The sequence below is a fragment of the Geotrypetes seraphini genome, chromosome 9, assembly GCF_902459505.1.
Source record: "Geotrypetes seraphini chromosome 9, aGeoSer1.1, whole genome shotgun sequence".
Taxonomy (NCBI): domain Eukaryota; kingdom Metazoa; phylum Chordata; class Amphibia; order Gymnophiona; family Dermophiidae; genus Geotrypetes; species Geotrypetes seraphini.
The window spans coordinates 118,906,468-119,028,363 of record NC_047092.1 but is presented as its reverse complement, the minus strand read 5'-3'; the positions used below and the strand labels follow the sequence as shown (position 1 = coordinate 119,028,363).

Genomic DNA, 121,896 nt, shown 5'->3' with positions numbered 1-121,896 from the left:
TCTGGGTCCATAGTTGGTTTTTTCAGGAGTGGTTTTACTATAGCAGATTTCCAGCTATATGGAACTACACCTGTTGTAAGGGACTCGTTTATTAGGGATAGGATGGATTCTAGGATCTAGCCCCCCAAAGGCCACTGTGATGTCGCACAGAAGATTGTTTACCATGACTCAAACAGTTCCTAATTTCTGATGTAAGTGTTATGAGCAGTGATTCAGTACTAAGATATAATCTAAAACCTTGATATGTAAACAATCAAACATCTCTAGATAGTTTGACAATTGCAAGTAATTTGACCAACCATGGGATTCCTGCAACCGGTTTATAATTCTCAACTATGGTCACATCTACTTTTAAGGATTTTAATATTGATGTAAGAAAAGCTCCAGGATAATACCCTAAAGTTAAGACATTATTAATAAATTTTGTTATCCTGTCAAAATATTATATTTCTTTCAATAAAAAAGCAAGGCAAGTGTCGAGCATACAAAAATAATTTTTTGATAGTCTAGTCAAAGTTTTCACTGCCCAGTTAGAGGAGATTAAGATAAAATCATTCCAGAACCTATCACCAGCTATTGCTTCTGAAGAATGTAAGTCTCTGTCAGTTATTGTATTATTGAAATCACTCAAAATAAAGGAGCTTCTAATCATATTCACTTTTGTTTGAAAGTAAATTACTATGGGCTCCTTTTACTAAAGTGCGTTAAGGTTTTAATGTGCGGAATAGCGCGCGCTGAATTGCCGCATGCGCTAGACCTTAATGCCAGCACTGAGCTGGCGTTAGTTCTAAATCCTGCATGCGCTAAAAATGCTAGTGCACCTTAGTAAAAAGAGCCCTAAGTCTTTTGCTGTAATTTGGAGAGCTTCTGGAATGGATGATACTGAAGCTAATTTTATCATAGTGGAAAATATTTTTGGAGGAATTTTCAAAGCACTTTACAGTCAAAAGCATAAAAAAAGCAACATTAGTGCATAAACAATTAGAAAATAGCCACAAAACATTCCCTCTTATTCATCGGTATCATAACTTTGTGTAACAAAAGAGAGATTTTGATTAAAAAAGACAAATTATCTGTATTTTATTCCCTTAGATTCAAATAATTCAAAAAACTGGGACCAACATATCTTACACACCATTCCAAGTAGATGCAAGCAGGATAACTGAAGGGATTAGAAGACAACAATCCCTGATGTAATGATTTCAAAGGTTTAGATCAGGGGTGCCCAAAAGGTCAATCACGATCGACCAGTAGATCGCGAAGGCAATGTGAGTCGATCGCGGAGCCCATCCTGGGCTCTATGATAGACTCGCGTTGCCTTCCATTCTACCTGCTTCCCGACCCTGTAAAGAGGACGCTGAATCGCCAATCGCTGGCCCAGAACTTCCTCTCCAACGTTAGAATTGACGTCGGGTGGGGAAGGTTGGTTGGCCCAGCGCTTCAGTGTCCTTTTACGGCGTCAGCCTGTTCCCCGATGGCGGTGGTGGCTTAGGGGAGGGCAGGGAGACAGAAAGACAGATAGGGAGACAGACAGAAAGAAAGGGGGCATGGAGAGATAAAGAAAGATGGAGAGAAAGAAAGAAAGGGGATGAGGGCAGGGAGAGAGGAAGAAAAAGTTGGGAGAAGTAATGATGTCTGGAGGAGAGGAAGCATACAGGAGGCTGAAAGAAGGGAAGAAATATTGGATGCACAGTCAGAAGAAGAAAGAGCAACCAGAGACTCATGAAATCACCAGACAACAAAGGTAGGAAGAAATATTTCATTTTCAATTTAGTGATCAAAATTTGTCCATTTTGAGAATTTGTATCTGCTGTCTAGATTTTGCACTATGGCCCCCTTTTACTAAACCACAATAGTAGCTCTTAGCGCAGGGAGCCTATGAGCAGCGAGAGCAGCGCAAGGCATTCAGTGCATCTCCCTGCGCTAAAAAATGCTATCGCGGTTTAGTAAAAAGGGAGGGGGTATATTTTTCTATTTTTTGTATAGTTGTTACTGAGGTGACATTGCATAAAGTCAGCTGCCTTGACCTCTTTGAAAACCTGCGGAATATAAATGATAATTAACATTTTCTCTGCTTACAGTGTGCTTTGTGTTTTTTTAAATTTTATTGTTGATAGATCATTTTGACTTAGTCATTTTAAAAGTAGCCCGCAAGCCCAAAAAGTGTGGGCAGCCCTGGTCTAGATAGAAAATTGGCCAAGCAAGGAGAACTTTACATAAAGCTGTCTGTACTAGGCACAACACTGGACTGCCTGGATCTCTTGGGATTCCTTGAACATTAAAATACATTTGAATATGCCACAAGTGATTCCAGATTTTATAGAATTGCAAGTTGTGATTGCTTATAGTAGAAACACAAACTTACATGACATGCTTTGTTATTAAGATATGAGATTGGCATCTAGTCCACAGGATGCAGCATACTCTGACCCTGTAAATGTATCTGTTCTTCAGTCTGCATAGTGATGTAATGTATCTAGATTTCCAGAAAACTTTTGATAAAGTTCCTCATGAAAGGCTCCTGAGAAAATTAAATAGTAATGGGATATGAGGCAATGTTCAATTGTGGATTAAGAATTGGTTATCGAACAGAAAACAGAGAGTAGGGTTAAATGGCCAATTTTCTCAATGGAGGAAGGTAAACAGTGGTGTGCCACAGGTATCTGTATTGGGACTGGTGCTATTTAAATTATTTATAAATGATCTGGAAACTGGAACTACGAGTAAGGTGATTAACTTTGCAGATGACAAACTGTTCACAGTTGTTAAAATGCATGCGAACTGTGAAAAACTGTAGAAAGACCTAAGGAAATTGGAAGACTGGGTGTTCAAAGGGCAGATGAAATTTAATATGGACAAATGCATAGTGATGCACATTGGGAAGAATAATCCAAATCATAGTTACCAGATGCTAGGGTCCAACTTGGGGGTCAGCGCTCAAGAAAAAGATCTGGATATCATTGTGGACAATACACTGAAACCTTCTGCCAAATGTGTGGCAGCAGCCACGAAAGCAAACAAGATGCTTATGCACACTCAAAGTGGGCAGACTTGCACGGTCTGTGTCTGCATAGGGCCGTTTGGTGGAGGAAGGGCTGGGGAGGACTTCAATGGCTGGAGAGTGTAGACGGGCTGGAGTAGGTTTTAACGGAGATTTCGGCAGTTGGAACCCAAGCACAGTACCGGGTAGAGCTTTGGATTCTTGCCAAGAAATAGCTAAGAAGAAAAAAAATTTTTAAAAAATTTAAATTGAATCAGGTTGGGCAGACTGGATGGACCATTCGGGTCTTTATCTGCTGCCATCTACAATGTTACTATGTTACTATGCCTATCTCGAGCTCTGGATGTACAGAGGTTGGGACACCTCACTAGATATCCATAAAGGCGGTTTTGATTAACAGCACTTGAATGTCCTGGCGATTAGGATGTCATAGTGCTGATTTAGGATGCCTTTTTGGATGTTTATATGTTTTGATTATCAGCTCCATAACCTTTAAGCTTTTTAAATACTAGGAATTTTCAGCTGAAAATGTATTTTGATTTTTCAGTCTGTCCTCCCAAAGGAGCTCAGAACAGGTTAAAAATCAGGTACACAAGCATTTTCACTCTGACCTGGTGGGTTCACAGTCTGTCTAATATACCTGAGACAGTGGAAGATTAAGTGACTTGCCCAGGGTCAAAAGGAAGCTTTAACCACTATGCCACACTCTCCTCCATATATACATCTACTTAGGGGCCTAAATTTAGGTTAGCCTTTTGACCCTGATTCTGTTAACGATGCCTACCAAGATAGGCGCCAAACATTAAAAACAATTTTAAAAGAATTTAAATAAATAATTAGTTGATAGGTGACTAACTCGGTACGAGACTATAGCTTTGATATAGGCATCTATACCAAGGTGCCTACTGGCGCCTATCTGAAAAGCAGGCATGGTTAGGGATGGAGTTTGTGCATGGATTAAGTTAGATGCCAGTAGATGCCTACCGTAGGCGCCAGTATTTTAGGCCAAGAAAACCTTGGCCTAATATATCAACATCTAAGTTGTAGACACCTACTGGTGCCTAACTTGACAACGCCTAACTTTGAATGACATGCGTTAAGTGCTATTTTCCTAGATGCCTACTGAGTTAGGTGCTGTTTATAGAATCAGGCCCTGTTTAAATATTAGGACCTTGGGTTGCAAACCCTTCAAGGAAATAGCTACTGTACTTGAATGTAACTTGCTTTGATCTACTACTGGCACAATGTGAGCTAAAAACCCAATTTCATAGGGCTAATTTCTATAAAGGAAATGAGGCAAAAAAAAAAGAATAAGGAAAGAGCATATGAAAAAAAGAAAGCAGAGGGAACAAGATCATGTGAATGGAAAATAAGAAGTGATATGGAATGGAAGTGCATAGGGCAGAAAAAGAAGAAAGCTAAGAAAAAACTCAGAAGGATACAGAACAAAACCAGAAGCGTGACAAAGATGCCAGTGGCACCAATATAAACTATGTCAATAGCCTCTTTGTCATATTTGCTGTTATAGATTAAGATAGCTATCCCTCTGAAAGTTTTCAGGCCAAGAACAGAGTGTGGACAGTGGCGTAGTAAGGGGTGTATGAGGGGGCAGTCCGCCCCGGGCACCATGTTGGTGGGGGCGCTGACACCCCTCCTCCTCTCTGCTCCCCCCCACCTCTTCCTATTCCTCCCCTCCACGCACACACCCCCTTCCCTTCCCCATACCTCTAGCTGAAGTTGTTCACAGTGGTCAACAACATGCTCTTCGCGACCTCGTCAGCTCTCCCGCTGATGTCACTTCCGGATACCATGCATAGTAAGTGTCATCAGATGGAGAGCCGATGGGGTCATGAGGAGCACATTGTTGACTGCTGCAAGAAACAACTTCAACTAGAGGTATGGGGGAAGGGAAGGGGGCATGTAGGATTGGGGAAGGAGAGGGGGTGGTGGAGATGAGGGCAGGGAAGGGATGCTACAGCCCTTTGCGCCTCTCACCCCTGCTACGCCACTGAGTGTGGACATGTTAATTGCTGGTTTTATATCCTACCTTAGAAAGAGGGAGGTAGGACATATGAAAATGGAGAAAAGGCGATGGAGCTTGAGAGGCCATTATTGAGATGGCTTGGGGAAATCCACTGCTTATTCCTAGAATAAGCAGCATAACATCTGTTTTACTACTTGGGATCCAGCTACGTACTTGGTATCTGTGCTGGCCACTGTTGGAAACAGGATGCTGGGCTTGATGGACCTTTTAGTCTATCCCAGTATAGCAATTGAAATGTTCTTTTTTTTAAATAAATCTTTATTCATTTTCAATTCAAGAACAGTGCAATGAAATTAACTTCATAAACAGCACTTACAATCAAGCAAAGAATATTACAAAATATTTCCTCCCCACCACCCTCCCATTCTAATCCAAGAACAGAAACAAAGTGCATTAAATTATATATACTTATAAAATCTGAAAACAGCACTTACATTTGATCAATGAATACTACAAAATATATTACCCCCCTCCCCCCTCCCCTTCTCCCTGGATGTGCAAATCAAATAGAAAATAAAGGCATAATTAAACTAATCAGAATTAACAAAATTCGTCAATGGACCCCATATCAATTTAAATAGCTTATTTTGACAAAATATTTCTGAGTTCATTTTTTCATATTTATAACATAAACATAAAGATTCCCACTAAAAGGAAAAATTAAGTCTGTCCCAATTTTTCCAGTTTTTAGTAATCATCTGCATGGCTATCCCAGTCATTCTTATGTTCTTATACTGTCTTTCTGTAGTTACAATCAAAGGCCCATGTTCTCTAAATGGTGCCTTAACTTAGGTGCCGGAAGGTGCCCTACCAGCGTCTAAGTTGAGTGCAAAGCGACATTTAAAAGCACTTTTAAACCAAATTTTGAGGTGCCTAAAAAATGGCACCAGAATCACGCCTATGGAGGCATTTTACAATGCCTAACGCCACTGTAGGCGTGGTTAACGCTGGAAGTGGCATGAGGTGCCTTAAAGCGCCTCCATAGGCATGATTCATGTCTAAAGTAGGCATTGGAAATGTAGATCTACCTTTTTTGGCTCCTATCTTTCCCAAAGGCACAATTCTATAATGGTACCATCATGTGAATAATATGCAATCAGTAGCTTCTTTTAAGGCAACTGTCAACAACGGCGCTGTTTGTAGAATCTGGGCCAAAGTGGTTTACATACACTGATCAACAAAAAAAGGGTTTTTTGGCTACTGAGAACTTAAGAAGTGTTACATATGAACATAAGCCGTGCCTCTGCTAGGTCAGACCAGAGGTTCATCATGCCCAGCAGTCCGCTTATGTGGTGACCCATCAGGTCCAGGATCTGTATAGTAGCCCTCTATCTATACCCTTCTATGCCCTTTTCCTTCAGAAAATTGTCCAATTCCTTCTTCATTAATTTAATGATGCTGATTTCAGATCTGTAACTGAAATACAGCTAGCATGTCAGGTTTCTGAGATACACGTTACAGATTTTTTAGACAGGTGAGGTTATTTTTCATCCATTTCATGTTCATACAATTCCTCCACAGCAGCAGAGGCACATTCTTCATCTGAACTTTCGGCACATTGTGCTGCAGATGTGGAAGGAGGAATTGGAACTGGATTCTCCGAGTCATGAGGAGTGGGTTTAATTGCTGACGGGCAATCAGGATGCACAATTTTTGATTTATTCCTCTTTGTGAATCCAGCAATTTTTCTCATGCAACATAACATAAGAACATAAGACTTGCCGCTGATGGGTCAGACCAGCGGTCCATTGTGCCCGCAGTCCACTCACAAGGCAGCCCTTAGGTCAAAGATTTGTTGGTTCACGCCACACCATAGGTACAGCAAAAGGCATCTTCTTCCATTTCCCATTCAGCCACTGTGTTAATCCGGAATAGCAGACAGTGCAGTACACATGAGGTGCCCATGCTTTATCTTGGTCACTAACTGTACAGCCAAAATAATGCTTTTATGCACTTTGAAGTCTGCTGGACAGATGCTTTCGCTGATCTTGTCAGTAAATTGTCTGCAGACATAACAGAAATTATTAGGATGGTTAACACAACCTCGTCTGTTCATAATAATTATAAAATCTTAGCCAAAAACAAACAAAATATAAAAATTCACAGGTAGAAAAAGCAGCACAATCGCCTTTTAGTATAAACTTTCAAATTACTGGCATATGTGATCGATGAGCTGGCCAAAAATGCAATATTCTTATAGAAACAATAAAATATCGACACTTCACGGTAGCGTTATTGACAAAAATGATATAAACACAAACTGATGCATAACTTAAAAACAGGATCTGATAGATGAAAACTGTTTTCAGATTTAGAGTCAGCATGTGGCCCTTGTTAAGGTACAGGTGCCAGAACTCCAATAGCAAAATGCTTGTTGACCAGTTTTATTTACAGGCACATATTTTGTACCTGGGGCAATGATTTGCCTATAGTCACAAGGAGTTGTAGTGGGAATTTAAGCCAGCACCCCAGGCCACTGTACTAACCACTAGGCTACTCCTCCAATCAAAAAACTGGAGGCACATAAAGGAGATAAAAGGAAATAGGTGAATAAAGAGGCAGCAAGAAACATCTCATCATTTTCCTAGGATAGAAGTTTTCCCAGAGTGAACAATCTATCCAGAAAATCTGCTGAATAAAGTTACAAGACAGACTGGTGCCTGGAGACACATATGACTTCCAGTTCCCCCTTTGAATCTCTGTTCAAACAGAGAAATCTGTTTTTCTGGGCATAACAGCCCAAAGGTGGGTGATTTTAGGGGTCACTAGTCACTTGTGTCAGTAATCAACAGTTGCACGTTCTGGAAAATATTTACTCATTAGACTGTGTGCAATCTGACATTCATGATGTATAAAACACCTTCACCAGAGCCGGAGACCACAGAGAACAGATATCAGGTAGCTGTACCCTTTCCAAGAGCCTGTATTCTCTTCTACTTTAATGGAGGGAAGGTCTTTGTAGATAAAAGAGAAGTATTTTAAAATTACAGTGTTTAAAAGCAATTATTTTTGATTGCAAAGAAAAGCGGGCGTAGACTGGGAAAAGATTTCAGTTTGTTAATATTCAGTAATACAGTATAATTGTATTTTCCAGCACTTTGGTTAAGTTTTACAACAGATAAACACAAGAACTTACTCCTAAGTGAGAAGCAAATTGTGTGTGTGGGGGGGGGGGGGGGGGGAAGTGAAAGCTTCAGGAGTTATATCAACCGGATTTTGAAATTCTGTTTTCATAGCGGACAGGTGCTTGGTTCTCAGCACAGAGGGTTGGGACTGGGAGTTTTCAATAGTTGGATATTTTGTTTTCCTTTTTGAAAGCAGACTTAAAAGGGGGAAAGAATCAAAGAGAACAGAGGAGCAAGTTTTTGTCATCAGAGGTTTTAAGATTTTTTTTTTTTTTAAACCCAACCTATAAAACATCAGGTTGCGATTGTGATAAGAAACTGGGTGAAAGGGAACTTGGAGACCTAAACTGGTAGCTAGATCCCACTGAAGGTTAAAGATCACAAGACACTGGTTTAACGGCCGCAGAGTTATTGGAAAAGGTGTACAAAAGCCACCCCAAACAGCAAAGAGAGAGAGCAAAACCAAACAAATATATATTGTTGCTCTGGTGGAAAAGGACAGAGAAAGCTGCAGAGTTTGAGTGAAGCAAAGGTGTCAGGCGCTGGAGAGCAGGATTAAGGGTCGCTGTGTCATCAGCTCTTCATATTTTTTTAAGGATGCAAGGGGCAGCCAAAGGCACTTTCTCCTTGTTGCTCCAGGCTGCAGCTCGTGGTCGAATATATCTCTCAGTGCTACCCTGTGCCCGCAGTATGTCTTCATCAGAAATGCTAATCCCTGCCCCTGCTGTGCTAATGCAGCCCTTGTCTGTCCCGGAAAGACTGATGCTAGGACCTGGGCCCTCCAACACTCCTCCAAGGATCCAGGCAGCAGGCGCTCTTCAACTGATTGGGCACATGCACCCAGAGATGTTCCAGGTAAAGGCTTTTAATTTTGTCCATTGCCCCCTTTTACCATAACATCAGTTTAAGAATCTTAGCTCTAGTATTTAGTGTTTTCTTCTTCTTTTAATCACCCCAAGCTAGATTTTTGTCTTTTTTTATATCCCACTCCACCCCATTTCAGAGCACATTCAGTCTGTTAGGTTTTCAGAATACCTACAAAGAATATGCATTAAATAATTGTTGAACCATTGTTCTACATAGTTCAGTCCAGAGTGATTGCCTTACAGGGATTCAGGAAAAGTTCTAGAAGGGTCCAATGAGGGAGCACAACAAGCAATGAAATTTATTTTACAGGGAGAAGGGATCCGAGGAAAACAAGACTGTTCTTTTTGCCTACGCACACCAAAAGGGCTCTGAACTACTCCCCATTTGGAGACATACCAACATTTCTAAATGTATTAGTTTAGATAGGAATTGCTCTACAGTACACTTTGGTGGATGATTTAGATATGTTCCAGTTTTTTCACTTTTAAAGTTGTGGACAGAAAAAAATGAAAATATTTCATCTGGCTTTGTGACAGGATAAATAGAATATTTTAAATATTATTTTTTTGCTGACAGAAAATGTGCAGTGTAGGTGGGATAAAAGGCAAAAAAGAGATGAAATACTGCCCTATATACTTATGATAAATCTTTAGAAAATCGTATGATTTGACTTGTAAGTGGGAGGACACTGATGTGATGAAAGCTGAACTTTATTTATTTAATTTTCTACACTGTTGTCCCAGTGGTCTCAAACTCGTGGCCCAGGGGCTACATACGGCCCGCCAGGTACTAGTTTGAGGCTCTCGGTATGTTTATCATAATCACAAAAGTAAAATAAAAGTTTCTTGATCATATGTCTCATTAGCTATAAATGAGACTATTATTATTAAGACTTAGCCGACAAGAAAGATTTATAAACTATAGTGTTTTACCTCTTGCAAAATTGTCATTTCTTTAATAAGACATTAACTATTTTTTATGAGGCCCTCCAGGTACCTACAAATCCAAAATGTGGCCCTACAAAGGGTTTGAGTTTGAGACCACTGGTTTACATGAATTTATTCAGGTACTCAAGCATTTTTCCCTCTCTGCCCTGGTAGGCTCATTAGCTAATGTACATTGGACAATGGAGGGATTTGCCCAGGGTCTCAAGGAGCAGCATGGGTTTGAACCCACAACCTCAGGGTGCTGAGACTTTAGCTTTAACCTCTGCACCATACTCTCCCCTTTATTACATATCCTTCTGCCGCTTGCCTATTTACATTTGCTGGTGAAATAACACTTGGTCTGGTGCATGGAATGCTTATTTGTTTTTTGAAAGCTATCTCACAACTTTTATTGCATTAGAGTAGCCCCTTTTATAGATAGATTTGTCCTTGTTGTTCACCACCATAATCTACACCACAGTTCTCAGATGGTTACAGGTTTGTAGTTGGGAAATATGTAAGCAAAGTACCAGTGAAACCTCTTGAGAACCAGAAGTAATTATTTCTTGTCAAGCACTTAGATTTCTATACTTTATCCCTGGATTCCACATTTGCAATATACCTGATTTATGACCTATGTTCCTCTAAGCTGTGCATGCATGCACATGTACACAGGTCAGAAAGGAAGCGCATACGTCTAGAAATTAAGTGCACACATTTTATGCTGGCTTTCTTTATTGTGAATATATGCTATTCCACATACATTGAGTTGAGGCTAAAAACCTGTGCACAAAATGTTTTTCATGCATGCACAGGCCAGCATAAATGAGAAACTTGTCTATGACCCTCTCTTTGCTGTATGCTTGGACCCATTCCTTCTCTCTCTTACCATTTCTGATGTGTTACTGGATTCCTTCCTCCATCTCAGTCTCTGCTGCCCTGTCTCTCCTCCTTCACCCTTCTGATCAATATGTGCTAATAGGGTTGTTCAGAAAAAAATAAGGCTGGCTTTTTTCAAACTGCGCTAGAGATTTTTAGCGCGGGATGGTGTGGTAAATGATCCAACACTCATGAGCATTGGACCACTTACCTTGCCAGCCCGCACTAAAAGCCTCTAGCGCAACTTGATAAAAGAGTGGGTAAAGCTGGAAAAACTGTGCAAATTGAAGTTTTTCCCATGAATTTGATTATACTTGATCAGAAAATAATGTAAAAAAATTTTAAAGGCTATCCTGTGGTCTCTCAAAGTCACTGATTATATAAATTTCCATTTTTCTTAAAATTTGATATTATTTTTGCTTAATGGAGTGAATTTTTTGGTATTATAGCTATAACTTTTATGTTTTCACACTCAGCAAATGATACATTGATAAAAATACATTTTATGTCAAGTCTGTTTTATTGAAAAAGAACAATAGATCTGTACAGAAATAACAAGAGTCTCTCAATATGCTTATTATAACAAATGGAGTCAGATTCCTTAGAGCCCCACTAATACAGTGTTACAACCACAAAATAATAGGAAAACATTCTCTTGTCATCAAATAATGATAAAAATACATTTTATGCAAAAATTCTAGCAGTATTTTATTAAATGAACCTTCTATATCTGTACTTCATAGTGGAAATCAACAGAACTGTAACATACCCCCTCCACCATTTTTACTAAGCCACAGTAGAGGTTTCTACTGTGGCCCAGAGTGCTAAATGCTCCAACGCTACTCCAACACTTACAAAATTCCTATGAGTGTTGGAGTAGCATCAGAACATTTAGCAGTTCGGACCATGGTAGAAACCACTACCGCAGATAAATAAACAGGACCATATTTTTCTAATAGCTAAACACATACACTTTGATTTAGTCATCTACCAATGGCACTCCAATCACTCAAGCATTCAGGCACGGATTCTGGAAACAGCGCCATTATCGGTGGCTGCCTAAAAAATGGCTGCCAATCACATGTCAATCATGCAATGGCACCATTTGCAGAATTGCTGCTATGTGAAAGGTAGGTGCCAAAAATGTAGGCCAGGGTCTTAAAGCCTACATTTCTGGCACCTACCTTTCACGAGAATTGAGCCTAAGGGGGTGCCTTATGACCCCCTAATGCTGCTTTTGGTGTTAATCATTCCTACAGTGATGTTAGGCAGCTCAATTTTTTAAAATTAAGTTGTAATTGGTTTTTAATCGGTGCAGTCAATTAATATAGTCTGCCCATCCACCATTATCTCTTTCTCTCTCTGAGAGATCCCACGTGTCTATCCTAGGCCCTCTTGAATTAAAAGCAATTAAGTTAGGCGGCACTAGGGTGCCTACTGCCACCTAACATCAGGCGCTGTTTTTAGAATCAGGCCCTCAATGTCTTCTTGAGATAGAATAAAGCCTGCAATGCTGTTCAGCTCATTGCAACAAGGCCTCACGCTACACTGAGTGCACTGAGTTCAGCGTGAGGCATTGTTGCAAGAATTGAATAGCATTGCAGGCTTTTTCCTGACTAACTCAAGAATACATTGGTAGATGACTACACCAAAGTGTACATGCTTAGCTATTAGCGAAGTAGGCTACATTTCTATTATTTTCACAATAATGTGTAAATATTGAAGATTCATTTAATATAATAATGCTAGATTTTTTGCATCTTCTTCTTAGCTGCCATTGACTCGTACTCAAGTCCTAGCGACTGATGAATTACAAATCTAAAAAGAAATCGGTTTTGTGCTATTCCAGTAAGGTCTTCCAGCATCATCCCCATGGTTGTTTTCAATGTGTCCAGTCATCTGATTGCAGGCCACCCTCTTCGCCTGGTTCCTTCGATCTTTCCAAACACGAAGTCCTTCAAGGATCTTTCTCTTCTTTTTATCATTATTTGATGACAGGCATCATAGCGTTTGCTGTGCAGCAACCGTTTCCACGGCATTGTAGAAATTTTCTCCATTAAGCAAAAATAAAAACATATTTTAAGAAAAACGGAGGTTTATGTAATCAGTGGTTTTGAAGGACCCCATGATTGGCTTTAAATTTTAAAAAATATATATTTTCTGATCAAGCTCAATCAAATTCATCGGAAAATCTTCAATTTGCACAGTTTTTCCAACTTTAGGTTTTTCTGCACAACTCTAATGTGCTAAGGTCTGAATCTCCCATTGTAATGTGAAAAATACAAACAAACTCAGGTTGAGCAGTTCAGAAATACCTTGCTTTACCCTCTCCAAGCTTTATCTTTTTTTAAAATGTGTTGCACATTATTATGCAAATACGTGTAGAAGAATAAATGCAGAATATAATTATAACGTGTGTGTACAAGGGGCCGCTGAAAAGTTCTCAGCCCAACTAAGAAGAGAATGATGTGGAGCTATGAAACTTACAAGTCATTCTACACTTTTCTTGCCACTTTTCATATCATATCATTGAAACAAGAACTTTTCAGCAGCCCCTCATAATAATAATTGGGTGGGTCAATATTCAGCTGCCAATGTTTAAACAAGGGTTCTTTAATGCAAGGCCTGGGGGTCAATGGCAGCTCCTGGAGACCTCTGAGGCAGCCCCCGTTGTCTTTCTAGGGGGGGGAAGGGTCTGCTACTCTGCCTCTCTACGCAAGCTCAGGTCAGAAAGGGGAAATTGGAAGGGAGGAAAGCTGCATGGTTGAAGGACAAGACATTTCTCAATAGACAAAAAAATGTATTTGAAAATGTTCACAGCCTTGAAGTTTGAAGGTGGGTAGTGAGGGAGGCATGTCTCTGACACACACTGGTCATCAGTGTCATGTCCCCAAATGGGAAGATATTTGGTGACTCTCCTTCAGCTCATTAGAATCCAAAGTAGCCCTATCTTAAAAACTAATGAAGACTATTAGTTTAAACAATGCCTGTGGTGACTAGGACTCCTTTTACTAAGGTGCGCTAGGGCTTTAACGCGTGGAATAGCACGTGCTACATTACCGCGTGCGCTAGACCTTAACGCCAGCATTGAGTTGGCATTAGTTCTAGAAGTGTAGTGCATGGTGTAGCACGCGGTAATTTCCTGTGTGCGCTAAAAATGCTAGCGCACCTTAGTAAAAGGAGCCCTAAGTATGGATATTTAACACCATAGTAATATTATAAATGATGGCAGATAAAATACCTGAATGGTCTATTCAGTCTGCCCAAAAGTCACACTCATTATTAATGCATGATTATATTGGCTTTCTCTGACATTTCTGGGACATAGACCGTAGAAGTCCACCCAGTACTGACCTTAATTTCCAACCACTGGAGTTGCCATCAAAGCCCACTCCAGTTTATCCAAACCATATTTTCATTTGTAGGACACAGACTGTAAAATTACTGGAATTTTCATTAAAGCCCTCTGCAGCCCATTCTAAACCGAATCACCATATACAGGACATAGACCGTGCAAGTCTGCCCATTATCGGCCTTCCAGCCTCTTTTACAAAGCCGCACTAGCGGCTGCTCTGCGCTAACAGCCCCGAAGCCCATAGAGATTTAAAGGGCTTCAGGGCTGTTGCCGTGCGGCTTTGTAAAAGAGGCAGTTAGCTCTTCACAGCTGGAGTCGCCATCTAAGCACCACTTGACAGATCAAATACACATACAACCATATAAGGTTTTTTTAATACCATTAATTTTCTAATTACAGATCCTCTGTGTTTATCCCATGCTTTTTTTAAATTCTGTACCTGATTTCATGGGAGGGCATTCTAGGCATCAATCACCCTCTCTGTGAAAAAGAATTTCCTGACATTACTCTGTTGGCGCCCTCCTGGAACCAAAAGGTGACCAGATTCTTCAGCTGATGCAGAGATGTTGGCAGTGAGAGGAAGGATGCTCTGGTACAACCTTGGCCCCGGGGGGTGGGGGGGGGGGTGGAATGTCTGTAGGTGTTTTTCTCCGTGGCCCTTGATAGAAACATAGAAACATAGAAAGATGACGGCAGAAAAGGGCTATAGCCCATCAAGTCTGCCCACTCTACTGACCCACCCCATTAAGTCTGAGTACTAATGACCTAGTTCCTTAACTCGACCCTCGTAAGGATCCTACTAGGGCATCCCATTTATTCTTAAAGTCAATAACGCTGGTGGCCTTGATCACCTGCTCTGGAAGCTTGTTCCAGTGATCTACAACCCTTTCTGTGAAGAAATACTTCCTTATGTCACTATCGAATTTCCCTCCTCTGAGTTTGAATGGATGTCCCCTTGTGACCGAGGGTCCCCTGAGAAAGAAGATGTCTTCTTCCACCTCGACACGTCCCGTGATGTATTTAAATGTCTCAATCATGTCCCCCCTCTCCCTGCGCTCCTCTAGAGTGTAGAGCTGCAATTTGTTTAGTCTTTCTTCGTACGAGAGACCCTTGAGCCCCGAGATCATCCTAGTGGCCATCCGCTGAACCGACTCAACTCTAAGCACGTCCTTACGGTAATGTGGCCTCCAGAATTGCACACAGTATTCCAGATGAGGTCTCACCATGGTTCTGTACAGTGGCATTATGACTTCAGATTTGCGGCTAACGAAGCTTCTATTGATACATCCCATAAGTTGCCTTGCTTTGGATGAGGCCTTCTCTACTTGTTTGGCGGCCTTCATGTCTGCACTGATGATAATTCCCAAGTCTCTTTCTTCTGAAGTCCTAGCTAGTGTTTCTCCATTTAAGGTGTAAGGTTTGCATGGATTTCTGCTACCTTACATTTCTTAGCGTTGAAGCCCAGCTGCCATGTCGAGGACCAGTTTTCCAACGTATGCAGATCCTGCGTCATACTATCCTGCAGATTGCTTTCACTTACTATATTACATAGTTTGGCGTCATCAGCGAATAGAGTTACTTTACCCTGAAGCCCTTGGGTCAAGTCTCTTATGAATATGTTAAAAAGGAGTGGAACCAGGACCGAGCCCTGTGGCACTCCGCTGGTCACCTCCGATGTCTCAGAGAGGGTGCCGTTGACCACCACCCTCTGACGTCTTCCACTCAGCCAATCTTTGACCCATGCAATTAGTGTCTCGCCTAACCCCATTGATTTCATCTTGTTTAATAGTCTACGGTGTGGGACGCTGTCGAAAGCTTTACTGAAGTCTAAGTACACTATGTCTAGAGACTCTCCCGAGTCCAGCTTTCCTGTTACCCAATCAATCATAGGCATGTTCGGTGCTGAGTGCTTGCTCAAGTAGGCCTGGTGATCCTGGTAGCCCCCAAGCTGGCCCCAGGGAACGTGGTACACAGATCTAATGTGGTTGAGCAGGGACCGGGTGCCTGCGGTTTCTCTGTCTCTGGAGGTTGCTTTTGCAGGTCCCCATAGCGCTCCAAGTTTCGGACAGCTTTGGTCTTATGGCTTGGCTCTTGAGCGCATGGCTTTGACAGCTCGGGGTTATTCTCCTGCGGTCATCACTACACTGCTTCAGTGAGTGGAACTCTACTATGTCTACCTATGCCAAGGTCTGGAGGTGTTTCCAGATTTTGGTGTGTGAGGGCTCGGGTGGATCCCTCGGCTCCTCCGTGGCTCATGTCCTCAACTTCCTACACACTGGGCTCAAGGAGGGTCTGGCAGTGTCTTTGCTCCGTGTCTAGTTATGGGACTTTCGTGTTTGGGTCCCACTGCTCTCAGGGGTTCTCTGGCGTCTCTTCCAGACGTCCATTTCTTGCGAGGGTGGGGAGGCTGCGGCCTCCTTTAAGGATGCCTTGTCCATGTGGAATTTGACTTTGGTTCTGCTTTCGCTGGCTAGTCTGTCCTACAAACCCCTGGATCAGATCTCTCTGAAAAATCTTTCCATCAGGGCCCTGTTTCTTGTAGCTGTCCTGTCCTTGCATAGAGTGTCAGCGATTCAGGCTATTTTGTACATCTCAGATTCTGCGGTTTTCTTGCGGATGATTTCTTCCTTTCTTCTGAAAGTGGTTTCTGTGTTCCATGTCCATCTTTGCCTGCCTTTGTTCCTTCGGGCTCCAAGTCCAAGGACTGGGTGTAGCAGTCCCTTGATGTCTGGCGCCTCCTTTTGAGATGTCTGGAGGCCATGAATGGCTTCCGCCTTTTCGGACTGTTGGTTTGTTCTGGCAGGTCCAGCTCGCTGGGGCCAGCCTGTTTCCATGGCTACCATCTCTAGATGGAGCAGTGCAATCATTTCTGCTGCTTATGTATTGGCGAGAGTGCCACCTCCCCTTGGGGTAGAGGCTTGTTCTGACTGAGGCTTCCTCTTGGGCCGAGTCGCCCGCTGTTTCTCCTGTGGAGATTTGCAGAGCGGCCACTTGGGTCTTGCTTCATACCTTTCCTCATGTTTTCCCCACTTGATGGGGCAGCTAAGCAAGATACTGCTTGTGGAGTTTCTGTCCTGGTGACGGACTCATCGGGCCCCCCCCCTGATGTGTTGGGACTGCTTTGATATGTTCCGCTGGTGAAGATTCCAGAGTTTATTGTACAAGAACAAAAGATTAGGTTACTTACTTCTGCTAATCTTCTTTCATGTAAATAGACTCTGGAATCTTCACAACCGCCCATCTATTCTGTCCAATTTGCTGATCATCTGACAGTACCTGGTAAGTGCATGCCTGTCTTGACCAGCCTCCCTGAGACTCCCATCTGGTCCCTTCTATATATGGTTGGAGGGTTAGAGGGGTCCCGGGGTGGTAGGCCCATCTGCCCTCAAGCTGTGTCTCTTTTTCAACATTATACTTTTCTTGGCATTGTGCCAATTTAAAGTTATGCAAAGTTTGGCCTTTTGTCACTAATTGTTTTGTTTTGTTTCTCCTGAGCAGAATTGATGTATTGCAGAGATTCCCCGCACCCCTCTCTTTCCTTTCTGATGTTTCCTGTTTTTTTAGGTCTCCCTGGCTTATGTACGGAATTCTAAGGCACGTGACAGGATGTATAATAAAATATAATAAAAATCTGGTGTAGTCCACATGAATACTAGGATCAGTTTTTAATTTTTTATTATATTTATTTTATGTATGTTATATATGTTTTTATGATTTTTTATTAAATTCCTGCACCTTGTACATTATACTGCAGTTCTGATTTTGTATTCTATGGGCACTCAAATGGCATAGCTAACGTGACCATTTATTTTTTTCCTCAAAACAGGACAAGCCCTCCCCTCCCCGGACCCTCCCTCGCCCCCCCCCCCCCCCCCCCGGAACCCATTAAATATGGTTCAAAATATAGACAGCAGATATAAATTCTCAAAACTGACACATTTTGATCACTAAAACTGCACGCACCTGATCTGTTGCTGCGTCGGCGTTGGGGAAGCAGGGAGAAATCCTGGGTTCTGCTCACCTGTCCCATTGTCCCCAAGCACAGCTTTTTCTGAAAACAGGACATTTCAGCTTCCCGAAGCTGTGCTTGGTAACAACAGGACAATCAATCTAAAAACAGGATGGTCCCATTCAAAACGGGACGTATGGTCACATTAGGAATAGCCTATATTTGTAAGAGGAGCATTTAGGAAGGGTTCACGGAAGTTTCGCCCCCCACATTTCGCCCCCAGCAATTCGCCCCTCACATTTCGCCCCCGCACATTTCGCCCCCCGGATGTTTCGCCCCCACACATTTCGCCCCCGCACATTTCGCCCCCCGGATGTTTCGCCCCCACACATTTCGCCCCCGCACATTTCGCCCCTGAGTGTCAGACTATTCCTCTCGCAGGCGATTTCTTTGCCGACACGACGGCAGGCTACAAATTCAAAGTGCACAGCTGGCTGTTCTCACTGCCTCTAATGTCGGCCCTGCAGCTCCGGACTTCCCCACACCTGCTCTCTCCCTCCCCCCCGATCACTATTATTTTAAATGTTATGGCAGCCACGGCGCTGTATCCATCGGAGGAGACTTCTAACCTCGGCCATGAAGTTGCTGTTGCAGGAAGAGTTCCGGGGCAGGCCGAGGTTAGAAGTCTCCTCCGATGGATACAGCGCCGTGGCTGCCATAACATTTAAAATAATAGTGATCGGGGGGGGGGGGGGGGAGAGAGCAGGTGTGGGGAAGTCCGGAGCTGCAGGGCCGCCAGCTGTGCACTTTGAATTTGTAGCGGTTTTTTTTTTTAAGGAGTCAGGGAGTATGCTGATGCGCCCCCGAACGCCGGCGCCGCCCCCCAGCGCGAAGAGAGTCGCTCGGCGCCGCGAGCCGCCAGCCCAAACGCGGCCCGCGCAGAGGCGCGGCCCCCCCCCAACGACCAGCCGACCCCGAACGCCAACGCGAGCAGACAACCCCAACGCGGCCCGCGGCCCGGCAGTAGGGAGCGCCGGTCCGCTGCGGTCGGCGCCGCCAGCCGCTACAGGGGGAGCGCCGGCACGCGCGTTCTGCGCCGCGAGCTGCTGGCCCTAACGCGGCTCGCGGCCTGGGAGGAAGGGAGCGCCGGTCTAATGCGTTTTTTGCCGCGGGCCGCTGGCTCCTACGCGGCTCGCGGCCTGGGAGGAAGGAAGCGCCGGTCTGGTGCGGTCGGCCATTGGTGCCGGAGGGGGAGAAGGAGCCCCCAAGCGGCCCGGCCGGGAGGAGGGGAGCGCCGGTACGGTGCGTTTTTGCGCCGCGGGCTGCTGGCTCCAACGCGGCCCGCGGTATGAGAGGAGGGAAGACTACCGGCTAAGGGCAGGAATCCGATCCGACGCTCCCGGGCAGGCGGACCAGCCCGCACGTGTGGGGCGACCCGCCCCGCTCATATAGTTGTTCGGTGCCGCGAGCCGCTGGCTCACACGCGGCCCGCGGCCTGGGCAGAGGTGCCGCCCCCCCCAATGATTAGCCGACCCCGAACGGCAAAGCAACCTGCGGCCAGGGAGGAGGGAGTCGGCGGCCCTGAAAGCCAGCGCGGCCGATGCCCCGACTCCTTGCAAGCCGCACCCCCCCTCCTGCACCAGCTCCACGCGGGGAGAGCCGGCAACAAGTTTAAAAAACGCCGAGGGCAGAAAGCCGATCGGCAAGAAGGCGCAGCGCTCTAAGGCGGGCGGACCCGCACGCAAGTTCCGGGCGGGCCGCCCCCACCGTCCTCTCCCTCATCGAGAGCGCCGTCGTGTCGGCAAAGAAATCGCCTGCGAGAGGAATAGTCTGACACTCAGGGGCGAAATGTGCGGGGGCGAAATGTGTGGGGGCGAAATGTGTCTGGGGGCGAAATGTGGGGGGCGAACCTTCCGGATCCCTTTAGGAAGGCATCTTACAGAATACTGTTGTCTAAATGTATACTAATATTAAGTGCCCAAATGTACACATGTATTCAGTAAGGATACTTGGGCACCCAAGTGTCCATATAGAATAAGCTCTCACCCTTTATTACTAGAGTATTTAAATGGAAGCACCCTCAGTGGCGTAGTAAGGGGGGTGGTCCACCATGGGCGCCATGTTGGTAGGGGTGCCAGCACCCTTCCTCCTCTCTGCCCCTACCTCTTCTTCCCCCTCCTCCTCCCATACTTTTAGTTGTTCACCACCGCGAGCAGCAACTTCAACATGCTCCTCATGATTGTGTCGTCTCTCCCGCTGATGTCACTTCCGGGTGCCGTACATAGGAAGTGACGTCAGAAGGATAGCCAATGGGGTCACGAGGAGCACATTGAGTTCTTTTTGCCCCCTGCGGTGGGGGGAAGGTAAGGTAAGAGGGGCGCATGCGCAGCAGGGGAGGTTCAGGGAAGAAGCGGAGGGTGAAGACAAGAGTGGGGGAGGGGCACCACCAACCTGGGTGCCTCTCACCCTCACTATGCCACTGGGCACCCTGTGGTAGATTTATCCCCTATTTGGATACATGCTTTTGAATAGTCCACATTATCCCAGGACAAGCAGGCAGGTATTCTCACTAATGGGTGACGTGATCCAACGGAGCCCCGATGCGGACGCCTCACAGGCAGTCTTGCTTGAAGAAACTCAAAGTTTCGAGTCGCCCGCACCGCGCATGCACGAGTGCCTTCCCGCCCAGCACAGGGCGCGTCTCCTCAGTTCTTACTTTTCCGCGGAGCCGAGAAGTCCATCTTCGACTCTCTGCGCAAAGTTTTCTTCACTTGTGCCTTCTAAGTTGGGTTTATTTTCTCATAATCACTGATTTTCATCGTGTTTTATTGTTTTTCCCCTAAAAAAAACAAAACAATTTCTTCCATCGGTTCGACCGGGCAGGCCACGTGGCCACAGCCCCACGGCTTCGATCTCGCGGCGGAGCTTTTCCGGCCTATGTCCCAGCCTGCTACCGGTTTTAAAAAGTGTTCCAAGTGCCTGTGCGCGATTTCACTGAAGGACCCTCATCGATGCTGCCTTCGGTGTCTCGGGCCTCAACACCTCCCGAAATCGTGCCGGCCTTGCTCAACACTTACAGCCTGGGCTTTCAAGCGTCGTTGCATCTTGTGGGAGTCGCTGTTCAGCAAGGAGTCTTCAAGGAGCTGTCATCATCGAAAGGCCCTTCACCATCGACCTCTCCCGAGGCTCCCCAGGCTTCCACGTCTTCTGCTCCGAGCCTCATCAAACCTGCTTCGTTTGTCCCAGCTCAGTTTTCGACACAGGCTGCAGTGCCTTCCTCTGTCTCCTCAGGTCAGATTGCGCAGCAGCCCATTCCCCCGGTAGTGCTCAAAGTGCCCAAGGCTTCTAATTCCAAGCACTCTCACACTGCCTCGAGGGAGCACGAAGCCCGTGCAGGTGGTCCCGTTGGAGACGCGGATCCATCCTTGCTGGCTTCATTCCAGACCTTGTTTGAGAAGCAATTCATCCAGCTCTTTACCACGATGGGGCTGAAGCTTCTCTCTCAAATCTAGCCTGGGCACGCAGAGGTCTCCCGCAAGGTTGAGCCACCTCCGGTGCCTCAGCAGTACGCACACTCTCTACAGGGAGCAGAGTCTCTGCGAGTGTCTGGTCTGGCATCGATGCATGCATCGCAAGGAGCAGAGTCTTTGCCCATGCCTCCATTGGAACCGATTCACTCGATGCAAGGAGTAGATTCTTTGCGAGTGCCTCCATTGGAACCTATCCACTCGATGCAAGGGCTCAAGCCTTTGCAAGTGCCTCGAGGTGCTTCCAGCCATCCTCCTCTTCTTCGATCCACCGCTTCCAGCCCCATCCACTCTCTGGGGGCCTCATCAAAGACGCACTCTCCTCATCTATCGAGGCCTGCTTCCAGGCATAGCTTGCACTATCGATTGAGGCATTCTTCGAGGCATTCATCCAGGCACGCCTCACCTCATCAGAAGCAGCCTTTTCTTCAGTATTCACCACCGGCTACTTCACCTCCTCCTATGCCGGAGCTCGAGGACACGATGGGATCTTTTTCCTCACCTAGATCCCCGTTCTCATTGGATCAGGAGGACTCGACGTCCTCGAGCCCATCTCGATGCCCTGCTTTGGCTAACCAGCTGTCGTTCTCTTTTCTCCGTCAGATGGCAGCTGATCTGGATATCCAACTGGACACAGGGTCCAAATTATCGAAGGAGTATCTCGAGACGATGCATCTCCCTCAACCTCCTACTGAATCCCTCAAGCTTCCCCTTCATAAGATGCTGGATCAGATCTTTGTCCACTGCCTGGAGACTTCCTATTCCATCCCCGCTGTTCCGGGCAAATTGGATGCCAGGTATCGTATGGTTCATCATAAGTGGTTTGACGGTGCCCAGCTCTCTCATCAATCCCTGTTGTGGTGGCCGCAGCACTCAGGAACCACGGTCTGCAGGTGTTTCCATACCTGGACGACTGGCTCATAAAGGATTCCACGTCTCAAGGAGTCGTCCTGGCGACTCAGCGCACTATCTGGTTCCTGCAGAGTCTGGGGTTCGAGATCAACTTCCCAAAATCCAATCTGCAACCTTCCCAGACTCTTCCCTTCATCGGAGCTGTTCTGGACACTATTCAACTCAGAGCATTCCTCCCTCCACAACGTCTGGAAGCCCTTCTCGGTCTTTGTCATTCAGTGTCCTCTCGCCAGTCCATCTCGGCGAGACTCATTATGGTTCTTTTGGGCCATATGGCCTCCACAGTACACGTGACTCCTTTTGCCAGACTTCACTTCCGAATTCCTCAGTGGACCCTGGCATCTCAATGGTCTCAGATTTCCGACCCTCTGACTCGACACATCCAAGTCACTCCTGCTCTGACAGTCTCTTCGCTGGTGGATGCTCTCTTCCAATCTATCCAGAGGCTTACTGTTCCACATGCCCTCCATCAGAAGGTGCTCACGACCGACTCTTCAACTTACGCTTGGGGGGCTCATCTGGATAGTCTCCGCACTCAGGGTTATTGGACCAGTGCGGACCGCCAGTGCCACATCAATCTCCTGGAAGTCAGGGCGATTTTCAATGCTCTCAATGCTTTTCAGCATCTGCTTCACGACCGTGTGGTCCTCATTCGAACGGACAACCAGGTCGCCATGTATTATGTCAACAAGCAGTTGGGCACGAGATAGGCCTCCCTCTGTCAGGAAGCTCTGAAAGTTTGGGATTGGGCGATTCGCCACAACACCTTCCTCAAAGCTGTCTACATTCAGGGGGCGGGCAATGCCTTAGCGTACAACTTGAGTCATCTTCTGCAGCCTCACAAGTGGACTCTCCATTCCACGCCCCTTCATCACATTTTCTCTCTGTGGGGAACGCCTCAGATAGACCTCTTTGCAGCCCCCCACAACTTCAAACTGCCTCAGTTCTGCTCCAGAGTCTACACTCCTCATCGTCTCGAGGCAGATACTTTTCTTCTGGACTGGACGAATCTCTTTCTATATGCGTTTCCTCCATTTCCTCTCATTCAAAAGACTCTAGTCAAACTGAAGTCCAACCATGCCACCATGATTCTAATTGCTCCTCGGTGGCCCAAGCAACCTTGGTACTCCCTTGAACTTCAACTCATCAGCAGGCAGCCCTTCCTTCTACCAGTGTTTCCGTCGCTGCTTACTCAGCATCAGGGATCTCTGCTTCATCCCAACCTGCATTCTCTCTACCTGACAGCTTGGTCCCTCTCAACGTAACTCCTCTCCAGTTTTTGCAAGCTGTGAGGGATGTTTTGGAAGCTTCACGGAAGCTTTCTACTAGACAATGCTATACCCAAAAATGGACTAGATTTTCTACTTGGTGTTTTTCTCATCATCAGGAGCCTCAACATTCCTCCTTGTCTTCTGTTTTGGACTATCTTTTGCACCTTTCTCATTCTGGCCTCAAGTCTACATCGATACGAGTCCATCTTAGTGCAATCAGCCGCTTCAAGGGAAACCTCTCTCTGCTCATCCTGTGGTTTCCAGATTCATGAAAGGACTTTTCCATGTCAATCCTCCTCTCAAACCGCCTCCAGTGGTTTGGGACCTCAATATTGTTCTTTCTGAGCTTATGAAACCTCCATTTGAACCTATTGACAAGGTTCAACTGAAGTATCTCACTTGGAAAGTTGTATTTCTCATTAGCCTCACTTCTGCTCGTTGAGTTAGTGAGCTTCAAGCATTGGTTGCGGATCCACCTTTTACAGTGTTCCATCATGACAAGGTGGTTCTTCGCACTCATCCAAAATTCCTTCCTAAAGTTGTCTCGGAATTTCATCTCAATCAATCTATTGTTCTTCCAGTGTTTTTTCCAAAACCTCATTCTCATCCTATTGAATCATCTCTTCATACTCTAGACTGTAAGCGTGCTTTGGCTTTCTATCTGGAACGCACCAAACCGCACAGAACTGCTCCTCAACTTTTCATCTCCTTTGATCCGAACAAGTTGGGACGTCCTATCTCTAAGCTGGATGGCGGCTTGTATCTCTTTCTGCAATGCCCAGGCTGGATTACCCCTTCACAGTAAAGTCACAGCCCATAAGGTCAGAGCAATGGCAGCTTCTGTAGCTTTCCTCAGATCGACACAGATTGAGGAGATTTGTAAAGCTGCCACTTGGTCCTCGGTTCATACCTTCACCTCTCATTGTTGTCTGGATGCTTTTTCCAGACGCGATGGACAGTTTGGCCAAACAGTATTGCAAAATTTATTCTCCTAAGTTGCCAACGTTCCCACCATCCCATTCTAGTTAGCTTGGAGGTCACCCATTAGTGAGAATACCTGCCTGTTTGTCTTGGGATAAAGCACAGTTACTTACCGTAACAGTTGTTATCCAGGGACAGCAAGCAGCTATTCTCACGTCCCACCCACCTCCCCTGGGTTGGCTTCTCTGCTGGCTATCTGAACTGAGCAGACGCACCCTGTGCTGGGCGGGAAGGCACTTGCACATGCGCGGTGCGGGAGACTCGAAACTTCGAGTTTCTTCAAGCAAGACTGCTTGTGAGGCATCCGCATCGGGGCTCCGTTGGATCACGTCACCCATTAGTGAGAATAGCTGCCTGCTGTCCCTGGATAACAACTGTAACGGTAAGTAACTGTGCTTTATAGCCTCCCTGACTCCCACCCAACTTCATTCTCACACAGTCACACTTGAACTCTGTACATTCTGAAGGGAATTCTATACCTGGTGCCTAATGTTAGGTACTACTTCTGCACTGAGATTTTGACACGGAAAAGGCATCACATTTGTGATTAGAATAGTCATTCACTAACTTTTGTGCAGCTCTTTAAACCCATCTCTTTGAACAAGCATTCGCTCTTTACTGACCTATATGAAACACAGTCCAAACACAGCGGTAGAGATGACAATTGGCAAAGAAGACAAAAGCACTCAGTCTGGTGATTAATCAGCCCCATACTGTATATTGCTCTAGCTCACAGATGTTGAAAGAAAATGACAGAAACACAGGGGAAGAAAGGAAGAGAGAGTAAAAGGAAAGAAAAAGTAACATAAACAAGAAGGGAGGGTGAGAAAGTGAGAAGAAAATAGAGAAAGAGAAAATCAGAACTTGCAAAAAAAGACACGAAAAGCATCCCAATATTGCTAGCTTTTGAAACTATTTTAATTTTGATATATTGCAGTGCTTCTTTTTATCCTGAGTCTTCTTCTTTTGATCTCAGATCATGGATGAGATAAAGTTGGGAATCCAGTATGCCTTTCAGACCCGGAACAAGCTCACTCTGGCCATCAGTGGTTCTGGCCATTGTGCTATGGAGGCTGCACTCTTCAATACTGTGGAACATGGTGAGGTCGTGCTGATCGCTGTGAATGGTGTCTGGGGTGAGCGTGCCAGTGACATTTCAGAAAGAATTGGTAAGTTTCAACCTGAAAAGTTGTTAAGATAATTTTTTTTTTGGGGGGGGAGGGATAGGGGAAGGGGTCTATGGAAAGTTTACTATTTCTCTCTGTAAATGACTCCTCAGGTGCTGATTAAGTGTTGGCCAACCATAGGGTTTATTTAGCACTTTTTAGAACAAAGTGGCAGACTTGGGTTCAGTTTCTAGCTTCAGTTTATATTTCTTGATCTGGTCAGGACTAGTTTAGTTATCTGTTAGACCACAAATATATATAAAGGAGTAAAATCTATGCAGTTTACAGTTTAAAAGAAAATACTTGGGAGAGAACTATAAAAACAATGCAAATACACAGAGTCAAAACAGAAAATACTGGTACAAAAGGAAAAAACAAGGTAGGGGGGGAAGAAAACCCAGAGGAAGTTACTTTAAAAGATTTGTGGACTTTAAATATGAGGATGGAGGGGATGTTAAGGAAAGTTACTAATCATGTTCAAGTTTTTTCCAATGAAGTTGTTGATAAATTGGGAAATGTAGATGCTAACAATTTATCTAGATAAACGCACGCTCTCTCTCAGAAAGCAGATAAAGAATTTACAGACATCTATGGTGACAGTTACAAAAGATTCCTTGAATATTTACTATAAGTTGGAAATGAGTGAGAATCAGGTTAGATCAAGGAATCTTAGATTAGTTAATTTTCCACTGACTCATTTATTATCTCCAGAGATGCTATTGAGAAAGTATCTCAAGGAAATATTAGGGGTCACTAACTCTGACACCATGATGTTTTCTAATTTTTTCTATATACCTCAAAAGAAAAAATTCCCAGTAGAAGGGGGAATGGATCAATTAAGTATTGTAGATGTAGATTTAACTAAATTTCTTGAAGATTCTCAGGATTTGATCCAAACCCGCTCTACTCTGTTAGTCACCTGTGTAAATGAGTTAGACAAAACTTTAATGTTGAAGCTGTATTTCCAGAATAGAGAGGCAAAATTCTGTGGTGAAAAGGTTCTAATGTTCCCCGATGTGGCAAGGGCTACTCAATATAGGAGAAAAGCCTTTTTGGCTTTACGTCCTAAAGTTCTTGAAACGGGTGCAACGTTTTTCCTTAAGTTTCCCTGTAAATGTATTCTGCATGTTCAAGATAAAGATTATGTATTTTGGGAACCTTCTCAATTAGAATTTTTTCTAAAAGGAAAGAAACAAGATTAATTATTATTATTATTATTAGCTTTTCTTAGTGAGGGGTTTAAAATATATCACCCTAAGAGGTAAATAGGTTTTGTGAAGGGGGGTAAGTTTGTTCTTTTCTCCTCCTTTATACCTATTTTTTGTTTTCCTGTTATATAGTTTATTTGAATTATGAGATATCTTCCTCCATTTGTGGGCTAGATGGATATTTCCCCTAAGGGGTAAAATTGGTTCTTTTGTGGATAACGTATATTTTCTTTGTATTCCATATCTTATTATGTTTATTTAAATGGATGTAATAATGTTGAAAAATTTTAATAAAAAAAAACTAAACAAAAAAAAAACAAGGTATGGGGAAGTGTTTATCCAGGATAGTTAGCTAAGGATAAAACAAATTGATAGGTAAACTTCCTTGAATAAAATTAAAAAAGTACCATGAAGGTGTAGATCAAGTTGAGACAAGTGTGGCAAAACCAGATATACTGATATCACTCAAAACAGGGATCTGTGAATTTCCAAACACCCAGACACCCCAATTGACAGATGCCTTGTGGTATAAATTCATAGAGCCCATATCAGGCTCATTAATTAATAAATGCTTGCCAAATCCCAATAGTTAGACTGTTAATAAAAGCATTTAAGTTCACCCTACAGGAGCTCAGCTGTTTCACTGTTTCCAGCTTCCTCAGTGGTTCATAAGCTCTTACAGTCCAGATTCAGCATTTCAAACGCCTGTGCCTCACAACAGACTGCCTATCTCTCCAGGCTTCCAACGTTGTGGATCAAACAGCTGATTGTGTTCAATGCTGAATCTGGACTGTAAAAGCTTGTGAACCCCTGAGAAAGCTGGAAACAGTGAAACGGCTGAGTTCTCGTAGGGTGAACTTAAGTGCTTTTATTTACAGTCTGACTATTGGGATTTGGCCAGCATTTATTAATTAAAGAGCCTGATATGGGTTCTCTGTGAATTTGTGATGATATTTATACCCCATAAGGCATCTGTCAATTGGGGTGTCTGGGTGTTTGAAATTCACAGATCCCTGTTTTGAATGATATCAGTATATCTGGTTTTGCCACACTTGTCTCAGTGTACGTATGATATCTGGATCAGAGTTGAGCAAGTTTTTGTTCCAATTTGTTTTCTATAGATCAAGTTGAAACTAGTCAGATATTGGAAAAAGTGTATTAAATGCTAATGCAAAATAGTAGGCTTTTAGTTGAGATTTGAAGTTTACTGAAGATTTTTCAGTCCTGAGATAAAAAGGGAGAGAATTCCACAGGGTAGGAGCAGCAACAGAAAAGTAAGCATTCCTTTGAATGTCTGGAATCACCTGTCTAAAAGATGGGATACTCAAGAAGTTTTTTTGTGAAGAGTGAAGGCTTCTCTGTGTTGTGTACGGAAGCAGAAACTTAGCTAGAAAAGATGGTAGACCTGAAGAGAGGATTTGAAAGAAAAGAAAATTTAACTTAAATGGAATCCTATATGTAATGAGTTGAAAATGTTCCTGTTTTAAATATTGAGTGATGTAGTTGTATTTAGAACAATGATAAAGAAGGCGAATTGCAGTGTTTTGAACAAGTTGAAACCTATGAAGTTAGAAGAGAGGAAGACATATGAGAATGGAGTTGCAATAATCTAATTTTGAGAAAATTAAACAATGCAGGAGAATACCAAAACATTTAAGAATTAATGGAGTGCAATTGCCAGAGGGTAAGAAAAAATGAAGAAACTGCCCTTGATATATGGTAATGAAATGATAAAGAATTGTCAACTGTTACTCCAAGGATCCTTGTGGAATTATAATATGAAAGTGAATTTCCAAGGTTTTTTGGGTTATGTAGGCCTGTACATAAGAAGTGTCCAAGCTAGAAGGGGGGATAGCAAGTCCTCCTCCCTTCCTATATTTATAACAATGGTAAAAAAAAAAAAAAATTATAACCAGAAGGACAAGGTTGTCACAGAAATGTCTCATTTGCCGGTGCTAGCCAGGTCTCCGTAAGAGCCAGAATATCTGTTTTTTCTTGAGTCAGGAAGACATGCTCCTTCATAGCATGAGGGGCCATGCTCTGGCAGCTAGTGTGCTAAGAGATGGAACTAATTATGTGGGCACTGAAGAGTGAGGTCACCTTAGTGGACAGAGCTATGGAGATCAGCAACAAAAACAACAAAATGCTGCCATGTATGCAGCAGCCTTACAAGAAAGCCAGAGGCTGTAAAAAAATAAAAGCACAATAGCAGGGCAGTCAAAACAGAGTTGGTTTTCTGTACAAGAAAGTAAGGAGATATATTGCATATCCCTGATTTGAATTTGAAATGTGTTGAAGATGGCTTCCTTGAAACTGCCAAACTGGCAAAGCAAGAATTCATGTTGGGTTCCTCTTCCTAGCCATTTCATTAATAGATGAGTACAAAATTTAAAGGGAAAATAAGTATCTATAGTAAAGTATGTATACATTGAAAAAAAGAAGTCTCATTGGACTGATAGAGAAGGTAAATAGCCTGTTGCTTTTGTTTGCTAAAAGGGACAAAGATTCTGATGGTGAACACGGGCATTAATTGCTCTAGTTTTATTTAGAGCTCTGTGAAGCTGGAACATTTAGAGTGATATTTTAGAGACCTGATAGAAGAGATAAGCCAGGTAGAGGATAGTTCCATTACAAGGCACTTAGAGTTTGGCATGTGGCCAGTACCTAATAAGAACTTGTTCTATATAGGAATGTAGGCACCTCCTTTCTTTATAGAATATTAACGTAACTAGGGGAGGGAAAGGAAGATGGTCAAGAAAACAAAATATTGGCAATACTCGTAAAAGAATGTAAATACACCAGTTGTATTCCAAACTTCAGTCAGCTGCATTTCTTACGATATACACACACATTCTCACATATACCTACATCCACAAATAACCACACATCCACTGCCAGAAACATGGATCTATACGAGTTATACAAATAGTCAATCTGCATAACTAAGCCTCATTGTTGCAACCCTGTCCATTCAAGTCATATTGCTGAAAACACATGAATAAAGTTATCAGTATCACTTTAGATCTGCTGTTTCTCCATTCAAACTTAGGCAAGGAAGTTATCCATGTAATGAATGTAAACTGGCACCTCCTTCCAACTATCGACTTAATATTGGTTTGTAGACTTAGGATTTTTGTTTTATCATCTGTTAGATTCTGCCTCTTCACAGGAGGTGTTTCCGACTGTGCTTGTGATAAAACGTCAAAGTCCGGATTCATAGTAGGAGAAATGACAGGGCTCATGTCACCAGATTCTGTACTTTTCTCAAAGAGCGCTGTGGTTGTTGCCGTGCTTTTTGGGACAGGATTAAAACGTCAACATCTTCTAAACATGGAGATTCATGAATATTATTAAAGGCATCTGGGTGCTGTTTTGCTTTTTCCCTTTAAAGCCCTGATTCTAAGGAAGATGCATTTCCACTGTTGTATAAAGCGGTAATCTGTGGGACATTGTTATCTCCTACACCTCCATTAGATAGACATAAAAGCAGATCACTTGGTATAATGACTGGAGTAGCCATGCAAATGGTGCCTAAGAATTGGAAGAATTTTGACAGATTAAATTTCACTTTTTGGTAGAATTCATTATGCCTGTGTTATAAATACGAGAAAATGAATTCTGAACAAAAGGGTAATAATAAGTTGTTTAAACTGATGTGGGGTCCATTGACCAATTTTATTAATTTTAATTAAATAGTTTATTCCCCTGTTACCGGTTTGGTTTGCACATCCAGGGAAGGAGGGTGGGTGGGATGGAGAGGGATATTATATTTGGATTTGTTTATTAATTACATGTATGTACTGTTGTATGTTTTATTGAATACATTGGAATTTGGGTGGGTGGGAGGGGTGGTGAAAATGGTTTCTCATATATTTATTGATTGATGTAAGTCCTGTTTTTCAAATTACTGGTATGTATTCCTTTATGCACTGTTTTTAGACTGAAAAATTAATAAAGATATACAAAAAATTAATTAATTAACGTAACTATACGGGAAAATGGGGGGGGGAGGCAGAAAGGTTCTTAGCCCAAGCAACAAAGTTGGGGCAGTCTCCATCGAGAGCTATACATGTGGAGGGGCATTTTCAAAACATATGTTTAAGTCCGATTTGGACGTATGGCGCTAGACATCCAGAGTCAGCAGTAAGAAAGCGTCTATTTTCATAAGGCAAACTACCATACATCTAGAAATATATATATATTTTAATCCTCCATCTGGATGTCCAGGTCATTGGGACTCTGAGACCACCAGGACATCTATCTTTATACCACATTTTTGACCAAAATTTCATCCAAGTCCCAAACAGCCAGAATAAGACCAATTGGACATAGGAGGGGCCAGTCCTATAATGGACTGGCCACCCAGACATGTCAACAGAGCAGTGGGGCATCTTAGAGGGCACTGCTGTGAACTTCACATAAAGGGTGCCAGGTAAACATCTCACCAGAACTCCTATATAGATTGTGGTGACCCCCTAAAACCCACTATACCCAACTGTCTACAACCCTAATAGCTCTTATGGCTGCAGGTTGCACCTATATGGCAGTAGAGTAGGGTTGTGGGGGGTTTATGTGGGCTCACATTTCCACCATAAATATAGTGGTGAGAGTGGTTTATGTGGCTATGGTTCACTAGCCCACTCACCAGGCTACTTAAAACACCTGTGTACAAATCTACTAGGATTTCCTATACCAGGTTCTGATGTTCTGGAGACAGGTATGTACATTTGTATTCTGATCTTTGTGGGTGTGAGGGGGTCTGTGAGCATTGGGGGAGTGTGGGGGCAACTTACCTTGATGCATGGAGTGGTTATCTAGTCAGTTTGTGCACCTTTGTGGTACTTAGACCCTTCTAATAGAGGTCTGGTTCAAAACGTATAAGTTCTGTCCAAGATGTCTTGCAAAATGTTTGATTATCACAGCAAGACGTCCATGTCTAAACCAACTTTGAGACTGCTGAAAACCCGCCCATAAAATGCCTCCACCATGACCATCTCATGCTCTGAATGTATAGAGGCTGGAACACCTTGCTAGACGTACAGAAAGACATAAGAATAGCCTTACTGGGTCAAACCAATGGTCCATCAAGCCCAGTAGCCCATTCTCATGGTGGCCAATTCACGGTTTTGATTATCGACACTTAGATGTCCTGGCGATTAGAACGTCCAAGTGCTAATTTAGGATGCTTTTTGGACATCTGTTTTTTTTCATTATGGTCCCCTTAGTCTAGCAATTTTCCACTTTTTTGTTCTGTATTTTTCCAGAACAAAAAAAGTAGAAAATCACTGGTTTAAGTGTATAGTCCTTGGTCGAGACTGCCCCAACTTTGTGGTTGGGCTGAGAACTTTCCAGCAGCCCCTCGTATGCATGCTTATGTACAATCACTTGGAGCTGGTATGAATGATCATGCCTAAGTGCCAGAGATGTGCGTGTAACTTGTAATCTATAGTTACCTGTATAAATGAGGGTTCTGTCAATCTCTACCTAGACTCTGCCTTTGTGTACCCGTTAAATAACAAGCTATGCAATATACTGTACATGCGTACTTACAGAATTTTGGTATTTACACTTCTATTTAAACACATATGTGCATATCTGTAGCATTGCAAACATTTATGGATATAATCAACATATAAATGGTAGTGCCTGCTTTATAGAATTACCCTTTTATAATGTTTCTTTTGCTACCTAGTAGACAGTCAAAGAAGAAAGTGGTAGTGTTAGGGTAAAAAAAAAAAAAAACCTGCCTTTGTAATTTATACCCAAATGTGAACTTTCTCTCTTTTGCTATGCTTTTACCCAAAGGCCTGTTTGGTTTTTTTTTAGTTCAATCAGTTTTATTGTTTCTTGACAATAGCTCAGAAATAAAACAGGCCAGGTGTGGAGTAGGCCTGTTTTATTTCAAAGCTATTGTCAAGAAACAGGGGACCCAGAACCCCTGATCTCCCTTCACAGACAATGTTCCCAAACATGACGAAAACCAGAAATGAACTTTAATAATCAAATTGGTTTATTGAAAGATTTAATTTAATAATAATTACAAGAAACATTGAACTAGTGCAGTAAGTTAATGTTCAACTGGAGGCAAATAAATGAATTTCGACTTTTCATCACAGTTTAAACCCTTCTAAGGTAGCTAGTTTTTACCCTATGGTCTCCTCACCTACAGATAAAACTGACTCATTTTCTTTGATCTAATTTATAGAAAAGAATAATCTATACAGTATTACCCCAAAGCCAATTCTCTCTGTGGAAAAGCTCACACACCCAGTAGAAGAAGGGGATCTAACCAGGAGCAACCCCCCAATCCTCTCGAAATAGACTTTTAGCCTTAACATTTATATCATATGACTATATGGAACGTCCCAAAAATTAATGCATATGTGGCTTAGCGCACTTGTCTTCGTTGCACAACTTCCCAAGGAGGAGATAAGATATACAATACCGGCCAATCTTCACTGGCCAAATTATACTATACCCCTTCTCTTTAGCTTACAACAGGTGCATCCATGATCATGCTAAATCTCCTTTTTCCCAGAATCTCTTGCTGGTCCAGGTCACCTTGTTCCTCATATCCAGGTATGTCATGGCACTGATAAGTTTGTTCTTCGTCCCTGTTGTTTTTTGCATGATCATCCATATTTAGGTCCAACTTAAACATATGGTCATTGCCAAATATCAGATAGCAAACGAAAGGGCTTTTGCTGATCTGAAAAACAGCCCAATTAAGAAATCAGGTCTGTCAGCCATTCCAGAGAGAAAATTTCCTTCTTGTCTTCCATTTTAAATTAGCCACTGTCTCACTAAACCTGTTATCCTGTTATCCCCTTTCATGTTAATAAAATTAATATACTTAGTTCCTTACAGTAGCACTTGGACTGTATATGAATTGACAGATGTACATGATGGTTTTGACATGATTGTTGCATGGCTTTGTCTAAGTAAAGAGATGCTGGGGAAAATGAATAGCAAGGAACAAGAAGCAGTCACATTGCATAGATACATAGAGGACCATAATCAAAACAAGTGTCTAAGGCCGATTTGGATGTAGAGCGCTAGTCACCCAAAGTTGGCAGTGGCAAAATGTCCATTCTCAAAAAAGATATCTAAAATATATATTTTTTGAAAATCGCCTCTCTGTACATCCAGGCATTTGATCGTCCTGACCGCCACAACTTCTATCTACACCACTACAACCCAAACGCCCAGAACAAGACCTTATGGACATGGGAGGGGCCAGCATTGGGATGGACTGGCCATCCAGACACGGCAACAGAGCAGAGGGGCACCTTATAGGGCACTGCTGTGAACTTCACAAAAAGTGTGCCACATAAACATCTCATCAAAACTCCCTTATAGGTTATGATGAGCCCCCTAAAACACCCCCAAAACCCTTTATACCCACTTGTCTACAACCCCAATAGCCCTTATGGCTGCAGATGGCACTTGTATGGCAGTACAATAGGGTTTTGGGGTTTTTTGGTGGGCTTACATTTTCCACCATTAATGTAGTGGTAAGAGTGGCTTGTGGGCCTGGGTTCTCATCTCTATGGTTCAGTAGTCCACCCTCCAGACTACTTAAGCCACCTTTGTGCAGCTCTACTAGGCTTTCCTATAGCAGGTGCTGATGTTCTGGAGGCAGATATGTACGTTTTTATTCTGAACTTTGTGGGGATGGGTCAGTGAACACAGGGAAAGTGTGTGGGGTCTTTACTTTGTCCCTAAATTATACCTTTCTTCTAGACATTGATTTAAAGAAAAATTCAACTGTTTGTAAAACTCACTCAATGTGATTAAGAAATTTTGTTAAAGGAGGAAAAAGCCTCAGATCCCCGTATGCTATAGGTTCAAAACTCAAGAAGCATATTGGAAAGGGAAAATCACCTCATTGGCTAAAAACCTCCACCCTAACCTAAGCTGCTTGGTGTTTAAATACTTCAAAAAATATCAGCAAAAGATATATTTAGATAACTTTGCTTCTAAAGATGTCTGTACTTAATCAGATAAACATTCCCATTCAATACTTCTGTGTTGGTAGCAACACTCTAATGACTGTTCCAGAAACGTCCCTTTCAGCTCTGGGTACACAGCAGGATTCAGAGGCCTAAAAAGTCCCTGGATACGTCCAAAAAGCCATTTCAATATCGGCATTTGGACGACCTGTCTTTTAGGACAACCAAGTGCCGAATTGGGCAGGTTATTAGATATTTTTTTTTATTATGAGCCCAATAGCAACTTAGATTGATAGCAGATTAGAAATTCTATTGAGTTTGGCCTTTATCGCATTGCCTACTTACCATTTATACAAAGTAATTTGGAAGTGGGTAGAAAAAATACTGACTGTAGCCAAGAGAGGAAAGCAGTGGTCAGCTGGACTCTGGATCAGAAATTTCTTCATAGATTTTTTTTTGTTTCTTCTTTATCTTCCATCAGCTGGGTTTAATCTGACCATCTCTAGGATGATGACCCATGAGTATCGTGTTATGCTACAGGAGTAATCTTTCAGTTTCTTTAGTGAAACAGGTTTTCCAGATCTTTGATCTTATGAGACTCCAGAGTCAAAATTGTAACACATATTGATTCTCAAACATCCTGGGTCACATTCTAACTATTTTCTTTGTATTTTCTCCTGTCCTTGGCACTGTCTTTGTGGAAGAAGTATTGACTTCTGCAGTTTCCTGCTTCTCTGAGAGAACCCAGTCACAGACACTCTGTTGATCTACGATTACATAAATTATAGAAATATAGGGTTTCCCTCAGAGAGGTAGGCTACACTAGAATCACACCAAGCAATTCATTAATGATGTAGTGAGAGAGCAATTACCTAAACTAGCAGCCACTTAAAATCTGGCCTACCCTCAGTGAGTGCGAGAAATGGGATGCGAGAATAGGAAGCCCTTCTATTCTTGAAGCATTACTGTAATAAAACCAAAAAGTGTGAAACCTGAGGACGCTACAAACCAGTCGTAACAATTTAAAATGTATTATATACAAAATCCAGTTAAAAATCAACTACAGACAAATCACATTAAAAATACTTAAAACTCAACATGGCCTTACTTCAGCACCATGTGTAGCAGAGGTATACGAAGGCTGTTCAAAAAGTATCAGACCTTAATTTTTCTTGCGTAAACAAATAAAACTAGGGAGGCGTGGCTTGGTGCTATAGGCTCTCCCCGGCAGCCGCTCCAAGTTTTGTTAAAATCAACAGAGCAGCTCCTAACCAGACAAAGAAGGTCAATATCCCAATTTTTCAGTGCCATTGATCCAGTCAGTGATGCTAACTATCTGGACAGGCTGCGCTGGCACTGCGGGTACTCTTAGGCATGGCTGGAGTTCCCATTTATCTGCTTAGCAGTGATTTTCAGCCCTAGGATCCGTTGGGTTGGGCAGTGGAGGGGCGGGCCCACCTAATTTGGACAGAGGTGGGCCTGCTGGCTGGATGGTGCAAGTTGCCCTCCGGCCAAATTGGAGATAAGGCCAAGGAGAGGTTCCGGGGTGGGGGCTTTCATTGGGGGGGTCCGGCAGGAGGGGTTGGGTACCCTTCTGCCAGTGATCTTAGGGGGGCCGTTGGGGAGTCCGGCAGGAGGGGTTGGGCACCCTCCTGCTGCAATCGTTGGGGGGGTTGGGGAGGGGAGACTGGCGGCCGTAACCCCGTCTGCTATGCCTGGGGAGCATTTTTTTTTTTTTTTTTTTACAAAAAGCGCCTCCCGATTGGCTGATTGGACAGCTGTAGGATGCCTACAGCTGCCTACAGTTGGGAGCACTTTGCAGAATCAGGGCCATAATGTGCAGGGTGTTAGGATTCCAAAGCAGAGTTCGGATTCTGGGCAAAATTTACTACAAAAAAAGTTTGGATTCCAATACGTTCGAGTTCTGGGGCGTTTGGATTCCAAGGTACCACTGTATTTTTCTTCTACTTTTCTTCAAAAAGAAGATCTATAATTAAGCAGCTTCAGTTTAATAAACACATAATTTGAGTCCCTGCAGGTTCCTAGCCTCGGTAAGATTACTGGATCAGTTAACAGCAGCCTCTACCTTCCACTTCAGTTACAATTTAAAAAGAAATGTTTCGCAGTTCTAAAAGTTTCCAGACTAGTAATCTGGCATGGCCTGATAGGAAAAAAAATAATGCAGCACCAACTGAGGGTATTAGAAGGGTACCAAAGAGAAATGTTAGCTTTTCAATGGCCCAGTTTAAAGCATAGACTTCTGAATGATGGAATCCATTTCAAACTGTTGAGTCTTCAAGAGACAGGCTGAGTTACCAGCAATCTGAGAACCCAAGGCTCTTTAGTGACAGTGCTGAGGCATCTAGAGGAATATTGAACTGAGTTTAATGATTGATGCCCCATGTTTTGTCCTCGTTCCATCTGACAGACTTCCATGGGTCTGGCCTTGGACTCTGCACTATCTGCATGTTAATGTGCTACTCATTACAGACACTGAGTAACAGATAGGAACCAAAGGACAACATTCCATGTACAGAGTGTCCTCCTCATCAAATATTTAGCACTCTTGAAGTGTAGGACTGGCAAAACTCTAGAATTGTATTGTCCGAAAATCAAAATCTTTCAGTGTATTGTGGTTTCCTAATTTCCTTAAGGGGTTCTTCTGAAAGCTACAGTACTATGGGCTAGATTCACTAAGCAAACCAATCATGTACCGATCGATTTGTGACCCCGACCTGATTCACTAACCTCATGGCCGATCCAATTCCGATCCGTGCATGCAAATGAGGGTAAGCGGCATGCAAACCAGGAAGGACGCAATTCACTACACTTTTACAAAAGAACATAAGATTTGCTGCTGCTGGGTCAGACCAGTGGTTCATCTTTCCCAGCAATCCACTCACACGGCGGCCCTTAGGTCAAAGATCAGTGCCCTATTTGAGTCTAGCTTTACCTACATATGTTCTGGTCCAGCAACACCAACTGGGCTGGCCGATCCAAAAAGAAGCAACTGGTGGGGACTAGTTGCTCACAACCTTTCCTGCTCTCTGCTGACTTCTCCTGCCTTTCTGCCCCGATTCTCCTGTTCATCCACGACTTACCTGCCCTGCTCAGCCCCAATTCTCCTTCCTTCATGCCACCCTGCTCAGCCCTGATTCTGCCTTCATGCCCCGATTCTGCCTTCATTCCCCGATTCTGCCTTCATTCCCCGACTCTGCCTTCTTCTTTCATGATGCCCTGTTCAGCCCCGACCCCCCTTCCTTCATGCCGCCTTGCTCAGCTCCAACTCTGCCTTCCCCTGCATTCATGATGCCCCTATACTCTCCTGCTCTGCCTCCCTTCCCTTCAGCACGAGCCTGTGGTTTTAACCCGCTTTAAACCCGCAGGTTAAAACCACAGGCTTGCACTGCAGAAAAGGGCGGCAGAAAGCAGGAGAGTCGGTGCCAGTAAAAAAAAAACAACTAGGCAGCAAACACATGCATAGACCATCTACAGCAGACATGTCAAACTCTGGCCCACAGGCCAAATCTGGCCCCCGGTGCATTAAAAGTTGGCCCGCCAGACATTTACTTTTTTTGCTTTAATCTGGCCCATCGGCACGAACCGCTGCTGCTGTTCTTCACGAGTGTTTGTCTTCGTCTGGTCTCCTCTTCCTCTTCAAAGCAGCCTGTTGAGGATTGCTGGCCAGCTGAAGCGAACGTCTCAGGCCGCTGTCAACTCAGTATCACATTCCTTCTGACACGATCCCGTACGTCAGAGGAGAGCTGGGACTGCGGCAGAGGGAATGTGCTACTGAGGTCGATGGCGGCCTGCGAGGTTCGCTACAGCTGGCCAGTGATCCTCAACAGGCTGCTTTGAAAAGGAGACCAGGAAGCTGGGATGGAGAGTAGGAACGGCGGGCCCAATCGGAAGGTGAGACTGGGAACAAGAAGGGGGAAAAGAACCCAGAAGTTAATTTGCAACTACTGAGGTATTGATAATAAAGTTTTCAGGAGACTCAAGAGCCAGATCCTGATGCCAAACATTGGTTATGGGAGCAACACGTTTCTGGTGCACATCAGGGACCTCAAGGTGGTCATGATGAGTAATAGATCCTGTTGCACAGAAATTGCCCACAGTATTTATTCCAAGAACCACAAGAGCATTGTAGAGAGGACAGCTTGCAATAAAAACCACAAATCTCAATGCCAAACTTCAGAGTCAAGAGAATGAGTGTATGTTTATGTGTGTGGCTTTAATCTAATCTAATCTAATCTAAACCTTAAATTTATATACCACATCATCTCCATGAGTATGGAGCTCGACACGGTTTACAAGAACTTAAAATAGTAAGCAGAGAAGAAGAAAAAGGATTACATGAACTTATGTGAAGAAGGGAGGAGGAAAAAAAGGGGGGAGGATAGAGTTACAATTTGATGAAAAGCTAGGTTTTCAGTTGTTTAATAAAACATATAAATACAAAGAACATATGCCAGGCTAGGTCCTCCACTGGAACAGATGCCATTAGTAGCAGAGGAGATGGAAGGGAAGGGAGAGAGTATGGTGGATGAAGGGGTTGGAGGTGGGGAAGAAATAAAACAGAGGAGAGGGAGAGAGATGGTGGACAATGGGATGGAGGGAGGGAAGGAACAGGGAGGGAGAGAAGTTGGACACAAGGAATGGTGTGGAGGGGGAATAGAGATACTGAATAGGAGGGTAGTTGGGAAAAGAATGGGAGAGATGGCAAACCTTGGGGTGGTGGGGAAGGAGGGAGAGATGCTGGATGAAAAGGTAGCTGAGAAAAGGAGAGATGGTGGATCTGATGATTGTGGGGTCCATCGCTATAGCTGCGGGGATGGAGATAAAAGGAAGATGCCAGACCTCCAGGGGAGGGAAGGAAAACAGAAGAGGAGGACAGAGATGGAAGATGGATGGTTAGCACCGAGAAAGAAGAAAATGACAAATAGGCAAGAGACCCTGGCAAGCGAGTTATCAGAAGACAACCAGAGCCTGGGACCAAATTGATTTGAATAATGACCAGACAACAAAAGGTAGAAAAAATAATTTTATTTTCTGTTTTGTGATTACAATATGTCAGATTTGAAATGTGTATCCTGCAAGAGCTGGTGTTAGACAGTGAGCGCGAACTAGGACCTAAAAGAGAGAGGAAAAGTATTTTTTATTTATTTTGTTTAAACCACAAAGCCGGTGTGGAGTTGGAGACATTGTAACCCTATACTTCTACTAAGACTAAGCCTTAGTCACTTAGGGGTCCTTTTATTAAGGTGCGCATTTAGGCCCTGATTCTCCAAAAGTGCGTCCCGATTTTAGGCAGCTGTAGACGTCCTACAGCTGTCTAATCAGCCAATCGGGATGCACGTTTTTTAAAAAAAAATGCTCCCCAGGCAGGCCTGAAGGCACCTCCGGGAGCCTAGGGAGACCCGCAAGATGCCTAAGCTCGCCTACAGGCCTTAGGCGAACTTAGGCAGCCCTACGCGTCTCCCTAGTAGAGGAAGAGATGCTTAAAATGTAGGCCAGCAAAATGCTGGTCTACATTGTAAGTAGACGCGGCCGCTATACTGACCGCGGCAAGGGATCTCCCTGCTGCAATAAAGTATAGAAGCCACGGCCGCCTGTCCCATCACCGACAGGAGGATGCCTAACTCCTCCTATCGGAACCCCGAACCCCGGAACCCCCTCCCCCCCCAAATTCGTAATCGCCAACAGGAGGATGCCCAACTCCTCCTGTCGGAACCCCGGAACCCCCTCCCCCCCAAACTCGTAATCGCCGACAGGAGGATGCCCAACTCCTCCTGTCAGAACCCCGGAATCCCCTCCCCCCAAACTCGTAATCGCCGACAGGAGGATGCCCAACTCCTCCTGCCGGAAAGCCCAACGACCCCCCGCCCCAACTAATCTCCCTCCCCCAACTAACATTTCAATGTTGGTCAGCTGGACGGGTCTTGCTGCCGTCCAGCCGTCGGGTCTGCCTCGTGGAAATGAGACGGCACGCCCCTTCCCGGCCCATCCCCGCTAAATTTAAGGCCTGATTGGCCCAGGCTGTAGAAGCCTGGACCAATCAGGCCTTAGGCATAGCAGGTCCGCCCATCCCCACTAATCCTAAGGCCTGATTGGCCAAGGTGCCTAGCCTGGGCTAATCAGGCCTTAGATTTAGCGGGGATGGGCCGGGAAGGGGCGTGCCGTCTCATTTCCATGAGGCAGACCCATCGGCTGGACGGCAGCAAGACCCGTCCAGCTGACCAACATTGAAAGGTTAGTTGGGGGAGGGAGATTAGTTGGGGCGGGGGGTCGTTGGGCTTTCCGGCAGGAGGAGTTGGGCATCCTCCTGTTGGCGATTACGAGTTTGGGGGGGAGGGGGTTCCGGGGTTCCGACAGGAGGAGTTGGGCATCCTCCTGTCAGCGATTACGAGTTTGGGGGGGAGGGGGTTCCGGGGTTCCGACAGGAGGAGTTGGGCATCCTCCTGTCGGCGATTACGAGTTTGGGGATGGAGGGGGGTCCGGGGTTCCGACAGGAGGAGTTGGGCATCCTCCTGTCGGCGATTACGAGTTTGGGGGGGAGGAGGCTTGGGGTTCCGACAGGAGGAGTTAGGCATTCTCCTGTCGGTGATGGGACAGGCGGCCGCAACAACCGCGGCCGCTATACATATTGCAGCAGGGAGATCCCTTGCTGCCATAAGTATAGCGGCCGCGTCTAATTTAACTCGATTCTCTAAAGACGCCGGTTACAGAATCGGCGTTTAGTATAGGATGCCTCTCCCGGGCAGCCTGCCTGGGGAGCATTTTTTTAAAAAAAACGTGCATCCCGATTGGCTGATTAGACAGCTGTAGGACGTCTACAGCTGCCTAAAATCGGGACACACTTTTGAAGAATCAGGGCCTTAGCGCGCACTAAATCGGTTAATGTACCTTAATAAAAGGACCTCTAAGTATCCTAATTAAAAATTCAGCCCGCGACTTAGCTATTATTTCAGATTTCAGCCCTTATGTGATTGAGTTTGACATCCCTGATCTACAGGAAAAGCAGATGGTCTGCGCATGCGTCAGGATCGCTCACTAGCAATCCGTGTGGTCGGTGGGGGGGTGTTCCTCCAATTGCCCCCATTTGCATGCCGAGCCTTGGTGAATTGGTCGGCCTGCCACGGATCGGCTACGGATTGGGCACGGAGAGGCAGGTTAGTGAATCTAGCCTTATGTATATAATCCTCACTTGAAGCAGACAAAAATGGCAAGTACTTTATTTAGGCACTACCAAACTATGCAAAGCAACTTGTATCTTAGCCAAAATACATTATATACTTCAGCCAGGCCTGTTGTGGGTTTCATAGGTCTGGATTTAGGAGCTGCTGATTTGGTGTAGTACAAAAAAGTATCATCATTTGAAGCATGATAAAGAATCCGTGGTTTATTTCCCCTTTTGATCTGCATTTCCTCCTCTACAAGATCACTCACTGTCTTCATCATCCATGCAGGGACCTGTTACACACATCCTTCTTCTTTACTAGCTATTTTTACCCACATTCTTTCCTTAGCCAGACTAGAACTGTATTCTGCAACTTTCATAGCAACTCCTTGCAACACTGCTGGATGGGAATAACTGGGAGCTTATTGGATGATTGGTATTAGATTTCTTAACTTTACTATAATGTTCAGCCTAACACTCCACTCAAGAGCCTGAATGCCAATGTAGGCATATGAATCTGAGCCCATGCTCAAACCCAGTCCATCTGCTTGGGACTGCAGGAGATAACCTCAGAGGTCATCTGCTCCTGGCCACCTGCACATCTAGTGTTGAAACTATTTACAGATACAATGTTAATGACTTTACTCACTCTCAGTTTACCTGGTCTTCTTTCTGAATCTATTCAATGGGCTTCTCTGTTTTTGCCTTTCTTTGTAGGGGCAGATGTCCGACGCCTGGAGAAACCCTCTGGAGAAAGCTACACATTGAAGGATGTAGAAAAGGTTTGTGAAATATGATAGCTGGAGAGATCTATGACATTTTTGAACCTTGCTTTCTGGCATGTCCTGGTTGAAATACATATAACACCTAGACACCCAGGACTTGCACTGAGGTAAAGGCAAAATCCTTCCTTTAATCAAAGGCTGTGTTGGCCTGAGATGGAGAGTAGCTCACTAACATCGCAATGTTGAGTCAATCAGGGTCTTAGGCCCCTCCCACTGCATCCCAAGATGCATTGGGAGGAGGAAGGCCCATCATTCACAGCACACAACCCTGTAGGCAGGAAAGAGTGGGCTTCCCTCCTGCTGATTTTGCAGCACAAGATATGGGAGTGTCGGGTGATGTAGGGAGGGTGTTGCCAGTGCTGTTGGGTGATGTGTGTGTGTGTGAGGGGGTTGCCTGTACTGTCAGAGTTATCGGGTGATGTGGGGGTGTTGCCAGTGCTGTCAAGGGATGTTAGGGGAGGGGTATAGTATGGGACTCTCTGTGGAGAGGACTGGGGGATCAATGCCTGTGAGGGAGGGTGGGAGAAAGGAATCTCCCTGTCAGTTCAGCTGATCCTGGCAGGAGGAATCCCCATCAGCTGAGCCAGCAGGAATCTCCAAAACTGGCTCAGCTGATGGGGATTCCTCTGCCACGATCAGCTGATGGCAAGCCCCCAATATGTTGTTTTTCCCCCCATCTCTAGATGGTGGGAGTGAGTCAGTGACCACTGGGGGAGTAAGGAGGGATCATGCCTTAATCCCTCCAGTGGTTACCTGGTCAGTTTGGGCAGCTTTGGGGCACTTAGATGCAACTAAAATAAGTCTAGCTGCTGGTGTCTAAGTTCCCTCTAGGAAAGCTTTGATTATTGCTGCAGTACATCCAAGTTTAAGCCCGCATGATTCCTGCCCATAACACATCTCCCAACACACAGCAGCTTAGAAGTGCTATTGCACGTCCAGAAAGTTTGTTTGGATTTTCAGCACTTCGACATCCCTGTTAATAGATGTCCAAGTGCCGACTTAGGCTGGTTTTTGGGGTTCACGGAAGTTTCGCCCCCCACATTTCGCCCCCAGCAATTCGCCCCTCACATTTCGCCCCCCACATTTCGCCCCCAGGTATGTTTCGCCCCCGGAAGTTTCGCCCCCACACATTTCGCCCCCCGGATGTTTTGCCCCCACACATTTCGCCCCCGCACATTTCGCCCCCGCACATTTCGCCCCTGCCTTTGAGGGGAAAAAGAAATCCATCTCGGAGCGCGCCTGACTCGGAGCGCGCCTGACTTTTCTTTTTCAGGCGCTGCTGATGTGGAGTTTCCGCAATGAAAGTGAAATGCTCATCACCCCCCCCCCTCCCACGCAAATCCTTACCTCACGGGCCCTCAGTCCAGCTGCTGGTGTGCGCGAGCGAAGCCAAGGGGGGGAGGGAGTCGAAGTCTGGCCCCGCCCCCGGGCTTTCCCCTTTTTCGTCCGCGATCCGCTAGGACATGAAGGGGGATCGGGGCTTGGGCCAGAGCGAGACAGCGTCCCGCGAGCGTACGCCGCGCGCCTCCGACGAGCCGCAGATCCGCCGAAAGGGAACATGAGCTTAGTTGCTGCCGTCTCACCTGTTTCACTGCCTGGGCCCCTCCGCGATCCCCGGTGGGGTGGGGGCTTTCTTGTGTGCTTTGCCGGGGCTGAGGGGGGGAGGGAAATGGTGATCGTGTGCTCCCTGTCCTGAAGGCGGCGGCGGCGGCTGCTGCTCCGCCTGCGAGTGCCCGCTTGGCAGCCTGCCATGGACGGCGGTGCTGCCGCCGGGGCGGGCTCCAGAGGGAATCGGTGCCTATGCTGGAGCAGGAAGAGGGGTCTCCGTCCCCAGCCCCGTCTCCCCCGACCCCGCCGCTGTCCCCCTCTCCTGGGTCGAGGAAGCAGCACGGGGTGAAGAGGCATCACCACAAGCACAACCTAGTTTCGGGGGCCAGAGGGAGGGAGTGGGTGTTGTCAGGACTAACATGGCAGAGGAAAGGCCCTGCCAGGGCTGGCCGAAAGCAGCCTGTTTACGGCACTGCCTCTGCTCACAGGCTGCCACTACTGCTTCGGGTAAGTGAGGGTAAGAGGCAGTGGGATTGTCAGGATCGGCGGCCGCTGCTGCTTCAGAGTGCTGGAACCATAAGTGGGGAGGGGAGGAGAGAAAGTGACCCATACCAGAAAAGAGGGTGGGAAGGAACAGATGCTGGACCTACAATTGGGGGTGGGGTAGGGGAAAGATAAAGAGAGGAAAAGAATGACTCAGACCAGAAAGGGGAGGTGGGAAGGGAGACAAAGTTAGAGTGAGAGAGAGAGAACGGAGGAACGCTCAGGGGCGAAATGTGCAGTACACATAATCCAACGCTCAGGGGCGAAATGTGCGGGGGCGAAATGTGCGGGGCGAAATGTGTGGGGGCAAAACATCCGGGGGGCGAAATGTGTGGGGGCGAAATGTGTGGGGGCAAAACATACCTGGGGGCGAAATGTGGGGGGCGAAATGTGAGGGGCGAATTGCTGGGGGCGAAATGTGGGGGGCGAACCTTCCGGATCCCGGTTTTTGGACATTTCAAAGTTTTTATTATGAGCCCTAGGCTCATAAAATTGCATAAAATCATGTTTCTGCTTTGAGTGAGGAGACGTGGGGAAGAAAATTGAGACTGTGGGGATGGAAGGAGACAGGGATGAAAACTGCAGAACAGGGAGGGGACGAGGATGAAAAATACACTTCACTGTGAGGACTGTGATGAAAATGTGGGGATGGTGAGGGAATGGTGATTAATTTTTGTCCCTATGCCACTCTCTACTCACCAGTGCCATCCCTAGCTTCGACCCTGACCTGCCTACATTTTACCTGGGCAGTCTGGGAGGATATTCAGTGGCACTCTCCAGTTAAGTCTCACTGAATACCCCCCATGTAACATAAAATATCAACAATTGTCAAACGGGTGTTTGTACATAACATAAGAACATAAGAACATAAGCAGTGCCTCCGCTGGGTCAGACCAGAGGTCCATCGTGCCCAGCAGTCCACACACGCAGTGGCCCAACAGGTCCAGGACCTGTGCAGTAATCCTCTATCTAGTTCTATACCCCTCTATCCCCCTTTCCAGCAGAAAACTGTCCAATCCTTTCTTGAACCCCAGTACCGTACTCTGCCCTATTACGTCCTCTGGAAGCGCATTCCAGGTGTCCACCACACGTTGGGTAAAGAAGAACATTCTAGCATTCGTTCTGAATCTGTCCCCTTTCAACTTTTCCGAGTGCCCTCTTGTTCTTTTATTATTTGAAAGTTTGAAGAATCTGTCCCTCTCTACTCTCTCTATGCCTTTCATGATCTTGTAAGTCTCTATCATATCCCCTCTAAGTCTCCTCTTCTCCAGGGAAAAGAGTCCCAATTTTTCTAATCTCTCAGCGTATGAAAGGTTTTCTATCCCTTTTATCAGCCGTGTCACTCTTCTCTGAACCCTCTCGAGTAACGCCATATCTTTCTTAAGGTACAGCGACCAATATTGGACGCAGTACTCCAGATGCGGACACACCATTGCCCGATACAATGGCAGGATAACTTCTTTCATTCTGGTTGTAATACCCTTCTTGATTATGCCTAGCATTCTATTTGCCTTCTTAGCGGCCGCTGCGCACTGTGCCGTCGGCTTCATTGTCATGTCCACCATTACCCCCAAGTCCCTTTCTTGGGTACTCTCCTTCAATAATATCCCTCCCATCGTATAGCTGCACCTCGGGTTTCTGCTTCCCACATGTAGTACTTTACATTTCTCGACGTTGAACTTCATCTGCCATCTCGTCGCCCATTCCCCTAGTTTGTTCAAGTCTCTTTGCAATTCTTCGCAGTCCTCTTTAGTCCGAGCTCCTCTAAATAGTTTGGTGTCGTACACAGTGAAATAACACAGTGAAAAATAATTTGCCAGATGGTCCGAAATGGCATCACTACTATGACTATTTATCATTTCTATAGCACTGCTAGACATATGCAGTGCTGTTCACTGACAGTAGCCTGTTAAATATCTGTCATACAAAAATCTGCATTAATCTCAAACCTGTCCAAAATCAAGAAACGTGGTTGCATTCTGAAGCCTGATAAATATGTGAGATCTAAACATAGAAACATGATGGCAGATAAAGACCAATGGCCTATCTAGTCTGCCCATCCACAGTAACCATTATCTCTTCCTCTCTCTAAGAGATCCCACGTGCCGATTCTGTGCTTTCTTGAATTCAGACACAGTCTCTGTCTCCATCACCTCTTCTGGGAGACTGTTCCACGCATCTGCCATCCTTTCTGTAAAGTATTTCCTTAGATTACTCCTGAGCCTATCACTTCTTAACCTCATCCTATGCCCTCTCATTCCAGAGCTTCCTTTCAAATGAAAGAGACTCGACTCATGTGCATTTACACCACATTGGTATTTAAATGTCTTTATCATATCTCCTTTTCCTCCAAAGTATGTATATTGAGATCTTTAAGTCTGTCCCCATACGCCTTATAATGAAGACCATGCACCATTTTAGAAACCTTCCTCTGAACCCACTCCATCCTTTTTATATCTTTTTGAAGGTGCGGTCTCCAGAATTGTACACAATATACTAAATGAGGTCTTCCCATAGTCTTATGCAGAGGCATCAATACCTCTTTTTTCCTACAGGCCATATCTCTTCCTATGCACCCTAACATCCTTCTAGCTTTTGCCGTCACCTTTTTAACCTGTTTGGCCACCTTAAGATCATCACATACAATCACACCCATGTGCTGCTCTTCTGTTGTGCACATTAGTTCTACACCCCCTAAACTGTACCATTCCTTTAGGTTTTTGCAGCCCAAATGTATGACCATGCATTTCTTAGCATTAAATTTTAGCTGCCAAATTTCAGACCATTCTTCAAATTTTGCTAGGTCTTTCTTCATGTTATTCACACCATCTGGGATGTCTACTCTATTGCAGATTTTGGTATCATCCACAAAGAGACAAATTTTACCTGACAGCCCTTCTGCAATATCGCTTATAAAAGTGTTAAAAAGAACAGGCCCAAGAACAGACCCTTGAGGCACACCACTGGTAACATCCCTATCATCAGAGCAATCTCTAGTGACCACTACCCTCTGTCATCTTCCACTCAACCAGTTTCTGACCCAGCTCATCACTTTGGTGTCCATCTCGAGGGCACTCAGTTTATTTATTAGACATTTGTGTGGTACACTGACAACGGCTTTGCTAAAATCTAAATTTACCACATCTAACACACATCTTCTATCCAATTCTCTGGTCACCCAGTCAAAGACATTGATCAGATTTGTCTGATCCTTTGGTCCTGTAATCCACCAGATTCCAGAAACTTGATCATTCTCTGTCAGACTTACCAGCCTGTAATTCCCTACTTCCACTTTTGTGTAGAGGGACTACATCTGCTATTCTCCAGTCCTCCACTCCCGACTCTAGAGAAGCATTGAAAAGATCAGTTTTATATTTATTTTATTTATTTATTTCAAAAATTTCTAGACTGCCTATAACTAAGTGGTTATGGGGTTCATAATCAAAAAACAACCGTCTAAAAAGTGTCCTGAATGGCTACTTGGACGATCAAAAAGCCTGATCGTCCAAGTACCCATATCCAAAGCTGATTTTAGACATATCTAAAACCAGCTTAGGCCTTTCCCCTGCCTCTAAACGCACAGAGAGAAAAGAGGTGAGTTTAGAGGAGGGGAAGGGCGGGCGGTGGGCGGGAGGTGGGCCGACCTACACCTAGGCGTGCAGCAGGTATAACCAAAACCTTAGGCAGTTTGCCTAGTCGGCACTTATACCTTTTTGACTTAGATGAAGTCAAACCAGGTCTAAGTGCCGAAAAAGGGGCCGCTGAGCTGATAGCCGCTGGCGCGATCAGTTCAGCGCCCCAGCAACCTACCCACCCACCACAACCATCGCGGCAGGAGAGATGCCTCATCTCCCCTACCGCGATGCAATCACCCCTCTACCCGAACTGCCGCGACCCGCGGCAGGAGATATATCCAATCTCTCCTGCCGCGGGTTGTGGCAGTTCGGGTAGAGGAGTGATCGCATCACGGCAGGGGAGATGGCCATTCTCTCCTGCCGTGATACATCATCCCCCCTCCCGACAATATCGGGGCAAGAGGGAGCCCAAGCCCTCTTGCCCCAGCGATCGTGCCCCCCACCGAGTACGATCGGGCCAGGAGGGAGCCCAAGCCCTCCTGGCCCCGGTGACCCCCCCCCCGACTTGATATGGCCAGGAGGGAGCCCAAGAAAATGGTGACACAATAAATCTCACACAAACCTACAACATTATAAAGAACAGGCCATCTTCTACAAAAAAAAAATTAACCAAGCCAAAAGCAACCACTATAATAATAAAATTTCAAAGGCAAAAAACTCAGCTATCTTATATTCCATCGTGAAATCCATTGCCCCTTTGACACAAAAAAATTACACTAAACAAAAATGTAATCTCACAGCCCAACAACTGGCCAATTATTTCTCTAACAAAATTAGTTCTTTCCGAAATACTTTTCAACCGAGTACAATAGATAATTTTGCAAATAATAGCAAATCAGAATTCATATCTACAGCTAAATGCACTAATTTCAAAATTCCCACCATCAACGAAATAAAATCCCTTTTTCAGAAAATCAATTTAAAAGATTCACGATCGGAAATCATTCCTCCATTTTATCTCAAAAAGTTCTTCTCCTGCTTTGGTCCGTTCATTCATTCCTTCGTTCAAAAAAGCTTACTTACTGCTTCTGTCCCCTGTTCATGGAAAAAGGCCACTATAACCCCAATACTGAAAGATCATAAAATTAGTCCAGATGAAATCTCCAATTATCGACCCATCGCCAACATACCTTTCCTTGCCAAATTAACTGAAAGACTGGTTTTTGACCAGCTCTCAGATTTAATTGAATCCACAAATGCCCTCCACCCAAACCAGACCGGTTTTCGGAAATTTCATAACACTGAGTATTCAATGATAGGGTTGATAAATAACATTCATTACTACCTGGACCACCATAAATTAGTAGTTCTATTCTCACTGGATCTATCTGCGGCCTTTGACACAATTGATCATGATTTATTATTCAAACGATTGGAATCCTTGGGTATCGAGGACCAAGTTTTAAATTGGTTTGTTTCATTTCTTTCTAACCACTCTTCTATAGTTAGATTCAATGACGAAATGTCAAAATCCTATTCTCTAACCTATGGTATCCCCCAAGGTTCTATCTTGTCCCCTCTTCTCTTTAACATCTTCCTTTCCCCACTTTTAAGTATAGCTCAATCAATAGGCTTTACGCCTTTTGCATATGCGGACGACATCCAGCTCCTTCATCCTCTAGACCCAGAAAATAAAGAAGACATTAGAGCTATCAACAAGGAACTTAATATTATAAAAAATTGGCTTAATTCCAATAAATTAGCACTAAAACATTAAAAAAACAAAATCGATGCTTTTCACATGGAAAAAGGACACAACTCTTAGTACTCCTTTTTCCCTTAATACCATTACCTTAGAACTGGTGCCTTCTTTAAAAATCTTAGGTGTCATCATCGATGATAAACTCACATATCATGACCATATTAGCAATGTAGCTAAATCATATTTTTTTAAATTACGCTTGATACGCTCGACATCTAAATTCCTTGAGCCTAAATCCATAAACATTTTAATTAATTCTCTGGTAATATCCAAAATTGACTATTGTAATTCTCTTCTACTTAACATTTCACAAAAAGAAAAAAGAAGGCTCCAATTAATACAAAATACGGCCGTCAAACTGATCTACAATGCTAAAAAATATGATCAAGTTACGCCCTTATTGATTAATTCCCATTGGCTCCCAATCAGCCATCACATCACTTTTAAAACTTACCCCAATACATGAATTGAGAGGCTGAAGTATCATAGAGGATGCATTGTTCTCAGTAAAGAGACCTCTTATAACTTGGATGTTATTTCAAGTCTTCATGCTGAATGCATGTAATGTAATCATTTACTTCAAGCCTCCTTCCTACCTAAGGTGTTGTATGCTAATTTAGTTTATTAATTTAATTAGAAAACTATCAACTAACTGACTAAGAGTACAAACCTAACTTCTATATAGTTAATGTTAAAAAATATATATGTGTTAGTGATTTAATTTAATTATAATATCCAATACTAAAATCACTTTATTTAACTTATCAATGTGATAGTAAATTTAATTGTAATATCTAGACCTAAAATCAATTCATTCAATTCATCAAATATGTTTCCATGTATTAAAGAAAAACAGCAACACTTATCTTAATGGCTTCCCAGCCAGAACCAACGTTGGTAGGTTATGAACTACCCGACGCTCAAACTAGTTTAAAGCGTTTCAGCTAGTAACTAGCCTTCTTCGGGGGACAATATTGCTGCTGTATCACTGCATGAATAGAACAAATAAAATGAAATACAATTAGAGATAAATGTAAAAGATGAATTGTATATGTGTGTATGTATATATGTAGAAAAAATTATTATAATAGAAACTGCCTACTAATTTATAAACCAAAAGGTTTGGCAGATAAAAACTCTACCAATTCTTAGAAAACTACCTTGTATTTGTAGCAACCTTAGTTAGAGGAATCACTATATCCCAAAGTTCTCTAAATGGCACAGGTGACTCATTCAGAAGGGCCCACTACTTCATGTTCAAGAAACAATAGCAATCAACACAGATGGCATGTGTACTTTTGTTACTTTCTGTTATATTTTGAGTTAACATTAATTTTGTCAGCGTGTACTGCCGCTATTTATGTTGAAAATTTTGTTGGAGAATGTATATGAAAAAAGAGTAAAGAATAAATGAAAGAGATCCCAGTGACAAACCACCTTACCTTTTTAATTGGTTGGTTGGTGTTGTGTACACGCCCTCTGCCATATCATCAGTGACATCATCAGTGATGTGGCAGAGGGAAGGCCCCAGTGGGGCAGGCTAGGAGAAGCCTGTTTTCCGTGCAGGCCAGGAGAAGCCTGTTCACCGCACTGCTTCTGCCAAGCTGGTCACTGCCATCGCTGCTGCTACTTTAGGATGCCTGGAGGCAGTGGCGTACCTAGGGTATGTGGCACCCGGGGCCCATCATTTTTTGACACCCCCCCATGTAAAAAAATATTTTTTGTAATGACCATGAAACGGAATAAATGGTCAGAATAGAAACAGGCAGTGAAATTTTTTTTTTAATTGAACCTCAAATATTACATTACATTACAAGCAGCGCTGTTACAAACATATTCTGAAGGTCAATGCTAAGGTTAACAAAGTTTCCTTCCTTGGACCAGAAGGAGATACTGACAAACCACTGGAAGAGATCCCAAAACAACTACCCAGGAACAACACCCAAAGACCCACTCAGTGTGTGAACCAGTTGAGTGGAGTGGACTAATTAGGGGGTGGAAATGGGCCCGAAGTTTGCTCAGCAGAATTTTCCAGACCACCTCTTCCTCTCAACACATTGACACGCTGCCACCACCACCACCATTAGGAACATCTCACCGGGTAGGCCAGCAATGCTTATAAACTTTATAAAACACATTATTATATTTTCTTATAAAGCACATATTTTAACTGAACTCTCTGACATCCTCAGCCTTTCCATTCACAAAAATAGAAGGAAGAAAAGTTCCCATTTCCTGCTGTCTCATGTCCCCGGCCTATACAATATTTTTCTTCTGCAGACCCTTCAAAAGTCTGACCAAATCCTCGTTTCACTTGCATTATAAAGTACTGAGGATGCCATCTCTCCCCAATCCTAAAATCTAAGACAGTAACCATTATTCCAAACATAAAATAACATAAATTATGTCTGAATTGTCATGACATCAGAAGTACATATGGAGTAGTTGCAGGTGATGCTTGGGACAGTTCTGATTGTGTTAATTCGGTTTTATGTGTTTTTTGAATAGAAGGGTTTTTATTTCTTTTTTGAAGGTTTTGTAGTCTGTGGTCAAGGTCAATAGGTTGTAGAGTTGGGGGTCGAGTGTTGCAGCTCGAATCACTAGGAGGTTGTTGAACAGTTTTTTTCTTTTGACGTTTTTGGTTGGAGGGTGTGTGAATGATACGTGAGTTCTCCTATGTCTGGTTGAGGTGGATTGAATTATTTAGCTGAAGAAATTAGTTACCCCCCCCCATTCCACACACATTAATTCTCTTCCATTTTTGTTCCTATTATAAAAAAACACTGATAAGTTCCCAGAAAAAAAAATACATTAAAATAAGAAGTGAAAACAAAGGCCCCTACAGATGAGAACATAACATAAGAATAGCCTAACTGGGTCAGACCAATGGTCCATCATGCCCAGTAGCCCATTCTCATGGTAGCCAATCCAGGTCACTAATACCTGGTCAAAATCCAAAGAATAGCAACATTCCATGCTACCGATCCAGGGCAAGCAGACACTTCCCCCTTGTCTTAATAACAGACTATGGACTTTTCCTCCAGGAATTTGTTCAAATCTTTCTTAAAACCAGCTACACTATCTGCTTTTACCATAACTTCTGGCCACTTCATTTTTAAGTTTAGATCTTTCCTTCCAAACAGAGACCTTGCTAGATGTCAAATACAGCACAAGGTAACTTCACACGGACTTAGCTGTGCAGGAAATGTTTTTTTCTTTCGATCACTACATAGCCTAATGCCACACAAGCAGCGCTGTTACAAACATATTCTGGAGGTCAATGCTAAGGTTAACAAAGTTTCCTTCCTTCAACCACAAGGAGATACTGACAAACTACTGGAAGAGATCCCAAAACAACTACCCAGGCACAACACCCAAAGACCCACTCAGTGTGTGAACCAGTTGAGTGGAGTGGACTAACTGGGGGGTGGAAATGGGCCTGGAGTTTGCTCAGCAGAATTTCCCAGACCACCTCTTCCTCTCAACACATTGACACGCTGCCTCTACCACTAGGAACACCTCACCGGGTAGGCCAGCAATGCTTATAAACTTTATAAAACACATTATTATATTTTCTTATAAAGCACATATTTTAACTGAACTCTCTGACATCCTCAGCCTTTCCATTCACAAAAATAGAAGGAAGAAAAGTTCCCATTTCCTGCTGTCTCATGTCCCCGGCCGATACAATATTTTTCTTCTGCAGACCCTTCAAAAGTCTGACTAAATCCTCATTTCACTTGCATTATAAAGTACTGAGGATGCCATCTCTCCCCAATCCCAGGTCCTAAAGTCTACGACAGTATCACAAACTAGTGCTGCCAGATTCAGGAAAAAAATTTTCGATTCAGCCTATTGAATTGGTTTATCGATTCGATTTTAATGCCCAATTGGGTGTTTTGTTGTTTTTTTTCAAACATCCTGGTGGGTTTATTTTATAGCTTTTTCACCCCCCTTTGGCTTATCCTAACCACACTGGTGCTGTGGTGTAAATAAAATAAAGAAACAAAAAGGACTTTTCCTCTCTCTGTTAAATCCTAGCTCACGTTTGCGGTCTAACACCAGCTCTGGCAGGATACACATTTCAAATCTGACATATTGTAATCACAAAACAGAAAATAAAATTAGTTTTTCTACCTTTTGTTGTCTGGTTATTTTTCAAATCTTGATGGTCCAAGGCTCTGGTTGTCTTCTGATAACTTGCTTGCCAGGGTCTCCTTCTTCCTGCATGCTAACCATCCATCTGCCATCCATCTGCCATCTGTCCTCCCCGTTTCCCTTCCCTCCCCCGGATGTCTGGCATCTTTCCTTTTTTTCGTCTCCCTCCACAGATCCACCTTTTCTTAACTACCCTTTCATCCAGCCTCTCTCCCTCCTTCCCCACCACCCCAGGGTCCACCATCTCTCTCTTTCTTTTCCCAACTACCCTCCTAACCAGTATCTCTATTCCCCCCCTCCACAACATCCCTTGTGTCCAACTTCTCTCCCTTTCTGTTCCTACCCTCCCTAAAACCCATGGTCCATCATCTCTCTCCCTCTCCTCTATTTTCATACCCATTATTTCTTCCCACCCAAAGTCCGGCATATGCACGTCTCTTTGAACCCCTCCCCCTTCCCTCCGTGTACTTCTGCACCAGGGCCCCCTCCCCTGAAGGCCTGTCCCCCCCTTAAAGGTCTGCATCCCACCCCTGAAGGCCTCTCCCCCCTTTAAGGCCTGCACCTCCCCGAATGCCTGTCCCCCCCTTGAAGGCCTGCACCCCCCTCGAAGGCCTGTCCCCCCCTTGAAGGCCTGCACCCCCTCTTGAAGGCCTGTCCCCCCTCGAAGACCCGTCCCCCTTCGAAGGCCTGTCCCCCCCTTGAAGGCCTGCACCCCCCCATTGAAGGCCTGCACCCCCTCTTGAAGGCCTGCACCCCCTCTCGAAGGCCTGCACCCCCTCGAAGGCCTGTCTCCCCCTTGAAGGCCTGCACCCCCCCTCGAAGGTCTGCCCCCCCATTGAAAGCCTGCACCCCCCTCTTGAAGGCCTGTCCCCCCTTGAAGGCCTGCACCCCCTCTCAAAGGCCTGTCCCCCCCTTGAAGGCCTGCACCCCCCTCTTGAAGGCCTGCACCCCCTCTCAAAGGCCTGCACCCCCCTCAAAGGCCTGTCCCCCCTTTGAAGGCCTGCACCCCCCCTCGAAGGCCTGTCCCCCCCTTGAAGGCCTGTCCCCCCCCTTGAAGGCCTGCACCCCCTCTCGAAGGCCTGTCCCCCCCTTGAAGGCCTGCACCCCCCTCGAAGGCCTGTCCCCCCCTCGAAGGCCTGTCCCCCCCTTGAAGGCTTGCACCCCCCCTTGAAGGCCTGCACTGCCTCTCGAAGGCCTGCACTCCCTCGAAGGCCTGTCCCCCCCTTGAAGGCCTGCACCCCCCTTGAAGGCCTGCACCCCCCCTCGAGGGCCTGTCCCCCCCCCTTGAAGGCCTGCACCCTCCCCCGAAGGCCTGCCTGCCCCCCCCTTGAAAGCCTGCCTGCCTGTCCCTTCCTTGAAGGCCTGTCCCCCTGAAGGCCTGTCTCCTTCCCCCCCCCAAGGCCGGCCTGCCTGCCCGCCCGCCCGCCCCACCCTGAAGGCCTGCACCCCCCCTCCGCAGGACCACTCGCCCTCCCACCACCTCGAAGGACCGCTCATCCGCCCAGCTTGCCTGCACCATTTACCTAAAGCAGCCTGCAGCAAGATCGCGATCCCAGCGATCTTTGTGCTGCTTTGGCTCTGTTTCCTCTGACGCGGTCCTGCCTCTCCTCTGACGTCAGAGGAGGGCGGAACCGTGGCGAAGGAAACAGCCGAAGCAGTGCAAAGATCGCTGGGATCGCGATCTTGCTGCAGGCTGCTTCAGGTAAATGGTGCGGGGAGGAATCCAGATGCGGACGTCGGGGCTGAACCGGATGCAGGGGGAGGGGGAACCGGACCGTGAGCACCCCCTCAGGGCTTGGCACCCGGGGCAGACCGCCCCCACGCCCCCCCCCTTGGTACACCACTGCCTGGAGGTATGTTAGGAGTCATGTCTCACTGAATCGGTGAGTCTGATTTTTTTTAGAAAGTGAATCAATTCGAATCAATTTGAATCAGTGAATTGGACAGCACTCGTGCTGAGTGAGGAACTATAATCTGAATCTTCTATCAAAGTTTGGGACACATGCTGTTAAGTAATGCCTGAGATTTCCTTCCTTTAAGGACTGTGGATATTACCTATATAGGTTCTCCACCTCTACCAGTCTAAGGAGTAGAAGATGAAAACTGAGCACAGGTTTCCTGCATGGCAGTGTGTAGTCTTGTCATCAGGCTATCAGACTGACTCTCCTGCTGACTTTTACATGTCTCTCTTTCTTCCTTTTTTTTAAATTAGATTTTTTTCATTTGTTACAAATGAAAACAATTAAAAGCTAAAGAAGTAAAAAATCATAAGGAAAAATACAATTCAACAAACTAAATTTTATATTCCAATCCACATTATTAGGGCTGTTAAGTTCCTAGAAGGTTTAACAGAGTCAAGGAAAATAAATTCTAATTTAAAGAAACAGGCAATATCAATCAATTTATTACTTATTATCAATATCTGTATTAGTTACTGAGGTGTCCTTTTACTAAGGCGAGCTAGCTGTTTTAGCATACGCTAAACGCTAACACATCCATTATTTTCCATGGACACACTAACTGCCTCTTTTACAAAGCCGCACTAGCGGCTGCCACGTGGCAACAGCCCCGAAGCCCTTTAAATCTCTATGGGCTTCGGGGCTATTAGTGCAGAGCAGCCGCTAGCATGGCTTTGAAAAAGAGGCCATAAAACGGCTAGCGCGCCTTAGTAAATGGACCCCTAAATTAATATCAGGTATAGGTTTATCATGAAGAAAAGTTTCCAACTGTGATGGATCAACAAATACATACTTATTATTTCTATATGATATTAAACACTTGCACAGCCAAGACACGAGTCTTGAGCTGTAGAAACTGCCTCCTCCTTAATTGTGTTTGTCTGGAAACATCTGGAAAAATATTTAATTGTCCACAAATAGGGCCTGCTTTTTAGAAAAATAAAGTTTAAGAATTACTTGCTTCTCCAATTCAGATTTAAATGTAACCAACAATGTTGCTCTTTTAGTGATATAATCCTTAGATGATTCTAGAAACTGAGAGACATTCAAATTTTCTGGAGATACAATTTGGTCTACCCCACCTTCTTCAGCAATATCCTTGGAGCTCCTGGGAAGATATTAAAGATTATCAGATGTAAAACCATCCACCTGATCATATTGAAGAATATCTTTCATATACATTCTCAAGAGCTCCAATCGTGTCAAATAATGGGATATAGGGGGAAAAAATTCTTCCTTTTTCTAAGTTTTCATTGTTTCTGCTCTTTAGGGCCTGGCAGAGCACAAACCTTGCCTTTTTTTCATCACTCATGGAGAGTCATCAAGTGGGGTGGCTCAGCCGCTGGATGGATTGGGAGATCTCTGCCACAAGTAAGTGTGGACAAACCCTGCATTAGTCACATTTCATTAAAATTTTCCATCAGGATGTAACCAGAAATCAACTAATGGATGGTGGGAAGGGGTTAAAAAGAACATTTCTTCTATCTTATCTTCCTTAACCTGTCTTATGGAACCTGCATAAAAGGTGAGACAGTTGGGCTCTATAACCCCCTACATGCACATAAAGAGAGGGAACAGAAAATGAAAATTCATCATCAATACCATCAGCAGTCTAGTATCACTGTGACATCTTGGGTGGGTTAGCTATATAAAAATGAGAAAAAAGGAGGAAAATAAAATAATAGAGGGAACAAAAAATAGAAAGGAAAGATGAGGCAGTGAGGACAAGAGACATGAAGAAAGAAAGAGATAAAAGAAGTCTATGAAAAAAGAAAGAACAATTTAGAAACAGAAGGAAACAAGGTGTTTCGTAGACTAAGAAAAAAATAAACAAAAACAACCAAACAGAGAAAAGGAATGAAATATTGTTCTCATGAGATTAAGTCTTTCATAAAGGGTTTCCTGTTCCAGCATCACACCCTCTTCTTGGTTTCAGGTATAACTGTTTGCTCCTGGTGGACTCTGTGGCATCATTAGGGGGCGTTCCGATATTTATGGACCAGCAGGGTAAGAGGCAATAGTTATCTTCTTTTACATTTTATACTTGTGGGGCAGACACTGATATCAGTCTCTGATTGTCTGAGACAGCTAGTGTAAATTAAAATTTGACAATGTCTGCTGTCAAGGTAGAAAGAATAAAGTAATACATTGAAAATTATCAGAATAATTCCTGGAATTTAGGTGGAACAACCTAATTCATTTCTTTGGGAAAGGATAAGGCTTAATAGAGAGTGGACATGGCTTGACCACAGAGGTGAGTGCTGATTGACTGATGTAATCCTTCTCTTATCTGTCAAACAGTTTGATTTAACATACAGAATGATGCAGGGAAAAAATTTGTCCCCATCCCCTCAAGCTCGGCTCTATCCCCACCAGCTCAGTCCCCACAAGCTGGGTCCCAGTCCCTGCCACATCTCCACCAGCTCAGTCCCTATCCCTGCAAACCAACTGATCCCATCTGAACAAGCCTCAAATAGTTATGATTTTATACTGAACTTATTTTATTAAAGTATAAAAAGAAACAATATGCTGTACAATTGTCATTTTATAAATCACAAATAATACAGAGCAGGAATCAACAAAACCCATATCTCCCCCTCTCCTCCCCCTCACAAACATCCCCTCCACTTTCAAGAAAACTGAAGTCAAATTACTACAGAATGTTACTTAGAAAAATCAAGCTAACAGAATACTTCAGTCACACATAGCAGGAATAATGTTAGGGGAGTGCAACTAGGGCAACTACCCCCTGGTCAGAGAGAGCCCTAAGCCAGCTGGAAGCTAAAGAAGAACAGCCTAGACTTTGCAGTCCCCAGTTATGTCTAACACCAGCTCTAGCAAGATACATATTTCAAATCTGATATATTCTAATCACAAAATAGAAAATAAAATTATTTTTTTCTACCTTTTATTGGCTCATCATTTTATTCTTCAAATCATGTTGGTCTCAGGCGCTGGTCTCTGTTTTATTTTGTCTTCTCTTAACTCACTTGCTAGGGTCTCCTGACCATTTGACATTTCTTCTTTCTCCATGCTCACCATTAATCTTCAATATATTGTTCCCTATGTTCAGTGTCTCCTTTCTCTATATCTCCTATACATCCCTTTCTAGTATTTCCCCTGTGCCCATCTCCCTGCCTTCATCATCTCTCCATTCTATAACCCCCTCCCTCTGTGTACAGTAGCACTCCTCTATATCCCACCTGTCCAGCATCTTCCTTCTGTGTTCTTATTCTCCCTCATGTCTAGCCATTTTCTTTCTGTGTCCATATACCCTCCCATGTCTAGCATTACCCCTTTGTGTCCATATACCACCCCTATGAAGCATTCCTTTTTTTGTCCCTGTTCCTATGCTCCTATCCATGCCCACTAAATCCCCTCTTTTTGTATATCTTCCTGTGTCCAGCTTCTCTCCTCTCTTACTCCCTTATACCAATATGTCTCTCACACTTTCTTTTTCCTCCCTCCCTCCGCTATGTTCAATATTTCACTCACTCTTCCTTCATCCCCTTGGTTCAGCTTATCTCTTTCCCTTTCCTTCTCTCTCTTCTTCCCTGCAGATCCTGCATTTCTTTCTCTTCCCTCTAGCCCCCTGACCATGGGTCCAACACCTCTATCCCCTCCCTTCAGTGCCCAAGTGTGGGTCTGGCACCTCTCCTTTCCCTCCAGCTCCATTCTACCCACCTTATGGGCCCAGCACCTATTTCCCTTCTGCCTCCAATCCCCAGACCAGATTTAATAACTGTCTTCCTTCCCTTCAGCTCATGCTAGTCCAGCAGCCCAGTCAAACCCCTCCCTCCTTCACGGGTGCAGCAACAGCCCCCCTCACTTCCTCCTTATCGCAGATCCAACAGCCCTCGCACCCTCCCTCCCTTGACCACAAACGCCGGCGGAAACCCCCCCCCCCCCCCAATATAACAAAACCATGACTCTCCTGGGTTGGCCTCTTTGCACCTCCCAGGGCAGTCCTACCAGTCTCTCAGAAGCTTCCTGCATTCAGTGCTGCTCTGGGAACCTTCCTTGCTGCCGGGCCCCTCTTTCCAATGTAATTTCTAGTTTCATCAGAAGGAGGGACTCGGTGGCAAGAAGGTTCCAGGAACAGCGCTGCATGCAGGAAGCTTCTGTAGGCCTGCCTCGGGAGGCGTGAATGGGCTGACCCAGGAGAGTCACATGTTTGTTGCTGTTTTTTTTTAATTTTTTTGCCACCGGCGATCGGAGAGCCAGAGAGGGAGGGTGTGAGGGCTGTTGGACCTGTGATATGGAAGGAGGGGGGCTGCTGGAGTCATGAGGTGGGCTGCTGCTGTACCCATGATCACGAGGTGGGAAAGGAGGCAATTCACAGCAGATCCTTTACTGTAGGGACAAGGCCATTCACCACTCATCCCTGGTAACCAGTTGATTTCTTCCCCTGTTCCTGCAGGTTTCTCGCAGCTACCAGCAGGAAACAGTAACCATGTCATTCTCTAATTTAACATGTACCCATTCTACTATTCCTACAAAGTCAAGATTTTAATCTTTTATTTTTATAGAAAAAGTTGGAAAAATAATTGGAAAAAAAATAAAAAAGGTTTCTTGGACAGACTATATATATTTTATTTTTGCTGGGTATGCTTAATTTTGCTATTTTTTTTCTTTCTTGCTTTTCTTTCTGCTTTGATACTGAAATTTTATAGTTTTCACTTATGTTGCCTTTTTATTACCTACTAGTATTTTAGCCCGTTACATTAACGGGTGCTAGAATATATGTCTGTCTGTCTTAATTTCTGTCTCTCTCTCCCTCCCGCTGTCTTTCTTTCTGTCTGTCTCTGTCCCTGGCCCCCATTGTCTGTCTGCCTTTCTGTGTATCTCTCTGCCCCTGTGTCTTTCTTCTTTTCTTTCTGTCTCCCTTCCTCCCGCTGTCTGTCTGTCTGTCTTTCTATCTATCTGTCTCTCTCCCTGCCTTCTATGCAGCAGCATTTCTCTCCCACCACTTCCCTGTGCAGCAGCCAAAGCATCACTCCCTCCCCCCACACCACTTCCCTGTGCAGCAGCAGTAGCGTTTCCTCTACCCCCCTTTCCCTTCCCGCGGTCTGTCCAGCTCCCTTAGTCCCTTACCGCCCCCCTTCCCTTCCCGCGGTCCTGACTATGAACCTGATAATTCCAGCTGCGTGTGCAGAAGTCTTCACACGCTGCTTTGGGTCCTTCTACTGCCCTGATTTACTCTGGAACGTCCCTGATGACATCATCAGAGACACGGCAGAGCAAATCAGGGCAGTAGAAGGGCCCGAAGCAGCGTGTGAAGACTGCTGCACATGATGCTGGAATTGCCAGGTTCGTAATCGGGACCGCGGGAAGGGAAGGGAAGGGGGGGGCGGCAAAGGACTCGAGTCCCGGGCAGTGGGGTCAGCGCAAGAGCTGGGGCAGAAAGTTGCTGGGCTCCTAGGGTCTGTCGTGGAGGCCGGGCCAGCTCCGTTTCTCAGTTCGTCCCGGAGAGGGAGGGGGGAGCAGGAAGCACTCTTTGTGCCCCAGCCCTTCAGAAGTGCGTGCGAGTAGCCGGGAGGCCTAGGCGGTGACAGGGGCTGCGGCGGCCATCTCCGAGTGACACCAACTCTCGCTTCTCCTTTTCTGTCACTCTAGGACCGCTGCCTCGCGCCCTCTGACGACTATGGTACACTTTTATTTTCTCTCTCTGTGGCTGCCTCTAAATGTCCCGCCGCCGAACGTGCCTGTTGCGTCTCTAGCGCACCTTCGGATACGTAGTAAGCGCGCATGCGCACTCTTGCCAGCACATCCCGACAGATCAGATCTCAGGGAACACGCGGTGAGAATGCGCATGCGCGCTTAGCGTTTTATTATTATAGATAGTATTCACAGTACACCTCTTTCTTCTCTTCATATTTCTCTAGCATGTATTTAAATACTCCTTACATAGATGCTATAATTAGATTGTGAGCCCACTGGGACAGAGAGGGAAATTTTCTAATGATTGAAAATATAACCCTCATTTCTAATGTATTAGAATTGTAAACCACTTAATACTCATGTACAAGCAGTATTTCAAATACAATAAATCCAACTATCAAAACAAATGGATGACAACTGTAGATATTTATGTGTGGGCATAATTTATAGTGTCCAGATAAATGAAATACATGTGGAGGGCCATTTTCGATAGTGCTTCTAAGTCCAATTTTGAATGTTTCCTGTAAGACGTCCAAAAGTCTGGTCAGAGAAATGTCCATTTTTGAAACCACTAGAAGGCCCAGTTTTATTTTGAAAATGATCTATTTGGATGCCTTGGCCGTCAGGACGTCCATCCTTGGGACACCTAACTTTTTAAATCATTTTCGACCACAAAAATATCCAAGTTCAAAATGTCCAAATCCAGATCATTTGGACGTGGGAGGAGTCAGCATTGTAATGGACTGGCAACATAGACATGCCAAAAGGGCACCGCTGTGAACTTCACATAAAGGGTGCCAGATGTACATCTAAGAACATATGAATAGCCTTACTGGATCATACCAATGGGCCATCTAGCCCAGTATCCCATCTTCATGGAGGCCAATCCAAGTTACAAGTACCTGCCAAAAACTCAAATAGTAGCAGCATTCTATGCCACCAATCCAGGGCAAACAGTGGCTTCTCCCATGTCTGTCTCACCATAAACCCCTTACAATTTATGGTGAGCCCTCTAAAATTCCCCAAAATCTACTATACCCACCTGTCTACCTCCACAATAGCCCTTATGGCTGCAGATGGCACCTATATGGCAGTATAATAGGGTTTTGGTGGCCTCACACTTTCCACTGTAAATATAGTAGTTAGAGTGACCAAAGCAGGATTAATTATTTGAGGGCCCCTAGGCATACAAGTACACTAGGCCCTCCTGGCCCTGCCCCGCCCACACCCCACCATGCCCCGCCCCATTTATCTGTTTTCTTATTTACTTCTTTATTTCCCCTTGTATTTCTTTTTTAAAAAAAATTTTCAGAACAAATATTAGCATACCAATGCATCGTTTTTCTTCTATACAACCCACAAACATCTCTGAACAAATCCCCCTTCCTTCCCTTACCACCTACTTACCCAGGACTTTAACTCTGAACCCTTTCCATGCATATATAAAAGTGTTCAAGCATTTGTAAAGCAGTAATACTATCCGAAATATAAGTCTATATTAATAACCAAGTTTACAACGCCTCTCAACTGCCTCACTCTACATCAACCAATTGTAACCCATATGTATGTATAAACAACCAAATCTGTAACTCCTCTAGTACGTTCCACTCCATGTATGTTAACTTGCAATGAAACAACAAGGCAAGAAGTCCACCAAAGAATCCAACATGAAACAAAAGATTGGCAGAAAATAAGGAGATTCAAATTAGGTTTATTCAAGGTGCTCCCAAGAACCATGCTCGATGCATTTTGCCAAACAAGGCTAGTCAACGCTAACAAAAACCATGTCTTTCATACAAACAGAACACAGAATACACCTTTGCCTAATATGGAATCTATAATAATAAAATGCTAGCCGCGCATGCGCACTCTCGCCGCATGTTCCCTGAGATCTGATCTATCGCGCTGTGCCCACGGCGAGAGTGCGCATGCGCGCTTACCACACATCGGAAATTACCTGTCAAACTTTATTTTTAAGCTCAAAGCCGCACCACGCATCGGAAATTACCTCTCAAACTTTATTTTTAAGCTCAAAACCGCTGCCGCGGCTACTCTCTCGAACTGCACCAGGCGGGGATCGAGAGAGGAGCCGTGGCGTTGGCTCTGAATTAAAAAATAAACTTTGTCATCTGGAGCCATTGCAAGAAACATGGTAATAATACTAGCCCTGAATGAAGCTTCCTACACCCCTACCGTCCCCATTGATTGCCCCTTCTCCTTCTGCCCAAGAAAGCATGGGTCAGTAGTCCCATTTATGAGTTCTACCCAAATCAATCTGGCTTAGAATAATTCCCCCCCCCCTACCCTAGGACAGTCTGGTGGTCTTCAAAGAACAAGTGAGTCCACAACACTCACTGTTCCTCTTTGCTCTGCCTGTGAATGGCAAAAGAAGCAGTGAGTGTTCAGCTAAGGGGGGAGGCACGGGGCTACGGCGGACTTCCTCCCCCGAAGCAGTGAGTAGTCAGCTAAGGGGGGAGGCGCGGGGCTACGGCGGACTTCCTCACCCAAAGCAATGAGTGGTTAGCTAAGGGGGGAGGCACGGAGCTACGGCGGACTTCCTCCCACGGCTGTCCAACATAGCCAGGCTGCGGCGGTCTTCCTTCTCAGGTTCTCCTATGTTGAGAGGTGGGACGGAGGCGAAAGGCTGCAGCGGACTTCCTCCCCTGAAGCACTGAGTAGTCAGCTAAGGGGGGAGGCGCGGGGCTACGGCGGACTTCCTCACCCGAAGCAGTGAGTGGTTAGCTACGGGGGGAGGCGCGGGGCTACGGCGGACTTCCTCCCCCGAAACAGTGAGTAGTCAGCTAAGGGGGGAGGTGCGGGGCTACGGAGGACTTCCTCCCACGGCTGTCCACATAGCCCTCAAACCAGACATTTAGGTGTCAGGGATTGGCTGAGGGTATAGTTAAAAATCATACCTAAAAAGACAGAACCAAAAGTCAAAACACTACTGTCCCAAGTATAAATCTCATATTTTAGAGGGGCCAGGAACGCAAAGAAAGAATTCTGCGAGCTTTAAATGATCTGATTTGCATGCCACCTCACATCCGGGTAATAGTAGGAGCGTTACACAGTTGCCATAACAATGTTGCATCAGGTTACTAATAGGCGTGTTCCACGTGCGAACTTTGCCATTTAAATGAGTGTCAAGTGACGGTTTGACCTACACAAGTCACTCTGTGCCTATTTCATAAATTTTTAACATTTCTACTGTGCCGATTTACTACAAACAACTTACATCCGTTATTTAAAAAAAAAAAAGGCAAGTGACAGACATCTCCACACACAGAAAATACTCACACAGAAGTACAAGGGGGAGACAAATACAGATTCAAAGAAACAGACACCAAAATACAGACAGACAAACAGACAATGGACAAGGAAAATTATTTGAGAGACAGCCAAACAAGAAAAAAAGACAGACACAGAAGGACAAGGGGGCTACAGATACAGATTCAAATAGACAGACACCAAAACAAAGACAGACACACACAAAAAAAAATACTGCAGAGACAGACAAACAGGAAAAAACCTCAAAAAACAAAGAGAGACACAAAGAAAAAAAAAAACACCTTATAGCAGCCAAAGAGACAAACACAAAAACAAACACAGACAGAGAAACCAAAAGTAAGAATTGCAGTCAGCAGCCAAAGAGATAGACAGAAGGTGACAATCAAAAAACCACACAGAAAAACAGGAGTCTAAAGAAACAGATTTAAAGAAAAAAAAAATTTGGACAAGGAGAGAGACAAACAGAAAAAAAAATACACACAGAAATGGAGGGGGAGAGAATGCTGATGTACCTACTGCACAGGAAAGTGGAGGGGGAAAATAAATGCTGCTGCATAGGGGGCAGGGAGAAAGACAGATAGAAAGAAAGACAAATAGTGGGAGGGAGGGAGAAAAAAAGAAAAGAAGAAAAAAACAGGAGCTGAGAGAGACATAAAAATAATGAAAAACAGCGGCAGAGAGAGACAGAAATAAAGAAAGACATAGAGACATATATTCTAGCACCCGTTAATATAACGGGCTTAAAGACTAGTGGGTGAAGAAAGCGATAGGAGATAAGAAAAAATCATTCCGGATGTGGAAAAAGGGCAAAACCGGGGAAAACTGGAAAGAGCACAGGAAGCATCAAAAAGAATGTCACTGAGTGGTTAAAAGAGCAAAAAGAGAATATGAAGAGAGGCTAGCCAGGGAAGCATGAAATTTCAAACTGTTCTTCAGATATGTTAAAGGGAAGCAGCCGGCAAGAGAGGAGGTAGGACTGCTGGATGAGGGAGATAGGAAGGGAGTGGTGAAGGAGGAAAAAGAAGTGGCGGATAGACTAAATATGTTCTTTTCATCAGTATTTACAAGAGAGGACACATCCAATGTGCCGGAACCTGAAAAAATCTTCAAAGGAGATCAAGCAGAAAAATTAACATCCATAGAGGTAAGCCTCGAAGACATACTCAAGCAGATAGATAGATTAAAAACTGACAAATCTCCAGGCCCGGACGGAATCCACCCTAGGGTACTGAAAGAACTAAAGGAGGAAATAGCGGAACTTCTACAGCAGGTTTGTAATCTATCCCTGAAAACAGGCGTGATCCTGGAGGACTGGAAGATAGCAAATGTTAAGCCCATCTTTAAAAGAGGATCAAGAGGTGACCCGGGAAACTATAGACTGGTAAGTTTGACTTCAGTTCCGGGGAAGATGGCGGAAGCGCTGATAAAAGACAGCATCGACGAGCATCTAGAAAGGAATAAACTGATGAAAACAAGCCAACATGGCTTCTACAAGGGAAGATCGTACCTAATGAACTTACTGCACTTCTTCGAAGGAATTAACAAACAAATGGACGAAGGGGCCCCCATAGACATCATATACTTGGATTTCCAAAAAGCCTTTGATAAGGTACCCCATGAATGTCTACTACGGAAACTGAAGAACCATGGGGTGGAAGGAGATGTACATAGATGGATCAAAAATTGGTTAGTGGGTAGAAAGCAAATGGTGGGAGTGAAGGGACACTACTTGGACTGAAGAAGGGTCACGAGTGGAGTACCGCAGGGGTCGGTACTCAGACCGCTGTTGTTCAATGTATTTATCAATGACCTAGAAACAGGGACGAAGTGCAAGGTTATAAAATTTGCAGATGACACAAAACTTTTTAGTGGGGTTAGGACTACAAAGGACTGTGAAGATCTACAAAGGGACCTGAACAAACTGGGAGAGAGGGCAAAAAAATGGCAGATAAATTTTAATGTAGAGAAATGTAAAGTCTTGCATGTAGGAAACAGAAACTCGATGTACAGCTATACAATGGGAGTGCTGGTAATGGGTGAAAGTAGCCTAGAGAAGGAATTGGGGGTACTGGTTGATAAAACGATGAAACCATCGGCACAGTGAGCAGCGGCCTCAAAGAAGGCGAATGCTAGGTATTATCAAGACAGGTATAACAACCAGAACGAAGGTTGTTATCCTGCCGTTGTATCGGGCGATGGTGCGCCCGCATCTGGAGTATTGTGTTCAATACTGGTCGCCGTACCTAAAGAAGGATATGGCGATACTCGAGAGGGTGCAGAGGAGAGCAACACGACTGATAAAGGGTATGAAAAACATTTCATATGCTGAAAGATTAGAGAGACTGGGGTTCTTCTCCCTGGAGAAATGGAGACTTAGAGGCGACATGATAGAGACTTACAAGATCATGAAGGGCATAGAGAAAGTGGAGAGGGACAGATTCTTCAAACTTTCAAAAACTACAAGAATGAGAGGGCATTCGGAAAAATTAAGAGGGGACAGATTCAGAACCAATTCTAGAAAGTTCTTCTTCACCCAAAGGGTGTGATAGGACAGAGTACGGTATTGGGGTTCAAGAAGGGATTGGACAGTTTTCTGAAGGAAAAGAGGATTGAAGGGTATAGATAGAGAACTACTATACAGGTCCTAGAACTGATGGGCCGCCGCGTGAGCGGCCTGCTGGGCGCAATGGACCTCTGGTCTGACCCAGCAGAGGCATTGCTTATATTCTTATGTTTTTATAATCACAAACTAATCTCTCCCCCTTTTACAAAACTGTAGTATGGTTTTTAGCCGTGACCGTCGCTAAAAAATTGGGGGGATAAAATAGAAATACGTAGACAAAGGTTAAATTGAACCACCAAGAAGTTGGACTCTGCATACAATGCAACACCACAGAAACAGCAATGCATGTCCCCTAAAGCAAAAAAAATAAATAAATAGAAATTTTTTTTCTACCTTTGTCTTCTCTGGTTTCTGCTCTCCTCATCTTCTTGTCACTCTCTTCCTTTCATCTTCTGTCCTTCTATGCAACTTCCAGAAACTGTATGCCTCCCCCTTTCATCTTTCCCTTTGCCCCCATTGGTCTGGCATCCATCTTCTTCCATTCCCTTCTCCAATGGTCTGGCATCTCTCTCCTCTTCTTCCCTTCCCTTTCCCACAACCACATTCCCATGCTTTCGTATTTCACTCTCTGCTCTCCCTTCCCCCCCCCCCACTTCCATCAGCATCAGCCCCCTTTCTTTCCCTCCAACCCAATTCCATCCAGTATCCTTCCCCCTTATGTCTTCCCCCTTTCCCTGCACACCAATTCCATAAGCATCTGCCCCCTTTCTCTCCCTCCACCATCCTTTCCACACGGCAGCAGAAATGCCCTCCCCAGCAATGCCCCCCCCGGCAATGAGCCCCCACCCGACAACGACGACAACACCAACTAGCCGCCCCCCCCCCCCCCGGCATCGACGGACAGCAATGCGGCCTTCTGCCGGCATCAATGGCAATGCGGCCGGCTCTACATGAAGATCCCACGATGACTGCATCTGCCGGAAGAAGTAAATGATGTAGAAGGGGGATGGAACGGCAAACGCATTCATCGTGGGACCTTCTTGGAGCTGCATTGGCTGCGTTGCTTTTGATGCCGGCGTAAGGCCGAGTTGCTGTCCATCAATGCCGGGGGTGGGGGGAGGGCCCGTCCGGTCGGTGTTGTCGGGTGGGGGCCCATTGCCATGGGCCCATTACCATCTGAAAAAAAAAATTTGGCATATTGGTAAGTCGTCCTTCAGCGGGGCCCCTGACTATTTCGGGCCCTAGACATGTGCCTACTGGGCCTATTCATTAATCCGGCCCTGAGAGTGGCTTAAGGGCCTGGGTCCTCCTCTCTATGTTTCTCTAGCCCACCTACCAAGTTACTTAAGACACCTGTGTGTTCTAGAGACAGGTATATACCATTTCATTCAGATTTTGGTGGTGTGGAAGGGGGTCAGGAACTACTTGGGGAGTGTGAGGGATCATTTCTCAATTCACCCAGTGGTCATCTGATCAGTTTGGGTATCTTTCTGGCACTTACATGCTTTTAAAACAGGTCTAGCTCTGGACATCTAAGTTTCATCCAGGATGTCTTGGGAAACATTTGATTATGGTTGCAAGATATCCAAGTCTAAGTACACCCAATGTCCACTTATAACATGCCTACAAAACCCCTCAAACTTCAAATGCACAGTGGCTAAGAAGCCTAACAAGACGTCCAGAAAGCTGGCTTCAAAAATTGGCACTTGGCCATCTTGGTGAGTAAGGCTGTGGACTGGTCATTGTAGGGTTGAGAGTGAAGTGCACAGACACAGAGCTGAACACCGGTCAGGAGATCAACACATGGAAGTTTCTTTTACATCTGGAGCCTGTTACAGCACAAGTTTCAAGCAGCATCTATCAGTGTTACCCGGTTTTCTTAGTCATATTTCAGGAACTCGCTTCCCTGGTCTGGTTTCACCAAAACAACCCTAAAGTCTTTGGAAGTTAGTGGCTGTAGTTCATATGCTCTCAAGACAGAATTTCTCTCTTCCTGTTTCTCTTAAACCAGCTCCTGGGGTAAAGATAAATCACAGGTTGAAAGTTAAGACTTACCTTAGCCTACTGTGGTAGCGAACCATGTAATTCTCTTGTGTACCCTCCTCTTCTCTGGGCTTTCTCTTCCTGTCTCTAGCCCTGCCTCTGTTCTCATCTGAGAATTGCATCCTGGTTTCCCATCCTCCTCTCCCTCTCTCTGGGGAAAAAGAATACTTTCTAGCTTTGTTGGGCTCATGTGAGGTAGTCATAAGAACATAAGAACTGCCATACTTGGACAGACCAAAGGTCTATCAAGTCCAACATCCTGTCTCCAACAGTTGCCAACCCAGGTCCCAAGTTAGGGTTACCATATTTAAGGATGGGAAAACCTAGTCACATGGCCCTGCCCCATTCTGCCCTAGCGTCGCCTAGTTCTGCTTCCAGCCCACCCCATTCTGCCTCCAGCTCTACCCCGTTCTGCCTCTAGCCCCGTTCCCAAAAAGCCTTGTCTCTTTTTTGAAGACCTCCAGCATGCGCAGATGTATGTGACGTCATCCATGCATACTTCTTGAAGGCCCTAAAGACGCGACCAGAGTGCGGGGCTTTCCAAAACCAAGACAAACTGCCAGGTTTTGAAAAGTCCATCTAGGAACCCGGACAGTCCTCTAAAAAGAGGAAATGTCTGGGTTTTCCCTGACATCTGGTAACCCTATCTCAAGTATCGATCTAGATCCCAAGTAGTAAATCATGGGGAGTGGTAATGTCTTATAAACTCCCTACAGACGTCCAAATGCCACTTTATGCTATTTTTTTGACATCTATTTTTTTGAAAATGAGTCCCATTGAGATTAATATTCAAAGGGGTTTAAGCTCTTAACTTAAAAGTTAGGCACCTAAATTGGTCTCTTTCAAAATGTGTTAAAAGCCAACTTATATATGTACATGAGCACACATGTGTAGGTAGCGAGTTTAGGAAACCTGCCACTTACACACATATCTTCAGTATGCACAGCTTTCAAGGGGGCATGTGAGTGTAGGTGTGATGTGAGCAGACTTTTAAAATAAACATGTACTTCCCATTTCAAAAAAGGAATACATGTGTATCTTTTCATAGGCATTAACATATCCCTGAATCATGAACAAATATGAACCAACTGCTTGGAACAATTGTGTTTGTCATTCTGGCCTTAAAAATCATCTAAACAAGCCAAAAATTTCAGATTTAGAATTTGACTTCCTAATTGGCTCCTGACTTTTGAGCATTTTTCCAAAATCCACCACTTATACCTCACCTTGTTGGAATGTAATGTGTAAGAGATAAAACTGGTACTCACACATGCAAGTAATGCCACTTACACATGTAACACTCCAAATCAACCCATTCCTTTGCACATTATGATGACAATTCTATAAGTGAGTGCTTCCTTGTACATCTGCTGATGACAAATTGGATGGCCAGATTCCATTATAGAATACAGGTGTAAGTTGTCACCAATGCACCTTTTATGTTCCCACAGATACCCCATAGAGTTGGTGTAACTAAGGACATGTAAATGTGTCAAGGATGTGCATAACTTGGAGCTCCTCTCACATCTCATCAAAGCCTCAGTCATCTACCTTCCCCCTTGCAGTTACATACTATGTCACTTAAGTTTCAAGTTTAAGTTTAATGATCATTTGATATATCGCCTATCTTAATTCTAAACGATGTGTCCTTAGGGTACTTGTTTGCATTAATGATATTTTGCATTTACACACACATGGAGCAAGTATCTGCAGGTATATAGTTAGAGAATTGCTTTTTTTGTTTTTCAAATTGATGTTCCCACTGTATGTGCCAGTAAATATACATCTATTCCTGCATATCCTTGTACGTGTTTTACTAAAAGGCTCCTCATTCAGTGAGATTTTTGTAAAATACAGTACATGGAAAATTTTGAACTTCCTCTCTTGGATGTCCTTTTCTGACCTTCATACTGTTCATTCTTTGGAGGAAAGCTGGAAGAATGGAGATATGATAGAGACTTTTAATTACCTACGTGACATAAATGCTAGGGTTACCAAATGTCCAGATTTACCCAGCCATGTCTTCTTTTTAGAGGACTATCCAGGCATCTGGATGGGTTTTCAAAACCCTGAAGTTTGTCCAAGCTTTGTAAACCATTGAGCTTGGGGCCACGTTTGGAGGGCATCTGCGCATGCACAGATGTGACACGATTATGTCACATGCACACATGCATGTGATGTCATCATGTTGCATCTATGCATGTGCAGATGCCCTCCAGATGTGGTCTCGAAGAGACGAGGATTGTGTTGGGAGGGGGGGCGTGGAACGAGGCAGGGCTGTGGGTGGAATGAGGTGGGGCTATGGGTTGAACAGGGTGAGACCGGGGAGGGCAGAATGTGGCGGGGCTTCACGTCCTCTTTTTTTCTTTTTTAAATAAAAATCTGCGTAACCCTAATAAATGCACATGAGGCAAATCTCTTTCATTTGAAAGAAAGCTCCAGAATGAGAGGGCATGGGATGAAGTTAAGAGGTGATAGGCTCTGGAGTAATCCAAGGAAATACTTTTTTACAGAAAGGGTGGTAGATGCATGGAATAGTATCCTGGTAGAGGTGGTGAAGACAAAGACTGTGTCTGAATTCAAGAAAGTGTTTGTACAGACACATGGGATCTCTTAGGTAGAGGAGGAGATAGTGGATGCTGCAGATGGGCAGACTGAATAGGCTATTTGGCCTATATCTGCCATCATGTTTCTATGAAAAATAGGTTACTGGTCAATATTCAGCCTTCAGTGGTGAGTGATTTTTTTTTAAACTCTGGCTACTGAGGTCAGAGTTATCCCCAAATATCCAGTAATGGGACATGTTTTGACACTGACACTGAATATCTGGGGTTAATTTGCATTGGATTATCCTGGCCACTGGAACAAGTGAACATTGTAGACAGGCCTGAGGGGCCCAGGCCTTCCTTGCACTATCTTCAGGGAATGGATAGGAGGGGGAATCGGGCTGAGAGAAGTGTTTCCCTTTCCAGGGGAATACGAGGGGAAATCAGGAAGAGGAAGGCAACTGGAGCTGCTACCCAGCGGGTAACCAGGCACTGGCCAAAGTTCAGACTAGTGCTCAATTACCTTTCCTGCAAAAAGTTAGGAAAGTTTTTTTCTGACCTAACTTTATGCAGGTTCCTAGCCTGTTAGTAGTCTGAATATCACCACTAACCAGCTAGATGGCTGCTCTGCCCAAACTGTGCCCCAGACCTGCTCTTAACCTTGTTGGTTAGGAGTTGGCCATTAAGAGGCAATATTCAGCCACATTGGTCTGTTAAGTGCCACTTAATATTACTGTTTAGTCCCAGACAAGAAATTCAATTTAAACAGCCAGGAACTTCCCCTGACCATTTAAATCACTTTGAATATCTGCACCTTAGGCCCTGACAAATTAAAGAGGGTTTTTTCCCTCTTATTTTGTGTCTATGGAAAAAGTGTTTAGTACAGTGTCTCAAGATTATTTTTCAGTATATTTCCTCTGAGTTTTAGAGAGTGATTGTGTGATGATCTCTATACTTTGCTACTGAAGGCAGATTGGCAAACATTTGTAGAATGACAGTACAGTTTTGGTAGGTTTTAACATGATAATATTATTACAAATTTATTATTATGTAAATTCCTTCAGAGAAATAAAGCCATCTATTAAATACACTAATGTTCTGAGTCTCTGTAATCTTTCCTGCTAGGTATTGATATTTTATATACTGGTTCTCAAAAAGTGCTCAATGTACCACCTGGCACCGCCCCCATTTCATTCAGTGAAAGAGCCAGGTAAGAGAATTCTCACAGGATGCCTAATATAGCTGTTGATATGGAAAAGGGAATAAGAATGGGAGGAGGTCTGAAACCCACAATTTAGAGAAGACATGCTATACTATAGATGAAGTTGAGATTCTGGAACTACCACTTGACTTTATCACCAAGTAAATGTTGCCATGGAGGTCCTCAACTACCACCAAGTGGTCTGGTTTCAGGATATGCACAATTAATATTCATGAAACTTAATGTGTATAATGCATATGATCTCAGAACAGTTTAATTTGCACATCAGTTGTCTTGAAAGTCAGGCCTGTTTGTAAGTCATGAGGACTGAAATTGGAACTGATTGCCATAGATAACAAAACACTCATTTTCTTATATCCAGTGCATTTTTTAAAACCCAGCTTCTGAGGCATGGCTTTTCGGCTGTTTATAGGTCTTCTGATAAGTAGACATTGTTGAATAGTGAGGAGAGCTGTAGGATCTGACCATTGGGAATGCCAGAATATTGAAACTGAGGCAGGAGGTGAGGTTGTTGGGGATAGCAATTGTGCATGCTCAGAGGAATTTAAAAAAGGGAGAGAAAAATCCCTCTGAGCTATTGGAGACCAAATCCATCCAACGTAGGGTTACCAGATGTCCAAGAAAACCCAGAAATGTCCTCTTTTTAGAGGACTGTCTGGGTACCCAGAGGGATTTCCGAAACCTGGCAGTTTGTCTGGGTTTTGAAAGGCCCTGAGCTTGAGGCCACATCTGGAGAGCCTTTGCGCACGTGCAGATGTTGACATGATGTCACATGCATGCATGCCTGCGTATGACATCATCACATAGATGGCTGCACATTTGTGGAGGCTCTCCAGACCTGTCCTGGAGCTCGGGGGAAGGAGACATGAGGTGTGGGGGTGGGGCTGGGGGCAGACAGGGTGGAGCCACTTGCCCTCTTTTTTATAAGAAGAAATCTGGTAGCCCTAATCTAATGGGAGCATCAGCTGATGTCATCTGCATTTGAGTGATGTATTCTGCTTTTCCTGAGAGAAAAGTCCCTGCTACTACAATTCTATGATTCTTGGCTCCATTCCCCAAGCTGTGTACAAGTATAAAAACAAAACAAAACAAAAATGGCCCGGTGAGGATATAATGTATAAATCCAACCACTATGAAACATATTTGAGTGGCTGGTGGCATTTCTGAGGGTTAATTGCATTCAATACCACGCTGGGAAAATTACCAGGGGGTCTTAGCAGTGACCAGCCCTTGTATTATGTACTCATAAGGAGATGTACATCTAGTTTACCCTTAAATCCTAGAACGGTGGATTCCGCTATTACTTCTTCTGGGAAAGCATTCCAGAAGTCCACCACTCGCTGCATGAAACAGAACCTCCTGATATTTGTCCTGAACCTGTCTCCCCTCAGCTTCAGTACGTGCCCTCTTGTCCATGTCACATTGGACATTGTAAATAACTGTTTTTCCTGCTCTATTTTGTCGATTCCTTTCAGTATTTTGAAAGTCTCGATCAGATCCCCTCGCAGTCTCATCTTCCCAAGGGAAAACAACCCCAGTCTCTTTAGTCATTCCTCATAATCCAGGTTCTCCATACCTTTCACTAGCTTTGTTGCTTATCTCTGCACCCTCTCCAGCAGTTTTATATCCTTCTTTAGGTATGGAGATCAATGCTGGATGCAGTATTCCAAGTGTGGTCTGACCATCGCTCTATAAAGTGGCATTATTACTTTCTCCGATCTACTCGTGATTCCCTTCTTTATCATGCCTAGCATTCTATTTGCGTTCTTTGCCGCCACTGCACATTGTGCCGACGGTTTCAGGGTCCTATCAATTAGTACACCCAGGTCCTTTTCCTGTTCGGTTTTTCCCAGAGTTGCACCTGACATACTATACTTGTGTTCCTTATTTTTTCTGCCTAAGTGCATCACTTTGCATTTTTCCACATTAAACTTCATCTGACATTTATCTGCCCAATTCTCCAATCGACTCAAGTCGCTGTGGAGTTCCTCACTGTCCTTCTGTGATTTGATTGCCCGGCATAGCTTTGTGTCATCTGCAAACTTGATGATCTCACTGAATGTTCCATCCTCTAGGTCATTGATTAAAATATTAAATAAGATGAGCCCAAGTACCGAGCCCTGGGGTACACCGCTAGTCACATTCTCCCAGTCTGAGAACTTCCCATTTATGCCCACTCTCTGCCTTCTGTTCTCCAGCCATTTGCCTATCCATCTTAGTATATCTCCTTCTATTCCATGGCCTTGCAGTTTCCTCAGAAGTCTTGTCGAACGCTTTCTGAAAATCCAAGTATATAATATCCACCGGTTCTCCATTATCGATTTGTCTGTTCACTGTCTCAAAAAATTGAAGTAGGTTCGCCAAACATGACTTCCCTTTCCTGAATCCATGTTGGCTGGCTTTCATCAGGTCGTGTGTGTCTAAGTGCCTGATTATGATATCCTTGATCAGCGCCTCAACCATCTTCCCAGGGACTGACATGAGACTCACAGGTCTATAGTTGCCTGGCACTCCTCTCAATCCTTTTTGAAATATCAGCGTGACATTCGCTATCTTCCAGTCGTCTGGTATCTGTCCTGTTTTGATTGACAGGTTGGCAAGTTTTTGCAATAGTTCTCCGATTTCCACTTTCAGCTCTTTCAAGACTCTCGGATGAATTCCGTCTGGTCCAGGAGATTTGTCACTTTTGAGTTTGTCGATCTGGCAGTAAATCTGGTCCAAGTCCACTTCTACTGTGGTGAGGCTGTCCTCTGTTACTACTTTGAACACTTTCACTGCTTCTGGAATTGTTGCAGTATCCTTCTTCGTAAAGACAAACGCAAAGAAGGAATTTAGTCTGCAATTTGTTTGTCTTCCTTGATATATCCTTTCCTTTCCTGGTCATCCAGTGGTCCCTCCGCCTCTTTTGCAGGTTTTTTCCCTTTTACGTACCTAAAGAAGGGCTTGAAGTTTTTGGCCTCATGCGCTATTTTCTCCTCATAGTCCTTTTTGGCATCCCTCACCGATATTTGACAGTTCTTCTGATCATCTCTGTGTTTGTTCCAAGCTTCGGTTGTTTTCGTGCATTTCCATGTTTTAAAGGAGTCCTTCTTTTCTTTTATGGCTTCCTTCACCTCTTTAGTGAGACACGCCGGCTCTCTTTTGCCTTTAGTTTTCTTTGCTTTGGACATCCGCGGAATGTAGAGACTTTGTGCTTCTGTGATAGTATTTTTCAGTAGGGACCATGCCTGTTCTACCGTTTTGACTTTGCCCATCTTTTTCTTGATCCGTTGTTTCACCATGGCTCTCATGCTATCATATCTTCCCCTTTTAAAGTTTAAAGTCATGGTTGAGGTTTTGGTACCTTTCCCCTTCCCGACATCGAGTTTGAAATTGATCATGTTGTGATCGCTCGTCCCCAATGGAACTGTGACTTCTACTTCCTTTGCCGTTAATGCCATATAGGACCAACTCCAAGATGACGTTTCCTCTTGTCGACTCTCCCGCCAATTGTTTCAGGAAGCAGTTCCCTAGCACTTCCAGGAACTTTGCCTCCATGCCACAGTTAGAGGTTCCCAGGTCACAGTCTATTCCCGGGAAATTGAAATCCCCCAAGATTACGACATTACCTGTCTTACATTCGTGTTTAATTTCCTCTATCATTTCTGAGTCTGTTTCCTCCCTCTGTCCTGGTGGTCGGTAGTAAAGGCCAATCTTTGTGTCAGCACCGTTGTATCTGGGAATCTTTATCCAGAGGGATTCCAGCTTCTCTTTCTCTTCCGTCATAGTCTCTCTTCCAGATTCTATTCCTTCCCGAACATATAGGGCAATACCTCCACCTTTCTGCCCCACACTATCTCTTCTGTACAGTTTGTATCCCTGTAGTACTGCATCCCATTTGTTTTCGTCATTCCACCAGGTTTCTGTTATGCCAGTGATTTCCAGTTCGTCGTTTTTTGCTATTGCTTCTAATTCTCCCATTTTGTTTCTCAAACTTCTAACGTTCGTATACATACATTTGAGTTCCCTTTGTGTTACCTTCTTGGACTCTTTAAGCTTAGCAGTCTCCCCTGGTTCTTTCATGGTATCCTTTTCTGCTCCTGCGTTGTCTCCCTTATTTGCTTTGTGGTCGTCCCCTCCTGTGTCTGAGTGGTTGTCCATAGCTCCCTCTTCGGGACATCCTGTCGCCCGGACCATCGACTGCTGGTCGACTGTCGGCTTTCCCCTGTCCTTTAGTTTAAAGCCTTCTCGATGGCATTCTTTATGTTGCCTGCCAATACTCTTGCTCCTTCCTCGTTGAGGTTCAGTCCGTCCTTTCTGTAGTACTTGCTTCTTCCCCAGAACGTCGTCCAGTTGCGCACAAAGTCAAAGCCTTCCTCTTCGCACCATCATCTCATCCAGGCGTTGATCGCTTGCAGTTCCCCTTATCTCCTTCTATCTGCTCTTTGTACCGGGAGGATCTCGGAGAAGGCCACTTTCACCTCTGTTCCCCTAGTGATAGTACTGTAAGAATACTGCTGGAGCCAGACAGGGTCAAAGTGGAGGCATAATACTTCTTTTTGGACCCACTAGATTACAAGAGATCACCTCTGGGTAAGTTCCAATGATGATAGGCGGGCCAGGAGAGGGAAGGTTTCTTTGACCCCTCAGGGGCAAGGCTTTGGTTTGGGAAAGGAGCTTAATTGTGGAGGGAGGATCTGATTGGGGGTAATTTGCTTAGGGGGTTAGAGGTACAATCAGAAGGAGGTCAAGAAATCCGATCCAAACTGCCCCATCCACTAAAACATGCTAGCTTGCAAGTGCCCACCATCCCTCTACCTCCCTCGCAGACACAACACATCTCACACATACACCACACAGAAATAAGATATGCACGCACACACATGCAGACCCCACAGGTACTCACACAGGAAATTCAAATCATTCCGAATTCAATTTATTTCTGGCACGAAACATATAGTATATTGAATTTTCTTCCATTTCAAGCCAATGGTACAGGAAGTGGAGGAGTAGCACAACAGTAGGAGCAAAGAAACATGTTCTCACTGCTATGAAGGGCAAGCTGGTGAAGTTGGATTTTGGCACTAGTTTGGGCATCCTGAGCCAGTGTTTCACTGGTTCACCCCTTAAGCTGGACCTGTCATTCAGAGAAGATGGGAGAATTAAGCTTTTTTGATTTCAGGGAGTTCTTGGTGGAATGTTCTTCCAAAAGATATGCACCTTTGTTGTATCTACAGTTTTGGCACTTAGTAAAGCTGTTGTTGTTTAAGCAAGCATTCATGCTATGAGTGGGATCACTGCCAAGATTGTTGGTTATTAGGTGAAGGACGGGAGCTGTGTGCTCATGGGTAGAAATTGTTATCAACAAACTAGTTAGAGTGTAGCGTGTTTAATTAGAATGCAGCTTTTTGTAATTTTGAAATGTGTTGAGTGGGCAAAGTAGTGAGTATTTTGTATTTTATATTGCTTTGAGCTTTTAAGGGATGGAATTAATAATTTAAAATAAATAATATTTACTGGAAAATTGCTGATAACTACATACTGCTGTCAGGAGTTGGATGTCATGGTGACCTGAACTTCAAAACAAATAAAATACAGACCATCTGACCATTCACAATAACTTAAAAAAGTGATGTGTGTTTTTTACTGCTATAAATGAGTCCTTGATTGTTTTTTCATATCTTAGGAAGAAGATCTTTAGCCGGAAAACAAAACCACCTTCCCTCTACGTTGATATGGGCTGGTTAGCGAATTACTGGGGCTGTGATGATAAACCAAGAGTGTAAGTCCCATCTCCTAGAATTTTACTAATAAACAGACCGTGGGGTAGATATTCAGTTTAGCTATGTGAGTCCTGGCACTGAATATTGCCGGTAACCGCATAACCCCTAGCTCCTCCCTAATATTTCCCCCTGTACCACTCCTGACTTGCCCATGTTTTTAGGCCTGTCAGAGCCAATATTCAGTGACACTGCCTGGTTAATTGCCACTGAATATCAATGGTTTGGTGACCAGAAAAGATTTAAACGAGTCAGAGCCTCTTCTGCTCGCTTGGTGTAACTGTGGTCATGTAAAAGCGGTAGGGATGCGGATAACATACAGTTATGCATGTAAATTGGAGACCTGCCTATGACCTACCACAGTCCACCTATGTGTAAGTCCCCCTTACATTTACGCACCATGCCTGGTTTCTATAATCAGTGCCGTTGTCAGCTGCTGCCTTAAAAGTGGCTGCCAATCGCATGTCAATCACATGATTGGCGCCAGGTACAAGATCACGCCTCTGACAAATGTAGGTGCCGGAAATTTAAGCCAGGGTTTTCCAGGCCTACATTTCCAGTGCCTACCTTTGATGTGAATCGCACCTCCGAGAGCACTTTAAGCTGCCTAATTCCACATCCTGTGTTAGCCATGTCCACAGTGGTGTTAGGTGGCCTAAAGCTCTTATGGAGGCTCGATTCCAGTGTCAGTTTTTTTGCGCCTGTTAGAGAATACAGACCTATGCCTTTTACATATGCTGTTACAGAATAACTGGCACTTTTACATGTAAGTACTAGTATTCTGTACATTTACGTGTACAAAGAATGCATAAATATGGGTGCCCAGTTATACATTTACCTTTATACTCCAGATTCTATATATGGCACTTTCCCATGATGTGCACACAACTTAATTGACAAACAATAATTGAACGCTAGCAGCCAATTACTGGTGTCAGTTGACACCAATTGGGATTTATGTGCACATCTGGCTGAGTGCTAGTCTACAACAACAGCGGAGTAGATAGTGAACATTTACCGAGATGGCTATGTGTTTTTGTGTTCAATTTGCCTCCAATGAGTTCATGATCAGAGAAAAGACGCTGGGTGTTATATATGTTTAGATTCCTAAGGCAGGCCTTGTGGCCAAAACATGAATCATATTGAGTCATTGTGACACTGATCAAATAAAGACTCTCCATTTGTTCTTCATCTTTCTCTTTGCACATTTTTGCCTTTGGCTCACCGTCTACTCTCCTATCGTTGCTGTGTGCTCATATCCACGGTGTTTTGTTCCTCTGTTTTTCTTCTTGCATACTATTCTACTACTACTACTACTACTACTAATCACTTATATAGTGCTGAAAGGCGTATGCAGTGCTGTACATTTTGACATTTATAGACAGTCCCTGCTCAGAAGAACTTACAATCTAACTTGGACAGACAGACATGACATATAGGGTGGTAATGGGTGAGGTGAGAGGAGTTAGGAGTTGAAAGCACTCTCAAAGAGGTGGATTTTTGGCTGGGCCTTGAACACTGCCAGAGACAGAGCCCGCAGTATGGATTCAGGCAGCTGGTACCAAGCATACGGTGCAGCAAGGTAGCAGGGACAGAGTTTAGAGATGGCAGCCGAAGAGAAGGGCACAAAAAGGAGAGACTATTCTAGAACAATAGGGGCCCAAGTTCTTTACTACACAACTCAAAAAGGGGCATGGCCAAAGAAGGTGCATGTGTAGAGAGACCTCATTCAAAAGTAAAGGTTCTAGACCAGAGGTGCCCAATGGTCGATCGCGATCGACCGGTAGATTGTCAAGGCAAAGTGAGTCGATCGCAGAGCCCATCCCAGGCTCCATGATAGACTCGCTTTGCCTTGGCGATCTACCGGGCTGATCAGCCTTCCTCTCCCCGACGTCAATTCCTGGCTGGGCCAGAACTTCCTCTGCAATGGCAGAATTGATGTCGGGGAGAGGAATGCTGGTCGGCTCGATGCAGGGAAGCAGGGAGAGCTTGGGGCGGCGGCGGCTTAGGGGCCTGTTCCCCGATGGTGACAGCATTGGCTTGGTGGAGGGCAGGGAGAAAGAAAGAAACAGGGCAGGCAGGGAGACAGAAGGAAAGAAGGGAAACAGAAAAAAAGAAAGGGGGCATGAAGAGAGAAAAAAAGAAAGGGAGGCAGGGAGAAAGAAAGGGCAGGGAGTGAGGAAGAAAAAGTTGGGGGAGGGAATGAGGTCTGGAGGAGAGGAACCATACAGGCTGAAAGAAGGGAAGAAAGATTGGATGCACAGTCAGAAGAAGAAAGTGCAACCAGAGACTCATGAAATCACCAGACAACAAAGGTAGGAAAAATGATTTTATTTTCAATTTAGTGATCAAAATGTGTCTGAATTTATATCTGCTGTCTATATTTTGCACTATGGCTTCCCTTTTACTAAACCACAATAGCGTTTTTTAGCGCAGGGAGCCTATGAGCGTCGAGAGCAGCGTTGGGCATTCAGCGCAGCTCCCTGCGCTAAAAACTGCTATTGTGGTTTAGTAAAAAGGGAGGGGGGTATATTTGTCTATTTTTGTATGGTTGTTACTGAGGTGACAGTGCATAGAGTCATCTGCCTTGACCTCTTTGAAAAAACTCTGGAATAGGAATGACAATTAACATTTTATCAGCGTACAGTGTGCTTTGTGTTTTGTTTTGTTTTTTTTATTGTTGGTAGATCATTTTTACTTGGTCATTTTAAAAGTAGCTTGCAAGCCCCAAAAGTGTGGGCACCCCTGTTCTAGACTTTTAAAAAACTAACTTTTTACAAATAGGAGATTACGTCAACAAATTGTTGTCTGGATTGGAATATCTAGAAAAAGCAGGAAAGCAGTGGGCAAAACTGAAAGATATTGTAAGGGCAACAAACCATTTTGTAAGGATGCCCAATAGTGCTGCCCGATTCAGGAAAAAAAATTTAGATTCAATTCGTTTCAGCCTATTGAATCGATTTTTCAATTCGATTAGATTTTCCTGCCCAATTGGGTGTTTTTATAAAACATCCTGGTGAGTTTATTTTATAGCCTCTTCACCCACTTTGCCTTCTCCTAACCACATTGACGCTGTGGTGTAAACAAAATAAACAAACAAAAAAGACTTTTCCTCTCTCTGTTAAATGCTAGCTCACGTTTGCAGTCTAACACCAGCTCTGGCAGGATACACTTTTCAAATCTGACATATTGTAATCACAAAACAGAAAATAAAATTATTTTTTCTACCTTTTGTTGTCTGGTCAATATTCAAATCTTGGTCCCAGGCTCTGGTTGTCTTCTGATAACTTGCTTGCTAGGGTCTCCTTCTTTTCTTCTTTCTCTGTGCTAACCATCAATCTTCTATCTCTGTCCTCCCCTTCCATTTCCCTTCCCTCCCCTGGAGGTCTGGCATCTTTCCTTTTTTTCATCTCCATCCACAGATCCATCTTTTCTCAACTACCCTTTCATCCAGCATCTCTCCCTCCTTCCCCACCACCCCAGGGTCCACCATCTCTCCCTTTCTGTTCCCAACTACCCTTCTATCTAGTATCTCTATCCCCCCTCCACACCATCCCTTGTGTCCTACTTCTCTCCCTAAATCCCATTATCCACCATCTCTCTCCCACGCCTCTGTTTTTAGACGCATTATTTCTTCCCCCCAAAGTACGGCATATGCATATATCTTTGAAGCTCCCTTTCCTCCCTCCCTCCGTGTACTTCTATACCAGGACCCCCTCCCCTGAAGGTCTGTCCCCCCTGAAGGCCTGTCCCCCCCAAAAGACTGCATCTCCCCCTGAAGGTCTGTCCCCCCTGAAGGCCTGCACCCCCCCTGAAGGCCTACACCCCACTCCTGAAAGTCTGCACCCCCCTTCAAAGGACTGTACCTCCCCCCCTGAACTGGCACTCCCCCTGAAAGCCTGTCCCCCCCCAAAGGTCTGTCTCCTCTGAAGGCCTGCACCCCCCTGAAGGCCTACACCCTACCCCTGAAGGCCTGCACCCCCTGAAGGCCTGTACCCCCCGAAGTACTATACCTGCCCCCCAAAGGACTGTCCCCCCCGGAAGGCCTGTGTGATCCCCTCTCGTATCCACGCCTCCCTTTACCTGATTGCAGCCTGCAGAAAAGGTTGCGGATACTTTAGCGATCCTTGCAGGTTGCCATAGGCCTCAGGAGCTGTCATCCTTCTGCCTCGGTCCCGCCCCTCCTCTGACATCAGAGGCAGGATCGCAGCAGAGGGACAACAGTACCCGCAATCCTTTCTGCAGGCTGCTCTCTGCCGCAATCAGGTAAAGGGAGGCATGGGAGGCAAGGGGGGAAGCCGGACACTGAAATGAATCGGTGAATCGATTTGAATCGTGAATTGGGCAGCACTAGTGCCCAACTTGGATGCCAACATTTACACTAGGTTTCAACAAGCATAAGTCAGGCAGCCAAAGATAAATCACATGAATTGGCATTAAGCGTGATTCTATAAAGGGCACATGCCCTTTATAGAATTGTGCTTAGTGCCGATCTTTTCCGGCATCCAGTTTTGAACATGCAATAGTATATAAGGGCAGTGGCGTACCAAGAGGGGGGCGGAGGGGAGGTCTGTCCTGGGTGCACGCCCCAAGGGGGTGCACAGCTGGCCACCCACCGGGGAATAGGCTGCCGCCGGGAAAAGGCTGCCACTGCTGCCATCGGGAACAGGCCAGCGCCGAGTTCTCCCTCCCTGCTTTTCTTGCCCACGGGGCCGACCAACTCTCAATTCTGACGTCGGAGAGGACGTTCTGGGCCAGCCAATCGCTGCCTGGCTGGCTCAGAACGTCCTCTCCGATGTTAGAATTGACGTCGGTTGGCGAGAGTTGGTCGGCCTCGTGGGGAAGAAAAGCAGGGAGGGAGAAATCGGCGCCAGCCTGTTCCTGATGGCGGCAGTGGCAGCCTTTCCCTGGCAGCAGTGGCAGCAGCATGTTTCCCAATGGCGGTGGCATAGGGGAGGGCAGGGAGAAAGAAAGAAAGAAAGAAAGGGGGGGACGGAGCCAGAAAGAAAGGGGGCAAGGTGAAACAAAGAAAGAAAGAAAAAAAATGGGGCATGGAGAGAGAGAGAGAGAGAGAGAAAGACAGACATAGAGAAAGAAAGGGAGCACAGAGAGAGAAAGAAAGAAGGGGGCAGGGTGAAAGAAAGAAAGAAATGGGGCACTGAGAGAGAGAGAGAAAGACAGACATACAGAAAGAAAGGGGGCATGGAGAGAGAAAGAAAGAAGGGGCAGGATAAAACAAAGAAAAAGTTGGGGGAGGGAATAAGGTCTGGAGGAGAGGAAGCATACAGGAGGCTGAAAGAAGGGAAGAAATATTGGATGCACAGTCAGAAGAATAAAGTGCAACCAGAGACTGATGAAATTACCAAAGGTAGGGAAAATTATTTTAATTTCAATTTAGTGATCAAAATGTGTCTGTTTTGAGAATTTATATATGCTGTCTATATTTTGCACTATGGTCCCCTTTTATGAAACCGCAATAGTGGTTTTTAGCGCAGGGAGCCTATGAGCGTCGAGAGCAGCACGGGGCATTCAGCGCAGCTATCGCAATTTAGTAAAAAGGGGGATGGTATATTTGTCTATTTTTGTATAGTTGTTACTGAGGTGACATTGTATAAAGTCATCTACCTTGACCTCTTTGAAAACCTGCGGAATATAAATGATAATTAACATTTTCTCTGCGTACAGTGTGCTTTGTGTTTTTAAAATTTTATTGTTGGTAGATCATTTTGACTTGGCCACGAAGGTAAGGGGGAGGGTGGGAGGGGAGCTGCTGAAAGACATCTAATAATCCTTGCAGGCTTGACTGTGCAGAGAATTATTTTTGTAAATTCATGTTTTGTTATGTGACTGGCATTATTTAGACTTTAATTTCTATGAATGAATAGAATGAAAATGATATAAAATTACTTGCTTGTTTTTATATGCGTGCGCTGAAGGAAAGTGGAGAGTAGGCTGAGGACACTGAAGGGAAATGGGGAAGAGAGAATAGGGAGAAGATGCTGATTTATAAATTGACAATTGTACAGAATATTGTTTCTTTTTATACTTTAATATAATAAGTTCAATATAAAACAATTCAAGGCTTGTGTGGATGGAATCAGGTGATTTGCGGGGATGGGGACCGAGCTTATGGGGATTAGTCCAATAAAATGGTATTTTCTTATTTCTCATTATTTGTTTTATTTTTATTTGTTAATTTGTAGAGTGGTGATTGTTATGTATCAGTTTTTTCAAATTTACATCTACTGTCTTTATATTTTGCACAGTATTAGAGGACATGTATTACTGTTTTTGTGGTGTTGTGGTATTGCATTGTATGCAGAGTCTGGCTTCTTGGCGGTTCAGTTTAACTTTTGTCTACATATTTCTATTTTTAGTTTGTGATTATTCCATATTGGGCGAGGGTGTATCTGTCTGTGTGTATGAAAGTGACATGGCTTTCTGATGTACAGGATCAATTGACTGTGCAGGATCTGGCTTGTTTAATTTTGCAATGTATGTGTTGGTGTTCTATTGCTTACTGCAGTGTTTAAGATGTTGCCTTTTCCTAGGTACACCCTTGTTGTGTGATATGTGGATTGTTACTAAAAATCATAATTTTCATTTAGATGGGGGGGTGTCAAAAAATGATGGACACGGGTGTCACATATGCTAGGTGTGCCACTGTATAAGGGAGCAAACTTACCCCTCCTTTTACAGAAGCGTAGAAGAGATTTTTAGCGCCAGCCAACACGCTGAATGTTCTGATGCTCATAGGAACTCTATGACCATCGGAGCAGTGCTAAAAATCTCTTCTATGCTTTTGTAAAAGGGGGGGTTAATGTTTAAAACAAAACTGAACTGAACATTAACAAGTTTGCTAGTAGTAAATTGCAAAGTGAGGTAATCCAGGAAAATAATACTTATCAAATAGCATGCCTCAGAACCTCAGAAACAGGCTTCTAAGTAAACAATTAGAATCGGAAGCCCAACTCTTATCACTGGCATGCTTATAACAGTTGGGAAAAACAGAACAGTGAAAAAATTCCACAATATTGTAGGAGAAAAAAACTGCTCTACAAAAACCTGACTTACTAATTCCAAATGGGAACCTCACAATGCAAAACACACTTCAGTTCAACAGTGTCAATAAACTCCTCTCCAGCAAAATTGAACACTTATTTTAGTATCCTGGATTACCATCGAGTTCAAATAACTTCTCATCAAGTTCATACAACTTTTGTCAAAGAATTTTGTAAATCCAAATCCCGCCAAAAAAGGAAAAATCCTCAACAAGAGCCACTTGTTTTGCGGCTTCCCGCTGTTTCAGGAGAAATAGATCCATCGTGACTGCCTCATAGATTACCTCACTTTGCAATTCACTACTAGCAAACTTGAACGCCATTTATAGAATCTGGTCCATAGTAACTAATCATACCTGCTGTTTGAGCCATAAATTATAAACCACCAGGGGTGCACATCCCAAAAATTCATTTTTGTTTCCTATTCTCTTTTGTGAAGGGTGCTCACTCTTTCCATAGTCCATAGTATTTTCAAAAAAGGGGAAAAACATTTCCCTGTCATTTTAGCCTACAAATAACATGAAAGGCAAGATTCTACAAACAGTGCTGTTATTGGCGGATGCCTAAAAAATGGCTGCCAAACGCATGTCAATCACACAATGGTGCTGTTTGTAGAATCAAGATTACCTCAAGCATAGGCACTGGAGAAGTAGGCCAGGGTTTTGAAGGCCTATATTTCTGTTGCCAATGTTTGACATGAATCGTGTCAATGGAGGCGAATGCCTAAGGTCGTTTCTGGCATTAACCATGCCTACTTTGACCTTAGGTGTTCTAAGGTGCCTCCATAGAAGCAATGATGGTGTTGTTTTACATTTTTTTTATAACAATTTTTTAATTTTTTTTTTTAATGGCTTTGCCTATTAAGTTAGTCGCTGGTAGGATACCTAACTTAAGGCATCGTTTATAGAATATGCCTCGAAATGGCATAGGAAATCATTTCTCATGTCTTTTTGAATTACTGTAATATACATCACTATAAACCCACCATTTCATGCTTTCTAAAGCTAAGAATAGTCCTGTGATGTGCTATATGTATTTATCACAGATACCACCACACTGGACCTGTAACTAACTTCTTCAGCCTGAGAGAGGGCTTGGCCATGCTAGTTGAGCAGGTGAGTGGTTCTGGGACATAGACTAATAAAAAAAAGAGAAAGAAAAAAGGGGAAACAATAAATTATAAGGAAATAGAATTATAAGAGAAAAAGAAAAAATACTGAGATTGAATTGGGAGATTAGCATAAAAGGAGAAGCAGAGGTACAGAGGATGTCTTTTAACTAGTGTTTGTTATTAAGAGATAGAATGAAATATTTATTTCACGTTTCTTGTTAGCACAGAAGTAAACACCTGCTATTGTTCCTAATATTCAAACCTCAATCTATTGTACCTAACTATACACTTGTTTCTCTGTACAGAGTCTTGAAAAGTCTTGGCAGCTTCACAAGGATAATGCATTGTACTTACATCAGGGCCTGGAGAAATTGGGCATCAAACTTTTTGTGAAAGACCAGGTATTATTTACAGTCCAAGCACCCTATCTGGAGCTTGCTGCTGATAACCCTGGAAGTCCTTGATCTTTCTTCCCAATCCTCTATATTACAGTGCAACTAAGTGGTTCACTGATCAGCTCTTTAAATCATGCATCAATTTTTATCTACAAAGCACTGTATGGTTTAAATAGCTGCTGTGTGAACTACATGGGTCATGGATAGGAGAGCTTCCTGCGGCAGTGGGCTACCACACTTCTTTCTCAGCACCCTAACTGACTTAACACCCTTGACTAGGGTTACCAGATGTCCGGGTTTCCCCGGACATGTATTATTTTTAAGGACTATGGCAGGAGTCCAGGCGGCATTTTAATTTTATAACTTTTGTCTGTGGAAACAGGACATCTAATACCCCCTACAGCAGCTCACACATCTATCCGTAGTTCTCCCCCTTCCTAGGGATCTGGTGCTTGCTCACCAGGTGCTGCTGTAAGTCTTCGGGTTGTTGGCAGCATGATTGAAGTAAACATGCTGCCTTCGGTGACCCGGAAGCTTTCTTTCTGCTACTGCTTTCCATCTATGCAGGGACAGGAAGCAGGCTTCCCACCCTAAATACACTTATGTAGCCACCCACTTTTAATGCTCCCACATAGTTTACTGAATTTTTTAATATAAATTTAAGCATTTGAGCCCTAGCACATTTTCAAAAAGGCCTATTTAGGAGCATAACTCTCAAATTAGAAGCATCAATCCTTTGAATGTCAGACCCTACACTGGTACATGATTGTTTATTTGTGGATACCTCTTAGGCGGTGAGGCTGCCAACAGTGACCACAATATCAGTTCCTGAAGGGTATGACTGGATGGAAATCACATCCTATATCATGAAGAAGCATAGCATTGAGATCACTGGAGGACTTGGACCTTCTACAGGAAAGGTAAATCTAAATCAGAACATGATCCTGGGAACTCTACAAAATTCCAGAGTAACCTAAACAAGTGTTTCTCAATCTTTTCAAGACAAGTACCCCTAAACCTAAGAAATACTAACCAAGTACCCCCACCCAAGTTCCACCCCAGACCCGCCCAAACTCTGTCCTTGACCTGCCCAAACTCTGCCCATGACTCCACCCCCATAATAATAGTACTAATTGTAATGCAATTTCTTCCATCCATTTTTCATATACATACAATATAATCTTATTAATACAAAAATGGTAAGCACAAAATTATAAAAACATGCAGAGAAAATGTTAATTTATCATTTATATTCGGGGGGGGGGGTTTCAGAGAGGTCTAGGCAGATGACTTTAAAATATGCAATGTCACCTGAGTAACAACCATAGAAAAATAGTCATATATAGTGCAAAATATAGACAGCAGATATAAATTCTCAAAACTTACACATTTTGATCACTAAATTGAAAATAAAATCATTTTTCCTACCTTTGTTGTCTGGGTATTTCATGAGTCTCTGGTTGCACTTCCTTCTGACTGTGAATCCAATATTTTTTTCCTTTCTTTCTGCCTCCTGCATATTTCCTCTCCTCCAGATTTCATTCCATTCCCCAAACAACATCTCTGTCTGTCCCTCCATGAATCCAACTTTTTCTTCCTCTCTCCCTGCCTGCCCCCTCCACTGAAGCCACTGCCACCAATTTCTCCCTGTCCTACTTCCAAAGCCAACCCTGCCACTCCATTCCCACCCCCACCCCCTGCTGCTGCCGCAACAGCCACCTGACACACTCCATTCCCACCACCCACCTCCCCTACCGCCGCCGTAACAGCCACCCAACAAGCTCCATTCCTACCCCACCCCCTGCTTCCGCCGCAACAGACACCCGACACCTTCATTCCCACCCACCCCCTGCTGCCACCGCAACAGGAATGGGCCAGGCACGTGCAGCGACTGCCCGTAGCCAGCTCACAAGCCTTCCCCCAACATCAATTCTGACATTGGAGAGAAGGTTCCGGCCCAGGATTGGGGGTGGGGATGGAGTGTGTTGGGTGGCAGGGTTGGCTTCGGCAGTGGGTCAGGGAGGAAGCAAAGGTGGTGGCAGCTAGCCCGTATACCCCCAACAGGTGGCTCGTGTACCCCTTGGGGTATGCATACCGCAGGCTGAGAAACACCGATCTAAACAATCTACTACTTTTCATTAAGACATAGGAAGGCCTATTTTACAAAGAATGTTGAGAACTGAGAGATCCATTCTAACAGGATTATACATAAAAGGGCAACTATTTGGTAAGAGTGTTCAAAACATACATCTAAGTTTGATTTGGTCGTATGGTGCAGGACGTTCAAAGTCGGCAGTAAGAAAATGCTCATTTTTGAAAGGCAAGCCACCATACATCTAGAATTATTAGGATTTTTGTTAATCCTCTAACTGAATGTCCAGACCATTAGGATGCCCAGACCGTCAGGATGTCTATCTTTATACCACATTTTCAAACAAAATTTCATTCAAGTCCCAAACCGCCAGAACAAGACCATTTGGGTGTGGGAGTGGCCAGTCCTGTAATGGACTGGCCACCAAGACATGGCAACAGAGCAGTGGGGCACCTTAGAGGGCACTGCTGTGAATTTCACAAAAAGGGTGTCAAATAAACATCTCACCAGAACTCCCTTATAGGTTATGGTGAGCCCCCCAAAACCCACTATACCTACCTGTCTACAACTCCAATATCCCTTATGGCTGCAGGTGGCACCTATATGGCAGTAGAGTAGTGTTTTGGTGAGCACACATTTTCCACCATAAATGTAGTGGTTAAAGTGCTCCTCTCTATGGTTCACTAGCCCACCCACCAGGCTACTTAAGACACCTGTATGAAGCTCTACTAGGATGCCCCATACCAGATGCTGCTGTTTCAGAGACAGGTATGTACCATTTTGTTCTCATTTTGTGTGATAGAAGGGGGTGAGTGAGCACTGGAGGAGTATGGGGTGTCCTGCCTTGATGCATGCAGTGGTCATCTGGTCAGTTCTGTCCAGTATGTCTTGAAAAATGTTTGATTATCACTGCAAGATGTCCATGTCTAACCCATCCTTGACACTGCCCAAAGCCCATAACAACCTCCACCGTGACCATCTCATGCTCTGAATGTACAGAGGCTGGAATACCTTGCTAGACATACAAAAAGATGTTTTCTAATATCAGCACTTGGACGTTCTGGCAATTAGGACATCCAAGTGTTGATTTAGGATGCTTTTTGAATGTTTATGTTTTTTGATTATGAACTCCACCCCCACATGAGTCCTGCACCCGGCCCTCTCCCTTGCACCTGCACCTCCTTCCCCTTCCTTGGGTTCTCATTGGTGACTCAGCTGTGGCAGAGATTAAGACAGATTACTAGGTAGGGTAAAAAAGCAGGAGTAGCAGTTCTTATAAATAAAAAGTGTATGGCCAATTTTAAGATAGTAAATTCGGACCCACATGGAAGATGGCTACATGTTGATATAAGTATGGGAAATAATGCCCTGACGTTGTTCAATATATATGCCCCTAATTCGAATCAATCAGAATTCTTTAAAAAATTGCAGAGTATGTTGTTACCACTGGCTGCTTCTAATTTAGTGGTGGCTGGAGATTTTAATGCTGTAATGGATCCATTAATGGATAAAAAACCAGGTAAAAGTATAAAATCTTTAGGTTTAGATGATTTGGTTCAATCATGTGATTTGAAGGATATATGGCGTATTCTTCATTTTAATGATCAGGAATTTTCATTTTGTTCACAGGTTCATAAATCATTTTCAAGAATAGATTATATTTTTATTTCATCACATAAGGTGCAGCAAGTGATTAAGGCTTCCATTGATCCCATTATCATTTCGGATCATGCGGGAGTATGGATAGATTTACAATTAGATCAATTAGAAAATAGAAGACCTCTTTGGAGATTTGATAATGCATTGCTTGTGGATGAAAAATTTTTGGAAAATTTTAAAACATAAATTAGTGATTTCTTTCAAATTAATTTAGTGGAAGATACATCTATTGAAAATGTATGGGACGCTTTTAAAGCGACTATGAGAGGTCATATTATATCATATTCGGCTTTTGTTAGGAAACAGATTAAAAAACAGTATATAGAGTTAGAAAAAGAAATTAAAATACTAGAAACTAAATTGGTAAGCAAATGGGAACATGATGTATTACAAGCTCTTTTGAAAGCAAAAGGTAAATATAACGAATTAGCTTCAAAAATGATAAGAGACTTGTTTTCCAAACAGACAATGTATTATGGAAATTCTAATAAGGCGGGAAGATTATTGGCAAATTATCTTAAAGCAAAAAAAAGAAGAACTAACATTAATGGCATAAAAGATGATAATGGTATAATAACCAATCAAATGGATATAATTTTAAAGCAATTTCTAAAATTTTATAAGGACCTGTATTCTTCCGAGCCTTATTTGGAGAGGCAAAAAGATGGTAAAAATTTTTTAGATTTAATTATTGGACCTAAAGTTCCTGATCATATAAAACGGAGTTTAGATGAACCTATATCATTAAAAGAATTAGAAACAGCGTTGAGATCTCTTAGAGTTGGATCCGCTCCAGGTGGTGATGGTTATACAGTAGAATTTTATAAAACATTTCAAAATGTCCTTTCCCCATATTTACTAAATTTATATCAGACACAACTTATAAAAGGTGATATTAAAGGTACTATGGCTGAATCAATAGTAATTGTTTTGCCTAAGCCAAATAAAGATCCTACTTTGGTTTCAAACTACAGGCCTATATCTTTAATAAATGTGGATAATAAACTTTTGGCGAAAATTTTGGCTTTGAGATTAGCCAAAGCTCTCCCACATATTATAGACACGCATCAGACGGGTTTCATTGCTAAAAGACATTCCTCTAATAACTCTAGATTATTGTTTCATATGTTAAATTTATTTTAAAAAATGGATGAACCGGCTTTTACAGTTTCCTTGGATGCAGAAAAAGCGTTTGATAGGGTAGAATGGAATTTTATGTATCAGGCTTTAGAATGGTTTGGTATAGGTTCTGGATTTATACAAATGGTAAAAACATTGTATAGCTTCCCGATTGCAAGATTAAATATTAATAATATGATATCTGATGGTTTTCAATTGCAGAGGGGAGTTAGACAAGGTTGTCCTTTATCTCCTTTGTTATTTGATGTTGTATTAGAACCCTTACTGTTAGCAATACAGCAAGCAAGGGGGATACAGGGTATTCCATATTCTGATATGGAATATAAAATTTCGGCTTATGCGGATGATATTTTACTTTATTTGAGGAATCCAGAGTCTACCTTATCTTGTCTATTGGAATTAATTGATATGTTTGGCAAATTTTCAGGTTATAAAATTAATTGGAGTAAGTCTGAACTTATACCTTTAAATGTTCATTGTGTAAAAGGATTATTTGACGCTTTTCCGTTCATATGGAAAGAAGAAGGATTTAAATATTTTGGCATTCAAGTTAAAAATACAATTGAAGATACAGTAAAAGAAAATGAAAAATTTGTATTGAAAAGAGTTACAGAGTTATGTGAGCAATGGAATCCGTTACATCTTTCTTGGTGGGGGAGAGTTCAAACTATTAAAATGATGATCTTGCCTGTAGTTTGCTACCAAATGAGTATGATACCTATTTATTTTCAGGGGTCCTTTTATAAAAAGCTTAATAGCATTTTAACGAAATTTCTTTGGCTTGGTAAAACGCATAGAATAGCTTTGGTATCTTTGCAAAAATCAATTAAGGAGGGAGGGGTAAATTTTCCAAATTTTTATATGTACCATCAAGCCTATATTTTACGTCAGGGTATGTATTGGATCCTCCCAGAACTGATAGATAATGCACCGGATTGGTTATATTTGGAATGGCGCCTTATGTTTCCCCTAAATTTAGTTCATCTTCCAAGTATCAACATGCCTAGAAGATACAGAGAAAATAAGATATTAATGGATACTTGGAAAACATTGAGGTTTATTAGTAAATTAACACCTGTCCCAATAAACAAGTCAACTAATCAGTCTTTATGGATAAACTCCAAGATTAAAATTGGCGGAGCTCAAATCCTTTGGAAGGAATGGATTATTGCAGGCATTAGATCTCTGAATGATGTTATTTCGGAAGGTAAACTGCTGGAATTTTCACAATTGCAACATAGATTTGGTCTTAGTAAAACACAAAGTTTTAAATGGTTGCAATTGAAGCAGGCCATTCAGGTTGGGTTCCCTGAATGGAAAACATTGAATAATCAATATAGTTTAGAGTTCTTATGTTTTCAAGCAGACTTCCTAGGGCATCAAGCCGCATTGTGGTATAAATTAATATCTGGATATTTGAATAAAAAACCAAAAAATGGTCTAAGAGACATTTGGAGCATTGAGATTAAGCATCAAATTACTGCATCTCAATGGCCACTAATTTGGTCTTGGAGAATGAGATGTACAGTGTCAGCATCTATGAGACAAACTTGGTTCTTTTTATTACATAGAGCTTTTTGGACCCCTACACGTTTGCAAAAATTAGATAGTTCTAAGTCCAATAAATGCTGGCACTGTAATCTGGAACCTGGGACGTTGGATCATTTACTATATCATTGTCCCTACATTAAAAGTTTTTGGAATGCAATTTGGCCACAAATTAATAAATTGATGGAAAATCATGTAGCAATATCATATGATACAGTGTTATTTGGAATGATGATGAGAAAAAAAAGTCAAATTTCACCAGAAAATAACAAGCTTTTACTAGTCATGACAGGGGTTGCCATTCAGCATATAACCAATAACTGGAAGAATCATAGTAACCTTAATTATACATTTTGGTAGAATACAATTTGTCATATATTCAAAATGGAAAGAGTAATAGCAATACAAAGAGGGACATATCCTAAATTTATAAAAATATGGGGGCCATTGACAAAGTATTGTACTGAATGAATAGTAGGATTTATCTTCTTCTTTTTCTTGTCTTCTTTATGGCACACATGGAGGGGGGGTAGTGAAAATAATTTTACATAACATGTTATAATATGGTATACAATATGTATAAGGTGATTGGAAAGTACTTGAAGGGTGGGGGGTGGGAGAGGGGATAAAAAAATTTGTTCAGAATATTATGTAATAGATATAAAAGTGATATTGTGTATTCATTAGTTGTAACTCAATATTTTGTACACTTCATGTAAAATATGAAAATGAATAAAGAATTATAAAAAATAAAAAAAAAGACAGATTACTAGGTAGCTTACAATCTAAAAGTCAATCAAACTAAAAATAAAAAATAAAATCACATACAAAATACAAATAAGGTTAAAAGCAGAACAATTTTGAAAGAATAGTAGGGAAGAAAACACATTAGGTTAAAACTTCTTGAGTCTTGCAGAAAACTCTCAAAAGCCACAGACTACTATTTGTTGCAATAAGCGTCTGAAAAAAGAAATGTTTATAGCTCAGTTTTAAACTTATCAATTGTACTGAGTAATCGAAGAGCCAACAGTATGGAATTCAAAAGTTGTGGACTTTTTACACAGTAGCATAGTACGAAGGCAGATAAAAATCCGAATGGTCCATCTAGTCTGCCCAACCTCATTCAATCTAAAAATTTGATGGGGTTTTTTGTGGAGTTTTTTTCTTCTTCTTCTTAGCTATTTCTGGGCAAGAATCCAAAGCTCTGCCCAGTACTGTTCTTAGGTTCCAACTACTGAACTCTCCATCAAAGCTCACTCAAGTCCATTTACTCCCTCCCCAGCCCATCCTCCACCAAATGGCCATATACAGACACAGACCATGCAAGTTTGCCCAGTACTGGCCTTAGTTCTTCAATATTTACTATTATTTTCTGATTCTAGATCCTCTGTGTTCATCCCATGCTTTTTTGAACTCTGTCACCGTTTTCATCTCCACTACCTCTCTCAGGAGCACATTCCACACTCTCCGTAAAGAAGAATTTCCTTACATTGCTCTTGAGTCTACCATCCCTCCACCTCATATTATGTCCTCTGGTTTTACCATTTTCCTTTCTCTGGAAAAGATTATGTTCTATGTTAATACCTTTCAAGTATTTGAACATCTGAATCATATCTCCCCTGTCCTTCCTTTCCTCTAAGGTATATATATTTAGGGCTTCCAGTCTCTCCTCGTACGTCTTTTGTCGCAAACCTGCTATCATTTTCGTCGCCCTCCTCTGGACCGCTTCAAGTCTTTTTGTGTCCTTCACCAGATACGGTCTCCAAAACTGAACACAATATTCCAAATGGGGCCTCACCAATGATCTGTACAGGGGCATCAACACCTTCATTCTTCTACTGGTTATGCCTCTCTTTATACAACCCAGCATCCTTCTGGTAGCAGCTACCGCCTTGTCACCCAGTTTTTTCACCTTTAGATCTTCGGACACTATCACCCCAAGGTCCCTCTCTCCCTCCAGGCATATCAGCCTTTCTCCTGCCAGCATATATGGTTCCTTCCAATTGTTAATCCCCAAATGCATTATTCTTCATTTCTTTGCATTGAATTTTAGTTGCTAGATATTAGCCCATTCCTCTAACTTTTGTAGATCTTTTTTCATACTTTCCACTCCCTTCTCGGAGTCTACTCTGTTAAAAATCTTGGTATCATCCGCAAAAAGGCAAACCTTTCCTTCTAACCCTTCAGCAATGTCACTCCCAAACATACTGAACAGGATCAGCCCCAGCACCAAACCCTGAGGGACTCTACTACTCACCTTTCCTTCCTCCAAGCGACTTCCATTAACCACCACCCTATGGTGTCTGTCCATCAACCAGTTTCTAATCCAGTTCTCCACTTTGTTTGCTTACTTCAGCTCTTCAAGTTTGTTCATGAGCCTCCTATGAAGAACCATGTCAACAATCTAAGTAAATTACATCTAGCATATGTCCTTGATCTACCCAATCAAAAAATTCAATCAGGTTCGTTTGACAAGATTTACCTTTAGTAAAGCCATATTGCCTCATATCCTGTAACCCATTAGATTCTAGGAAGTTCACTATCCTTTCTTTCAGCAACACTTTCATTATTTTTCCAACAACCAAAGTGAGGCTTACAGGCCTGTAGTTTCCCACTTCATCTCTGTGACCACTTTTGTGAATAGGGACCACATCCTCTCTCCTCCAATCTCCAGGAACCACTCTCGTCTCCAGAGATATGTTGAATAAGTCTTTAATAGGATCCGCCAGAATCTCTCTGAGCTCCCTCAGTATCCTGGGATGGATCCCATCCGGTCCCATCGCTTTGTCCACCTTCAGTTTTTCAAGTTGTTCATAAACACTTTCCTCCGTGAACGGCGTAGAATCTACTCCATTTTCCCGTGTAGCTTTGCCGGACAATCTTGGTCTTTCTTCAGGATTTTCTTCCGTGAACACAGAGCAGAAGTATTTGTTTAGCACATTTGCTTTTTCCTCATCACTCTCCACCTATCGGTTCCTAGCATCTTTTAGTTTAGCAATTCCATTTTTCATCTTCCTCTTTTCACTGACGTATCTGAAAAAATTTGTCTCCCTTTCTTACATTTTTTAACCATTTGCTCTTCAGCAGTCCTATTATGTTCATGAATGATTTCTCGATGTGTTGGAGCTATTAAATGTTTTTGATTTTCTGATCTGAGTTCTTGAAGGGATATATTGAGTCAAAACACGTGCAAGATATAACAGTTCACCCATTAGTACTTTAAAGGTCAATAAAAGTATTTTATAGGTGATATGATGAGAGATGGGCAGCCAATGGGCTGCTTTCAAAAATGAAATAATATGATCAAATTTATAAATATTAAATATTAACCGGAGAGCTGTGTTTTGTATATTTTTTAGGTCTTTGAATATCTTTTTGACGTACCCCAATATAAAGGACATTACAGTAATTTAATTGCTGGATCACTTATAAATGTATCAGTATGTTCAGAGCTTCCATGCCCAATTTTGGGCACCAGGATTTACACCAACTGAACCTTGGTGTAAATCTCCATGCCTAATATAGACGTGGGTCCTCCCAAATTCTATAACACTGCACACAAATTCTAGGGACGCTTCTGACCTGCCCAGGGCCATGCTCCCTTTTTAGATTCTCACAGAAGAATGTCTGTGGATATCTTTATAGAATAGCGCCGATAATTGACTGATAGGGGATACTGTCTGCTTTGTTCTTCAGGTACTAAGGATAGGTCTAATGGGCTACAACTCCACCAGAGCCAATGTGGATCGGGTCCTGCATGCTCTGAAAGATGCCCTCCAACATTGCCATAAGAACAAAATCTGAGAAGGACGTCTATCCTGGTGTTATAGACTTCAGCAGCTCATCAGTGGAGCAGATATGAAAGCTTCCCTACCCAAATCCTTAGAACATCTGCCCTGATTCACTCGGGGTTTTGTTACTTGAAGGAAATTACAGAATGTTACACTAAGAATGGCATGAATAAACTCTCTTCTTCAGAATAACACTCTTTTCATTTCTTCTGTGTTACTGGCTCGTATGGGAATAAAAGGGCAGTAGACGTCATTAATATGTCCATAGAGAACTTTAACCCCAGTAGTGTCTGGAAAGAAGGGTGACAACTGCCCAGCAGCAAAAATGGGTGTGTTGCTGATCCTCAATGAAAATGCTCAATTTATCCAATCTATTACTTAAGCTAGTCATATTTACTGCCAGAGTTGCTCAGCTCATGGTAATTTATAAAGTAAATTGGAGCATCTGTCTCATACAATTCTGGCACACAATAAACTATAACTGCTTGGCAATTAATGAGGGAGGAGGTGTGCTGGGCTATTAAAGCAGCAAGGAAGAGCTTCTGAGGCTTGTGATTACATAAATTCTTCAGGCTACAAACACTCTGGATGACCCTGGGCAAGTCACTTACTCTCTCTGTGCCACTATTTGCCCAGCCTTATCTGAGCAATTATAATCCTGGCATTGAAAGCTGTTAAATATACCAGAGAAGTCTAGAGGATGTGATGTTTTTCTAGTATTTATGCAATAAATACCTATTTAAGGAGCCCATTTACCAAACTGTAGTAAAAAGTGGACTTAGTATATACTTACATGGGTCATTCCAGCGTGCTAAGGCCATTCTTCCAAATGCGTAAATTGGCCAAATTTTCTTTTTTTTTTTTTAATTAATGGCCATGAGTTAGTTTCCCATTAGTGCAAGGCCATTAGCATGTGACCCCTTAGTGCTACTTAATTTGTAGGCAATAAGGGCTTATGCAGTAACCATGCACTAATTGGTTAGCACACAGTGATTTAGCGATGGTAACTGAATAGGGTGTTCAGTCAAAAGCACGCAAGACAATTGTGCAAGGACAAACCTGCCCAGACAATCACGCACAGGACATCAGCGTGGAGTTCAATACTATTTTAAAGCTCTCTGAGGAGGCGCGGGGGAACCCCCCACTTTAGTTAGAAATGTTGGCGCTCCCATTGGGGTGTGTGTGGGGACCCCCCTATTACAGAGGAAATAGTAATTTGTCCCTAAAAAACAAGGAAAAGGGCTATTTCCTCTGTAATGGGGGGTTTCCCCCACACCCCAACGGGAACACCAACATTTCTTTTTTTTTAAATGAAAGGCTTTTATTGAAAAACACTCCAAACATTATCATTTCACAGGAAATGCAAGAAAAGAAAATACATGGAGCAAAGTACCACACTCCAAAATAACCCACACAGTTAGTATCAACAATATCATAGACATGTGCAAGTCCTACAAACTAATAAGAACCAGTTAAATTACCCACCAAAACACAGCTAATACCCCCCCGCCCACCCCCCAGGGACAAAACTCAATACCTACAACTCAAAATATGGTTGAGAAACAGTCAATTCCAAACAAAAACCAAAAATTGAAAAGGAATATGGTTATGGGATCCCCCAAGCATCGCCATCCGTTCCAACTCCAGGGCTCACTCAAAGCCCTTGGCCATCCCTGCCACAAATCCCCATGGAAGCCCGAAAACTACGCCAAATATGAGCATAGCCATGTAGTTTACCATGTCGCAAGGCCGTTAAGTGATAAAGGTTCTGCCAATTAAGCAAACGTTGCTCCACCAGGGCCCACGTGGGAGGGAGCGCCTGATTCCACAAAGAGGCAATGGCTAATCGAGCAGCAGTGAATGCCAACTTACAAAACAAAGAGTCACCCCAAGCCAGGTCCAGTTGATGCCAAAACAACAAGGCGTGTCGCCAATCGGCCGGTATCTGGACATCCAGGATCCGGGACACCCGAACAAAGACCTCAGTCCAGAATCCACACACCTGCCCACACTGCCACCACATATGAAAGTAGGTACCCACCTCCCCACAACCCCTCCAACATAGGACACTCGCACCTCCCTGCCAACGAGCCACAACCTGAGGGGTATAGTACCAACGAAAGAGGACCTTGTATCCATTCTCGATCAGCAAAGCAGCCACACCCGCCGAGGAAATCTCCGACCAGATGTCACCCCAAGTGTCCCAGGAGATAGCAGAACCACAATCACCCTCCCAGGCCCTCATGTAGGGAAGGGGAGCCCCCCGACAATTAAGACACCTGTATACCGCAGAAAGAACTCCCTTCCGGAGCACTGGGCCCAATAGCAGCTCAAAGGGCGTCTTACCACCCCTCAAGTCCCCCAGAAGGCCCGAAGTCCTGATATAATGGAGAACTTGTAGGTAGGGGAACAGATCCCGTACTCCAAACTCAAACTTGCCCCTGAGTTCTGCGAAGGGTCTAATACTGCCCAGAACCGGATCCCACAACTGTCCCACACAGACTAAGCCCCGAGACTCCCAGTCAGCAAACACTCCCCTATTCCTTCCCGGAGGAAAGTCAGGATTATGTCTCAACGGTGTGTACCAGGAATGCCGCCTACGCCACAATAAACTGGCTCGGGACTGATTCCAAACCCTCAGAGAAGTCGCAACCGAGGATACCTCCCCCCCTAGTCGCACCCTACCAGGCACCCACGGCCGATGCAACAAAGGCACCCCATCACTTAAGCTTTGCTCAATGTCCACCCACTGTTTCGGCGTCTGCGTCTGCCACTCTAAAAGGGCGCGCAGCTGAGCAGCCTGATAATATTTTACCACATCAGGGACCCCCAACCCCCCATCCCCTCTCCCCATACATAAGACCTTCGTACTTACTCTGGGCCGCCGACCAGCCCAAATAAAATTAAAGATATGTCTTTGAACCCCCTCCAACGTTCTCCTACCCACCCAAAGAGGCAATACTTGGAATAAGAACAACAGACGAGGCAGAATCATCATCTTCACAATGGCTACCCGACCCAACCAAGAAAAATACAAATCTTTCCAATTGAGCAAATCCTGGCGAATACGCCGAAAGAGCGGAGGAAAATTAAGGTCATATAAATCCACTCCCGGCGGTCCAAAATAAACTCCAAGATATCGCAAAGAGCGCTGAACCCACCGAAACGGATACCGGTCTCGGAGATAGGACACCCGATCAGCAGGCAAGTTAATATTAAGGAGCTCTGATTTGCCAACATTGACCCGGAATCCCGACACCTCACCATACATATCCAGCTCCCGTAATATAGCCGGTAGGGAAATGGTAGGGTCTTCCACCGTAAACAAAATATCATCCGCAAACAAAGCCAACTTATAATCCCTTCCCGGCACCGTAACCCCCTTGATATCCTGATTCATCCGCACTCGCTGCGCCAGGGGTTCCACCGTCAAAGCGAAAAGGAGCGGGGAAAGAGGACACCCCTGATGTGTTCCCCTTGCCAGAGAGAAAGTCTCCGAATAACCCCCATTCACCTTGATACAACTAAGAGGTCCAGTATATAGAACCCGAATCCAATCCCGCATTCGTGGACCTAAACCCACCGACTCCAGGACCCGAAATAAGAAAGGCCAAGATACCCTATCGAACGCCTTCTCAGCATCGATAGACAAAAACACCGTTTCCCGCACCCCCCCCCCCTGGCCCAGTCATACAAATCATAAACCCGACGAGTATTATCACCCACTTGTCTGCCCACCACAAAACCCGACTGATCTGGATGGATCAGCCGGGGAATCCAGCTCATCAATCTGTCCGCCAAAATCCGCGTAAAGATCTTAGTATCAACCCCCAACAAGGATATCGGCCTGTAGGAAGCACATTGAAGGGGATCCTTCCCCTCCTTAGCCAACACTGTCACACCCGCCAAGCGCATGAAATAAGGAAGGGCTCCATTCCCTTGTAAAGAGTTAAGAAAACGCAACAGAGGAGGTAGCAACAGATCCTGAAAACGTTTGTAGTACCGAACGGTAAAACCGTCCAACCCAGGTGACCTACCAAGCTTCATAGAACGCAGCGCTCCACGAGCCTCAATCAACGTAAGAGGGCGGTCCAACCACGCCACATCAGCCTGTGCTATCCAGGGCAACGCTGCAGAAGCTAGATAAGCGTCCTGGTCCTGTGAGGGCCCCGGTGCTTCCGGAGTATAGAGTTGGGAATAATATTCCACAAAACGGGCACGGATAGCATCCTCAGTCTGTAACAATTCCCCAGAGGCCGCCCGAAGCGAAAAAATCTGGTTACGTGTCTGTCGCACCTTAAGACGATGGGCAACCAGTCGACTAGCTTTGTTAGAAAACTCAAAATATCTCTGTTGGAGAAGCTGTAAGTTATAGTGCAATCTGTCCAAGTCCAAAGCCTGGAGATCCCGACGTGCCTGAAACAAGCGCTCCCGCAGCTCCGCATCCCAAGGACAACGCTTATGCATACATTCCAACCTACCAATCACACCCAACAGGACCGCCGCATCCTCCCGTCGTTTACGCTGCCGGGCCGACGACAGGGCAATCAATCTGCCCCTAAGGGTTGCCTTCAACCCCTCCCAGACCGCTTCCAACGAGGCTCCACACTCCACATTCACACCCAAATATTCTTGTATCCACCCTTCAATCTGTGTGCCCACCTCCGGGTCATCTAGCAGACTATCATTAAAACGCCAGAATTTTTGTCCCGAGCCTCCACCCACCCCCTGGATCCGCAACCACACCGGGGCATGATCCGACCACGTAAGGGACTCAATCCCCGCGGACTCCACCCTCCGGAGTAGTCCCCGCTCCACAAAAACATAATCAATTCTAGAATATGAGGAATGGATTCCCGAAAAGTAAGTATAGTCCTTAACCGAAGGATGTAGCCACCTCCAGCAATCCACCACATTCAGAGTAGCCAATGCCTCACGCAACAGTTTACGATCCCTTCTCCCATAATGATCCGCCCTCCCTGAGTTATCCAAATGAGGGGTCACTGTGAGATTAAAACCCCCACCAAAAACCAGGGCTCCCCCCTTAAACTTGAGGATCCGAGGGACCAACTCACGAAAGAAGGTCCCCTGACCTTCATTAGGGGCATATACATTTACCAGGGAGTACAAGACCCCCTCAGTCAGAGCCTCCAACATAATGTATCTGCCCTGAGGATCCCGCACCACCCTACGTACCTCACAACGAATCCCCTTACGGATAAGAATTCCCACCCCACCCCTCTTAGAAGTGCCCACCCGGGAAGCCCAAAAGACCTGCGGGAACCTATGATCCCCAACCAAGGATTCATGAGACTGTAGTAGATGTGTTTCCTGAACAAAGCAGACATCAGCCCTCAAACGGAGCAATTCCCTATAGAAAGCTCTTCTCTTATTGGGGGAATTAAGACCCCCTAATATTATATGAGACCAATCTAGACGCCCCCATATTCCAAATTAAATAAGAACATCACAGACCCAACCCCAGCAGATATGTCCCCACATCCCCCCCTCTCCCCCCCCATCCCTCCCCTCCGTCCCACCTCCCCCAAAGTGAGAGTCCTCAGATCTCCCACCAACATACAAAGAAGTGAACCATCCCCATGGCCTCTGACACATATCCCACAATCAAACATCAACTATCAAGAACAATGTTTATAAAAATCCCCCTTATCCTACCCACCCAACCCCCAAACTCCCACATCGCATTTCACACTCCCCCCCCTCCCCCATGCCACGATACCCCCCATTTAACACAAACACAAAACCTTCAACTTCCCCCTCCCACCACATCCCAAACCTGTCAATGTGTCACCCCCACAAAACACCCTCCCAAGGAGCAAGACCCAACAGTCCATTCCCCGGGAGGGGAGTCCAAAGACCCCCCACCGAGACATAAGGAATGACAGTGGAAGGAAAAGAACAGGTACAGTCAATTGGCTCTCAGGGAGGAGCACTCGAAGAAGAAGCAGTGGCCTGAAGAGGGGGTCCGCCCCCTCGGCCACCCCTCCCGCTCCGGGATCCATTTTCCACTTGTTGCCAGCGGGAGGAGGCAGGGCGTCTCGCTTGGCTAGGCATCACACCCCCCGCCGGAGCAGCCTCCTCAGGAATCTCAATACCCGCTTGTTGCAACAGCCCACGAGCCTCTCGAACAGTGGCAACTCTGGTGTGGACTCCATTGATGGTAATAACAACCCCAAAAGGGTAAGTCCAGCGATAGCGTAAATTGCTGCGCTGCAAAGCCTTAGTCACTTCTTTAAACGCCCGACGTTTCTGGAGCGTACCAGCAGCTAGATCTTGATAGAACTCCAACCGGTGACCCTCCCAGGTGACCGTTCCCATCTCCCGGGCTCTGCAGAAGATCCGCTCTTTAAGAACAAAGCTTTGGAGGCACAACACTATATCTTTAGGTTGATCCAGTGTCCGGGGTCCCAGAGCGCGATGAGCCCGTTCCAATCCCGGCTCCAGTGTGTCATCCTGCAGGAGCCACCTGATCAGCTTAATTGTGGAAGCACGAACATCTTTAAACTCAGGCAGGTCCGGTAGGCCCCGCACCCTCAAATTATTACGTCGGGTGCGGTTCTCCAGGCCCTCGACCTTATCCAGAAGAGTTTGGTAATCCACAGACACCGTCTCCAATGATCTCTGCATTCCAGTTACACTGTCCTCACAACTATCCAGGCGCATCTCCACCACCTCGACCCTCGTGCCCACCTCCACCAGGTCAGTGCGCAACTCCTGCACCGCCTCCCGAACCTGCACAGCCACCGCAGAGATTTCAGATTTTACCTCTGCAATCCAGCGCTGCATGTCCGCTTTAGTAAGCGGGTCCAGCGATGCGCTCTCCGGCACCGGGTCCACAACCATGTCTGCCACAGCCACTAGGGTTCTGCTCAATTTCGCCGCCTCCCCGCTGCTCGTCTCAGGGCCCATGCTGCCACGTGCAGCCCGGCTCAGCGCTTGTTCCAACGTGCGTTGGCCGGGTTTGTCACCAGGCAACTTTTTCCTCATTGCCATAGTATTCACTGTGCTTTCACACACCTCACCAGCCCCCGGGGACAAAAAATTTGCGCTGTTTACACACCGAAATGATAGTTATTTCGCCGGCCCGAACGGAGCTCTCAGTTCAAGCTCCCATCCGCGGCGATGACGTCACTTCCTTCTTCGCACCAACATTTCTAACTAAAGTGTGTGGGGGGGTCCCCCCACACACACCCACCCTCACAGCGCTTTAAAATACTGTTGATATCCTGCGCGCGATTGTCTGGGTGGATTTGTCTGCATGCAGTTGTCTCGTGCGATTTTGTCTATGAGCCCTGAATAGTGTATCGGATTTTGAAGATAAATATATCTATTCTTCCACGTATTTTTCTGACATCTATGTGTGGAAACGATACATAGATGACGTTTTTTTAGTTTGGACCAACACCCTGGAAGCTTTTCAAAAATTTTTACAGTGGCTCAATTCGTGCAACTCGCATTTACAGTTCACTGCAGTTACGTCAGACATTCAGATTGCATTTATCGATATTTTCATTACTTTGCATCAAGGTTCTTTTGAAACCACCATTCATCGGAAGAATACTGACAGGAACAATTTGCTTCACTATACCAGTTACCACCCTCGTCACCTCAAAGACAATTTACCTGTGGGCCAATTTTTGAGGCTAAGACGCTTATGCAGTAATAAAGTCGAGTACAAGACCCGTGCTCGTGACATGCGGCAACGATTTGCAGAACGGGGATACCCCCATAGTATCATCAAAAAGGCATACAAAAGGGCTTTATATGCCCATCGTACCTATCTGTTGCAGCCAAAATCTGACCATGTAGAGCCCCGGATGGTATGCACTCTTCCTTATTCTTATAAAGCATTTGCCATTAAAAAAATTATTAACACGCATTGGCATATTTTACAGGTCCATAACAGCCTTGAACAACCTCCATTGTTCGCGTATTCCAGAGGTAGAAATCTGCGTGATCGTATGACCTCCTCCCAGTTTGTTAGCGTTTCAGCCAGAGAGCTTATGCACCCTATTGGACATTTCAAGTGTGGGCATTGTAGCACATGCCCTTATGTTTTGGAAACTACAAGTATCAAACATCCCACTTTATCTAAAACACACATGTTCCAGCAGTACTCAGACTGTGACACTCAAGGGGTAGTCTATATGATCATGTGTCCCTGCAATATGGTTTATATTGGCCACACCACAAGAAAAATAAAAACGCGCATCACTGAACATTTGAGCAAAATTAGGAGGGGTGATTTGGGGGCCCCCCTGGTACAACATTGGCAAGACACCTCACATCAATTGCAAGATCTCCGGTTTGTGGTTTTGGAAGTGGCTCACCTGAATAGGGGAGGCAATGAGCAAGTGTGGTTATGGAAACAAGAACAAAGGTGGATATTTCACTGGCAAACTGTGTCTCCTAAAGGGTTAAACAAGGAAGTAGAGTGGTGGGCGTTTCTTCATTAGGTGATTGACACATCGTCATTGTACAAATACAGGAAGCTCAGCTGAGCTCCCAGGTCACAGGAAATGTAAAAAAGTTCTTCTGAACCAGGTACCCTGCTGTCAGTGCTATGACAATTGTTTAGTAGCTGTTACATGGATTTTCACAAGTGTTTGTTACAAACTAGCATCATTTTTTGTGTTTTGTTACTTTGTTTAGATATAAGAAGCACCTTTAACTTTGGACTATTTAAGCAACAGTTCACTAGCAGCGTAGCAGGTTCTCTGAAGCAGCCAGGATTGGCGAAACGCGTCAGAACCTCGCCGGGTCAACGCTATCTGAACCCACTTAGATAAGTTCTCATTATTATATATTTTTTGAACTCAAACTCATAGAATTCATATAGTAGTTGGAGAATATTCACTTTATTGGATATTTAAGGACATTTAACTCGAGTGTTTCTCAACAAGCACTCTCTATTACCTTTTTACTCAAAATGGTGCAATGATTGATTCTACAAAAAACGCTTTTTAGGGGTTTGTACCCCAAATTGAAGTTTTTTTTCCATCTTGGATTCTGAGCACCTTTACTCGTTTAAAAAGGTATTTAAAGTAGCCTGTTCCTTTATTAGTTGTTTGCCTAATCATGCAATTATGCCATTTACAGAATCTCAGCTATGTGAAAAGTGCCAGATATATAGACCAGGGTTTTCAAGGCCTACATTTCTGGTACCTACCTTTCACGAGACTCGCGTCCACAGAGGCTCCTTATGATGCCTAATGTCAGTTCTGGTATTAACCATGCCTATATTGGTGCTAGACCAAATGAACTCAATAAAGAAAGAATAGCAAAATACACCATGAAAATGATTTCAGTAAAAAGAGGACTGCAGATATACTCGTATAAATCTTAGCAATATATTCAACTAATGATATAACTTATGTGAATTATGTGTAAATGTGAATGAGAGTCCTCAGTTTTCACTACTCATTAAGGGAAAACTTTAAAGAGTTGTGAAAACTGAGGACTCTCGTTCACACATAATTCACATAGGTTATATTATTAGTTGTACAGTGTTCTTTTCAAGCAAATTTTGAATATATTGCTAAGATTTATACGAATATATCTGCAGTCCTCTGGTGTTAGGCATCATAAGGCACTTCTATAGACTTGATAATGGTGCTATTTTTGAAGGTGCCCTTAGGTGCCTCCATTTTCTTTTTTAATGGCATTTTAATTGGTTTTTAATCAGCATAGCCAATTAGTGCACCAATTAAATCAATTAAAACCAATTAAGTTTAGCGGCAGTAAGGTGCCTACCACTGCCTAACTTAGAGCACCACTTTTAGAATCGGGCCCTTTATTCCTCCTTTTCCCATCCAATGGGTCACTTGGTGGAGTTTACCAACAGACCCAACCAAATACAGTTTTAAAATTTTCAATGGTCGGTTGGTATGCTCTGACCAAAAGACGAATTTACCACCCAAATGCAGGCCTTAAATCTCCTCTGAAGTGAGGCCATTGTTTAAGACAACCCTCCAGGAAGTCCATGAGTATCTTGGCTTTTCAATGGGAGGTGGGGGGGGGGGGTTCTTAGGCTTCTGGAAGCTGCTGAACCCTTGTCCTGAGTCACAGTTTCTAGAGGTGCCTGCCTGTCTGCACGTACTCTGTGGTTCCCATGAAGACTCAAGTGCCTGAGCTTTTTTTAAGCTTCTTAGGTCGCAAGTTCATACCCCTGTGTTGTCACCTATTGTTTTACTTCTTATAGCCCTAACTGCTAGGACTGCCCTTCATTCCCCAGTCCAAAATTTACAGCACTGATAATTTAAAAATTCTAATCTTACAGTCCTGGGAAATAGATGCATACCCTTAACTTGTCGCTTCAATGCATACTACTTACCCAGGGCTACATTTGCATCAGTGTTTATTGATTATAATCTGATGGCCCAATAAGGGTTACTGAATTCACAAACACATATCTATTTTGTACATAATAAAGTTAGCACATGTTCACTGAGTGGGAGTCCTCCACTTACAGTTCTGCCAGTTGGAGGTGCTGTTTCACTATTATATTTTCGATAGTCAGGTGAACAAGGAACTTCTGCAGAACTCCAGGAAACCTGCCTTTACTTAGTAGTTAAAAATTCAGTATTGGAGCACCCTCCCCCCCTCCATACACATACTGGTTGCAGTGTAGTTGGAGTGTAGTTGCAGTGTAGTTGGAGCTTAGAGGGAACATTGGTATATATATTGTGACAGGGAACTCCTGTCACTGGTTCAATATCTGTTTAAATCCTGCCACTAAAGTAAATGTGCCTATTCCTAAGCCAAGGAAGCTGCTCTTTAACAGTGCTAAGATCATACAGGCAGGGCAGAACAGAAAAGGGATGTAAGAGAAGAACAAAATACTTGTTCCAAGCCACTATAATCCCTTTTATCTGTTAATTCTCCTGTAAAACCTCTGGTCAGGCAATCTGACACAACAAGGGTTAAGGAAAGGGGTGGAGTTGACAGGCAGAACATGGTTAGAGCTCAAGTGAAAGTTGCACAGCAGAATAAATCAAGGCCAGCTGAGAACACCCATGGGCAATCAGGAACCTGGAGGGAAGGACGTTCCTCACAGAACAGGGAACTGAAGGCTAGAAGCTCTATTTTCCTGCCTTCTGCTAAGAATCCTCCAGTCCCACAGCACTGCCATGCTGACAAAACTTTGTTTTCCCAGCAGAGGCTAATTGGAAAGAAAAAGCTCCAGGAGCAGGGCTGGCCCAATGCTATTCCAGAGGATAGCTTGTACCCAGCTTCAGAGAATGAGGAGTCCCTTATAGAAATAGAGTGATATATGTCTGAGGGGGATGAAATGGACTGTAGCCCAGAAGCCCTAGACCAATGATGGCTAACCTTTTTGAGCCCGAGTGCCCAAACTGCCGCACAAAACCAAAGAATTTCCTCAAAGTGCCAGCACGTCAATTAAACCTTAATAACAAGATTTTAGTATCTAAAAACTCTTTATAAAGTTGACTGAACTATGTAACATCATTTTTAAAGGTTGGAATCTTTGTATTGTCAGAGAATCAATTTGATTCACAATCCTTTGGTTTTCATTTCAATTTATTGGCAATTTATAATGTTTTAATGATTTCATTCAATTTAATGAATTTAGGAAGAATTTGATTCAGTTACACAATATATTTTAAATGTATTATTCACATAACATGTCAAATGTATCCTGAGTAAAAAAAAGATAAACTTCTTAAAACTGTTAACTGTGTCAAGACTCGGTGTGTATTCCCAAAGAGTCTATACATGTTTTTTTGTAAAATTTACAATCAAATTAGAAAATAGTTAAATCATTACATTTCTAATAATATGATGTAAAGAAAACAAAAGAGCTTTCAATTAAACCAACCATTTTTATTGGAAATTCCAGATTGGAATACAACAGGGCCATGTAAAGTCCCTTTTTTAAATAACATCTTTAAATAATATTTAAATAACTTAGAAAGTGTCTTAACTGCAAACTGAAAACACTGCTTCATGTAAACATATGCATTGGGCATGCTCTGAAAAAAATTAATGCTGATAACTTGTCAATCCTTGGCTCATAGTGCGTTAATTTCAGAGCAACACATGCAGCACTCATGTCATCTGTTAATCTGTTTCTAGCATCAGATTTTATATGATTCAAAGCCGAAAACAGCTGCTCACAAGCATAGGATGACCCAAACAAAGTAAGAAGAGCAATCCCAAGTGCTTTCATGGACTTAAAATTGTCTGGCAGAGAATTCCACGCTTTTAGGATTTCATTTTCAGAACTGATTTCATTTGTCACCCTTTCACACTCAATACATTCAAGAGCCGCACGGAGGTCATTGAATTTACTTTTCCAGATAGAGCTTTCTTGAAATTCCAGTAGCTCCATTTCCAAATTTTGAATATCCAACCACTGTAAGCAGGAAAGATCAAGATCTTCAAATGTGGACTTTTCTGGGGAAGTTATAAATGAAAGGGTTGTCTCCATCTTACGGAACTGAGAAAATCTTTTACTAAAATTCTCCTTTGCTTCGGCTACAATGGTGGAATATGCTTTGTGGATTTCCTGGTGTTTTTTATGACAAATGTTGTAGAATTATCCAAATGTGTTTTTAGGTTGGGAAAGTATTTTAGCTGTCCACTCTCAAGGTCTTTTTCAAAAACATGCAATTTTCTCTTAAAAGCTTTGATGTCATTAAACATGTTTTCTGCTGTTTTTCCCATGCCTTGTAATTTTTTGTTTAGTACATTAAAGTGGTTAGTAAAATCTGTAAAGAACATGAGGTTGGTAAGCCAGGCCATGTTGGTGAGTTGAGGATAGTCTTCCCCCTTTTCGTTCATAAATAGCCTAACTTCTTCCAAGTAGGCCACAAATCTCTCTAACACTCGTCCTCTGCTCAGCCACCGGACATTATTATACATCAGTAAAGTGTTATATTGTGCCTGAACCTCATCAAGAAGGGCTTGAAATTGTCGAAAATTAAGAGCACGCGCCATGATGAAGTTCACCATTTTTGTTACATCTTTGAGGACATCGTCAAGTTTTTTGCTGTTTTCTTTGGCGCAGAGAGCCTCTTGATGTATTATGCAGTGAAATTGAATCAGTGAATGTTTTGCTTCCTTAGCAAAGAAATGAATGAATCCTGATGTTGTCCCCACCATGCTAGGTGCTCCATCGCTAGTAACTGAAACCACTTTTTCTGGACTTATGTCTAGTGATGAAAAAGCCTCCATCACAGCATTGTGGATATCTATCCCTTGTGTTCTTCCAGGCAAAGACAGCAGTTTTACCAGCTCTTCTCTCATGATGTCACCAGTAGCATAACGCAAAATGAGCGCTAGTCTTGCATGGTTAGTAATATCTGTACTTTCATCCAAGCACATGGAGTAGAAGGGTGCTTTTTGTAAGTCGCAAGTAAGCTGTTGACTAACATCAGCAGCAATTCGCAGAACCCTATCTTTTGCAGTATTTCTGCTTAGCGGCATCTCAGAGATGCGCTGCACAATTTTATCCTTGTTTTGGAAATCATGGAAGAGTGAATTACTCCCAGCCAAAATTGCCTTTTTGATAAAATCTCCATCAGAGAGGGGCTTACCATGTTTTGCCATGCACAGTGAAATTTGAAAGCTGGCAACTGTAAGATGATTAGTTTTTGAAAGATAGTTGCTAAAACTAAGAGACTGGGAGTGATATTTATTTAATTTTCCTACAAGGAACTCTTTTCTTTGAGCTAAACCAAGTTCAGCAACACTGTTATGGTTTGTCTCAAAGTGACGTTTGACACTTGATGTGCGAGACACAACACTTTCATTACACATAATACACAATGCTTTCCCACTGCATTCAATCACTCCATATGTCTCTGTCCAGGCCTCTTGGAATGGTCTTCCACTATCTGTTTTTGCTTTTTTTGCTGTACTCATTTTCTTTGTTCAAGACTTCAAGTCTACAAAAAGATAAAATTTGTATAATAAAAAAAAATCTAATGAAGTGCTGTATACAAATCCGTCCCCATAAAAAAATATGTGATTGGGGAATTTTACTAATTGTAGACATCCGTTTTGGTCAAAAAATATACTGTCCGGGTGAAAACCGGACTTGTGCAACCTGAGTGTATGGGAAAAGGACTTTTATTTTTCATTATTGGAGCCTTTGTTATTTTATTATGATGTTTACAAAAGCACTGTGAAGGGCCACATATACACTTTACTGTTTTTTGCTATATTGAGTTTTCCATAAGGTACATCGCAGAGGATTAGTGTATTGGTTGTTCACAGAGAGCCCAGCCCTCCTCTCAGCTTACTGAACTTCTCTATGCAATCATCATAAGCAGCTTTTTTATTTCCTCGAATTTAGCATGTCCCCCATGGAAGATACAGAGGTTTTTACAGAGGAGCACATTATTAGACACATTAACATCCCCCCATATCCTCACCTCTCTAGCATGGGAGCACTAGGAACTGTTCCTGATTACAGATGTCAAATGTGGAGTCACACTACAGCCTCACTGAGTTCCTGTGACAGACTCAGTGTGAAGCTTCTCTTCCTCCCACCACTTCCCCCTCACACACTGCCTGGCTCATAGGATACTAAGGGGAAGACAGGCAGGCTAAACATCCACTCACAGGACTGCAGCCAGCACAGGAGGATGGGCCGCGGCCCACCGGGACAATGCCCGGTCCTCCCAATGGCCAGTCTGGCCCTGTTGCCAGGTGATCTGCAAAGCAGACACCGGCACACTCGCCTCCCGCCGCACCGCATATCTTAATTGCGGACTAGAGAGTTGCGTGGGGACAGAAATCCCACCCGTCCCCGCCAAAGTCTCACCCGTCCCCACGAGGAATCCCACCCATCCCCACCCATCCCCGTGAGGAATCCCTCCGTCCCCACCCATCCCCGTGAGGAATGTCCTCCGCCCGTCCCCGCCCGTCCCCGTGAGGAATCCCTCCGTCCCCGCCCGTCCCTATAAACTTCAGAAATAGTTATTTCATTTAATTATGCTACTGAATTAAAGGCTCTGGTAGAAACCCATTTACAAATAAGCAAAAAGACTATTAATTTGGAAATATTAATTGGGAAGAATACACACTTTGTAAATGGGTTTCTACCAGAGCCTCTTTTGTTTATAAATTTTTATCAACACAACTAATATACTACTTTAACCTGAAGCAAAAAAAAAGAAATAGAATTCTTTTCCTACCTTTGTTGCCTGGTTTCTGCTTTCCTCATGTTCTCATTCAGTTCCTTCTATCCACTGTCTCTCTTCCTTCTGCGTCTTCCATTTGCTCTGTTACTGTGCCTCTCCCTTTCTCCCCCCTTCCAAATTGGTCTGGCACCCATCTTCTTCCCTCCGCTCCCCCCATAGTCTGGCATCTCTGTCTTCTTCCCTGCCAGCATCTTCTCCCCACTCTCTCTTCCCCATTTCCTTTCAGCGTCCTTCTCCTCCCCCCCATCTTCCCCATGTCCTGTCAGCGTCCTTCTCCCCCCTCTGTCTTCACCATGGCCTTTCAGCGTCCTTCTCCACTCCCCCGTCTTCCCCATGGCCTTTCAGTGTCCTTCTCCACCCCCCCATCTTCCCCATGTCCTTTCAGCGTCCTTCTCCACCCCTTTGTCTTCCCCATGTGCTTTCAGCGTCCTTCTCCCCCCCCGTCTTCCCCATGTCCTGTCAGCGTCCTTCTCCCCCTTCTGTCTTCCACAAATGCTTTCAGTGTCCTTCCCCCCATCCCGTCTTCCCCATGGCCTTTCAGCGTCCTTCTCCACCCCTTTGTCTTCCCCAGTGCTTTCAGCGTCCTTCTCCCCCCTCCTTCTCTCCCGCCCCGGGTGCAGCACAGCTGGCCAGGTCCCCTTACTTTTGTGGCGCTTCCCTGACCGACAGACCGACAACAGCCCCGGTCTGACAAACCTCCCTGCCCTTAACCGCGAATCTAAATTTCCTTCTTACAGCTGCTGTAAGAAGGTAATTTAGATTTGCGGTTAAGGGCAGGGAGGTTTGTCAGACCAGGGCTGTTGTCGGTCGGTCGGTCGGGTTAGCGCCACAAAAGTAAGGGGACCTGGCCGGCTGTGCTGCACACGGGGTGGGGCGGACCGCACCCCTCCCTTGGTAGCCACTCGAGCCACGAGGCTACTCCTCCTTACCTACCCTGCCTGCAGTACAGAGCCGAACGGAAGTCTTCCCGACGTCAGCCCTCCCTCCCTCCGTCGTCAGCGCTGACGTCGGGAAGACTTCCGTTCGGCTCTGTGCTGCAAGCAGAGCAGGTAGGGAGAAAAGCCGCACGACTTAGTACATCCAGCCCCGCAGGAACCCCGCGACCCTCGGAGGCATCCCCACGGGATTCCCGCGACCCTAGGGGACGTCCCGTGCAGCTCTCTATTACGGACCTTCCCGCGTGCCAGCTGCAAGGCCTTCGCGTGCCACAGCTGGCACGCGTGCCATAGGTTCGCCATCGCTGCCCTAGACTATATGTCTGAATGCAGCATGAGTCAGTAAGGTACTGTGTGGGGAAAGGGAATGAATGTTTGTTCTATAACAATGGTCTAAAGTACTTAAAGAAACATTTCTATCCTTATGTAGGACTGTTTAATGAATGGGAGTTTGATGTGTGAATGTGAGGATTCTCTAATAGCAGAAATTAAACCAGAATCCATGTCTGCAAGCAAAGCACAGTGAGTGGGGGATGGGTAATGCTAACTAACCTTAAAGGGAGAAATAAAGCCAGAGTGGATTCAGTGACCTGACATTGCACATCCCTGATAGTGGAAACTTTTGGGAGGGGAATCTTAGACCATTAAAACAAGGGTGGATGGTTCCCACCATTACTGAAATATCTTCCACATTTGTGACACGGTGGTTAAAGATACAGCCTCAGCACCCTGAAGTTGTGGGTTCAAACCCATGCTGATCCTTGTGACCCCAGGCAAGTCACTTAATTACCCCATTGCCCCAGTTACATTAGATAGATTGTGAGACCGCCAAGACAGATAGGGAAAAATACTTGAGTATCTGAATAAATTAATGTAAACCGTTCTGAGCTCCCCTGGAAGAACAGTATGGAAAATTGAATTAATGAATAAATAAATACTAATCTGAAAGGAGAAACTAATCTAATCTGTTATGTAGTAGTACTATTTTATAACAGAAAAGATGTTGAACACTAAAGTAGTTCAGCAGCAAAGGTCTACTCTTTGGGATCTTGTCAGGTACTTATGACCTGGTTTGGCCACTGTTGGAAACAGAATATTGGGCTTGAAGGACCTTTGATCTGTCCAAGTATGGCAACTTATGTTCTTGTATACTTATGTCTAAATTCAAATAGGAGACAGGGACCTTGTATGTAATGTGAAAAGGGAACTCGGATAAAGAATTTACATATATACTGTGAATGGGGCCAGGGGTAAGCCTAGCGCTGGCAACCCAGCTCCTGCCCCAGGCCCAAGTATTAGCGTCTTTGGAGGACCACTTTGGATTGAGCACAGCAGGAGCACTTTGGATTGAGAAAAAGAAAAGAAAAAACTTTTCACCAATAATTGCCAGTTCCAAGTTTTATTATCCAGTTCAATTGCACTGGTTCTAATACAATCACCCTGGTTGATGATGCTTGGAAAAGATTTATCACAAAGTTCTCCTTACAGCCACTTTTTGTATCAATCAGAAAAGAGAAAAAAAACACCAAAACAAGCCCCTTTTAAACCAGGTTTCTTTCTCATGGTTCTGCTGCCATGCTTTGCACAGTTCTGTGAGTATGAAATGGGGTGTAAGATATGACCAGTCTAAGCGAGAGCACTTCAACGGTCTGTCAATTCTTCATACATCCCCAATCATTATAATGTAATACTTTTTTTTATAAACAAAATTTTTTAAATAATTTTTTCACTGTCATATTTATCAGTGCATCTATCTGAAGTTTTTAAAGAACTTATCTTTAAAAAGCTGTGTCTTCATTCCATTGTAAGTAATGGTGGAACATATCTTTTATTCCAACGTTCAATTCAATATTCCCCTCTGCCAACGCGTTTCGCAGAGCTTTATCAAGGCTAGGGGCACTGCATAATTGAAGATATCCTAATTGTGTTGTCAAGCGGCTTCTGAAAAATGGCCGCGGCGTCTTTTTTCACTCACTATTATAGGGACCTCCCCTGACGTCATACCGAAAAGTTAATAGCTGAGGTCAACCTGCGCTAACCAATCCGATGTTTCATTTAATCTTTCTGGAGCCATGGGGTTCAACATGAACATCCATCTCAGTTCTTTAAGGTTCAGGTTTTTTTCAACATTTCCTCCCTCCCACCCTACAGTAATCATATCTAGCACTCTCCATTTAAGATCATTTAAAGTATGACCACATAATTTCCAATGTCGTACTAATGGAGAGGATTCATTTCGAGTATGGACACGCGATTTGTGTTCAGTCAGTCTTAGCTTAATCGATCTGAGAGTGCGACCTACATACAATTTGGGGCATGGGCATTGAATACAGTAAATAACCCGACTGGAGTTACAGTTGGTAATAAATCTAGAGTGGTAAGTAACACCAGTGGTGGGATGATTCCATATCTCCCCAGAAATTGTAAAAGGGCACCACTGACATTGACCGCACGGGAGATGGCGACCTACTATCTTTGGAGTCGGATTTCTGATAATGTTGTGGCAAACGTGATCGCCAATATTTTTTTGCCTTCTGTAAGAACAAATGGGATGATCTACCAAAGAGGGAACAGCAAGTTTAGCAACATGCCAATGTTTATTAATGATGTAAGATATTTTCGGAGCTAAAGTGGAGTATTTTTGAATAAATGTGATGTTATCATCAGTATCAGGTAAGTTATTATTCTCCTGCAGCAACCACTCGCGGTGGGCATATTTAGCCCTTATATATGCTCGTTTTACAACATCATGAGGATAACCCCGCTGATAAAAATTCCTCTTCATGATTTTGGCTTGAATACGGAATTCTTCTAAGGAATAGCAAATCCTCCGTAATCGTAAAAATTGATTTATGGGAAGGCTCCGTTTCAGGCCAATAGGATGAAAACTGTGAAAGCGGAGCAAGCTATTCCGATCCGTGCTTTTCCGGTAAAGAGTAGTAAGCAATTTCCCATGATCTTTAGTAATTCTGATGTCTAGAAAGGCCAATTCATGAAGATCACTCGTGGCAGTAAATTGAATATTAACATCCAAAGTATTCAATTCTCTCACAAAATTCTGAAAATTAGCTTCAGTAGATGACCATATACAAAAAATGTCGTCAAGGTATTGCTTCCAGATGATTACATGGTCAAACAATGGCATGTGATATATCTTTTCCTCCTCCAATTTGGACATAAAAAGAGTCGCCAACGAAGGGGCAAGGGATGCCCCCATGGCAATGCCATGACACTGTAAATAAAATTTCTCATGAAACCAAAAATAGCTCTTGGTCAAAACTAAAGTTGCCATTTCCATCAAAGTGTCCAAAGATAAACAGGGACGGATCGTCTGTCTGCTAAAAATTTCTTTCAATAAGGTGAGGGCTTGGTCTACGGGAATCATCGTGTATAAGGCAGTCACATCAAAGGACACCAACAGCCATTGTTCCTGAACTTCCTGGACTTCAGTGAGTAATCTCAACATATGCGTGGTGTCTTTAATATAAGATTTCACCCTCTGAAGCTCAGGTTGAAGGAAGAGATCCAAAAATTTGGAAAGAGGTTTTAATGGAGAATTTTTCATTGAAACAATCGGCCGGCCAGGGGGGTTCATTAAACTTTTGTGTATTTTCGGAAGGAAGTAGATCTTAGGAGTGATATACTACTTGGGATTCAAGAAAGTAGCTTCTCGTAATGTAATCATCTTCGCCTTATAGGCTTTAGATATTAAAGTAGATATGGCTTGTTTTAGCTCATCCACAGGATCACTCTCTAAATGTAAATAGAACTGCGGGTTACTCAATTGTCGCTGAGCTTCACTTAAATATTGTTCTCTGGAAAGAATAACAACAGCACCCCCCTTGTCAGCTCTTGTTGAAATGTTGAAAAAACCTGAACCTTAAAGAACTGAGATGGATGTTCATGTTGAACTCCATGGCATCGTAAGGATTAAATGAAACATCGGATTGGTTAGCGCAGGTTGACCTCAGCTATTAACTTTTCGGTATGACGTCAGGGGAGGTCCCTATAATAGTGAGTGAAAAAAGACGCCGCGGCCATTTTTCAGAAGCCGCTTGACAACACAATTAGGATATCTTCAATTATGCAGTGCCCCTAGCCTTGATAAAGCTCTGCGAAACACGTTGGCAGAGGGGAGTATTGAATTGAACGTTGGAATAAAAGATATGTTCCACCATTACTTACAATGGAATGAAGACACAGCTTTTTAAAGATAAGTTCTTTAAAAACTTCAGATAGATGCACTGATAAATATGACAGTGAAAAAATTATTTTAAAAATTTTGTTTATAAAAAAAAGTATTACATTATAATGATTGGGGATGTATGAAGAATTGACAGACCGTTGAAGTGCTCTCGCTTAGACTGGTCATATCTGACACCCCATTTCATACTCACTAGAAGTGTAATTATATTTTTGTTCACTTTTTTGTTTCACACTTTACGTTTGTGAGGATGGCCCAGAGTACAGTTAATAAAGATCTTGCACAGTTCTGGGCAGTTTTCTGGTTTCAAGCACTTATATATAAGTGTTTAGCTCCACTCTTTTTAGGCTTGGCACAATCATTGTATTGAGCCCACTGTTTCTTCAGGAAGTTTTCCCCACCTGACTGCCTGAAGTATGAATATCCCACTGACCCTTCTTATTCATAAAATTTTATATATTACCTTAAAAGTTAGATTGTTCAAAATGTTTTACGAAAGAGCAGGCAGAATATAAGCAATAAAGGGGTTTTCTCCTTCAAAAAGTTGGCAACCTTAGGCAAGACTGCTCGTATATTTAGAGAGTGCTTGTTTTTGTGTCTCTGGTGGGGACAGTCTCGTATAAATAGATCATCCCTTTGAAAATTTTGACTGGAGTAGAGAAGTCTACTGGTACAAATATTACTGTTTATGTGCCAAATCAGTGGTGCTTAGCGAGGGTGCTAGCAGGGCCGGATTAAAGGATAGGCCTAAGAAACAAGTGCCTAGGGCCCAACATTGTCAGGGGGGCCCCTGGGCCAACTTTATAGGGAGCAAACAGGGCAGCTGCTCTGGGCCCCTCAGATCCAGGGGACCCCGCGGTCCAAAGTGCTTTATTAAAAAGTTACATTTTCCTTTTCAGAGGGGCCCGACACAGCAGCCGTTCTCACAAACTGCCAGCGGCTGCCCCGATGCTTTCCCTCTCCAGCAATCTGCCCTGTCGGAAACAGGAAGCTGCGGCAGAGAGAATACTTCGGAGCAGCCACCGGCAGCTAGTGAGAAATGCTGCCATGTCGGACCCCTCTGAAAATGAACCTCCCGGACGACGCTGCCCACACTTCCGCTGCATGTGCCTCAGCTCAGGTCAGAAAAGACGGCGGGCAGACGAGACCCATCCCAACCGGCTCTCTTGGGCTCCAGTGCACCGGCCTTCCTGCTGCTGCTGGGGCTCCTGGTTCGGATCTGCGCAGGGAAAGGAGCTTTAACTGAGGGAGAAGAAGGTGATGCGGGAATGTGCCATTCCAATTAGGAGTTTTCTAATCAGATCAGCTTCGGCAAGCCGTTGTGGTGTTTATACATACTACGGCATTTTTTTTCCTTGTGCAGGTGTCAGTTTAAACGCTTTATTGTAGCCGGCCGGTAGGTTGGGTTTCGTTTTCCCGCCTTTGAGGTCAGGCTGGCCTGCTTTCTCTGTTGGGGCTTCTTCCAGAAGCTTCTGTTTTGTCCGCTTTAGATGTATGGGATATTTACTTGTTTTTAAGTTGTTTGGGTTTTTTTTTTAATGTTTTTATTTTTTTTCAGCCTGACTTGAAGTTCAAAATCTTGTTTGTCTTATGTAGGCTGACCTTCTGAGTGAATAAGTTGTGGAGAAATGGAGTAGTTGGTTTTACAGTTATTTTTCTTTTTTGTTTAAGTTGTTAATGCTTCGAATCTCGAAAGTTAGAATAGTATGCACGGTGACTTTAATTTTTAAAGTAAATGTATATAACAAATTATTATCCTTAGCGTGAAGAATTCCAGTAATTTGGAAACCTGAATTGCCATACTTTGTTTTATGCTGTTTATACACAACAGCTTTAAAACAAACAGTTTTCATAGAAAAATTGACAGAAAAAGAGTGGGTAGGTAGTGGGAGAAGGGTGTTGGTTTATATTTTTCATGTTTATGTATTGCATAGGCACAAACATTTACAAATGATAGAGGGTGCCAAACAATACAAATTACTTTTCCCAGGCTCCTATGAATGTGTGTTGCATTGAAAGAAAGGAAATTATGCTCCTATAATATGCTTTGGGATAATCTGTAGAAGTAGGCTATCAAATATCATGAGAATGGCAGGTACGTTTCACTTAAAAGCAATCTTCTGCAACTGCCAGAAAATGAAAATGGGCAGGGTTTTGTTTGCCAATGACAGGTATGCTAATCTTTATTTTGAATTAATAATAATTAAAAAAAAAAAAAAATACAGGTGGAAATAAAGAAGTAAATAAGAAAACAAATAAATGGGGGCAGGGGCAGGGCAGGGCCAGGGGGGCCAGTGTACTTGTGTGCCTAGGGGCCCTCAAAGAATTAATCCTGCCCTGGGTGCAAGGCGTCCAGGGCGGTGGTGCCCCTCTCCTGCTCTCCTAAAAAAACCACCCCATTCACTCCTCCCCCACCCCCTCCTATTGTGTGTGCACACCCCTTTCCCTGTACCTCTTTAACATTCACGGCACAACCAGCAATCCCAACCTGCTGCTCGCGCCAGTATCGGCTCTTCTTGTGATGTCATTTCCTAGGCGTGGGCCCAGGAAGTGAAGACAGAGGAAGAGCTGATGCTGGCGTGATCAGCAGGTTGGGGTTACTGCTCGTGACGAGAATGTTAAAGAGGTACATGGGAAGGGAAGAAGCATACACTCGCATTAGTAGGGGGTGGGGGACAGGGAAAGAACAGGAGGGCAGAGAGAAGGACAGGTGCCAGCACCCCCACCAAGATGGTGCCTGGGGTTGACCACCTCTCCTCATCCCCCTCTAACCCTTTACTGCGCCACTGCGCCAAATGAATGAAAGTTGTTAGCCTAGGGAATTTACCAGCTAAATTAAGTTACCTAGGCAAATTCTTTTGAACATTTTCCTAATAGTGCCTCCACTCTATGTCCTTTCAGATGCACCAAAGAAAGCTAAATACATTTTGTTTCTTCCATTTATGAAGCTTTTTTCATGCTTAAAGATTTATAAATTTATGCCACTTTGACACATTACCTGTAAATCTTACTCTT

General features: G+C 43.9%; 1 protein-coding gene across 1 annotated transcript; it reads left to right on the top strand.

Annotated features, from left to right (window-relative positions):
- Positions 1-8,235: 8,235 nt before the first annotated feature.
- AGXT (alanine--glyoxylate and serine--pyruvate aminotransferase) lies at positions 8,236-98,743 on the top strand. Its single transcript, XM_033959613.1, has 11 exons — positions 8,236-9,025; positions 25,814-26,006; positions 43,061-43,125; positions 57,943-58,043; positions 58,609-58,679; positions 73,899-73,983; positions 79,661-79,756; positions 87,861-87,930; positions 88,232-88,327; positions 89,113-89,241; positions 98,457-98,743. Exons 1-11 carry the CDS (start codon positions 8,768-8,770, stop codon positions 98,562-98,564), a joined length of 1,272 nt encoding a protein of 423 aa, XP_033815504.1. The 5' UTR covers positions 8,236-8,767; the 3' UTR covers positions 98,565-98,743.
- Positions 98,744-121,896: the final 23,153 nt, after the last annotated feature.

Excerpts from the sequence above, each read along its gene's own strand:
- AGXT (XM_033959613.1), top strand. The coding sequence starts at position 8,768 with ATGCAAGGGGCAGCCAAAGGCACTTTCTCCTTGTTGCTCCAGGCTGCA. Across the intron at positions 9,026-25,813 it reads TGCACCCAGAGATGTTCCAG|ATCATGGATGAGATAAAGTT; the intron begins GTAAAGGCTTTT and ends TTTTGATCTCAG. Across the intron at positions 79,757-87,860 it reads TGTGATGATAAACCAAGAGT|ATACCACCACACTGGACCTG; the intron begins GTAAGTCCCATC and ends TATTTATCACAG.